The 144,179-nt window shown below is 36.2% G+C and overlaps 1 protein-coding gene across 3 annotated transcripts; it reads left to right on the top strand.

The window, feature by feature from the left end:
* The first annotated feature begins 34,136 nt into the window (after positions 1 to 34,136).
* Positions 34,137 to 131,970, top strand: LOC131076480 (RNA-binding KH domain-containing protein RCF3). Of its 3 annotated transcripts, none has more exons than XR_009113351.2 (8): positions 34,137 to 35,155; positions 54,939 to 55,430; positions 98,987 to 99,238; positions 99,431 to 99,688; positions 99,837 to 99,892; positions 127,838 to 127,914; positions 128,024 to 128,132; positions 131,404 to 131,432. XR_009113351.2 is itself a non-coding variant. In XM_058013690.2 (8 exons), the coding sequence occupies exons 1-8, from the start codon at positions 34,415 to 34,417 to the stop codon at positions 131,681 to 131,683; spliced, it is 2,079 nt and encodes a 692-aa protein (XP_057869673.2). In that variant the 5' UTR covers positions 34,147 to 34,414; the 3' UTR covers positions 131,684 to 131,970. The 3 variants fall into 3 exon arrangements, 1 of the variants encoding a protein (XP_057869673.2); XR_009113352.2 differs by lacking the exon at positions 131,404 to 131,432 and adding an exon at positions 131,321 to 131,330; XM_058013690.2 differs by lacking the exon at positions 99,837 to 99,892 and adding an exon at positions 131,658 to 131,970 and having other exon boundaries at positions 34,147 to 35,155; positions 131,404 to 131,527.
* The last annotated feature ends 12,209 nt before the right edge of the window (positions 131,971 to 144,179 follow it).

Below are 144,179 nucleotides of genomic sequence, written 5' to 3'. Positions count from 1 at the left end.
AAGCTATTAGGATGTTTTTAGATTTTGTAGCATGTAAAGATTTCAAAGTTTATCAAATGGATGTGAAGTCGTTATTTTTGAATGGGGAACTAAAAGAAGAAGTCTACATTGAGCAACCAGAAGGATTTAAGTTGTTATATGATCTAGATATTGTCTACAGATTGAAGAAGGCACTGTATGAGTTAAAGCAAACTGTAATGCCCCACCAGGAACCCTAAAGGAAAAACATCACAATCTCTACAACTAAGGGTGAAGTAATTTTTTTTTCTTAAAAGAACAAGTGCTTGTATTAAACCATACTATGTCATAAATCACAAGTACAGAAATAGTGTAAATAAATCATGCATCTCATATTCAGATTAAGCATGGAATAATGTCATATAAATCTGAATAACAATTCACGGTAATGTATCCACTGAGAAAGACGAATAGTAAAATATGAGTTTAATGAGTTCAAACGAGTAGGGGTACTACACAAACACCTAGAGCTTGGTATGGAAGGTTAGACAAGTACTTATTGTGTAAAGACCTCCATTTATTAAAAATATTAAATTACATAATTACACAAGTAATCTCATGCATAATTAAGAACACATTAACACAACTTGCTCCAACATATATTAAAATAGAGACAAAAACAAAATTGATGTATTGTCAAAGTACATGAGCTAAGAAATAGGAAAACATAAGGAAATTATTTCATTAATAACATTGATTGCAATAATAGATAATGTATATAGTTGATGATAATCCTAATAGATGATTCTAACATCTATCTCCCTCAAGGACACCATGGGGAAGAACATCGTCGGAGTGCTTTTTCACCCAACCACAAAGCAATTATGCTTCCTCGGAGTTCTTCATGACACAAAGAACTGTCGACCCTACACTAGGTTGTCTAACAACTTGAAATTGCCAGGGTGATGGAATCTAGTGCGACATAGTGTATCTATATTCTAAGATACTAATGTACTGAAACTATGATATGGAAGAGAGTGCAAAACATAGTGATTCAATTAGTAAGCATGGGCTAATAGGTCAAATGCAATCACATGATTACACACATGTAATTAATCACATTTGACTTTAATTTTGCATTTCTTTCAATTTCTCACAACATGAACATCAATTCCTTGGTCACCCAAGAAGGCAGGGATCAATCATCCAAATCAATATAAGTCAAATATTTAAAACAATATCAAACCAACTTTAACATGCCAATTTTACATCCTTCTTTGAGTTTAATCATCCAACACATTTCCCCATTCATATTCTAAACATGCATGAGGGAGATAGAGAGGGCATACAAGCTTAAGAAAGCATGTATAAGCATATAAAACCATAGGTAAGCATTAATCATTATGAAATAACTTGGGACAATGCAAGATTCAAATACTAATTCATTCTCAACTCCTCATGGGTCAATAAAAGAAAACTACTTGATAAGATAGAGATATCCAATTATACATGATAATGTCCAAAATCATGAATCATGGTATTATAATTTTCCCTGGAAATGATGCATTAATCTTTGTCCTCTACCTTAAAGTCTAAATGAGTTGTTCATCATTAACTGTCACAAGGTACTCTTGATTCAAACACTAGAAGAACAAAGTTGACATAAGTACTCATATATTTATCAATCCTTGTTCTTTATATCCACAATACAAGTAAGGTGTCAAATGAAGATATTATAGAGTTGCTTATAGCATCTATTTCGTGTAAATAATTGTGTAGTTGACATTGAAGATAATTTCTTAGTTTTTTTCCATAAATTTCTAGATGGAATAAAGCATCTACAATGACTTATTAAATTGCATTCAAATTGAAACTATATACTTAAGGTACATGAATTATACATCATTTTACTAACCTTGATTAACCCTTTTTCCTCTGATTTTAAGTTTATCCTACCACGACCATAACGGATTGAAGACAAACTCAAATCATGCCAAATTTAAAATATAAATATATAGCACTCCACATTAAACTATATCATTAAAAAACTCAAATTCTATTTTTTGAATAAAAACCAATCTAAGAGGCCATCCTCCATTGATGGACCTCAAAAAGCTTAAAAATCTAAAATACTCAAAACCAAAATCTAAGAGAACCCATTGGTCTCCATGCACCCAACAACACAAAAATGCGTTAAAAATTCTCTTCACGTAATTTAATGAAAGGTTGGCGACATTTTCCCATATAAACCCATTCTTTTTCAAATATAAAACATACAAATAATATACTCATTCAAATGAAAATATTTAAAGAGGAAGAATGCTTAAAAACACACTACAATCAATTCGCAACAAATTTTCATTCAAAAGATGAAGAAATGAAGAAGATGTGAGAAGCCCTACCTTATTTTTCTTCAAAACAAAAATGCAAAGAACTCCCAACATACCAAAAAAAAATTGTACAATTCGTGGACATCATTGAAGACCTCCTAATTCCTACTCCAATGCAACAAACCCCATTCAAATCCACCCACAAATAAATTAATTCTTCAAAATCCAAAAATCAAGCAAGAAGAGAATTTTTCTCTCCAAAATTTGGCTAAGTTCTTTTGTTGGTAAAATAATGTTGCAAAAATAATGAAATGTTATCTCCTCCCATGATTTGGAAAACTCCCCCTTTTGAATAAGAAAGCCTACCTTCATGCATTTCATCATTATTCCCTTCATGCATTTCATGATAATTCCCTTCATGCATTTTATAATTATTCCCTTCATGCATTTTATGATTATTCTCTTCATGCATTTTATGTGTAATTATCCCCTTCATGAATTTAATGCATTATATATCATTTTAAATAAGAAGTTTAGTTTATAAATAAATTATATTTATATAACCATTTTTATTTGTATAAAATATATACATTTTATTATTATTGTTATTTTTATTTTTATTTTATATATCTAAAGCAAACATTTGATTTTGAAACATAATAATTATAATAAATATTTTAACATTTAGGTTTAAAAGTAACTTTTTTATACAGAAAACAATTTACTTTAGTATTTGTAAATTCATTCCCAATCATTCTAATTAAACTTAAAATAAATGTTTAAAATAGTGAATGAAATTTAGGGTTATGACATATTGAATCAAGGTTTTCAAAAAGGGTCAGCCGACAACAATCATTACTTTAAAGTTGAATCAAATAAGATCATAATTGTTGTTGTATATGTGGATGACATAATATTTGGAGGAGATGATGGCATGTGCAAGAAGTTTGATGGTCAAATGCAAAAGGAATTTGAAATGTCTATGATCGATGAGTTGAATTTCTTTCTTGGATTACAAGTGAATCAAAATAGTAAAGGCATTTTTATTTCTTAATCAAAGAATGTTAGAGAGTTATTGAAAAAGTTCAGATTGGAGAATTCTAAACCGGTATGTATTGCTATGACAACCAGATGCAAGTTGACTAATGATGATAAATCTCCTAAGACTGATGTAAGAAAGTACGAATCAATGATAAGAGGACTGTAAGACTACTACTAGACCAAATATCATGTATGGTGTTTGCCTTGCAGCTAGATTTTTGCAAGATCCGAAAGAGACATGTTGTTTTTGATTAAGTAAAAATAGGTTTTAAGGGACCCAAAACCCAATTACATTCGAAAGATATTTAGGAAGGAAACAAAACAAAACAGCTACAAAAGACCAGCAAAAAAACCAGCAATAGAGAAAAGGATAGCAAGAGGCCAGCAAAAAATTGACCCCAAGCCCAGCATTACAAGAAAATTAAAAACTCTTCATGGTTTCCTCTGCATTCTGCACCAAGAGCATCATTGCCTTGGCCGCTTCCCTCAAGTCGGTGTTTTCCTGAACAATCTGACTCTCTTTCATTTTCATGTCCTTCTCAGCAGTAGTCTGCCTGGTTCTGCGCCTAGGGGTCTGGTGGGTTAGGCTAGAAGTTGGAGCATCTTCTATAATTACCAGGTTCTTCTCCTGGTTTTTTTTTTCCAGATGATCCACCAGCGAATTCATATTCTGGGAAGAAAATTTAAGGACCTGGAGGCTGTGGTTCATAAGGCTTTTCAATGCTTTCTCATTACGGGCCATCCAGGCGTTGACGTTGTCTTTGTCCTCCTCCACCTGTTCTTTCATGGTTTTAATAACATCCTCCAAATGTTTTAGGTCGCCTTTTATCAGATCTTTCTCCAGCCAGTCCTCCATTTCCATTTCCTCCTCTGCTTCATTGTTTTCCATCTCCTTGTTCTGTTTCCCAAAGTCAGACATCTTAATCAACTTATTGATCTTATCTTCTAGCTCCCTTTGCTTACCCTGCATGTTGGTGATGCTTTCAACAACCCACTTCTGAAAATTAAAGAATTCAAGGGTGCAGTTGCGAGCGATGTCCAGGATGGTATCTGCAGAGTCCTTGCTCTGTTCAGTCTCCTCAGCATTAGGGTTATCACCCTCCTTAGGATTCAGAGCCTCATTCTCACTTTCCAAGCCCTTAGGGTTGGATTGAAGATTCTCAGAATTTCCCCCTTCCTCCCCTTCACCATAATTCTCCTCCTTGTTAGGCTCCATTTCAGTATCAGTGTCCTTATCCTTTCCCTCTTCTTCATCACAATGCACATCCTTTTCTTCATGCTCTGTTTCAACCTTCCTTTTTTTATGGGTAGGGGTGCTGGGCTCCCCATTCGAATCAGAATCTTTGCATTTCTCAGATATCTGAGCATTGATGATCAAAGGATCATCCTTGGTTGCCCTAGCCTTATCCTTAATATGTTCATAAATAAGTAGAATGAGTCCCTGGTGCCCTAAAGGATAGGAGCTGGGCTTTTTGGCATGGTCGGCAAGGCTCTCGTTTAGAGAGGAGGCTAAATAGAAGGGCAAGGATATTTTAGCCCCATGGCGGAAGTGGTTCAGGATAGTGAAATGATAGTTATAATTTTTTGTAAATCTTCCATCCACAGTCAAATATTCCATTAAAGCCCTGAGAACTTTTTGTCAGAAATGCTTTACCTGTTGGGGGGTGTAGTATGATATGTTGTCCTTCTTCACCAAGTTGCCCTTCTCATCCTCCATCTTTGGGAATTTTTTGAAAGCTTCAGCGGCATACTTCCTATCCCTATAGAATTTAGTCCCCTCCATCTTGAGTCCCGTGACCTCCACAATCAAATTTTCATCGATTTACCAAATCTCCCCAAACAGGGTAGCCCTGTTGTTGCTCTAGCTTTTAGCGAAACCGTAAGACACAGAGTTTCTACTTCCATGGAGCTTCTCCATATAATCAGTGAAGCCGTGTCTGTGGAGCCTTCTCCAAACCTTTCTTTCGCTCTTCCAATTCTCACAACCCGAAGGCTCATTCATGTTTAGGTTACCGCCCATTCTAATTTCCAAGTAAAGATACCCTCTGCTACAATTCTCAATCCGTGGATAAAGCTCTGAAAACTTGTTATTTCTGGTTTCCCCGTGTAAAGACTCTTTCGTAGTTTTGAGATTGCTACTCATGTCCACACAAACCCAGCTATTATTACTATTATCTTTCACACACATATGATCTTGGTTATGATGCTGAGAAATACTCATCATCTGACAGTTAATCCGCCCCCAAAAGCTGTCATTGGTACTCGTTCCCCAAAAATAAATCATGAGATTAGCTTGATCCATTGAGGCGATCAAAGTATAATTGCTCCTTAATCTCCCGTTTGATGTGATTTTCTCCTATGTATTTGACATCCTTCTCCAAATTGACCCCTTCATTGGCAAGGATATCCGCAACCTTATTGCCCTCTCTAAAGGTATGAGTTATAATAATGCTAACATAGTTATTTAGCATATCTTTAGCATTTTTAATTACATTGGAAATATTCCAGGAAACAGAACTAGTACCTTTAAGGGCTTGTATGATGTTTAAAGAGTCCCCTTCAAGCCAATTTTTTTTTAATTTGAATTCCTGAGCTAGCTGGAGGCTCTTTAGCATTACCAGAGCTTCAGCCACATGGTTATTTTGGGTTCCAAAAGGGGAAGAAAAAGCAACAATGCAAATTCCTTGAGCATTTCTAATAACTCCCCCTCCACCAGCCTTCCCAGGGTTCCCTTTAGCTGCCCTATCAAAATTAACCTTTATCCAGTCATAATCAGGAAACCTCCATACAATGTTATCTCTCTTCTTCTTATTGTCTGATCTGTGGACCTTATGTATTAGGTTCCATTCAGTAAGGATGTCTTTTTCCATATCATTCATATTTGTAGTAGACCATTGTTGATTATTCTTGTGAGGAATGTTGATGTTCTCCTTTATAGCCCTGCATATTTTTTCAAAGACCACCTAAGTATTACACTTAACTTCCCTAAATATCCTATTATTCCTTTCTTTCCAAATGCCCCAACATATCATGGGGAGGGTCAAAGACCACAGGTTCTTGATGATTTGGCATTTGGTTGGAAAATTCCATTGCCAGATGATATCCTTGATGCTCTTGTTCATGACCGAGTTAATTTTCCATTTTTCCCACATTTTGCACCAAATATCCTAGGTGAAGGAGCAGTGGAAAAATAGGTGATCAACTGATTCCCCCTCCTTCTGACAAAGCTCACATCTATTAGGGAATTTGAAACCCCTTAGGATTAAATTGTTAAGAGTAAGGGTGCTATTATGAGAAGAAAGCCAAAATAAAATGTTGACTTTAGGGATCAGGAAGTTGTTCCAAACTTTGCTCCAAATGGGATTGCTGGTTTGAGGAAAGAGACATGTTGTTACAGTAAAGAAAATTTTTCAGTTATATGAAAGGTACAAAAAAAATTGTACTGTGGTATCTCAGAGGATCAGATTTTACTCTAAAAGAATATACTAATGCAGATTGGATAGGAAGTGATGACAAAAAGAGTACCAGTGGTGGAGCATTTTTCCTTGGCTCTCGGTTATTTGCATGGTTAAGTAAAAAGCAAGACTTTGTGGCTTAATCAACCATAGAAGTTGAATACATTACAACCGCATCATGTTGCACTTGGATACTTTGGATGAAACAAATATTGAAAGATATTTATGTGATATTTGATAAACCTATCTTAATCATGTGTGATAATCCAAGTGCGATAAATATCTCTAAGAATCTGGTGTTGCATTCCAAAATAAAGCATATCTCTATTCGGTATCACTTCTTAAGGGAGAAGGTGTTGGACAATGAAGTAAAACTTGAGTATGTTCCTACAAAAGAGTAGGTTGCAATCATCTTTATGAAGGCTTTGTGCAAAGATACTTTTGAGTATCTTTGGTAGAAGTTGGGGGTATCATCCATTCCTAATTTGAACTAGTGCATCCATCCAGGGAAATTCATATATACATATTTCAGTCTAGACTAATGATTGGGGCTTCCTCTTAAGGGGAGTGTACACCTAATAGCTAATCAGAATAAAGTCGTTGAGTCTCACGCAATGGATTCTCAACACCGTATTATCTGACTCCAAACGCTAATGGGGGCACGATATGGCAAGTGTCTTGGGAGAGTTACTATCTCTCTTGCTCAAAGATTATCACTCTTTCAGAGGTGAATCAGGTAGCTTCTAATTTACTTGGAACTAGTAAGGGGTCTGTTCGGCACGTCGGGGTATAAACTCAATTAAGAGGTCTCCCAGCCTTGAAAACCAAGGTTTGATATACCTGAAGGTACGGAGGAGAGATATTCCTGAGCACTGTCGTTGCTTTGATTTTCATCAAAAACACATTTATTTTATAGTGGGCTGGAGTACTTGGCATTAGCCTTTCCCACTAAGGTCGTTTCCCTCTCACTGGCCTTAAGGGCTAAGAGTTAATAACTCCTTGGGAGGGCAGGCTTGCTAAAGAAATGCACTATTGAAAGCAAAGGATGTGTCTAGTTTTCTGATCACCTAAGAAAGGTGAGAGCATACTCACATATCATCAAAACACATAAGACATGTTTGTTCATTTCCATTGTAATTAGTCTATGTGCCTAATTTAACAAATATAAGTGCAAAATCTCGTGGCTGCAAACAAAGTTAGTAGTTTATGTTGCATTCTTTGGAGGCAAAATAGTTTGACTCTGGTCTTTCACAGCAAAATAAGTACCTGCAAAACCAACAATCTGCAAATTAGGTTCGGGAAAATGACAGTCCAGAAGCAAAAATGAGGAATGCAACATACAATATTTGCAAAATTAATAAAAAACTAAAAATGCCATCAAATTGACCGAGAACGCCATCATATATGCCAAGGACGCTGCTCTACACACCCAAAACGCTGATCTATACACCAGAAGTGTTGCTCTGAAAATCAGAAACGTTGTTGAATATGCTGAAAACGCTGACAAATGTACCAAAAACGCTACAATGCATACCAAAAACGCTATAGTACAGACTGAAAATGCTAAAGTATAGAAAAACATAAAAATAGAGTTGAGGAATCTCCCATGAACACCATTTGAGGTGTCAGAATGCCACAATAGAGACCAAGAACGTGATTCGAGAGCCCAAGAGAGCTAATCTACACTTCGAAAGAGCTAATCAACATGTTAATGAAATTTCCTACAAGCAAACTTGTTAAAGATCAAAGGGGCTAGGCCCCACGGTGGGCGCCAATTAATGTGATGTTAAAAATGTTGTTAGTATAAGAGACATACACATATAATGAGACAATATAATATAATTGAAAAGCTTAATTTCAAAACTAAATCAAAGATGCAAACCATAAGCCTTCCTTGAAATGTCCCATTTTACTCTATTCTTGAGGACCTTGAAGGTGTTGGATTGATGGGCTCTCAGTGGAGAAATGACCTCCAAAATGACAACTCAAGAGTTGAGTAGCTATTTGATCACGATTGACTACGGAGATGATATGAAATGCATGATTTGAGATCCTAGATTAACATGCTATGATTAATCCAAAATCTAATTACTAGATAATTGAAATGCAAATTACCCATAGTAATGATGCCTAAATTGATATGAGATGGGATCCATATTGCTCCAAAATGGGGGATATTTATAGGAATTCCAAGGCCAAAGCTGAGGTGGCAGGAATTGACGGTCCAGATTTGATCTGAAGATATCAAGGGCCAAGATTGAGGAAGTTGGAGAAGAGGATGGAGGAAGAGACACTTGTCATCTCTATGGTGACAAGTGTCAAGGAGCTTTTCTCATGAGAGGGCAAGTGTCCAAGGGAGGAGACGTGGCAAAAGTGCCATGTGTCTCAAGGAGAGAATATCCACACCATGAGAGGTTAGGATAAGGAGGTTAGAATGTGCAAGATTGGATAGGGTTAGTTAGACCCAAGATTAGATTGAATGGGTTAAGTTAGGGGATGGTTAGGTTGGGTGGTTAAAGTTAGGAGCCATGTGCTCATTTGAATTTAGAAATTCAAATAATTGGAAAATGGTAATTAATCTCAACAAACTTGAGTTTGTTAATCTTAATTAGGGATTAGAAGAATTGATTGATATGGGGAGACATTAATTAATTTAGAATTAATTAATCAAAGGGGGATATGAGATGAACTATAAAAATAAATCATTTAGATTTATTTACTAGTAGATGAATAGAGAAATTAATTAAATTGCTTGTGAATTCAATTAATTGGGAAGGGGAATTAATCAAATAACTGTGTATTTAATTAACTATCTTCAGACCATTTTTAGGTGTATACATGGAGCTATGTGGAATCTAAAGATGGTTGAATTGTTTCTTACCTTTGTCTTTGATGTCAGTAGGGGAGACATTGGAGCTGTTTGGGGGAGAGATGAGTTATGATTCTGAATTTGTGTTTGTTGTTGATGAATGTTGCCATCGATGATAAAAGGGGGAGATTATTGCAAATGTGAAGATGATGGTGTGTCAGTATTGTTGTCATTGATGTTAATATATTGATTTTGTGTTTCAGTGATTGATTTGGTGCTTCGAAAGTGTACTCAATGATGATGGTGTTTGACAATATTTGTAGTGCTATGCATTTCTAGTTTTGATGATGATATCTTAGATTTATGTTGTTCATGTCTTTATCTTTGTTATTTTGATTCAAGATGTGATGATGTGCTTTGGAGTTGTGGTTGTGGATATGTGCATTCTGGGTTTGGTTGACCTTAAATGTTTTGGATTTTGCTTCAATGATTGTGGCATATGAATAACATGTTGTTTTGATCAATGTAGTGCATTGTGGTATGTTCCACTTCTCATTCCTTTCCACTGCGAGAATGTTTAGTGTAAATCTATTTCAAATTGTGTTTTAACAAATTCTTTGGCCAACTTGGAAGACTTCTTATTTCAGAAACTAGTATAAATAAATGATTATTGTAATGTGAAAGATAGAGAAGCAAGTGTATTGAAAAATAAAATCGGTTTTCCTATTGGTGCAAATTTGTGAGAGGTTATGTGAAGTTATGGTTGTGCAATGTGGTAGTGTGTTGTTGTTGTTGTTTGGTACTAAATGCAGTGAGCCAAAGGTTTCTTCTAACATTGCAAGGTAGTGGTAGTTGTTCTTTAGTGATAGATTCTTTCTTTTTCTTTCTTCATCTTCTAGGCAGTGAGCCCTTTTCTGGCAATTTTAGCCAAGCAATGTGATTCGAATTATGGTTTCAGAGTACAATACCTGGTGTGAACTTGCGGTATTGTCAATTTTGACTTCAAGAACATAACTAATTCATAATTGTAGCAAGCCAAAAATTGATTCCCTTCATTCCAAAATCACATTTATACAAAATTTTGAACTTCTTGCGGTCACAACATACCTTTGGGATGCATGATTATTCGACTCCCAAATCTTGACATCGAAATTACAATCCCGAAATGGCAAGCCACTGCTGGACACTGACGTCAGCATAGCTATACCAAACAAGGCTTTTGGACATCTATCGACATAGCTATCAATAGTCGGCTAAACAACATTTTCCAAACCTGATAGAGAAAACTATCCCGATGACACTTTATCAGAATAACTATCCCAATGACAGTTTATCGGGATAGCTATCCCGATGACAAACTTGACACTTTTTAAAATGGAGACACCTTATCGGAATAACTATCTCGATGACAACATTTGATATTTTTTTTACAGCAATGACACTTTATCGGGTTAACTATCTCGATGACAACAAAATGACTCCAAATTTGATATTTTTGAAATTATTTCCTGATCATTCCTCCTCCCTTGAAAAGAAATGGGCCCCATTGCATCCACACTCTGTAGAAGATGAGGAAAATGAAGCTGAATCTTATCCCAAGTAAGCCATTTACCCTGCTGAGGAAACTGGCTTGTTTGAACCACTTTGTACAAATAAATTTGTTGTTGTTTCAAGTTTTTCACCATGGTGTCAATAACCTGATCACATCGTACTGGAACAACTGCTTCTGGATTCAATTATGTATTAGTAATGGTTTCTGCAACATCAACAACATCCAATAGTGGAGGAAAATACGGCTTCAACAGTTCTACATTGAAGACTGGATGAAGACCCAAAAATGGAGGTAAATTAAGCTCAAATTCATTATCACCAACTTTCTTGATGATTTTAAATGGGCCATAACGCAGAGGGTGAATCTTCTTGTTGGCACCTTGCAATCTCTCTTTCTGATTATGCAACCACACCTTATCCCCAATTTGAAAATTATGGGGAGTGTGATGCTCATCATGCCTTTCATTATACTTCTTATTGGTTTGTTCCAAGATTTCATGAACCTGTTGCTATAGATGATTAGTTATATTAATAAACCGTGTTTCCTTGTCTTCCTCCTTATCAACACTTGGAACCAAATCAGGTTGAATATGTGGTATGGCAACATCCATGGGTGCTAATGGCTTATAAACAAGACAAACTTCAAAGGGGTTGTGACCCGTCGAACTGTCAATTTCCCTATTGTAGCTATAAAATCCATAGAAACTGAATGCCAAGGTTTTTCAGGAATAGGAAGTGGCGTATATAAACCTAGTTTATGATTGGCAGGATTTGCAATAGCACATGCCATACAAGGCTGAATATATGAAATTACATCATTCCTCAGTTTTGGCCAATAGAAATATCTCTGGGAGTATAGTAGTAGTCTTACCTATTCCAAAATGACCGACAACCTTGCTATAATGAGCTTCCCATATCAACTTCTTACACTCTACATTGGGCACACAAATTTGGCCAAAGTGACAAAGCATACCATCATGCAAATAGAAGTCATTCACATGTTTCCCTTTAGCAACTGATTTATTTGTAAACTCATTGTCATTCTCGTACAAGTGAGTCTGGGTTTCAGTTTGATGACCACATGATTCCAGTAACATACTTATAGGTGCAATTGGAGGCATGCTCAAACAATGTGCTACTTTTTTAATGCTCCCCTTCTTATGACAAATATTGAGATGAAATTATTGAAGATAGGCTGACCATCTTTGGTGTCTATCATTCTGCAACTTGCCCTATGTTTGCAAGAATTGAAGAGGTTTGTGATTTGTGTGAATGATAGTCTCCTTACCCAAAATATAATTCTTCCACTACTTATAAGCTTGAACAATGGCATATAGTTCCTTGTTGTAAGTGGGATAGCTACGTACTATATCAGAAAAAACTTCACTGCGATATGCAACTGGATGACTATGTTGCATGAGAACTGCTCCCAGAGCATATTCAGATGCATCAGTTTGTATCTCAAATGACTATTGTAGATTAGGAAGAGATGAAACTGGTGCAGAACATAACCTTCAATTTAACTCCTTGAATGCTTGTTGCTGAGCACCCATCCATTTGAATTTCGCTTACACTCCTCCTCACAGTGACTAATTTAAGGGTCAAGATAAATGTGAAAATCCCAGCACAAACCTGTGATAAAAATTTGCCAGCCCAAGGAAGCTGCGTAAATCTGTAAGGTTTTTAGGAGAGGGCTAGTCCTTGATTACTTGTATTTTGTCAGGATCAACATGAACACCCTCACTATCAATGACATATCCCAAATATCTAATGCTCTGCATCCCAAAGGAACACTTTTCTTTATTTGCATATAATCCATGATCTTGCAAAGTTGAAAAGACTTGGTCCACATGTTGTATATGCTCCTCCCAAGTCTTGTTGAAGATGAGTATATCATCCAAGTACACTACTACAAAGGAATTAGTGAATGGTCTAAGTACATTATTCATCATCCTCATGAATGTAGCTAGAGCATTCGTTAGACCAAGGGCATTACTAGCCATTCAAACAAACCTTCCTTAGATTTAAAAGTTGTCTTCCACACATCTTCTAGGTCAATTGGTACTTGATGGTACCCATGCTTCAAATCAATTTTAGTGAAGAACTTGCCCCCCCTAAGCTTGTCCAAAAGGTCATCTATCCGAGGGATTGGGTATCTATTTTTTACTGTAATTTTATTCAATTCTCGATAATCAATACAAAGTCTCCACGTCCCATCCTTTTTCTTTGCTAAAACAATTGGGATACCACAAGGTGATGCACTTGGGCGGATATGTCCCTTCTGAATCAATTCTTGTATCTGTCTTTTAATCTCATCATTTTCTAATGGTGACCTACGGTACACCGATTCATGAGGTAATGGAGTTTCTGGTATCAAATCAATAGAATGTCTAGCTTGACAGTGTGAGGGTACCCCAGTTGGCAATTTAAATAAATTCTGATATTTTGCCACAATTTGATCCATTGACCTTTGTTGTTGGGTAGAGGTGTTCATAGTGGTATGGGAATTGTATACCAATTTTCTTTCTCCCTCAGGGCGAATTATCAACAACTCAAATGTTCCAATTTGGGCAATCAACTTTCTACATTGCTTAGCACTAATTAAAGATGCAGAGTGTGCAGGACTTACCTCTAGTATTCGATATTTATGTCCACCCAATTTGATTGTCACACTACGTGGACAAGATTCATATATGCCATGACGTTGATACATGTATGGTTGTCCCAACAAAACATCACAAACATCAAGAGGGGCTACATCACAAATAACTTCATCTTTGAAGGGCTTGATAGAATATGGAAGGTGACATTATTGGTTCACTTGAATGTTCGCCCTTGACTTACCCATCCCATGGAGTAGGGATGTGGGTGTGTTGTTGTTTTCAAATTCAACCTCTTTACAATCTCAACCAATATTAACTTCTTTTGGCTTCCACTATCAACAATAAAATGTAGGGCTTTCCCCCCAACCCACATTTGTGAATGGAATAATCTTTCATCATCATCCAGAGACAATATTTTTGTAGTAGCTACTGTTGCATATGGATTAGCCTCAATGACCTGTTCATGGTCTTTTTCTATGCAAGTTTCTGCCACCTCAGGCTTCGCTTTGTCCTCATGGGTCTCCATCATTAAATTCTTTATAGTTCTGCAATATTTTGTATTATGAGAGGGGATTTTATGAACCTCACACCACATACTTGTATCTTGCTATACTTTCTTCACACCCCATGTCTTTTTCATTGGCAAAGTGGAGAATGATTCTTTGGTCATTTGTTTCCCTAGGGTTTTTCTACTTTAACCCTTCCATTTACTATTTGCAAAGTTATCCCTTCTTCCTTTTTGTTCGAACTTCTCTTCAATCTTTGAAGCAAACTTGTAAGCACTAGATAAAGTCTCTATGTTCAGAAACTCCGTCTCAGTTTGGATATACCTATGAAGCCCACTTTGATATTTTAGAACTCCATGTTTTTTCAGAATCTTTGATGCCAAGCTTTGTTGACAGAGCATGGAATGTGTTGGTATATTCCTGAACTGTTTGATCTTTTTTCTATCGAAGTAATTGCCACTGCATATACTTCTATTCGTATGTATCTGCAAGAAAATATTCTTCCTTTACGTGTTCCACGAATTCTCCCCATGTAGGTTTTTGATCAAAAACAAATGTATTTCCAATTTGTAACTCTTTAAATGATACTTTTGCTTACCATAAATGTTTCACATGACCCTTAGCTTTGAGAAGAGCAAAAGTAATTTTTTCTTCATCTGAGAATTGATTAATAGAAAAATACCGCTCCAATTTTGATAACCAATCATCAACAACATCCGCATCAATCTTTCCCTGGAATGTAGGGATATAAAAATTCACCTACACCGTGAATGGAGTCTATCTGGTGAATGGCGGGTTTGCTTGTGCCCCATGAATTTTTAGCATCTGTTTAAACTATTCCATCATTTCTTCACATTGCTTCTTCAATGCGTCTTCAACCAATACTTTGATGTCATCATCATTTTAAAATTTTGACATCTGTGATCACGAGCGTCTTAGAGGAAGGTAGCCTGAAGGATTTCTTGTTTCCAACCCAAGTTTTCGATATGTTGGTCGCATGCAATGTGACATACAGGAGTGAACCCGCTCTGATACCACTAATCTGAATTATGGTTTCAGAGTACAATACCTGGTGTGAACCTGCGGTATTGTCAATTTTGATTTCAAGAACAAAATTAATTCAAAATTGTAGCAAGCCAAAAAGTGATTCCCTTCATTCCAAAATCACATTTATACAAAATTTTGAACTTCCAGCGGTCACAACAGACCTTTGGGATGCATGGCTGTTCGACTCCCAAATCCTGACATCGGAATTACAATCCCGAAATGACAACCCACTGCTAGACATCGATGTCGACATAACTATACCAAACAAGGCTTTTGGACGTCTATCGACATAGCTATCAACAGTCGGCTAAACAACATTTTCCAAAACCGATAGAGAAAACTATCCCAATGACACTTTATCGGGATAGCTATCCCGATGAGACTTTATCAGGATAACTATCTTGATGATAGTTTATCGAGATAGCTATCTTGATGACAAACTTGACACTTTTTACAATAGAGACACCTTATCGAGATAACTATCCCGATGACAACATTTGATAATTTTTTTACAGCAATGACACTTTATCGGGTTAACTATCCCGATGACAACAAAATGACTCCAAATTTGATATTTTTGAAATTATTTCCTGATCACAGTGAGCCCACCCATAATGAGCATTTTGGTAGTGAGCCACTCTTTGTAAAAATCACCTTAATCAGTTTCACCCTAATAGGTGTTTTATACTTAAGAAATATCGTTCTTCGTGGTTTTTCCCTTCTTGGGTTTTCCATGTAAAATCTAGTGTTTCATGTGTGTGCTCTATCATGCTTATATTTTTTTATGGTTAAGTAATCAAGAATTAGTTTATTGAATTCATTTCTATGAAATAAGTAAAAGTTTTTAATTGATAAATGATTCAACCCCCTCTCAGTTGTTTGGGATATTCAACATAAGGCACATGAGAATAATGTGAAGGCAAAATTTTCAACTAAAGAGATTTGGGAAAAAATGAGTGGTGCACATATGAAGGTGATGAGAAGACAAAGCAAGCCAAGTTGACAAATCTAAAGTAAATTTTGATAATTTGAGAATGATTGATGATGAGAACATTGAAAAATATATACATAAAGTAAATGAGACCGTGAGTGCAACTAAGGTTATTGCTAGCAAAATAGAAGAAAGTAAAGTTGTGAGAATAGTGATGTTAACAATGTCTGAATGATACAAACCTAAGAATTATGCTATTGAAGAAAGTCCTGATATGGACAAATACACCTTGGATTATATGGCTCACTCTTTGCCTTTGAGATTGTTGAGCTAGATGATTTGTGAAAAGAGAATAAAGATGTTGCATTCAAAGCTAGCATGAAGATTGAAGATGAACCTGAATCAAGAAATGACATGGATGAGATAGAAACAAACTTTATAAAAAGACCGAAGAAAGGATCTAAAAAGTATAAATGTAAGTTACCCTTCAAATGTTTCAATTGTGGAAGAATTGGTCATTATGCTTCTAGATGCAGTTATAAGGAAGATTATAGTTGAAGACTTGATGATTATAACAAGGGATTATGATGCAGGAGCACCTCTTCAACAAGAAAATCATGGCTCTGAGGATGAAGAATAGGATCATAGTGTTTGTCTTAGTGTCTTGGGTTTATGAAAGTTTCATGTATTCAATAAAGACCCCACCATGTAAACCCATGTCACTGATTAGGCAATTTGATAAGCCAATTGGGACAATGTGGTCAATAGGGGTAGTAGAATGTTTGGTTTTGTGTTTGACAGGTTTTTAGGATGTTTTAGGGGTGTTTGGTTGATCCAAGTGTGTGGATCCCAACCTTAGAGAGTTTGACAACTTCTTATGCAAAAATGCAACTTTTGAAAGTGTAACTTTTCAAAATGCGGTTGAAGTAAGCCTCTCAATGGCTCCAACCTCTTCCAATTTCAGTTGGAAACCATTGGAGAGGTCTATAATCCTTGTGGATATGATTCCCAAGGTAGGTGATGTTGTGATTTGAAGTTGGAAGCAATAAGACACAAACAAGATTGAGTTTTTCCAGAAATTATGAGTTTGCAGAAGTTGTACGATCTTGTACGGAGTGAATTGAGTCACACCATTCATGGAGTAGATGGAGGAATGAACTAAATTTTATTTGGTAGTGGTCTGAGGCTTTATTGTTTCTGTGTTGTGAGAACTCTCTATTTTTTTTACTGTAACCCAGAAAGTAAGGGTTTGGCTAGGGTTTTAGCCAAAAATGGCCATATCTTGCATTCTAGTCAGCTTAAAGTTTCTTCCTTTGGTGTAGTGCAGGATTGGCCTATGTATTTTAGGATTTTCATGGGTTTTTTAGGGGAGACTTGGTTGTGAGGAGAAAGAAGCAAACCTAGGTAGGCATCTCTATGTGACTACCTTAAGCAAATTTAGGATAGTCATCATAAAATCTGATAGTGGTGCATTCCAGGCATGAAAACCTAGAATTAGAGGTTATTCACCATTCCCCACATTCTCATAAAGTTGGTTCTTCATTTTGGATACCGATAATGGGGGTTGTTTTGTAAATTAGGCCTAATCGCCCTAATTAGGTCTCTAGGCTTCTAAGGGGTTCAGACCTTTAGGTTGCAGATCTTGCCAACCCATTTTGGGGATGAGTATAACTACCAAAAGGGTATCTATAATGGTGAGTAGTTTGTTAGAGTGTGTGGAGGATTTTGGAGTTAAGGTCAATTCTCTCGCTAAATAGGGCTACTAGCCTAGGGGGGTAGGTTTCCAAAGGAGGTATAAGGATTTGAAGACAAAACCCTAAAACAATGCTTGGAATAGTTCTTAGTAGTCATAAATGGACCAATTCCAAAACCCCTAAGAGTAGGAGTCACCGATGAGGCATGCTAGAGAATTTGAAGCCATTTACTCATCTTGAGTAGGTGTTAGGCTTGAGTAGTGGAGAGTAGTTGAAAACCTTAAGATGTGGAGTCCTTCCTTGTAGGGTCATTTTAGTCATTTGAAGGGTCAGACCCTAACATTTTGGACTTGTCCTTAGTTGTAAGAAGGCCTCTGCATCAGAATACATAATCACATATGCAATAATAGAAATAAGAGAATAGATGACAAAGACAAACCCAAGAAGAATTTTAGCTCAATAGAAACCTATTTGTCTAAAGAAGAATATGATGATGAATCAAATGAAGAATCATTGTTTTTAAATATAGAGGAGAAGAATGATGAAAAGTCTGGTAATCTGAAAGATATAAAGAACGGTGAAAAACTAGAGAATGAGAAGATTGCGCTACATGCAAAAGTGGAGCCTAAATCATGGATAATTGATTTTAGATGTTCAAATCATATGATAGGTGATACATGAAAGTTTATTAATTTTCAGAAGTATGATGGTGGATCAGTAAAGTTTTCAAGTGAGGAAGCTGCACCTAGTTGTGTTAGAGGTTGTAGCGTCCTAAAATTGCGACACTTGCAATTTCGACCGCATTTGGGTCTTCACGATGGCGACGCAACACGCAACCTGAATGGAGACCCCGAAACCTGATTATGACACTGAAAACTGCATTTTCTTGCACCCTGGCCTGAACCTCCTTTGCACCCTGCTGTCCCGGGAGGTGGGACCAAAGCGCCCAGCGCCCTGGTCCTTCAGGACCAGGGCGCCCAGCACCCTAGTCCCTGGGTCCTATTTTGGGCCCAGTCTCTTTTGGACTTCGGGTCCTTATGTTTGCAAATTGGAAAATTATCTTTCCTGGTTGGCCTAAGGTCGGGAAAATCAGTCTATTAGCCCTAATTGACAAGTATATAAACTACATTTTCCTCTTTCATTCGATATGATGGAAAAAGTGTGGAAACTATACTCAAGCATTCAAGCATTCAAGCATTCCTTCAAGCAATTGATCATTTCAAGTCTCCATTCAAGGCTAAGTGTTGCATTCAAGACAAGGATTCAACCATTGAAGAGGAGATCACTTACAACATACTACTACAACATACAACATACAACATCTATACCTTCGCACATAAGGATACAAACATCCTTACAACAAGGTATTAGTACTTGTTTTACATTATAGACATTTACATTTACAGCATTGCTCATTTCTTGGTTAATTCCAAAACCGGGGTTTGACCTAAAGGCAAACCCCTAATCCCTAACCCCCCAATCGTCTTCACTTTTCTGTGTGTAGGTTGTAGCTACGCGGCTGAAATTGAAGATCTGGAATCCTTGTGCAGAGACGAATAGATCCCCCTTCGTTTCGCGGATTTTTCGGAGGACCGTGGCGCTCGGGCGCCATCGTCCTGGCAACTTTCGCTCAAATTTACAGGACAGCGCCGTATCGACATTTTACTGCTAATTCCAGGTCTGCAGCTTCATACTATATTCCTATCTCAGTTTATAAGCGAATCTTTCTCACTTTCTATGCATTCCTAGCTTAATTCTTCTATGCACATTCTTTACAAAAGAGGGTAGCCTTGCTGTCATAACCCTTGAAACTCATTTAGCATCCAATCTTGCATTGCGTGGGATTGGATCTTGTGGGTTTCAACCCCTCTTTTGAATGTAAAGTCTCTCCCCTAAGTGAAAACCATCAACCCTAGAGTAACCTCCCTTCTCTCTCCTCGGAGTTGGAAGAGGGGAGAGCAACTAGGGTTCGATCGCGATTTTCCGCTTTACATTTTGGTGAACCCGACATGAACATCCTTTTCGATTATTCATGGTTAGATCTGAAAATTGGATTCCTTGATTACATTTCCATGTTGATCTTTTGCAAAATTTTAGAGGTTAATTGCATAAAAACCCTAAATTTTCTTTTTAGTAATTAAGCTTGTGAAATGTCTAAATGTTAATGCTTGTTTCAGATCTACCCTTCTATTACAAATTATCAATTCATATTTGTGCTTTAATTTTGAAAATTAAGTGGTTAAGTGTTAAAACCCTAATTTTTAAAACCCTCTTGATTCAACCTTTGTCCGACAATTTCACTGATCAAAACATCTCCAAATCAGCTGTAACTTTGGATTCCGCAATAAAATCACAATATCTTTCATCCCTGAAAATTTGGAAAAAAGTTGCGAGGACCGTGTGCACTCCGAGCGCCATCGTCCCCGACATTTTTTTCGAAATTTCGGGAGCTAAATCTTACTGTATTTTCCTGCTAAAATCCAGAATTTTGGCTGATTTTATCAATTATAACACTTTCAAAATTACAGTCAAAGTTGGTCTTGTGATTGCTTGGATTAAGGCTTCTAAACATTCAAAAATCATCGAAATTGAAATTTTGTGTCAAAATTGTGTTCTTACTGTCCTAAATCTGAAAAGTGTGTTTGCATTCATTAAAAATTTCAGTGCTTTATTCAAATTCTTACAATTTGTGACTTTTGAAATTAAGTGCTTAATTACAACAACTTTGATTTCCGCTTTCAAAATTGAATTCTGCGTGAAATTGAGTCAATTTTTAAATTTCAAAATTTGCATTGCTCTTGACATTCCCTCTAAAATCATAAAATTCAAAATTTCAGTTTCCCTCTCTTTTTCAAAATTCAAATTTTTGCATTTTTCGACAATCTTGGTAGGGTTCAATTTTGAGATTGCAACTTTAATTTGGCCTATCTACAGATCGTAAAACCACTCAATTTTTTCAGATTAGCTCTAAAATCATCATAACTTTCATCCCTGCAAATTTCGAAAAAAGTTGTTGGGACCGTGTGCACTCCGAAGCGCCACGGTCCCTGACATTTTTTTTGAAATTTCGGGAGATTGTCCTGATTGTATTTAACAGCTTAAATCTAGAAGATTGGCTGATTTTACTGAAAATTGCTACCTCTAAAATCAAAATTTTCTCTCCCTCTCTAGTGCGTGAGTTTTACAACAATAAGCCCTACTTACACTATTCCCGTTAGACGAAGCCGTAGAATTAAGTCTTTCCGAGGTTTAATTACCGAGGAGATGGAACCTAATTTGAATAGCCTTTTTAACGAGGACATGGGTAATTCCTCTAATCCTCCTAATGATGAAGAAGCTCTCCATGAGGTTTCTGAAGAACAAATTTCGAAATTGGATAACCAATTTGACGATTTTCGACAATGTCTCAGGAATACCTCGATAGTCAAGCTCTTCCTTTAATTGAGGGTCTAAAATGTATGCTTCAAAGTGATAAGAATGGAATTGATATTTTGCGTGGTATTGCACACATTGTGGATTCGAATGTGATGCCTATGAAGAGTTGTGCTGAAAATTTGGGTTATACACAACCTCCTACTCAAGTCAATCATTCTATTCCTTTGATGACTTCTATTGCTAGCATACCTACCTTTACATCAAACATAATGGCTACTTCTACACAAGACATTCCTCCTATGATCACCAGTCATGGGGGCAATCCTTCCTCTTCAATTAACCCTCTTCCTTCATTTAATCCGATTTCTTCATTCACTCCTTCAATGAGTGTCCCTATTATATCTCCACAAATGAACATGACGCAAGGGGGCAATTCATTCAATCATTCCATTCCTCCTTGTAGTGTTCCTCCTATCCAATCATCTCCTATGACTAATTATCATAGGGTCCCACCACCTTACTCTTTACCTTCTTTCAATAACATAACACCTCCATCTCAATCCAACACATCTAATATGAACTCTTCGACTGAAGCGACCATTAACAATCTTGCACAAACTGTCTCTTCTTTACAGCAACAAATTGCCTCTATGAATCAATCTAAGTTTAGTGTGCCCACATTTGATGTTGCGAGCCCACTTTCTCTTGACATTGTTCGAGCTATCCCTCCTAAACATGTTGAAATCCCGCATTTGGAGCTTTATAATGGTAAGGATGATCCTCTAACACATGTTAAGACTTTTCAAACAATATGTACCGATTTTGCTTATGACCAAAGGTTGCTTGCAAAACTGTTCACTAGAACATTAAGAGACAAAGCCCTACAATGGTATTGCTCGTTGCCTTCTTATTCTATTACTTCTTTCGAACAACTTGCAAATGCTTTCATTCAACAATTTCAAAACAATATAAGTCCTAAAGTTACTTTGATTGATTTAATGCATTGTAAACAAGGTGTTAAAGAAAAAGTGACTGATTTTATTGGTAGATATAAGCATTTGTATGCTCAAATTTCTTTTCCAGTGACTGACAATGATATTCAAAGAATCTTTATTTCTAATTTACAAAAAGATATTCGAGACAAACTTTTGTTTTCTGAGTTTACTTCTTTCCAACAGTTGTGTGCAACTCTTCACAATTATCAACTGACTGTGAGTCAAATAGAACAATCACATCCTATGGCTCCGAGTGATAAGGGTGATAGTAGTCAACAACCATTTGGGAAGTTTAAACCGAACAGAGATTCCATCAAATTCAATGAAAACATCATCAACAACAATGTGAATGCAGCATCAGGTGTGCCTCCTATTTCTAAATTTTTCAAGAAAGAAAGAAAGTATACTCCTTTGAATGAATCATTGCATAGTATTATGAATAAGTTATTGGAACAAAATGTGCTTACTCTTCCTCCTATAAGACAAATTGATCCTGCAAAGATTACTAAACCTTATTTTGATAACAAAGCTTTTTGTCAATTCCATCGTCAGCCTGGGCATGATACTGAAAAATGTTTTTCTTTAAAGGGTAAAATTCAAGATTTGATTGATAATAATACTATTTATGTTTCTGGAGTGAATGATAAAGGCAATACATCTGTAGCTCCTCCTAATCAAAATCTTCAGATTTTCACTGATCCATTACCTTCTCATACCTCTAATGCGATTGAGACTAATGATTCCTCTTTTTCATCTGATGGTCTTGTGTCTATGACTCCGAATGTGATTAACTTTGTAGAGCAGCAAGAAAACCCTAAAGAACCTTCCATCACATTTGATTCCAGTGAAACCATTAGGGCACCTGATGGTCCTTTATACATAGTTGCAAAAGTCAAGAATACACCTTGTCGTGGAGTGCTTATTGATCCTTCGTGCATGGTTAATGTTATTACTGAAGAATTTCTTTTTACTTTGCAATTGAATCAAGTGATATATGACAAAACAGATGTGATTGTGAAACTATTTGATGCATTTTCTTCTCCTGCAATTGGTTCTATTACATTGCCTATTGAGGTCCATAACAAATCCCTTGATGTGAACTTTGCTATTATTCCATCTTCCGAACAATTTCGTGTGAAGCTTGGCTATCCTTGGCTATCTTCCATGAAAGCTATTGCTTCTTCTATTCACAAGTGTTTGAAATTTCCCCATAATGGTGAAGTTGTTACTGTCAATCATAGTCTCTTTAAACCAGCTGAAAGAACTTCTAGCGTTCCTATTGATTACTTTTGGCCTAAACAATTCCAATCTCTTCCTCTGTGAAGTGATCATATTTTTAAATCTTATCAAAAGTGGAAAACAGATATGATCCTATCTCTAAGTGCACCTAGAACACCCAAACTTGACATTCCTATCGTTCTTGAGAAGGAAGTTCTTCCATTGAAAGATAAAACTAATGTCTTTCCTCAAGAAGATTCCCAACCCATCCCTATGGATGTGACTATGTCTATATCTAATAAACTTCCTAAAAGTAGACCTATCCCTCCTCGTCATGATGGACTTGGTCTCCTTCCTAAACCAGGAATTCCTCCTTTATATGGAGCAGTCCCTCCTCCTTCTTTTTATAGAGAGAAGAGACCTTCTTCTTCTCCTATTATCCAGCCTAAGAGACCACAACCTAAACACCCAAGTGATAAGACTGAGAACATTCCTCCTCCTCAATCTTCTCCACTTCCTACTAAGACTAGACGAAATCGTTCTGCACGTGAACGCCGACGAAAGCGTCGTCTTAGAGCTCAAGCAGCTGCTTCTCAAACTTTGCAATCTCCAAAAACACCTTCAACAAGCATTATTCCATTTTCTCCAAAATCTCCAAAACATAAGATGCATGATGGTCTTGATCCTGTGCGAATTAAAGACCCTATTTTTATAAATCTTGATGATGCTATAGATGAAAATGTTATTCATGATGAAAATGTTGCTTCTCTTGCTTCTGATAGTGAATATGAACTTGTTGATATTGATAACCATTTATCTAATAAATTTTCTAAAGCACTTATCCTAGCTCCTAGACAAGAACAACGTGGCTTGGAACATGAACATAGCCCTTGTTTGGATCTTGTGATAGCTCCATCTGCTATGTTGAATGTTCCTCCTCTAGCGTGTTCCCTGCCTTCCCGAAACATTGATCAGCAAGATCGGGGGGTAGATGACGTGCTAGACTAGTTACATTAGCATAGCAGATTCTCTCCTCCTCTCTTGGGTTACTTCTTCTATATGTTATTCTCATTCTTCTATTTGTTGTCCTTGGTGTTGTTTACTTGAGGACGATGCAAAGCATTGAGATCTCTTTTGGTCTCTCTCATGTTGACTCAAAAGACACATGTGTTCCCTTCTTCTAGGTGACCTTCCTTGATTGGAAAATGAAGAACAATTATGCATACATACATATGATACACATGAATTATCATACAGCATACTGACCCCGAGGTAAGCGAAGTCACCTTGTGTGTTGTGTTTTGTGTCTATTATCCTTGGGCTTATCTCACACTTGGGGGCTAAATCCTTGTGATAACGTGCTCCTTTCCCTTTCTCATTCCTTATATGTATCACTACCTTAAAGCAATCACCCCCGGTGAGGCGTGTGCGATCACTTTAACGTAGGGGGGCATACATCCCGTTCATATCTTTTCAAGATACTTGAAAATTTCTTGACAAATTTAGCCTTGCCTTGAAAATTTTTGATATCTTTCTTGCATGACTCATAGTGAGGGAACCTTACTACTGACAGTCATGGTTCTCCCTCGTGATCTTCCCTTTTACTTTGTCAATCGAAGTCGTAAGATCCTTAGTCCACTAGGGGCTTGGTGTGTCTTGCCTCCTTGACGTGGTGAAAGTCTTTCAATATTGTTTCCTTGTACTTTACCGGAAGTATGAGCATACATACTCCTGCTAAAGTGGGGGCTAAATGTAGCGTCCTAAAATTGCGACACTTGCAATTTCGACCGCATTTGGGTCTTCACGATGGCGACGCAACACGCAACCTGAATGGAGACCCCGAAACCTGATTATGACACTGAAAACTGCATTTTCTTGCACCCTGGCCTGAACCTCCTTTGCACCCTGTTGTCCCGGGAGGTGGGACCAGAGCGCCCAGCGCCCTGGTCCCTAGGTCCTATTTTGGGCCCGGTCTCCTTTGGACTTTGGGTCCTTATGTTTGCAAATTGGAAAATTATCTTTCCTGGTCGGCCTAAGGTCGGGAAAATCAGTCTATCAGCCCTAATTGACAAGTATATAAACTACATTTTCCTCTTTCATTCGATATGATGGAAAAAGCATGGAAACTATACTCAAGCATTCAAACATTCAAGCATTCCTTCAAGCAATTGATCATTTCAAGTCTCCATTCAAGGCTAAGTGTTACATTCAAGACAAGGATTCAACCATTGAAGAGGAGATCACTTACAACATACAACATACAACATCTATACCTTCGCACATAAGGATACAAACATCCTTACAACAAGGTATTAGTACTTGTTTTACATTACAGACATTTACATTTACAGCATTGCTCATTTCTTGGTTAATTCCAAAACCGGGGTTTGACCTAAAGGCAAACCCCTAATCCCTAACCCCCCAATCGTCTTCGCTTTTCTGTGTGTAGGTTGCAGGTATGCGGCTGAAATTGAAGATCTGGAATCCTTGTGCAGAGACGAATAGATCCCCCTTCGTTTCGCGGATTTTTCGGAGGACCGTAGCGCTCGGGCGCCATCGTCCCGGCAACTTTCGCTCAAATTTACAGGACAACGCCGTATCGACATTTTACTGCTAATTCCAGGTCCGCAGCTTCATACTGTATTCCTATCTCAGTTTATAAGCGAATCTTTCTCACTTTCTATGCATTCCTAGCTTAATTCTTCTATGCACATTCTTTACAAAAGAGGGTAGCCTTGCTGTCATAACCCTTGAAACTCATTTAGCATCCAATCTTGCATTGCGTGGGATTGGATCTTGTGGGTTTCAACCCCTCTTTTGAATGTAAAGTCTCTCCCCTAAGTGAAAACCATCAACCCTAGAGTAACCTCCCTTCTCTCTCCTCGGAGTTGGAAGAGGGGAGAGCAACTAGGGTTCGATCGCGATTTTCCGCTTTACAGAGGTATTATTTAAATTGATGGTAAGCATAAGACTGATAATGTTTATTATGTTGAGGGTTTGAGACATAATATTTTGAGTGTGATTCAGATGTGCAGTAAGGGTTATAAGATTAAATTTCGTGAGTCTAGATGTGAGATTAGAAAAAGGAAGTTCCTAAAGATTACTTATAGAAGGTATAAGGACTAATGCCAATGTTTACATGTGAAAGATAATAGTGGAAGTAGTTGTATGTTGGAGTGGAGTAGTGAATGTTGGTTGTGGCACAAAAGGATGAGAATATCAATTTTGATAATATGGTGAAGATCAATTCTACTCGTGTCATAAGATATTTACCAAATATTATCAAACTTGTTGATACTATGTGCAAGGAATGTTAGCTAGGAAAGCAAACAAAGAGGAGATTAAAAAACAAGGATTATTCAACTTCAAAACCTTTGGAGCTGGTGCATACAGATCTATGTGGACCTACAAGGACAAGAGGACTGAATGGTAAAAGGTATTTTATGTTTATTATTGATTATTATTCTAGAATGTCATGGGTTACTTTCTTGAGAGAAAAATATGAAGCTTTAATTTTTTTTTTAAATATTCAAGTCTATGGTTGAGAATCAAGTTGATACTAAGATCAAATGTTTAAGGTTTTATAAAAGAGGAGAGTTTAATTCAAATGAATTTGATAGAGTACATGAGGAGTATGGTATTAGAAGATTTTTTTCTACTCCTAGGACCCCTCAACATAGTGGAATTGTTGAAAGAAATAATATGGCTATTATTGAGATGACTATAACTATGATGACAAATGCTAACCTACCTAATGTGTATTGGAAAGAGGTTGTGCACACTAATGTTTACATTCTTAATAGGGTTCAAATAAGAGTGAATCACATAAAGACACCTTATGTGTTATGGAATGGAAGATCTCCTATAGTCAAGTATTTTAGAATCTTTGGAAGCTAGTGCTACATAAGGAGAGGTGGGGAATATCTAGGAAAGTTTGATGCAAGATTAGATGAACTCATATTCTTGGGATATTCTACAAGGAGTAAAGCATATCGATGTTACAACAAGGGGCCAAACAAGATTGTTGAGAGTGCAAATGTTAGAGTTAGTGGAGAATGGAATCAGACTAAAACTGTACCTGAATATGAGACTAAGATAGAAGTTGTTCTGATGGTTGCAGAAGAGAAGACTACTCTAGAAGAGAAATAATAAACAAGTGTAGAAGAAAAGGAACCTGAATATACTCCTAAAACATCAACAAAGTATGTGTGAAAGAATAATTTAGAGGAATAGATCATTGGAGACAAGAATAAAGGAGTTTAGACAAGAAGAAGACTTGCAAAAACTAGTGAATAAGTAAACTATTGTTTCTTATCTCAGGTGGAACCAAAGACATATGTGAAAGATAGAGAGGATGAAAGTTGGATTAAGATAATGGAAGAGGAGTTGAATAAGATAGAGAAGAGCCAAACATGAGAATTGGTACCTAGATTGATTGATAAGAATGTGATTGGAACTAAGTGGGTGTTTTGGAACAAGTTGAATGAAGATGAAAAATTTAAAAGAAACAAGACAAGATTGGTATGTAAAGGTTATTCATAGGTTGAAGGCATAAAATTTGAGGAGACTTTTTCTCTAGTTGCAAGAATGGAGGCTATAAGGACGTTTCTTGCATTTTTTGCTCATAAGAACTTTAAAGTATGTTAGATTGATGTCAAGTCAACATTCTTGAATGAAGAACTTGAAGAAGAAGTATACATTGAACAACCAAATGGATTCAAGTTGTTCGAAGATCCAAATATGGTTTGCAAACTCAAGAAGGTTCTTTATGGACTCAACCAAGCTCCTAGAGCTTGGTATGCAAGGTTGGATAGGTATTTGTTGCAACAAAAGTTTAGAAAAGGTACTACTGATAGCAATCTTTATTTCAAAAATGAAGGTGATAAATTGTTGGTTGTTGTTGTGTATGTTTATGATATCATATTTGAAGGAGATGATGTATGTAAGAAGTTTACAAAAGAGATGAAAACTGAATTTGAGATGTCTATGATAGGTGAGCTATTTTTATTTCTCAAACCAAGTATATCAAGGAGACGTTGAAGAAGTTTTAGATGGTTAATTCTAAACCTATTGCAACACTTATGGCTACTGGTTGTAAGTTAAGTAAGGATGATGAATCTTTGGATATTGACCATAAAAAGTATAGATCTATGATCGGAGGATTATTGTATTTGATTGCTTCAAGACCAAATATTATGCAGGCTATATGTTTGGTTGCAAGATATCAGACTAATCCTAAGCAATCTCATGATCAAGAAATGAGGAGGATATTCAAATATTTGAAAGGGACTTCAGATTATGGATTATGGTATAAGAAGGATGATGATTTCACAATGAAAGCATATACATATAATTATTGGGTTGGATGTGTAGATGAAAAAAGAAGTATAAGTGGTGGTGCATTTTTCTTGGAAGACAGATTGGTCTCTTGGTTGAGTAAGAAACATGATTTAGTGTCATTATCTACTATAAAAGTAGAATACATTGAAACAACATCTTGTTGTAATTAGGTTATATGGATGAAACAAATTCTTAGTGATATTAAGGTGAATTATGATGAGGCAATTCCTATTATGTGTGATAATACAAGTGCTATTAACATTTCAAAGAATCTAGTAATGCATTCAAGGACTAAACACATTACAATCTAGTACCATTTCTTAAGAGAGAAGGTCGTAGACAAGGACATCAGATTGGAGTATGTACCTGCTGAGGATAAGATTGCAAATATTTTTACTAAGACTTTGGTGAAGGGTACCTTTGAGTATCTCTAACAAAATTTGGAGGTTATTGGTATCCTTCTTTAAACTAGATGCATTTAGATGGTGCATCTGTCCAGGGGAAATTCTAAAGTCCATCTTTTGCTCTTGGATTGATGTAGTGACTTCTCTTAAGGGGAGCAATGAGTGTTGTAGTTATCAAAGCTTATCAAAAAAGGGGAGAGAGTTTAGTAGAGTGCCCTTTTTCCTTGATGTCAAAGTGGGAGAAAGATATAGTTTGGGAGAGAGATCAGCAGTGAGTTCAATTTTATTTTTTGTTGGTGGTACATAGGTTTTGCCATCAATGAAAAATGGAGAGGCTATTGGAAACTTGAGTTGTGTTATGTTGTCATTAATGTCAACCCGTCTTGTGTTGTCATTGATGCCACTGTGTGTTACAGATGGTCTGTAAATGTATGTTCTGATTTTGTTATGTGGTTTGGTAGTGATATTGAATAAGTTTGAGGTATTTTTGGAAGGTTGGTGTAGTGAAAGTTTCAATATGTAAGAAAAGATTTTTTAATGTCTGAGTGGAAGAATGCTTTGCATTCCTATGGCATGCGAAGATTATGGAGTGTGGTTCTAGATATAATTTTTTATGATTTGTGTATGTTGTACTATCAAGTTTACAACTCTTCTATTGCTCAGATGATTGAGTTAGTTGTTGTTGTTTTTGACAGTGGGTTGTTTGTCACAACTGGTCCAAAGAATGCTTGGTGGTTCTTTGATATGTGGTTTTTTGTGTTGTGGCTTGGAGGACATGTTCATTTGGTTTGTGTAGTATTTCAAATTAGTTTTAGTGATGGTTTTATTGGCTAGTGAAGTTAAGATGTTTTGAGTTCAGTGTTGTTCGTTAGTTCGGTTTCCAGTTGACTAAGGTGGTGCATCCTATATGGATCATGCCTTTTTGTTCCAAATATACTTTGGAGGATGAGCTTAAATATTGATATGGGTCTCACTATGGCATGAGTAGATCCACGTTAGGTTTTGTGAATTGGAGAATGGTTTTGGGCCGACTGGTTGGTGTGCTACATTATTTATCTACACGTTTCATTTGATGTTGACCTCAGAGGATGTGTTAGAGTGTGCGGTTCATTGGAATCAATTGGAAATGATGTGCTATGATATTTTTAAGTCCCCTTATCATCTAGAGTGGACTGCAATAGATGTTATAGGTCCGAGTGGCCGAATTTATGTAATATTGTATATTTTGTTTGTGGTTGACCTAGTTGAGAGTTTCAATGAATTGTCTTGTATCTATAGGAGTGCAGATGCATGAATTGAGTATGGGATGCATGAATTGAGTATGGGATGTATGTGAATTGATGTAAAGTAAATATGAATGATGTGCAAGCAAATTTGGTATAATAGAAGTGTGAGAGATATTTGTGAAGAGCTTTGAAACAATGTTTGAGATCAATATGTTTGCCGTGAGATTTTTCACTTGACATAATGGTTCAAGGACAATTTCATGACCAAGAGATCTTATTCATTTAAGTTCATTGATCCTCTGCACCTACTGAAAGAAAGTGTGTTCCTTTTGGCTGTTAGTGCATTTATTTGTATCTTGCCCCGAGACAGTGAGTCTTAGTACTGCAAGTCCTTTGTATCTTTCCCTAAGGTTGTGCGCCTTACTCTTGCTAGTCCTTTTAGGGGTAGTGAGCTCCTTGGCCTCGAGCCTAAACATTGCAATCAATTATTCATATTGTCAGTGTTATTCTCACCATAGTTTTTCCCTATTTAGGGTTTTCCATGTAAATCCGATGTTCATGTGTATGTTGTGCTTTGTGTTTTCATGTTTCATAATTACAGTAATAAGTTAAGTGTAGTTTGAAGTTTAATAGATTAGAAGTGAAGTGTTTTGAGGTCTGGACTGATTCACCCACCCCTCTTAGTCCTTTTGTGCATTCAATAATTGTGTGATTTTCTGGTACATCTTTCTAGTACACACGAAATAGGGAAGGGATTCGATTTTCTTTGTATGAGGCAAACAATAGTATGTAAGGTATTTTATAGTTTGCAGTTTATTGTGTAGTTTTCTTGCACATCTTTTTGGTACATATGTCTAGGGAAATGATTCACTTTTCTTTGCACCGACCAAACAATAGTATGTAAGGGATAAAGAATTTAGCTAAATATTTTTTCTTTTCTTTTGATTTTGCCTATTTTTTGTATTATGTTAGTCAAAAACTAATTTATAGAATGACAACACATTTTGATTGCTAATTAAGTAAATTTACAATCTTGCTATTAAATGTCATATTTTAGCTTTATTGTATAAGCCAATTCTTTCATTGATTTTTTTTAATGAATAATCACTAAAATTTGCACGTCATAATTTTTTAATAGATGTGATAATTTGATTTAGCTGTATTGTTTTTTAATAACAACTTTATCCTTTAAATTGATAACAATAATTTTGCCGAGTTATTATTGTTTAGGGATCCATTGCATATGACATGATTTATAGTAATTTGGCTCATAGATTGGGACTAGCCCTTACCAAATCCATAAAACTCTGTGAGCTAGTTCTAATTATAACTATTGTTTTACATAGTCCCAATAATATCTTTTGGTTATTTACATTTATGCAATACAAAGTAAAAATATTAAATGTATTTTGATCTTAGAACAAACAAATTTAATTAAAAATATATTAAAGAATTTAACTTGAAGTTTAAATTTAAAATAATACATTTGCGAGTTAATTTAAACCTATGCTATACAAAGTAAAAAATTCTAAATGTGTTTAACTATATAAGTGAAAATATATTAAAGAGTTTTACTTGAAGTTTAGATTTTAAATAATAAATTCTAAATGTGTTTAACTAGTATTTCTACACATGTATGTATATATGTAGTGTTTAATTATGTAAGTGAAAATATATAAAGAGTTCTACTTGAAGTTTAGATTTTAAATAATAAATTATAAATGTGTTTAACTAGTATTTGTACACATGTATGTATATATGTAGTGTTTAACTATGTAAGTTTATATGTAAGTGAAAATATATAAAGAGCTCTACTTGAAGTTTAGATTTTAAATAATAAATTCTAAATGTGTTTAACTAGTATTTGTACACATGTATGTACATATGTAGTGTTTAACTATGTAAGTGAAAATATATTAGAATTTTACTTGAAGTTTAGATTTTAAATAACTTTGACAGTTAATTTAAATTTATGCAATGCAAAGTAAAAATTCTAAATGTGTTTACCATATATATACACACAAGGAGACTTATTCAAGTTATAACTATCTTTCTTTTAAAATTTGTTTGATTTTTTTTTTAAATTCAACTATATTCTTTAACTATTTATTTTAGCATATAATCTTTTCATTTGGAAAATACCAAACAAAGTCTATATTAAGTAGCATTCAATTATTGAGGCCCCCATCTAGATTATAGGAAACAATATTGTTCAAATATAGTAGCACTACTCTCTACATATAAAATATTAGTTCAATAGTAATATAAAAATGAAAAAAATTTGACAAAACAATTCAAAGCTGATATCATCTTACAATTACTCTACACTACTTATCCAACAAGTGCCACATAGTGGCTAGTACTTGCCTTGTTTTTAATTTACTCTTGAAATGAAATGTCTTCGGAAAGCTATATTTTTTAATTTTTTTTTAAAGAATAAGTGATATATTTTTACATATTTTTATATTTCATTTTTTCTAAAGTAGTAATATAATAATAATAATAATAATAAATTTATACTAATTTTAAAATATTATAATAATAATAAAAGTATGTGATATATTAAAAATAATTTAATATTAATAGAAATATAATATAAGATGGTATAATAATATTGTAATTTTAATTATTATAGTATTTTTTTATTATTGTATTATCTTACATAATGTATTTTTGTTATTATTTGGAAATAATTTATAATTTTAAATTTAAAAAAAGTATTATAATTCTATTTAATATTTATTTAAGGAATGCTTCAATTTTAATTTTTGGGGCAGTGGAAAGCATAATATATAAATTAAAGTAAAAGATTATATATGATAAAATGTTTTAGGTCCATGTGATAAAATTAAAAAATATTTTATTCCTATATAAACCACATAATTTGATACTTTAGAGTATAAGATTAAACTCAAGTTCTATAAAGTTAACAAATATTATGCTGCTTCCGAGAAATCTATTATGCTGCATCCTAGAAAAAAGTATTAGCCAATCATTTACAAGAGAAATATTTTTTTTAATTATAAAGTTAACAAATATGCATGTATACTTTAAAATAAATTAAAAAATTTAAAAGAAAGACACAAATTTGTTTATGATTGGTCAAAATAATTTTTTTTTAATAACTATTTAAGCATAACAAAAAAAAATTCATTACAAAAGTATTGCCTAACGACATGTACTAATAAAACGATAGATACAAATGATAGATACAAGCAATTTTTAGTTTTTTAATTTTATTGAAAGCATACACATATTAAGAAAAAATTTAACATATTTCAATTCTTTATGTCTATTGGTCCATGGTTTTACGTTTAGTTCTTCTCAAAGCCAGCCCTCCTATAACTTGCCTTGACGATGTACAATAGACACCTCATCAGATACCCATAGAACCGAACCAACTTTAACTAGTAGCTCGATGGGTATGCAAATGTATACAAAACTATAACCAATACAAACAATAAAAAAACAACTCTAAATCATTGGGAACAAAAAATCTAGCAAAAGAGGAGCATAATACCAAGCAAAATTCACCGTGAGCTTACCGAGGGAAAGAAAGTAAAAAGAACAATTTATTTATCTACAACGTGTCGCGGAACAAGAAAAGGAATGGAAATGGGGGTAGAAGAATCAATGGAGAATTGGTCAGTACGGGCAGCTGGAATCCCTGAATCTCCAGACCGTCCGATTGAGATAAAAAGCACGGGGGTTATGCGAGCTGAGTAGCACTAGAGCTGCGGCGATTATAAGAAGAATCATGATGAGCTTGCCATGACACGCGAACAGCCAGAAAAGCTCAAGACTCAGAGTCTCAGCGTGTTTTTCCGCTTTTTCCCTCTCGATCTCGCTCCGTATGTGTAAAGCGGGGCAGCCCAGATGATCTAAAAGGACGCAGTTCCATTCCCGCACAGAGAAACAAACTGTAAACTCAATGGAAAGGTCTCGATCCAAACGCTCCTACTATGACGACAACAACAGTGATGACTATAACAACAATACCAACACCAACAATCCAAATACAAACAAACGCTACCAGTCCTCCTCTTATTTCTCGTCACGCCATCCTCCACCAGGAAGACTGTACAGGCCCTCGCACCAGCAGCATCACTACCATTATGACAATCTGAATACCCCTCACAGCATATGCTTTCGCATACTGTGCCCAGACGCCAAGGCAGGCAGCGTGATCGGGAAAGGGGGCAGTATAATCAGCAGCTTGAGACGTGAGACAGGCGCCAGAATAAATGTTCAGAATTTGATTCAGGGGGACGATGAGCGCGTCATCGAGGTTTATGAAACATCACATTCTCACTCTCCCTCGCGGAGACTCGATCCCGACGCCTCCGGGCTCTCTCTTTCCCCTGCACAGGACGCGCTGCTCAAAATACATTCCAGAATCAACGACGAAGGGAATAATAATAACAGTAACAGTAGTAATAACAATAATAACAATGCCCATCATGCTAATAATAATGGAAATTACGAGGACGAGGATCACAACCGTAGGATTACCACGAGGCTCGTAGTGCCACGTAATCATGTGGGGTGCTTGCTTGGGAAAGGGGGGAAGATTATTGAACAAATGCGGGAGGATACCAAAACGCAAATACGGATTTTGCCCAGAGATCAAACATTGCCAAGATGTGTAGCTTCTACTGAAGAAATTGTACAGGTCAGCCTCTACATTATCTTTCTTCTTTGCTTCTTGGAGACCAGCAATCTCTAAATTTCTCGGCATTTTGAGATTTAGGGTTTAAATTGTGCTCCCTTTGAGTTAATTTTGTTGTTTGACGTAAGGGTGAAACGTCAAGATAGTTTTTTGCAGGTCCTTCTCTATATAACACAGGACTTGTAGTATAAGACCTTCGTTGTAGTAAGAGAGGGGCTTTTTCATTTTACCTCAAATACACTAGTAGTCAATGTGGCTACTAGGATCCAAGCCCAGGTCACCACTGCTAAAATGTAAAATTCTAAGCACTAAGCTACAGCCAACAGTTATTAAATTTATGCTTCTTAGATTTTGACTTCATGAGTAAGATCCCTATAAGCCAAGTCTTCTCAATCCCTTAGTTTTTGTTCGTTGTCATCTGTCAATAAAGATAATAGTGATGGGATTTGTTTTTAAATGTTCTGCCTAGTCACTACTCACTAACTTGGTATACGAGACCTATCTGCATTTTCTAATTTTCTCCATTTTTGGGGGGTTTGGGGTTTTAAGTGTGCCTTGGTACAGTATTCTTTGCTGCTGGATCAAAAATTGAAAAGCAAAGGTAATGTTTTTAAATGTTCACAAATACACACCAATCTGGTGTATGGGATCTGTTTCTACTTGTCTGCTTTTTCTTCACTTTCCATATTATCATTTTGGGGCTTAGAGTTCAACCTAGCGTATGGGACCTGCTTCAACTCTTCTGCGTTTTCTAAACTCATATTTTCATTTAAGTTTTGTTGCGGTATGCAAAGAAACTGTAAAAATGGTTTTTTTAAGGTCCTTCCCTAGCTAACGTAGCAATTTTGTGCACGAGACTCTCCTTCCATTCACTCGGATTCTCTAAATTTGTCCATTTTTTGGGGAGTTTATTTCTTAATTGTGCTCGTTTAGGCTAAATTTTGCTGTTGGATGTTAGGGTTTGGTATAGGAGTATGGTTTTTCTATGTTTTGGCCTAGTCTGTACATCATCTTGCCATATCAGATACCTTGTGACCACTTGAGTGAACCGAGCCTGCCCTTGCCAATCCCTTAGGTTTTGCACACTATCTTCTTTGCTCACAAAAAACGTGCCAATTATTTGGTCAAATTTCATCTTATAGCTTTTTGTCCACTTAGTCCTACTATTAGTAATTTTTGTTTTCGGTGACTCATCACCAAAAAATCGTACCTAATTGCTGTTCATTTTCTCTTTTCCAAAATTTGATCGTTTTATTAAGCATGTTGCTCTGCTAGAGAAATTATGTTTTTTCTGCAGTTAAGGTTGAACCCAGGCATCATATTAAGCACATTCGGGGCTCACAGTTTAAATTCTTCATTGGTAGGGAAAGTTCTGTTGTTGGATGTAACGGTGAAAGTTAAATGTGTGCCTTCTTTAAAGTTCGTGGCCTAGCTAGTTCACCAACTTGGAGTATGAGACTCTTCTTGAAGGAAGAGGGTTGTTTTTTCCCCTTTACCGTACCGAGCACTATGATTAACAGAATATGTTGTTGCTGGGATTCAAATGCAGGTCTGCATGCTCACAATGTGGAAGTCTAACCACTAAACTACAGCCACATTTTGGGCTAGTGGTTTTAATTTTGTCCGGGGAGGATACATTTTGTTTGTTGGGTGTGCAGGTAGAAGGTAAAGGCAATTTTTTTAGGTTATGGTCTAGCTAGCTTGGTTTATGAATAGTTTTTTGCAAAGCCAGCTTGGTTATGAGACATCTTTATCTCTTAGGTTTTGACCTATCAATCAAGGTTAGAGACTAGAATAAACCTGACACCTTATGGATATATTATAGTTTATGCACTCTCTTTCATCCTCATCAAAAAGTTGAAAGTCATTGGTGAATGTTTGTTTTAACAGCATTTTTCCAGCTTGTCTTTCCTCATTTTGGCTATTATGGATTTGTTCTTTATTGTAAAGGTAAGAGTTAAATGTGATTCGAAGTAAATCTGGCCTTGCTGATTCCTTAAGTTTTTTACACTACAAAGTGGAAAGTTTTAGGTGAAATTTATTGTTAATGTCTTATTTCCTGCAATTCATTACATCATTGAATCCCCTGCTAGTAGGAACTTTTCCTGCAGTCAGGCTTGGACTCAGGGATCTTGGATTCAGCTAGCATTCAATTTCTGACTCTTACCAGCTCAAAATAAAATTGAAAATCAATTTTGGATTTTATATCTTCTGATAAAGCTCATGGTTAACTTGGCTTTGCCAATTACATAACTTTTGTACAGTGTCTTCTATGCTCATAACGAGTTGAAAAGTCATAGTTGATTTTTTGTTCCCAGCACACACACACAAAAAAAAAAAATTGAGTTTCAACCTCACAATCAAGCTCAGAGTTAACCTGGCATTGCCAACCACTTAGCATTTGACATTGCCTTCTGTGTTATTCATGAATTCGAAAGTATAGGTGCTTTTTTTGTTTTAATAGCTTTTTCTGGCTTGTCTGTATTATCAGTAGAATTTTTGTATCAAGTTTGCTCTTTGTTTATTGCTTGCCAATCTTTAAAATGTAATAAGTATCTCTCCGTCACAAGAATTTTTTTATTTCTGCTGACAAGCTTAAGCCTGTGAATCTCAATAATCACATTTTGGGGCTTAGTAAAGGTGATTTTAGTCTTTTAGATTGCTGCCAAATGAGAGGCCAATTTGGTGTATGAGACCCACCTTTTGGGAACCTGCTGGGGAATTATTATACATTTACTTTATATCCTTATCAAATTTTATACTCCAAGTTTCTTTTGACTTTTTGACCAAGCTCAGTAGTAAACTCAAACTTGACAATCCACCTCCAGCTAAAGGACTCCCTGTAAGGCCTTTATCTGTAATGGTAAAAGCCTAGAAAAGGTAAATATATATTCTCTGGATCTCAGTTTTCTCAGTACATCAATGTGGTGGATGAGACACTTACTAAGGGAAGAAGGGTTCTTATAACTTTATCTTGTGGATGGTGACGACAAATGTGGCTGCTGGTCCTCAAGTAAATGCAGCTTTGTGATTCTTTTAGGTTTTGTACATCACTGTGGATGCTTATAAAAAACCTGAAAGTTGTAGGTGGATGATTGTTTTAATAGCTTTTTCTCAGCTAGTGCTTTATAATTTTGGGGCTTATGGTTTAAACTTAAAAGTCTAAACTGTTTCCACCTAGGCAGAATTCCGAGACTTTTGTATCTCCTACGTTTCAAGTTCAACCTTACCATAAAGCTCAAAGTAAACATGGCTTTGTCAATTCATCAAACTTTGTACATTGTCTCGTGTGCTTGTTTGAAATTCAAAAGTTATATCTGGAATTTTGTTTTAGTAGAATTTCCCCTTGCAGTCCTTCCATCAGAGAACCCCCATTTACTCTAGGGTAAAAGTGCAGAGTTTTAATAATTGTACCTCATGCTGTAGATTTGTTTTTCCTGTAGTCAGACTTGATATTGGGCATCTCAATAATTTTGGCCAGCATTCAAGGTCCGAATGTCACTGGCTCAATATAAAAATGATCAAATTTTGATCCCATGACAAGCTAAGAGTTAAGCCAGTCTTGCCAATTACTTAGTTTTTGTATATTGTCTTCCATGCTCATCAAGATGTTAAAATCTTAGCTTTTCTTCCAGCTCGTCCTAATAGTGCTGAAAAATTGTTAAGCTTGTAATATCTGTGAAAGTTGTATACCGATTTTGTTCTTTATTTTCTTTCAGCCAATGTTTACCCTTTTTTCTGCTATCAAGCTTGAGGTCAACCATTTTTCTAATCATATTTTGGGTCTTAAGGTCTTTATTGTACTCCCAGGGAAGTGTTTTTTTTTTCCTGTCTAATTAAGGCAAAAGGTAATCGGTTTTCTAAGTCTGGGCCTAGCAAGCATATTGACTTGGGATACTCAACCCTTGTTATGGGAAGAATAAAGCTTTTTTGCTTTATCCTCTTCAAATTAACTGCAAATGTGGCTGCTGGGATTCAAGAGTAGGTTTCCATAGGCACAATGTGGAAGTTAAACAATTAATCTACAGCTGCATTTTGGGGCATAAGGTTTTATGTTTTTAACTGTGTCATGGTAGGATAAATTGATCTTGTTGAATGTTAAGGTAGAAGTTAATGGTAATTGGTTTAGGTCTGAGCATAGCGACCATATCAACTTGGCAGATGAAATCTATTTTCCTCCTGGGTTTCAACTTCATGGCCAAGCTTGAAGATGAGTTTAAACCCTGCCTTGCGAAGCCCTTAGCTTTTATGTATTGTCATTTGTGCTCATCAAATATTTGAAAGTTACAGGTTTGTTTTACTGGACTTTTGAGGCTACTCTATCCACATTTTAGGACTCAGGTTTTCTAATTGTACCCTGTTAACATCAATTTTTTCCCAAAATTTCGGGACTGGGGTATTTGTGGATGTGCTTTGAGGATAGCAAAAAAGTTCTCAAATTTTGTGGTGGCAAATTTTATATATATTTTTTTGGCTTTGCAGTGCTCTAATGAAATTGCTAAACATCATTTGAACATTCTAAAATGCTGAAGTTCAAGTTACAATAAGATTTTATGGCAATGGGCATTTGTAGTTTGCATTAATTTTGAGCCAGTCTTCATGAGCTACCTGTATTTCATGAGTTCTGGTTTACAAGAACTCATCTCTCATGAGCATGGTCTACTTGGCACTTATTCCATTTATGATGAATTTTGCTGTTGGATGTAAATACAAATTATAAAGCTGATAATTTATGACCCGGTCTAGCCAACATACCAAATTGGGTATTCTATATTCTTAACACAGGTTTCTATGTTGCAACCAAGGTTGGAGTCATGCTGGCTTCCCCTCCCAGTCCCAATCATATAGGCTTTGTACATTTTCTTTTATCAATGAAAATTCTATGCTAAATTTGCTCTTCATTTGTTCTTAGCCAAAAGTTAACAGTTTAATTAGTATATCCTGTTAATTTTGTGCCCTAGATCAGTAATCAGATTTATGTCTTTTAATTATGCCCTAGTTTGTTAATCAGATTTGTAACATTTTAGTAAACCATAATTCAGTAAGCTCAGAAATGAAACAAGTAAACAAGAGACAAATACAAATACCCTGGGAAAACCTCCAAGGAGGAAAAACCCAACATTAAAGACCCACAGGTCAGATTATATATTCTCTCTTAATTGCACAAATACAATACTTAGCTTGCTTCTCCAGATCTGATCCCTTTTGTATGACAGATCTGCACTTCTAAGCACTTCAAGTCTGCACCAAAAAAGGCCTATGTCCTCTTGGACAAGTTCGCACTATCTTTGACAAGTTCGCACAATCCTTGAGTAAATTCGCACCTTTTATTTGCAGAGCTAGTTCGCTGATTTCATGAATGATTGAATTGTATTTGCAAGTTGTCTTTATTTATATGAGACCTTAACCTTTATTAAGTTCAAGTCGGCCTTCCTTCTTTTGGTGCCAATTTATTTATTGTGGCGTGGAGTATTTAGGGTGGCGTGAAGGTATAGGGCTGGGCTCAACTTGGGGGCACGTTACCCCTTTCGGATAGGACCCAGTCCTATATGGGTTCGGATGTTGCCTTAAGGCAATCCGAACCCATCTTACCTAGTTACAAATAACATATCCCCCTGCTTGAACTGTTTTAGCCCATGCCATTTTCAAATCTGGGCAAACTGAGCTCACAATGGGGCCCATGTTTGTAACTTTCATTGTTCTGCAGTTGTGTAAACTTTGTTTTTTCATGTAACAATAAAACACAAAGGTGATTTTTCAAGGGCACTAGAATAGCTAATGCAAAACTTGGTGATAAGATCTTCCTCGTGGGAACAAGAAGCCTTTCACTTTATCGATAATCTTATCCACAATAACAGCCATGCGGCTTCTGAAATCTAAGCCATATTCTTAATAGCAATGATGTTGAATTCTAACCGCTGAATCACAGCCAGAAGATACAAATTTTGTACTCCCTAAGTTTCAATCTTATGACAAGTTTGGAGTAAACCTTGCCTTGCCAATCACACAGGATTTGTATGTTGTTTTCTACCAGTGAAAATTTCATACTAAATTTGCCCATCATTCTGCAGGATAATCCTGTTATTATGGAAAATTTTGCAAAAATTTGCTCTCCATTTATTCTCAGCTCAAACTTAACAGCATAATTAGCGTATCTCCTGGCTGCAGAGCTTTTATTCCCTATTATGTCAGGTTTGAACTTGGACAAACCAAGCCCAGCAGGGTAATTTTTGATCTTTTGTATGAAGGTAAAGGTGAAAGTGTTTTTAAAGGACCTGGTATATATAATACACCTTGGTGAAGGAGATCCTCCTCGTGAGAAGAAGGGGGCTTTTACACTTTACTGTATCTATAGTAACAGCAAATATGCCTTCTGAGATCCAGGGCCAGTTCTCCGTAGTTGCAATGTTGAATTCTAACCACTGAAACACAGTCATCGGATAACAGATCTTATACCTTTTAGGTTTCAACCTTAGGAGGAAGCTTGGAGTAAACTTGGCCTTGCTAATACATTAGGTTTTTTATTGTCTTCTGTGCACATTTATATTTTGAATTCCATAGGTAAGATTTCATTTAACAAAATTTTTCTGGCTAAGCTTGTTTTCCAGGCGTGTGGGACTGGTACAGGTCTGCTCCAATAGGACTTTTGATCACCTCAGATCTGGATGGGCACAGACCAAGGGCATGTGCCACTTCAGCCTGAATAAAGCTTAGTCCCTCAGCTTGTGTACAAATTGGATGTGACAAATCAGTGCCCTGCAATGGTTTCTATGAAATTTTATAGATGCAAATGTTTTGAATGATCTAATTATGAAGGTAGGGTTTGCGCCCTGAACTTAACCTGCTCAATATCAAAGGTTTTCGGCCCTATGAGCAGAAACAGTTGTTGAAACAACAAAACTGATTTCCAAAAAGTGACTACAAATGGCGCTTGAAACAAGTTTTATAGTGGATCGTTGGATAGGACCCTATGCCCTAAATTGGGCGCCAAACTTACACTTTGAAATTTACTTTATATTTATTATTATATTAGTTATTTTAATATTTAAATATTACTTAAATATATATTGAGGTGGTGTTTAAGAACACCTTTATTAAATGGGTGCACTGGGAGGCGACTTATATAGGAATGGACATGACATCAACATATTTCCAAAGGAGAGAATTTGGGTCTATTTTGAAGAGGGGTCAGTCCATGGAGCTAGAACTGGTTCCCATTGTAATTCCTATGACAATAAGCTCAATAAGAGCACATGTGAAATGAATCCAAAGGAGTGAATTTGGGTCTATTTTGAAGAGGGTCAGTCCATGGAGCTAGAACTGGTCCCCATTGTAATTCCTATGGCAACAAGCTCAATAAACAACACATGTGAAATGAATGAAAATTCTCTCTCTCTCTCTCTCTATATATAGAACTTAACTCATTTAAAAAAACAAAAAACAAAACAAAACAAAATAGTTTATTTGTAAAAAAAGAAATGTAGGATAAAAAGCCAAAATATTGAAAAAAACTTACCTCTTTTGTAAATTTTTTTCTCTATAATCTCCTTTGCAACAAATGGGCTTTTGCAAATGTGTAGGAATAGCAAACCAACCACTTTAGAACCTTAACTAATCAGTCAACTCTACTTGTGCAATGGCATGTAACAATGAAAGTTCAGCAAGGATGAATAATATTTTTATGATTTTATTTTCAAGATTTCTTGGAATTCATTTTTTAGGGTTGGGGAGAGGGGGGTTAGGCATGTGGTCAAAGTCAAATGCCGAATTAGAAAAAAATACAACTAAAAAATATAAAAAAACTGATGGGTTTGCTGCGGCAAGATTGGCTGGTTGGGCATGAAATTTGCCTTGGGTTTGTTTTGGATGGATCCACAGGGCAAGAACTGAATCCTGGACGGCTCCCACTGCAGAGTAAACCTGGACCTATATCCAGGCCGGATCACACTTGAACTGGCAGGTCCTGGGGGCTGAACTAGTAACACTGAATTTTATTATTGAATAGATACATAAAATAAGTACAAAGTGTAGCAAATTAAAACACAATGCTCCACAATTAGATGAACATCCATAGAATTGCTTTCTCAGTAATACTCGACTTTATTCAATACCATTTGTACATGATGATAGTTAATTACTTGCACATGGCTCATTTTCTCCTCTCTTATGTTGAGTCCACTTCCATTCTTTTCAGAATATGGATTACAGGCTTTGTCCACTTTAAAATGGTCAACTTCTTTGCGTAAATGTCAAACAAAAATTACCCATATAAGTTATAACCATGCATATTGCAGTAGAAATAGCAACCCTAACTGTGCATGTCACAATAGACGTATAATTAACTATGCATTTATTTAGCATGTTTCTAGCTATTCCTAATTGAAGCACAAAAGTTAGTTTACCAAATAGAAGTGGCAGAGTGCCATTACATGTTTCTGCATCATATTTCAAGCTTTACTGCAATAGAACTTTTGTTTTCCTTGTGTGTGTTCTAAAAAAATTATATTCTTGATTCTTATATAGGCATAATGTTGGCTGGTTTTCTTTGAGTGCACTCAATATATGATTTTTTTTCTTATTACAAATGGAATCGGTTCATACTAGTGACATTCAATGAGCCTCACGATTTACTTGCAATTTCTATTCTTTTGTTTCCCTCGAGCACCTACATAGCCCCTTGGAATATTTTCTCTACTCTATTTAGTGGCAGTGCTGTATAGGCAATAGTTTAGCATTTGAATATTTGGAAAGATTTGTATTTATTGGCTTGGTACTCTTCAATATCATGGCGTGTTATATTATTGGTCAAGCATATATGTATGCTGGCAAATAATTTAATGTTCTGGACTAATCCTGATTGGAGCTACTTGTATTATTATGAATTATTTTTAGATGGTTGACTAACCAACACATCCCCTTGACCAAAGGCTATATTTGTTATGATTGAACACGTTTGAGGAGGTGTTTGGTTATTCATCCTTGCATTACTGTTGTCTGTATTTAATAATTTATAGAGTAGATAGTATAACTATACAGGCACACTTTGATATATCATGTGATGATTAGAATAAAGAAACTATTTAAATTTTTTGGACCCAATGCGATAATGATGTTAATAAATTGAAGAAAGAAAATGAATGGCTTGTAACAGCATTAAGGGGTAACAATAGAATTTTGAAACAGACTCAGCAACAGTTACTGTGAAGAAAGCAGAACATAATTAGATAAGATCCTTTTTGAAGGTATGTAACAAGAAAATGAAAAAGCTACTTAAGGGACATAAAAGTGCTTGAGAGACTAGGCTATGAATGCAGAAGTCAAGAAGCTATGTATGATTTTTCATGGCTGATTCTTCATGGTTGGATGCGTACCAAAGCTTGGGTGGGCATCATAACAGTTACAAGTGATAAACTCCACGTTGGCTGTCTCTGTGGTTGTGCCAGATTGTACACTAGTACACACACCCTAGCCATTATTTGAGTGTTGATAGGGGTGTCTTCAAGTGTGGAGGATTGAAAAGATACAGGAATTAGTTTTGCAAATGTAACAGACAGAATTTTGTAATTTTATTCTCTAGGCATACATGATTTAATAAATTATTGTGGTATGTTGTATTTCTGACCAAGTATATGTATATGTCCTAGTGACATTTAATTTTTGGGATTAATTATGGTTGGAATTGTCTTTGGTACAGAGGTTTGTTGGACATCGTCCAATTGACACATCCCTTTGGTCAATGACCTTATATGTTATGGCCATACATATGTATGAGAAAATCTCCTGGGTATTTTCCCCAGTCTAACTATTGATTGTATTTCTGGTGATTTTTGTTCATGCATATTGAGTCATCATATATGAATGAAGTGACAACTACCTGTTTCTATTCTGTGTTAATTACTGTGTATAGTATTCTGGTTTGCTTGTGCAATTTTTTACCCATTTGCTTTACTGCATTCTGGAATGTGTAAATTTCTTCTTTTGGTGTTGAGACTTGACTGCAAATGTTACTTTTCTTATGAAATCGCTTGGGTTATGATTCAGGTAGATATATTTACTTTTAGCACTATTATTGAGCCCATACTACTAGCACAGCTTTCTCTATCCTCTATATCTGGGAAGTAGATGCTCTGACACTCGCATTCCTTATAAATAGTTGCAAAATTTGCTGAGTACATGCAGTTTTTTTTTCAAAATGTGTATTTAGAGAGTAAACTTGTGGGTTAGAGGAGCTGAGTTTGCAGTGAGTTGTGGCAGCAAAATTTGCTGAGTCTGTGCACGCAACTTGCCAGATGTGGAACAGGTAATCCAAGGCAGCAGATGATGTGTCAAAAATGTAGAACAAACATTATGAAAATACACATTTTTTTTGCCTCTTTAAAAAATATGAAAATGGTGGGCGCTGTGAAGGTCTATGTGGTTTCAAAGGTTTTCATAGTGGCAGGGGCTCCACTCCTCGACCCCACTTACAACAGGAAATTGCACAAGGGGTACTGCCCCCAGACTCCCACGAGGAGTGCTGCCCCCAGATCCTGACAAGGGGCATTGCTCCTTGATCCTTCTTCTAACCAAACTCGTTTGATACATTTTGTAGCTGTATTTTTCATAATTTATGATTTTTTTAAGTACTTTTTAAGTTGCCAAGTTTTACAGAGTTGGAAATTTTTGGTTTGCCAAGTCTGAGTTTGGGAACTATACCTATAGTATGTGAACACCAACATCCTCAGCTTGTTTTTTTCCATAGTATGGGACTTTTTTTGTTTGGTTTTCTGTTTTAATTTCTTGGAGTTTTGGTATTGTCTTTTGCATAGATCACCTCTGGCCTAGCTTCTTTGTGAGACATGAATGACAGTATTACTTGTAAATTATTAATGAGAAGAGTCTCTGATACATTTATCATCACTTTCTAGTCTAAGTTGTTAGTTTTGTGATCAGAATTAATTAATCTCATAAAGTAAATGAAATGAACATGCACATAACACAAAGAACACCAAAGATACCCTGGGAAAACCTCCCTCTTGGAGGAAAAACCCAGCATCAAAGATCCAGATCAACTTTTCTATATATGAGCAAAATTACAAGCATCATTAGATCAGATTACTTATCTGATTTAGACAACCAACTAGGTCACAATTCATCCAAGTCAAATCGCTGTAGTGCTTGTACAAATTCACTGATTGTAATAATCAAGTTTCAGTCTTGCAAGAGTTTGATGTTACTGTTTCAGATGTCTGGAATTCAATCAGCACAATGGATATTGCTTCTCCAAGCTTTCGCTGCACTAGAAGACAATTTTGCTAAGCTTGAGAACCACTTTGCTAGGCTTGAAGAGCTGGTGACAAATTCGCACTAATGAAATCGCTGAGTTGCTTGAATGAGAATTCGCTAAGGAAGAAGGCTGCTTGTACAATTGATGATTTGAGATCTAGGATGTATATTACAAGATTCATCCTCACACTTTCTCCAAGTCAGCTGCTTATTTTAAATTACATTTTCACTTTAGCTTTTAGCGCCCAATTTTGGGGCTTAGTTTACAATTTACAAGGAGCACAATATGTTTGTTTTAGCGCTCTAATAGGGCCCAATTTAGATGCTTTACAAGTTACAATTTGGGCCCAGCCCAATATAAGTAATTTGCTCATATATGTATTCATATAATCTGATTCTAGCTATCGGATTTCAACACTCCCTCTTAGCTAGGGAGGATTATAGCACATCATGGATCTTTGTATTACATCCATCTTGCATTGCCCGCAGAGGATGGATCCACCTTGCATTGCCCGCAGAGGGTGGAGGAGGTCTTTCACTTCAACCTCCTCCTTGAGAAGGATCCAATGTCACCTTGCATTGCCCGCAGAGGGTGGAAGATGCAACTCAGTGCATCACTGAGACTCCCTCTCAGCTAGAGTTGTGTTCTCAACAACTCCAAGTCTCTCTCTGAAGTACTCAAACTTCACTCGAGCTAGAGGCTTGGTGAGAACATCTGCAATCTGCTCATCTGTGCTGACATATTTCAGTTGAATGGCACCTCTCTATACCATATCACGAACTTAGTGATAATGAGTTTCCACATGTTTTGACCTGTCATGAAACACAGGATTAGCAGACATCTTAATACTACTCTGATTGTCACAATGAATGACTGTGGGTTTCCAAAGTTGTCCAAACAACCCAGCAAGAAGCTTGTGAAGCCACGCTGCTTCTCTTGACGCCACACTTGACGCAATGTACTTAACTTCTGCAGTACTCAATGCAACTGGGATTGTTTCCTTCTGGCCGAGGAGATCACGACAGAACCCAAACTAAAACAAATTCCTGAAGTGCTCTTCCTATCGGTTACACTTCTTGCCCAATCAGAATCAGAGTAGCCTTCCAAGGTAATGACAGTGTTGATTGGATACTTCAGCCCGTAGCCTAATGTGCCTCGCAAATATCTCAGGATATGCTTGGCTGCAACAAGATGAACATGCTTTGGTTTGTTCATGAATTGGCTGAGGGCACTCACTGCATAACAGATATCCGGTCTAGTGTTAACTAGATACATCAAGGATCCAATCAACTGCCTATACTCCGATGGATCTGCAAAATCAGAGTTAGCTGCAGATAAACTCAATTTCTTCAAGTTAGTTTCCATAGGAGTAGACATAGGTTTACAATCCATCATACCAAATCTTTTCAGTATATCAATGATATATTTTCCTTGACTAAGAATAATTTCATTAGATCTTTGCCATACTTCTAAACCTAGAAAGTAATGCATTAGACCTAGATCCTTCATTTCAAATTCAGTGGCTAATTCTTTCTTACATCTAATGATGAGACTATCTTCACTAGTTAGAAACAAATCATCCACGTATAAAACTAGAATTAGCATTTCACCATCAAATACTTTAAAGTAAAGGTTAGAATCAACATCATTCTTATAGAATCCTAAACTAACCAAACGCTTATCAATCCTTTCATACCAAGCTCGAGGAGCTTGCTTGAGGCCGTAAAGAGCTTTCTTCAGTTTGCACACATGAGATTCTTTACTATGGATCTCATAACCTTTTGGTTGTTCAATATAGACTTCTTCCTCAATGACACCATTAAGGAAGGCAGTCTTTACATCCATCTGATGTAACTTCCAGCCCTTAGCTGCAACAATAGCTATAATGGTTTTAAATTCTAATAGAAGTATATCTAGCAATAGGAGCAAATGTTTCCTCATATTCTATGCCTTCCTTTTGAGAAAAACCACGAGCTACACATCTAGCTTTATATTTCTCAATACTTCCATTAGCAGTATGTTTAATTTTAAACAACCATTTAGAGGATACAACAGACTTACCTTTAGGTCCAGGCGCAATATCCCAGACGTCATTCTTGATGATGGATTGATACTCTTTGTCCATGGCTAACTTCCACGCGTGGTGTTTCATAGCTTCTCCTACATTTGATGGTTCGGTCTTAATAATGTTGCACATCATTTCAACATAGTTGGAGAGCTTCTGAGGTCTCCTGCTGTCTCTAAATGTTCCTTTGGGAGCTGCAAACTTTTCGGCTTCTTGGATGGTGTTCCTAACCCAAAGTGGTCTCTTTTTACTAACTGCAATGTCTCTAGGTCCATCAGTTGGATCCAGAGGCTCAGAAGGATCACAAGGCTCAATGTGTTCAGAGGGCTCAATAGGCTCCCTCTGAATCTCAGGGGTATCAACATCTATTTCTTGATTTTCATTAAGTCCTTTATCATTATCAACCAAGGAACCTTTAGATTTCTTAAGAGCAATATTTTCTTCAAAGGTTACATCTCTACTTACCTCAATGTACCTTCTCCCTGGAATGTAGACTCAGAATGCTTTGGAGGATTCACTGTATCCAACAAGGATACCCTTCTTTCCAGATGGCTCTAGCTTAGTTCTCTTTTCCTTTAGTACATGAACATAGACAGGGCATCCAAAGATCCTTAGGTGGCTGATATCAGGTTTGACTCCAGTGAAAGCTTCTTCAGGAGTCATGTTCTTCAACACACAATGAGGGCATCTATTCTGAATATACATTGCAGTCTTAGATGCCTCGGCCCATAAGAAAGTCTGTAGATCCTGATCATGAATCATTGCCTTGGCAACTTCAACAATGGATCTATTCTTTCTTTCAACCACACCTTTTTGCTGAGGATTGTAGGGAACACATAACTCCCTCTTGATTCGTGTCTCTTCACAAAATTCATGAAAACTACCTGAGGTGTATTCACCTCCATTGTCAGACCTTAAAACTTTAATTCTGTTTCCAGATAGATTTTCAACTAAAGCCTTAAATTCCTTGAACCTAATTAGTACTTCATCAGATTCTTTAGTTTTCAGAAAGTAAATCCAAGTCTTTCTAGAGAAATCATCTATGAATATAACATAATATAGACATCCACTAGGTGAAGCAACATACATAGGTCCACATAAATCAGAATGAACAAGTGCTAATTTTTCCTTAGCTCTACTTTCACTTTTATAAAATGGACTTTTAGTGTTCTTACCTAAAGCACATCCTTTACAGGTATCATCATCATCATGAAATTGACTAAGTTTAGGCATACCTTTGACCATCTTCTCAAGCGAGGGAAGTGCTTGGAAGTGTAGATGACCAAGCCTCCTATGCCATAGTTCGCTGATCTCAGGAGCTTCATGAATGAGAGCTTGAACAGGTTTAGTTGAAAGTTTGTATAAGCTATCATATCTATTACCAATAACACGAGCAGATTTAAAACTAGATTTCTTAGGGCATGCAAGTACTCTACCCTCAAAAAATGCTACTTGATAACCCTTATCTTCTAGTGTAGAAATGGAGATAAGATTCCTTTTAATTCGAGGCACAAATAAAATATCACTAAGATGTAGAGAGATACTAGAATCTAGGTTTAAAGAAGTAGTACCAAAACCTCTTACCAAATATCGAGCATCATTACCAATTACCACATGAAGATTGGATTCTTTCTCTATCAAGTCTGAAAGATGCTCTCAGTAGCTTGTGATGTGTCTAGATGCGTCGCTGTCGATCAGCCATGTGTTGCAGTCAGTCGGCACATTGCTTGACAAGGCAGGGATGAAGAGGAAGTCTTCATTGTTCTTCTGTTTTGCAACTTCATTGAGATTCGCTTCTCCTTGCTTGGGCTGGTTTTGACATTCCTTCGCATAGTGACCAAACTTGTCACATCTGAAGCAGCGAATGTGTGAGAGATCTCTTGGCTTCTTCCTTGAATCATGGCTTGCTGAAGGTTTGAAATCTCTATTCCTCTTGAAGTTGCCCTTCTTCCAATTTCCACCTTTCTTCTTGACTGATTGGGCTGCAAGCATGTGATGATCTCCTCCATGAGAGCTCCTAATTGCTCCCTTAACAGCTAGTCGAGATTCTTCTTGGATGCAATCTCCCCTCAATCGTTCAAACTTGGGAAGCTCGATCCTAGCACTGATTCCTTGAACGAATGGTTCCCAAGTTGGAGGAAGGCCATTGAGGGCAGTCAAGGTGAGATCACTGTCTTCAACTTCCTTTCCAACTGCTGAAAGTTGATCCTCTAGATCAGTTATCCTCCTGAAATAGGAGGTGATAGATTCCCCTTTCTCCAATCGGATGTGAGTGAGTTGATTCCTCAAGGCAAGAATGCGGCTAGTGTTGTTGACTTCATACATCTTCTCCAATGTGCTGAACATTTCTCTTGCGGACTTCATCTTGGAGATAGATGACACAATATGATCTTTGATGGAATCAATGATCAACCTTCGAGCTTGAAAGTCCTTCCATTCTTCCTTTTCCTTTTCGTCAGTAGGTTCTTCAACATCCTTGCTAACATATTCAGCAAGGTCATTTAAAGCCATCAACATTCTGACTTTCCACGAGGTGTAATTCGCAGAGCCTTCCAAGCTGTCTTCAGCCCTAAGAGAGGAAGCCGTGTAGTCTAAACTTTTAAACAGTAGGTTAGACTGAAAACAAAATAAATTGACAAATATGATCACACCTATTTACGAACCAAGCTCTGATACCATGTTAGTTTTGTGATCATAATTAATTAATCTCAGAAAGTAAATGAAATGAACATGCACATAACACAAAGAACACCAAAGATACCCTGGGAAAACCTCCCTCTTGGAGGAAAATCCAGCATCAAAGATCTAGATCAACTTTTCTATATATGAGCAAAATTACAAGCATCATTTAGATCAGATTACTTATCTGATTTAGACAACCAACTAGGTCACAATTCATCCAAGTCAAACTGCTGTAGTGCTGGTACAAATTCACTGATTGTAATAACCAAGTTTCAGTCTTGCAAGAGTTCGATGTTACTGTTTCAGATGTCTGGAATTCAATCAGCACAATGGATATAGCTTCTCCAAGCTTTCGCTGCACTAGAAAACAATTTTGCTAAGCTTGAGAACCACTTTGCTAGGCTTGAAGAGCTGATGACAAATTCATAGTAATGAAATCGCTGAGTTGCTTGAATGAGAATTCGCTAAGGAAGAAGGCTGCTTGTACAATTGGTGATTTGAGATCTAGGATGAATCTTGTTATATACAAGAGTCATCCTTACACTTTTTCCAAGTCGGCTGCTTATTTTAAATTACATTTTCACTTTAGCTTTTAGCGCCCAATTTTGGGGCTTAGTTTACAATTTACAAGGAGCACGATATGTTTGTTTTAGCACTCTAATAGGGCCCAATTTAGATGCTTTACAAGTTACAATTTGGGCCCAGCCCAATATAAGTAATTTGCTCATATATGTATTTATATAATCTGATTCTAGCTATCGGATTTCAACATAAGTTACCTATGCATTTGTTAAAATATTAAGAGGTGTTGTAATATCAGCACCTTAGTTTTTGTCTATTTGCATCCTCAACTGTTCTTTTATCCTCTATGTAAGACAATTTTTGCTTGTTTGTTTGTTTTTATGATCTGGAATCTTTGTATTATCTTTTGCATAAATCACTTTAAAGTTAGTGGTTTAGTTTCTCTTTGATACGCCACTGCAAGTTCTATTGGTAATCATCCATGAGAAAAGCCTTATACTTTATTCCCCAAACACACAGATTTCTATGGCTTTTCCGATCTAAGTTATAATTGCATCTTTTATTGGCATATCCTGTTGGATTGTGATAAAGAACTTTGTTTATGTGACAATACTTATATGTTCACGATCTAGACACTCATGGTGAGTGTGGCCTCGCTTGCATGTGTTGTGCCACAACTCCTTATCACCTCCTTAACTCTTTGCTTCTCTCCACCTCTATCAACCTTTCTGTAAATAACTTCTGCTATCAGTGGTTCATCATTATCATCCCTAGGAGAGGTTCTCATGTGTTGTTGCAGTTGTCTTTCTAAGCTGGGGAGTATATTGACCACTTTTTTGAATTGTCAGGGGAGACTGAGTTCATTGTCTTTGTACTTTGGTAAGGGGCTTTCAACAAGCTACCTATTTGGAAGGTTATCAACAACTTTTATGCCCATTTTTTCATGAGATTTTTAGATTTCTTAATATTTTGTTTTGACCTTTTACTGTTTTAAAAATAAATCTAGTCAATGAATTCACTTCATCCATTAGCAACTCTTTTTTAATGTAATTTGAGGCGATTTCCTTAAACCATTCACTTGTATTAGGTCACAATGTCACTTGGAATGATTTAACCCAACTGCTTCCATTCTTTTTTGGCCAATGAAGGTCCAGATGTTTACACAGATTACAAAATCTCGTTGGATTGGCACTTCCAGTTCTGCTACATGTAAATGAAGGCTGCCATAAGTGCTTGGGTGTTTGTGGTTTATGATTCCTTCATGAGCATGATAAACTCTTCAACGATGACCTCTTTTTTGCTTTCTAACTCAGATGGTGGACTTAAATAGTGGGAATCTGCTTACCCCACATCATAGCTATTCTCGCAGGCTTCAAAGTTCTTGAGCATTGATCACCTGATGTGTTCTTGTGATCACCTGAACTTGGAACATAGCCTGTGTTCTCATGAAAAATTTGTCAAGCCTACTCATTTAGTCTCAGCTTTACAGGTACAAATAAAGGTTGGTTGTTATTTACTTGCTTCTTCATTTCTTTGTTTCAGTTTAGTCAAATTGCAAATTTCTAGGTGTTTTTTAATGTAGAAGTCTCCATGTCATATAAGAAGTGGATAGTACACCAAGATGTAACAATGCTTCTTGTATGAGAGAATCAAATTTTATTATCTTCTTGATTTTATTACTGATGAAATGAAAAGAAGTTGTAACTAAATTGATTTGTAAAACGATGATGTCTAACTATGATTTTGGATTGCAAAATTTGGAGTCTATTGTGTTTTGAAGTAAATCCATGACCCAGCTTCTAGAAATGCTCCAGACAAATCAGCTGATGCTGCACCATCCACTCTCCAGTGCTCAAGGAAGTAATTTGTAGCTGTATTTTAAGGATTTTTTATCCACTTATATGAATTTGACAAGCCCGTGAAGAATTATACATACCACATTTAGTAGCTGTGGTGCAATTGCAAATCGTTGTTGCTGTCTTGTCATTAATGTCGACAATTTTACTTCAATTTAACTCACCATCTATTTTGTTCTCTCTTTTCATTATTTTGAATTGTTTTCTTCCATTAATAATTTAATACGTTTGTTATCAATGGTAATCTTGCCATGCATTAGTTCTATTTTGGTTATTGAATGTCATTAGGGGAATGTTTATAAATTTGGTAGTGCTTCAGTTGGAGTAGTTCCACTTGAGTAGGAATAGGTCTGACACCTAGTCAAGATTAGGTTTTAGGCTAGTTTGAGATGATGAGTTCTGGAATGGCTGTAGAAATAGCTCCTAGTGAGATTCATCCCTTCCTTGTAATGAATTTAACTTATTTTCTTTTAGATTTGTTTTTTGTTTGAATGGGCTTATATTTGCTGGGTGTTGTCTGATCGTATGGTGGAAGTGATTGGAATGTCTAAATGCTCACATCTGTCTTTCGAATTACTGCCGTAGAACCATGTTTGGCATGTTGTCCTGATGACTTTATTCATGATATATGCTCAGTTGTGTGTAATAGTGCCGTGTGTTTGAATTTTGAAATGATGTATCATTTAGGTTGGGATGATTTACTGACTCTTATTGTAGTTATTGGCCATGCTGATTATTTCTCTTTTGATATTCTTTCATAAGCATTCTTAGATGATTTCTTTTTTTGTCCTTTCTTAAGTTTTTGGTTTAAAAACAACCTTCTTCCTCGTTCTACGTGTTACTAATGTGTTAAAGGTATTGGGCTTTTTCTTGTATGCTTTTTATGAAGGTATACTTGACCGTCTTATTTGTTGTACTAAATTTGTAGACATGCAACTGTGAATGTGTAATGCTAAAATTTAAAACTCTGCCAACTTATTTGAGTGGCAAGGATAAGAGGTATATGCTATATCCTGCATTTAAAACTCTACCAATGTTCTTGGAGTATTGCAGCAGCCATTCTCTTATGCCATTGTAAATGAGATGTATTACTAGAGCCATTCTTTGTTAGCAAGTGTTTGATTGGATGGTTTAAATTGTAATCGCTGTTTTAATCACAGCTCTATTCAACTTTGTGGAGCAAGAGTTTAGTCATTTCATTTTGGTATAGCATAGTGTTGTTATTGTTAGAGAACTAAATAGGTTAGTAACACTATTGCACTGAAATATTGCATGGTTGTAGAATTTCATTACATGTTTACAGATCAAAATATTTGAAGCTAAATAACTTGGATTGAACTTTCAACAATGCACATGAAATGTTTTCCTCACATGGCCATCTTTTGCTGCTTACAGGTTGTAGGTGAGTTGAATGCAGTGAAGAAAGCACTGCGAATTATATCAACCCGATTGAAAGATAATCCCCCTAGAGAGCGTGGTCAACAACCTCCACATGGCAGAATGTACTCACCTGAACATCGTTCTCCACCTAATGATGATGCTTTACCTTATGGGAATATTATGTCACGTCGATCAGGTTTAGATCCTCCCGTGTCAGCAACAAGATCATCTGTGGCATTTAGTGGTAGTAGGAGTTCAAGTCACCATTCAAAACCTTCTGTATACACTCCTGATGTTTATGAGCCTCATGAAAATGACTATGAGCAATCCTTTTATGGCGAGGAGCTTGTTTTTCGGATTTTGTGTCCGAATGAAAAAATTGGGAGTGTCACTGGGGAGGATGGAGGCATAATAAAAAGGCTTCGTGAAGATATTGGCGTGAATATTAAGATCACTGATCCTGTTCCTGGTTCAGATGAAAGAATAATCATCATATCAGAGAATGAGGTACATTTGACAAATTGCTTTCTTAAAATGTGAAAATTTGTGTTGATCTTGAGACAAAACCTCCATCTATAGGCTAATCTTATGAGGATTGCAACAATTTCACAATGTTAGATATGATATACATGCATAAACAACAATTCTGTATATATTACATGACAGTATCAGAATATTAGGTATGCATGCTGATTTTTTATTTTGCGGTGATGAATCTTTTCTTCCAAGGAAAGTTGCTCTGCTCTCTTAGGAAAGAATCAAGGGAAACTCAGTTTTGAAAAATAGAACGGAACAAAATGAAATTTCATTTATAAGAGGAATTATTTGTTTTTTGGAATGGTCAAATGATCTTATGTTATTAAATAGCCTAACAAATTGTACTCAGAACAAGGAATATAGGAAGCTCATATATCATTGATAATGGATATAGAACCACCTATGTAAAGTTGATGAAATACATGGTTATCAAACTCTGCAGCATCATGCTATCAACTGGTTTTCTTGTCCTGCTGTTCAAATATTGTCTTTTTGATAGAACTCTGATTTAAAAAACCACAACCATATGAAGGGTGATTTCCATAAAGTATCCTTTGTAAGGTATTATGATGGATCATGGAAATTCTGAACCAACTTATGATCACATGGATCAATCAATATATTTGCTTATGATAAGATAAACAAGCACTGATACTATTCAATGCATGACAATGGGTGGTTTTTAGTTATATCAATATCCATATGTATAATAAATTATATTGAATATTGAATAATGGCTAAATGGTGCGTTGGCTCTCCATTTGGTGAATCTAAATATATTTTGAGTGGCCTATTTAGGGTCAGACAATATGAAAAATGTCTCTCTTATACATCAAATAATAATTAATGTTAAGAAAAAAACAGACATAGCTAAGAGAAAACATTCAATCTCAGAAAATGGGGAGAGAAATGCTTGCTGAACTTTCATCAATCATTATGAAAATGAAATTGGTTAATACAGGATAGTGAGAGAGATGATTAACTGATTTTCTTTTGGTTTCAAAGTACAACAGTAATCAAGGAAGCCTCCCTGATTCCTACTTTTTGTAGAGCACAATATTATGTACTGATATTGTGCATTTATTTCCTATGTGAATGTACTTTGATGCATGTACGTATTAGATGAGCACCATTATTTTAAGTATTATAGCACCTCTCCTTAATGGTCAATGTGAAAAAAATAATCACTCATTTTAATGAAGTTATCAGAACAAAGGTTTTGTAAATGTATCTGTTACTCACTCTTGATCTGGTACGCCAAGGTTGATAATTTTTTGATTAATTCAAGGTTCAATAGGAATCCTAATGTGAATGATTCATATTTTTAAGATGAGTTTGGTTGTTTATATGGTCATTTGTTGTTATATGAATGACTTAATTATTTTGGCAGGCCAGATTGACAGTATTAAGGTAAGATTAGATTGCTTCTTCACTTCTGACTTAACTGACTCAGGTTAGTACACTATTTGTTTAGGGGTTGAATTGTTGCAAACAGATATAGTGGTTAAGATGTTAGTTTCTGGGTAAAATTGCATACACACAAATTGAAAAGATATCAAGATTTTGAACCGCCTAATTCAAAATGGTGTATTGTAAGCCAATGGTTGGCCTCTATGTTAATTTCTGGGTAAAATTGCATACGCACAAATTGAAAAGATGTCAACATTTTGAACCACCCAATTCAAAATGGTGTATTGTAAGCCAATGAATGGCCTCTATGAAGGTTGATTGAAAGCTAACAGCTTCACCCAATTCTGTCAGTAAGTGGGCATATCCTTTTTCGAAAATTGATGGGTAGCCTAATTTGTTGTTGTTATAGTAAGGCCACAATTTTCCTTTGATGGTGGCTATGTTAGCAGATTTCCTGGTAAGCTGAGTGGAGAGCGACAGGCAGGATCATTGGTATGTCAGGCACATTGGAATTTGAAATTTTCTTATATCATTTCTAATGATCACCAGCTAGTTGGTTTCACATATGCAGATTGGGGTTGGTTAGATGTTGGCAAGTCAACAACAGATTATACCTTCATTCTTAGGATGGGTGCAACATCTTGGGTAAGCAAGAAACAACATATTGTTTCTTTGTCTTCGACAGAGGCAAAGTACAAAGCTTTTATTTTTGGCTGCATGTGAGGTAATTTGGTTGAAGAGGGTCTTCACCATTTACAATTACATCCAGAGCAGCCTACATGTATATTTTGTGACAAAACAGGATCTTCTCAAACTGGTAAACAATTCAGTTTTCCATGCACATACCAAGCACATAAGAGTACGTTTCCATTTTGTTCTTTTGTTGGTCAAGAAAGTTATTGCCTCAACCCAATAGGTTCTGTTGCCAACCTACACACAAGTTTTTCCTGATCAGCAAGCACAATACCTTCTGGCTACATCATGTACACCTGCATTAAGTTGCCATTAAAAGGCTACTTTAACAGATGAAACATTTTCCACTGAAAGCAAGAAGCGATGGCAATGGTTTACTTGTTTGTTACCATCTTAGTGTAGATGAAAATGATTACTGATAATCTATCAATTCTATCTCTTCTTTGCGGACAATTTTTTTGGGCAAAAGCCTCGCTTTGTGTTTGTTGAACTCAGCATCTGCCTTCAATTTGGTTTTATAAATTCATTTATAAGCAATTGATTTTTCATTTGTGTTGGTTGAAAATTTTGTACACTTGGGTAAATATACAAACTTGTGGTTTCAACCACAGTGTGTGAGTAAAACTCTCATAATTATGGGAAGGCTCTCCCTATCTACAAACTAAATTAATCTAATATGGATGGGACAACAGTCTTTTTTCTTCTTTCAAGAAAAACTATACTCTTTTCTCTTCACAGAAAAGTAATAGCAATTGGAAATAAATAACAATAAATATAGAAATGAGACTTTTTGGTAGGATTTTTGGAATATAAAAGGAAGCAAAGTTTCCATGAAGGCACAAAGACCTCCGTCACTTCCTCGGGACAGGAAAACAGAAAGAAAGCTCAAAGTCTTTAACTATCTATTCTCCTATCAACTTTTTATATGATTTTTTGCTAACTAAGCACAATATGTAGCAGCTCAAAGTCTAACTACATGATGCACTTCACCTTACATGCACAAGTCTTAACAATAGAAGTAGCGCAAAGTCTACAAGCTATCTTCCCACTTGAGCTTTCCACACTAGTTTCATATATGATAAGCAACTCAAAGTCTGTAAGACCAAATTTGAAAACCAAACATATAACTCTAAATACAATTAGCAGCTCAAAGTCTGCAAGATTGAATTTAAATCCCTCTTTCACAATAGAACAAAACTCACAATCAAATCCAGAAAATGTCGTCACATAACAACTTGAATTGGCACAAAGTCTCAACACAACTTGCCTCTTTTATTGAAAGCAATCTGATTTACATCTAAGGTCAAAGTCTTAGAGTGCACATACAAATTGGCAGAATTTTGTTGCATTGCCAAAAGATAAATATTACAATAGACCACTCAAGTATTTATAGAAGAGGAGTCTTGAGAAAAAGGTGGGAGGATCCTAACTAACTTGAGAGATTCTCTCAACCACCAAGACTTATTCAACAACTAACTATGACTTATTCCAACTACAGTCCTAATTGAACTCAACTTGTAGTTGCTTTACATGTAATTACAAAAGTGCAAGTGATGAGTTAACTTGCAATTACAAAGTTATTTTTTACCTGTAACTTGTCAAAACAAAATTACAAATGCATAACTAAAACTATTCCATGTGTCTAAAGACACGACTCTAACTGCATCATCCTTTGTCTGTGATGATCTTCATGTCGCTTTAGGATGCTAGAACTTGAAGTATTATGATCTGTGAAGGCATCTTGAACTGGAACGAGAATTTGCATCCTTATCTTCTTGCTTGGGGTAGTACTAGCTTTTCAAAAGGGAAAGGGCTGCCTTCCTCTTTCCATGTCATGACCATATTTGTCTTGAAAGCATTCTGTGCTCTCAACCATGAATTGTTGTTGTATCTCTTCTTTGTATCATCCTCCAATCTTGAAATCTGCTTGCAAAATAAGACCCATGCCTTAATTCATTGATTTGGTAGGTCGTGTGTGCAAACCGGACTAGCAGGGGAAGAGATAAATTGATGCAAAAATGGGCTCACAAGTGAATTTCGGGTTTTGGAAGTTGCATTACATGCGTGGGAAAAACAAGAGCATTAACTTGCAATTGTGGGGAACAAACATGCAACTTCATATGCATAATGGGTAAACACAAGTTTGCACTTGTAATTTGACCTTTAAAACTCATTTTCAAGTGTTATTTGAGTGCATTTTGGACCAATTTCGGGTTCTGGATGGCTGACTGCAGGTAGACTTTAAATGGGAAAAATGAGTGAAGGTGTGAAATGAGTGGATGAAATGGTGGGAATAGGGATCTTGATATGTGGGAAATGATGGTAATGAAGCTTGTGAACAAGGAATTTTTTTTGGAAAGATCATCTTTATGAAAATGGGAAGAACTTTCAACATGTAATCTGGTTCTAAAAACCCGATTTTGAAAGGATGAATATTTTCCAATTTAGAAACTTGGAGTTTCACCAAAAGATGGTTAAGATTTTCCAACCAAAGGGGAAGATCAACTATTTTCATCTTACATACAATCGGGTTTTTAAATTCCGAATGCAAGTAAAGAGGGAAAATGGGGAAAGACAATGCAATTCACAAATTGCCTTGCAAACTTGGAACAAAGGGGAAAATCTCTCACAAAACCGATTTTAGGCAAAACCAACATATATACAAATTGACCAAGGAAAACAAACAAACAAGAAATAAAAACAAAAAAGAAAGGAAAGAAACATACCTTGATCAATCAAAACGTCCTCCAAAATACAAGAAGCAATCCTTGAAATGGAAGATTGAAACTTTTAAATAGATAATAAACCACACTCCAAACCCTAGCCACGTTTTTGAAAAAATGCCATATGTATCAAAATGCCCATTAAAAGCATGAAAAATCGGTCAAGTAAAGCACCCAATCTCCATGCCTAGGCAAGACAAGCAAAAACGACTAAGGAGGAAGAGGATTCGTGGCACATTTCAAAGGCAAATCGTGGTATTTTCAAACACTTTTTTGCTGTTAACACCCTAAAAAACAGCAATAATGTCTTCCAAATGGCATGGAGGGAGTTTCAAAATGCATGAAAATAGGCTTGAAATCAAAACACTTTCCTCCTCAAATTTCTCCACAAAAATCATTGGAAATCTTCAACAAAATCCTCCAATATTGCTGGTCGGGTTTTTGAGGAAGAATGACAAGTTTAAAATTGCAAAGAACACATGAAATTGGGTTTCGAAAACCCATTTGCAAGTTTAAAAATGTCACTTTTTCATGCATAAGGCAAAATCGGGTTTGTGAGAGCAAACAACAAGTTTAAAATACTTGTAATAGGGAAATAAAACTCCCATTACAAGTTTTAAACAACTCAACAAAATACTAGTAAAAGGAAAATAAAATTCCCTTTACAAGTCACAAAAACAACTTAAAAATAAAACATGTAATAGGGAAATAAAATGCCTATTACAACTTAAAGTGACTTTATAAAACTTGTAATGGAGGAGAAACTTAAAATCACTTAAGTGGAACTTTTTAAAATAATTATAAGTTTTATTTAAACTTTATAATTTAAAGTTCACTTGTAATATGTTTAAAAAGTTCCTACAATGACTTAAAAGTCAAAAAGCAACAAGGGGGAAATAAAAAGTAAGTTACAAGTTCTATTTTTCATAAAGTGCACTTGTAATTAACTAAAAAATTCCCTACAAAGACTAAAACAAAGGAAAACATTAAAACTTGCAACTGAAGGAAAATTTCCCACCTGTAGTCAGGGAGAAAAAACCCGAAATTGAAGGAAAAATATAGCAAACGGACCCAAAATGCGATGAAATTTGAAATGCGGTTTAAGGATGGACTAAGGATTAGTCCGGTCCAGAGACAAGGCGAAATTCTACCTTGGGAAGCATGCCATAGAGTAAATTTTAAAAAAAATTTTGACAAAATTTTTATGTAATGGTCCATCATTTTTAAAAACAAAAATGAGGACAACAATTTGGTGGTAAATTTTAAAGTGGCCAAGTTTTATTTCACATCAAACCATGATATTGAGCCTTCATTGCTATCTTCCACTCTGATTTTCCTCTTGCTACCCTGTACAAAGAAGACTCTTGTACGTTGTGAGTAACAAAAGCAGAATTATCACCATCATTAAATTTGAGAGACTCATATACCATACGCACAGCTTGACTTTTCTTGACAGTAAAACAATTGTTCTTAAGGAGGGGAGGTCCAGATTCAAACATGGAGAGAGGTAGGTTACGTGTGCCATACCTTATGGTAGCACCTATGGTTCTTCTTCCCACAAGCAGCATGTGCTAGTGTCATATTGCCTGTTGCCTAATTGTAGCTAGGTGTACAGGGCGGCACATTGTGGCTTCTTGAAGCAACATTCAATATGTATGGCATCCAATATGTACAACTAGTACATTCTGTGTATCCCAAGCAAATCTGTTCATGTCTAAATTGGGAAAATTAGGAACCTGTTTAAGAGCTAAATCAACTTCCAAATCAGCCTCCGCAGTGGGCATTTCAGCCCCTATATTGATCCCAACACAATCTTGAACCAATTGCACATCCTGAGAACTATTCATAGCAAGGCCACTAGAACTAAAATTTCATTACAATCTGATAATGTTATTGGTTTTAACTTTTGATTGAAATTGACAACCAAAATGGAATATCACCATCTTCTAAATCAACATGCCTTCTCAGCATCAATGCTACAGCTTGTGCTGATGTGAGAGTTATTATAAAAGTACTCAAGGCACCTGCACGGGCACCTGTTCTGGATATTGCTAATGTAGATGAAAAAGATGGTACTGATGATAATATGTTAATATTACCATTGCTGACAAATGGCATTGCTTTTAGCCCATAATTTGATCATTTGCTATTATTTTTCACTCGAGTTGCATAAGTTTAGTCTAGCTTGCTGATAGAACAGTTGGTGGTGGCCACCTTAAGGCCTTATACTTTGGAAGTCTCTAAAATATAGTTACTAGGAGATTCATACCCTGATCCTTAGCACTTGTCTCTTGTATCAGAAACATGTCCCCATCTTGGAGACACATATGAGGATGCATCTAGATGTTAGGAAATTTCAGGTGAAGTTTCTTAGTGTCTCTATGTGTCTCACGAGAGAATCCTTTGAAAATTCAGAAACTTCCTCTAGACATTTCTTAAATACATTACATAAATTAAATTTTTTTGTTTTCCTCAAGTGCTGATATCTGGTTGATGGGATGTAAAAGAATAAAGAAATGCACTAATATACTCGTAATTTTCTACTTTTTTAATTGAAATCTACAAGTTCTTTTGTAACTGAACATTCTAATAAAAGCTCAAAGAGGTATTAGTAAGAAGAGAAATGGTAAAATGGCATAAAATGTCTATTACACCGATATTTTATCAATCTATTGAAATAGAAAGAGGGCTGCTTCATGATAGTTGCTAGTTATAATAACTATATGGTATATATTTATTTTAGCACAAATATTGTATATCTGTGTACTCTCATAACCTGTTTTTGAAATAATGATGTTTGCATTCAAGTCCTTGACTTGTGTCTCAAGGTGAGTGGTATAAATTTTAACTGTTTGATATATTTATGATGGCAATTATCAAATATCAATCTTTGCTTTTGCTGAGATCTATTTCTATGTTTTAAAAAGAAGAAGTTTAGTTCTTAAGCATTCTGTATTTTGTAAAGTTACACAGTCATTGCATAAATTTTTTTTTTTCTTAATTTAAGTTATAGATACAGTAAAAACTTTATTCTATTTTTTCTGTCTCCAAGTAAGCATCTCCCATTGTTTGGGAAGTGGCATGCTGGTACTCATCCCCATCTCCTGTACCAGTACTAGTCCCTGTTTCTTGGTAACTATGCTGAAAAATTTGTTTTAAAGATTTGCCACACTATGGTGATGTAATATTCTATTGAAACTTTGGACGTTTACTCTGGACATATGCAGCTTTTCAAACTTTCTACCTTGATATAAAAAAACCAGTCATAGTGATAATTACCTTTCTAGTAGATATTTCCAATGATTATATAATCTATACAGTGTTGCACTACTCGCTATAGTGGGTAGCCAACAAAAATGAACTTCTTGAACTGTAATCCAATTTACTGCAAACTTGATCTAGAATGTGAGCTTATGTAGTAAAAGTGTAAAACCAACTATATTAGAGAAATATAACATTGGTTTCGTGCTTAATCAAGCCTCAACTGGTGTGATCCCATGGATGCAATACCTTGGATGGGATCTTGTTAAGGAAATAGGCAGATGTGTTTGCTACACTTAATTGAAAATTCACAGGAAACTTTTACCTCTTATCATACATCAAGCCATTTATATTCCTCTTCAAGACTCTGTTTTGCTGCAGTGTGTAAGGGACAGGAAACTTTCTTTATAGAAGCACAAAACTCAGAAAATGCTTTGCTACAAAACTTACCACTGCTATTAGTGAATGGAGTCTTAATTTTCATAATTGATTCAACCTCTATTGCTGATTTAGACTGCTTGAAGTTAAAAAACAAAAAGCTGAAGTATAGAGCATTTAATATTGATTGTATTTACATTTACTTCACATGTTGTGCCCTTCACTGGGTTACCAAATCTGCATGCTGTTTCCTTGAAGAATAGTCTCCAGCTGTGTCTTCCCTCCATATGAGTTGAACATACCCGTTTCTGAATCTGAAATAAAAGCAAGCCATAAACTGTATTATTTTTATATACAAAGAAGAAATAGATTCCAGTAAGTGTGCTTACATTTGGTGCCAACTCAAATAAAGATTTGCGCAACCAAAGCATAAATCAGTGACGTGTTAGCAGTTTCAAATCCATAAAGATAATATCCCTTTTACCCTTGGCAAGGATTTAAGCCTTACTCTTCTGTGTAACCAGAGTTCTGTGATCCAAGAAAGCAACACATTTTTCTTTTAAAAGTCAAACCAGGAACATAAGGGACATTTTAGAATTTCATTTTCTTATCCCCATCCAAGCTACCTTTGAAATCTGTGTGGCCCTGCAAATGTGTGACCTGCAATTGACAGCTATCATTGCACATATTGTTTTGAATTCTTCAACATAACTTATAAACTAATCACATTGATTGGTCAGATGATTACTTGGTTGCTAAGATTAGGGAAACTGTCAAGGCATGTTTTTTTTCATCAACCAAATCAGCCTGTCACGGTTTCCTCTTTTTGCCTGACCATTTCACTTTTTCTTACCATCTCTCATTGCATAATCTGCTCTTCCACAAAATGTCAACTAATAATTGACTTAGAAGTGTTGTTTGGTAAAATGGTTGTGTAATGCCCCATCCAAAGGACCAAGGCAAAACCTGATGGAACAATTTTTTTTTTCTGAAACAAGAAGAAGAAGAAGGTGGTTACAACTAGTGTTTTAGGAATCGACGAGTACTCGCTAGGACTCATGAGTCTTAACGTTTGGCAAGTCGACTTGCCTAGGACTCGCGAGTCGAGTCCTGCCAAGTCTCGGCAAGTACTCACTCGAGTCTCGGTGAGCACTCACCCCAGTCTCGACCTGGGACTCACCATGTCCCCGGGTTGGACTCTCGAGTCCTAGGGGAGGACTCTTGGGTCTGCCTGGGTGTGTTAAAACAGCAAGAAGTGAGTTTTTTTTCCTTCATATTTTGGCTCAAACTTGTCCATTTTCAATCATCCAAAAAAGAAGATTTTTAGGGGCATAGCCTCAAACCCCCACTTTTGGCCCATAGGGAAACAAAAGTTTGTTTCCCCGCACCCCTTATATCGTTGGGTTTTTCTCACATCTAGCACTTGTGCAGCTTATCATTGCTGCCCCTCAAACCCATTAGGGTCTTCACTCCCAAACGCCCACTAGTTATTGAGTACGAATTAATGAAATTTCAAATATTGAGTGTTTGAAGTTCATATGACATGTGTAATGTTTGAATTATGACAAATTGGTAGTCAAATTAGGCTTTTATGTTTTCTAAATGCATTAATTTTTTTGTTTTGTAAAATTACATTTTTTTTTGCCTAGTCCTAGTCAAGTTTTTTGTCAAGTTTGTGCTGAGTCTTGAGTCTGATTCCTATTTTGGGCTGCCGAGTCCACACCGAGTCCAAGTCCTAAAACTTTGGTTACAACAACAACATGTCACACTTGCACTGCAGTGTGTACACAAGTGTCATATGGAATATTATAACACAAAGTAAATGATAACCAAAATGACCTCACCATTGCATATGCAAGGTGGTACCAACAAAAGATTGAACAGTCACAAGACAAAACACCATGATGAACCTATGAGAGAGAGGGATACAATGCCTAAAAGGCAATTAGGTACACAAACCCATGATGACGTTCTTATATGAAACCACACAATGATAGGATGAGGGGAACTTCAACCTCAATCCATACCAAGTCACACCTTGAAACACAAATAACATACTCAAAAACCAACACCAACAAAGGTTGTCTAGGAGCCAACACAACCCAACTAGTAAAAGACACTGTCAGTTTCTGAGACAAGGAGTAGAGTGAGGACATTGACACCTTCAGTCCACTCGGGAGGACCAAGACGATCCTCAACAAAAGGGCCAACCTCCACAAGACGTTGCTTAATAGGGAGGCCTCACTCCCTCTCAACCTCGTTAGGGTTTGGGGGTCGTAGTTTCACTTTACCTTGTTCCCAAAATTAAGGAAACTCGGATAGAGGAAGCTTGAAGTCCAATGTTCGAAGGACAATTGGGGGTCGGGGATTTAGCTTATCCAAAACTGAACATAGGCGGTCATGGAAATGTGGAGGTTCGACGTTCAAAGTCCAACAAACATGGAACCTCCAATGTCCGATGTTCGAAAGGTCTGTTTGCATTGGGGATGCAAGTCCACAAGTTACATCGCAAGGGTCGAGGATTGGGGATACTCCTTCCCACTTCTTGCAAGAAACTTAAAGTGAAGGGTGATCGTACAACATCCAATGCCTGACATGCTTAGGAAATTTAAGGATGAAGAAAGAGATTTCAAGGTTTGGGGGTTGAGGTTACACTTTACCTTCCTCCAAACAAAATGAACTCCAAAGGGTGAAGGTCTAATCCTCAAAACCCAGAACACTTTGAAAATTGTAAAGGAAGAAGAGAAGGCTTTCGAGGGTCAGGGGTTGGGGTTGCACTATACCTTGTTCTCACACTTAACAAACTTCGCAAGGCATATGCCTGATCCTTGAAGCTCAAAACACCTGAACAAAATTTAGTCTTCTAGATTGTGAAAAAAACATTAAAGGGGATTCCTTTTAAGCCAAATGGAAAAGTACCTAGTACATTTTACAAACTTTACCCTAAGCATAAAAGCAACTAGATCAAGCTTTATACAATCATGCTTGGTTCCAACACCGAGTCATATAATCCAATTCACATACAATAACATGGTTCATCCAATTAAGTTACATCCATCTCAATGAGAGGTCCAATGAAAGAATATTATATTACATTACAAGAGGACTCAAATGTCCTTTCAGATATACAATTACATATCAATGAATCAGATATACAATTACATATCAATGAATCTAATTAAGAGCATTGGATCTATTGAGCATCTTAGTTTACTATCCTCTGGACCCCTAATGGTGGTAACCACGTCATCCAACCATGTGGAATCAAAAGATCCACTCCCTTTGTGCTAGGAGATAGTCGCATTGGCCATGAGTACACTCACACCAAAACATAGGGAGAGGGCTTACACTCATGCCATACACAAAGTATACACGTTCATACACATCATACCAATGGCACAACCGAACACTCACATTGGGCACACTCACCAATGGAAGAAAGGAATATATCATCACTGGGCATAATCACCAATGGCGCAAACCAAACACTCACACATGCAAGAAAGATGGGGAGAAGGCATAGGCACATCCAAGCATGAGGAATACATGACATTCAAGAATGTAAGAATGGAGTCCACACCATTAGCAAAGGAGCAATACATCTTTAGGGTGCTACTCAAACTGCACTAGGACTAGATGCTAGAGAGCTAGTTAGGGAGTGTCATCATAGAACACAATGTATAGCTACTACGTAGAATCAAATACCCTCTCATATAAATGAGGATGTTCGATCATACAAGTACCTCGCTTCTATAGCAGGCTTGTCTTCGCAAGCCATTCTTAGTCTTTACAAGCACTCAAGACATGCAAGGGGCAGCCATTATCTTGGCTAATTAATTACCCATGTTTCATTAGTTTTCACTTGATTAATTGACTCCCACATGTGATAATCACGAACAGCCATTTTGGGTTAGGTCATGTTGGGAGCCACTCCCATAACCCTCTCTAGTACGTACATCCTAGGCTCATCACATTCACCAACGAATGTGGCACAAAATCAAACAATGTAAATTTCCCAAATTTTGTAAAGTTTTTCACATTACATTTACAATTTGAGCCAATTTTCACAAAATGCAATAACCACATGAAATGAGATCCAAATTGTTCCAAATCAAAATCTCATTCTATAATTCCATCATTCCACAAAATAATCCATCAAAATTTTACACAAAATCCACTTATTAAACTTTTTCCCAAAATTCCTCAAAATTAGTGAATAGTGAAATTCTGCATTAAAATAGTTTCAAGAACACATAAAAATTCAAAATTCAAAATTCAAAAAACTAAGAATGACCTTTTGGTTATAAGGTGCCCAACACCACACTTTTAACATAAAGTTGGCATTTTCATCATTCTACGAAAAATTGGGCATGTAACCCCATATTATGGAAATCTCATAATTTCTTTTCATAACAATTCTAACAATCTGAAATAATCCTGAGTTCTACAGATTTTAATCCTTATATTTAATACTGTAACTACCCAAACTGATTGCAAAATATAAACTTAGAAATAGAAGGCTCATAATAATAATAACATCAGATTATTATAGGGTCAGACAACAATCATTTCATGGTTTAAGAATATAATTAGCATAGTGCTCAGTAAAATTTCAATTCCAGAAGTCTGTTCAAGCACCTTAATTGGATCATACAAATAAATTATCTCAGACCATAGACAACTTACAAGCTCCAAACATGCAGATAGAACAATGTTTGTTCAGGATATCAGGCTGACTTTTATTAGACTCCAAAGGCTGCTGCTTCAGGTGGTCTGGAGGTCAATAGATAATGATGTGCCTTGGAAATAGCACATTGACAACATTGCTATGGGCTGTGGTGCTACAAATGGTCTTGTTGTTCACCTAGGTAGCAGTCCTGAGATCTGCTCTTAACTTTCTCGTGATGATAATTAGGAGATAATTAGGATCCCCCTTTATGTATTGCTTCACTTGTCCCAACCTAGGTACTGTGCAGGCATGCTGTGCAGACCACTGACATAAATCTGTAGGATGCCATGTTGAACAGATAGGCAGATGACAGAGGAACAAACTATTGCTAAAAATAGATGATCAAGCAAAGGAAGCGTCCTACCTGTAGGATGCAACTTGAGGATTTCGTCCAATGCAGAAAAATTGTGCTCAAGGCAATTTCAATAATTTCGTGATGATTAGAATTAGGCTCCAACCCCCTTTAAATAGGCTCTAGCAACATTCATCCACCAAGTCGGCCAAAAGGGTAGATAAAATTGTATCATTTAGGTCGGCCCCGAAAATAGAAATATAAAATTGTATCATTTAGGTTGGCCTTTAAAACAGAAATATAAAATTGCATCATTCAGGTCGGCCCCAAAACAGGGATAATTTTTTATTATTTTTAATATATTTAAAATTAATGATAGTTGTTTTAAAATTAATAATAGTTGACTCTTATTTATAATCTTAATTATTTATTTATTAATATTTGCTGGCCAATCCAGCCACAAAGAACGGGAACATTACACAATCACTAAAATGAAATGCTTTAAGCAAAGAAAATTCTTCTTTTCATCAATAAATTCATTTAAAACCATTAAGAAACAAAAAGGAAGAGAATAGAGGGAGAAATGAGATTCCTACCTCTATTTTGCCCCAAATTTGAAAATACAAATAGTCCAAAGTCCAAACATGCCAAACAAAAGCCTGAATCCATGGAGCAGCATAAATTCCTTTCCATTCCTATCCCACTGCAACAATTCTCATTCAAATCCATGCAAAAATGGCTTCCCAATCACCATTCCAAAATTCAAGCACAAAAAGGATTTTATGCTACCAAAAAATCCCAAAATTGACAGTGTGTCAAAATAGACCAAATACCCTTTATAAAATCCACATCACTTTTTGAAAATAAAATAATAAAATAAATTAAATAAATGAAACTCTTTATTCTCACATTCAAAAATCTACCCCTATTATGCAATGCAATTAAAATGAATATAAATAGCCACATTTTAAATTCTCAAAATGTTAAATAACCATTAAAATCATAAAACTCATATCAACATTAAATTGCATTAAAATAATTAAAATAATTATTTCTTCCCCCAAATCCCATCCTTAACCCAAAACTGACATTAAAACCAAAGATGAAAAACTCTTCCTCGGCAATAAATCTTTTGGCCCAATTTTTTTTAAAAAATTGGGAAAAAATCAACAATAATTTGGCAAATTTTTCGAACATTTGAAAATATATAATTTCTTAAAATATTCTTAAAAAAACATACATATACACTACATTTATAGAACATAATAACGTATTATTGGTTTCTATCATATATAAATCAAAGTTTGAGTTAAATACATAACATATACCAAAAAACAAGTGAACCTTTGAATAAGTTTGAGTAAAATACATATTGTAGACCACAAAACAGCTACAATCTCTGAATATATATTAAGTTCAAGCTTTCGTATCAATGAAAATTAGAAATTAGAAATTTTGTTTATGACTAAAGCTCAAAAAAGTCTGTTGTTGCTGAGTGTGTGCTGAAGTAGATGATGTTGCTGCTGCAATATCCTCAACATGTGAGGGAACTGCCTTTGCTGGATCACCAAACTCATCTTCTGCCTCCTCACATTCTACCACTTCTGCCGCCCATTCAGCTGCCTCCCTCTCCAACTTAGCTAAGTGATCGTCAGTGAAAAATGGTTCCACATCAACAATAGTAGTAGCACCATTAGGTTCAACAATCCAATTCGTTGAATATGGATCAATGTCATTTAGGTCAAGTGATTCATGTGAACCCTGCTCTTGTACCCTCTTTTCATACAATTGAAGGTTGTATCATACATATACAAGGTCATTCAAGCACTTTTGAGTCAACCTATTGCGCTTTTTTGTGTGAATTGCTTCAAAGACACTTCAATTGCACTTACAACTAGAAGCACTACAAGGCTGAGATAATATGCGGATTTCAAGCCTTTGAAGATTAGGCGTTGTGGCACCATAATCTTTCTACCACAAATTTTCAAGGATAAAAATTGCCATTTATAACTTGGTAAAGATTTTTATAAACTTAAAAATTGAAATAAATGGTAAAATAAATTTAAGAGCACATTCTTTTTACCTGGCAGCAGGGTGTCTCTCTTATGAACTCAAATAGGTGAAGAAAACAATGACCCTTCTTCCTTCTTATAACTCTGTAAATTATCAAGTATGAGGTCTTGAATTTTTTCATCAACAACTAACCTTTGAATACATGTGTCGAGGCCAACTTGAACCTCTGCATCTGCTTTGAAAGTAGGGGAGAAAATAAACTTGGGGTTCAAATAGCAAGCAATAGCATGAATATGTTGGTGGAGTTGTCTATTCAACCTCCGATCAATTATGCGTCATATGGGTTCATATTTGGTCATGTCTGACCCATACCGGTGTTGAATTGCCTCTTTGGCCTTATCCATGGCCTCATATAGATACCCTATGGGGTTTTTATCCCCATCCACCATCCGTAGAACCGTCACCAACGGTTTTGACTAGATATGAAAAATTTAACAAAAAATCAGCAGAGTGTAATATTAGAAAATTAAAAAATAAATCATCGATTGAAGTTTGAAAACACACATTGATGATCTCCTCTATGAGTTTGGTAAATCTATCATAAAAAATGCTCTTCATGACCTTCTCTGCTTTAGATTTCCTAGAATAAAGACTCTCTAGCCATCTTTTACTCACAAATATCCGCTTCAGGTTGGGCAATGCACCTAATATGCTCTGTAAGTTGAGGAAATTGGTGGCAAAATGTGTGACTCCTGAACACACAAGACCCTTACCATCAATGTGTTGTCTCATAAGCTCGAGGACCCATGTGTGGTTGTAGATGTACTTTGTGATTTCCCTTCCATCTTCAACCACATTCTTCACTCAACTTAGTTTCCCTATGTCCTCATGGAGCAAGTCAAGGCAATGAGCAACACAAGGGCTCCAAAATAATGTTGGATGCCTAGCCTGTAGAAGTTTGTTGGCTGCCACATATGCAGCTGCATTATTGGTCACAACATGAACAACATTTTGCACTCCCACTTTTTTCACCACCTCATCCAAGGTGTTGCACAAGGTTTCTGCATTTTTCACTTCATTTGAGGCATCGACCGATTTTAAAAATACCACCTGTCCCCCTGAAGCAACTAGAAAGTTGACGAGTGTCCTATTTCTGCAATCCGTCCACCCATTAGATAAAATGGTGCAGCCATTCTTTTCCCAAATCCTCTTTTGTTGTTCCACTACTTGTAGTGTGTTTTGAACCTCATCCTACAATAATGGCCCACTCAACTCATAACGACTTGGGGCCTTGAACCCCTTACTTGCCACGGTCATTGCAATGATCAATTGCTCCCAATATGGACTAGAAGCATTACTAAACAAAATACTATTGTTATACCAAAATCTAGCACATGCCACCTTTGCTACCTGATGCACTTACTTATTCCATGAAGTACCTTGCAATCTAGGTTGTGCACTAGGAGTGTCACGGGGAATGAAAATATTAGACATATTGCTGCCCACCCCCACACTTTCTGATCATGTAGAACTCAGATCTATCATTGGGTCTGCCATTGCATTTGCTGTTCTCTTTTTATTTGCCTTCTTTTACTCATATTTTGAAAGCCTTGTTTTTGCTTCCCTCTCAACCTCTTCAGGACAATTTTCACATGGCGTAATATTCATTCCAGTGATCCGTGCAAGTGATATTTGAGTTTTTGTATGCCACCGGCCATAGATTTCATGCAATGGTTACACATAACCTCTCCTTGCACTGCACCTGGTGTGCCATGTTTGCATAAAGGATCCCTCTTTCTACCACCAGCTCTATTTCCACCATCTCTAGTTGCAGAAGCCATTGTCTTTTATAAAAATATGAAAGAAACTTAGTAAAAGAGACCAAACATGGATCAATAAATATACTTTGCTGATTCTTGTTAAATTTATGGATCAATAAATACACTTTGCTGCTTTTATGAAAAGAGAGTAAGGTAAGAGAGCAAACATGATCAATAAATTTAGAAACAGTTTCCACTTCCTAAACCTCCTGGAATGATGGCATACGAATACTAGAATTGTTAGTAACTTTTATTGTTTGAGTTTGACAAAGGTTGGTGAAAGGACTTCTAACATTTTGAAATCTATTACCAATTTACCAGTTCCTAATCCTGATTCAAAGCACGTCATAACATTTGCAAACTAGTCAGATTACACTAGGAAGAGGTAATGCTGGTCCGGAATCAACATGCAGATCACAATGAGAAAATGTTTTATTTCATTAGGGAAGATATTACGCAATTACATTAGAGATTATTATAACTTCTTATCCATTATGCAATGTTGAAGAGTAACCTACAATCTTATCATGAACTACTCACGTTTGCTAAAGTTTACACATATTTGCAAAAACTCAATCCAACGTATCAACATTCCAAACTTTCAATCATTAAATTTTTGGACAAGAAAAAGGATAAATACTAAAACTTTTTTGCCTCACCTAACTATGGGGATTTACTTCAGTTAAGCAAACCTTTGTGAAGCTGTACAGACAAGACGTCTCTACCACAATAGGTCTCGACATTGTTGATGTGTGTTTGACTCACATAATAAAATACCAAAGTATTTCACCCTCTCTTGAACAAAATCACCGTGGATGCTAAGATTACTAGAAGTTCATATGATGATTCCAAGGTTTCTACAGTCAGTTCTTGACATGTGGGTAACTCAATGGCTCGATGTGATAATGCTGTTTTCACTTGGGGACTTACGTAACTAGTTTGAATCTTTCACGGATTTGGAATTGGAATAGGCTATGCCGTTGGCTTAAGATTTTGCAATGAAGTTCTTAGTTCTAATACAACAAAGATTTTTAAAAAAAGGACAAAAGGAATAGACTTTAGGAATTCTATTCTAAAGCCTAGAATGCAAGAAAAGGGTGAATGATTCAATGGAATCCTATTGGGCAAGGTCTCACCATCAAGTCGAACAATTTGACACAAGCTCAGTGCAATCATCTTGGGTACATTTCAAAGATGTTCAAATCATTACCATCAAACATTGATACCATTCAAATTAATGCATAACAATGGACGTATAACAATTGAAGTTAAGTGTGCATAAAATTCCTGTTGACCACGCAAGGCACACTTACAATCAGCAAGAGGCTAGTGGTATGGACTAAATGGAATTCACACAAATGCATTCAACAAATTCCTTCACTCAATCTAAAACACTTGAAAGCAAATTCTAAATCTAAAATTCTAATCTAATTTGGAGGCAATGAGAACCACAAATGCATGCAACACTTAAACAAAAATCACCATCAATTCAAACAATGATTTGTATTCAAATCTGCAGTATATAACTGACAATTCTCAAAAATCTCTCCCTTACAAATGAGAGGCAATGGGCTTTATATAGAGCCTCAAAAGACATGAATGGCCAAGGTTCATTTTGAATCAAGGGCCAAGATCATGCCAACACAGCCCTAAAGTTGCCCTAATTAGGGTTTACATAAAAAATAGAACCACCAACATATGACCCAATGGAATGATGCCTAATCGTCAAATAGGGAATCTTCTAGAAGATTCTGGCCTGCATCCCTCTCTCTCACAGCATATTCTAGGAATCTAGCCAATACCGAATCTAACTCCTCCATGGTAATGCTGGGCAAAGTATCTTGCTGCACATCAACCACATCCAACGCATCGCAACAAGCATCTAAAGTGTTCTCCCAATCTGGCATAAGCTTCTACGAATTATGGACATGAATCAACAAGGAAACCAAATCATCTATTTGAGTCTTCTTCAAAGAATCCAATTGATTGAAGTACTTGAACTTCATCTCATCTCTCAAATCTTCTAAGTATAGACTGCTGACAACATTGACATCTATTCCCAATAATTCCTCAATAGATGTAAGGATCCTCGATTGTATCTCCTAAATCAATCCTTCCATCTCTGCACAATCCTTTCGTGCATGCTCATAAGTGGATTTCGTCAAAGCCAACGAGCAATACTAACCATGGAAATCGTATCTGTCTCCATCATGCACAACTCTCTCCTGAATCAATTTGGACATCGGAATTCTCTTCAAAACTCTGAGGTAGGGAATAGTCATCTCCTGAATAGGCTGGAATTCATCCCAAACTCCTTCCAAATACTGTATCCTGAATGTGAGCGCCATTGTCCTGTCAAATGCCTGGACAAATTGAATAAGAAAATCGTCTGTTTGCCTCTTCACATCTTCAATCTATTTCCCCAACTCTGCAAGTGTATCTCTTGCTGCCTCATGATCAATATGTAGTCCACGATCAACTACAATAGGGGAAACAAAGGCGGGATTCTCACGTCTCATCCCTGCAATATATTCTCTTAACTTGATATTCTCCTCTCTGTACATCTCTTTTTTCTCAATCTCTCTGTCTAACCTTGCATTGATTACTCTGATAGAATCACCGAGTTCATGGAACTCTTGCTCTTTTTTAGTTAGTCCAAGGGCAATCAAAGTGATCTGGAAATCCATAGGAGTAGCCGCATCCATAGTTACATCACCAATCGGGACGACTGCTTGTGCAATCCGCATTCTCGTCTCATCTCTGACTATATTTGAAAGTATCTTAGCCTTCTTAGGTTCTTTCTCTTAATTGCTTTTGGCTAAGTAGTCATTAATATCATCAATAGGTTGAGCCTCTACTACCTTCTTACTCTTCTCCATGCTCTTCGTCAACCAATCGGAAATGGTGGACATTTCCATTCCATCATCAAGACACATCTCCTGATCGAGTTCCTTCAATGTCGAGATAACGTCATCATCATCATCCTTGTCCTTAGTCAAATCATAAACATTATTTCCCAAGCTAACCTCCAAAAGGACAGTAGGAGATCTCGACTGTTCATCATCTTCATTTGGTGGTGCGGATTGAGCTGTGGCATGCAACTCTTGAGTATTATCCGGTAAAATTATGGTGTTGGAGCACTTTTCAAATCCTCTGTTCTGCTCTAGCATATCAATCTCCTTGATTGACGAGAAACTAAGGGGAGACAAAGAAGCGCTAGGTTTTTGCTTCTTCTTCTTTTCCTGATTAACTATCTCCTTCCCCTTCGTCTTGGATTCTCCAGGTGTATTCTTCTTACGTTTAGGAGCTTGGCTCTCTTCATTTGCATGAATTTGAAATCGCTAACTATCCTCTGATCATTGTCAAGGGAGGATTCCACCTGTTTCATTTTCTCATGTGTGAAGACAACACCCATATCTATCAATCCATTCATCTATTTGTCTACCCATTCTCTGGAGAAATCCATGACATTTCTCATAAGTACATTCAATTCAGTCACCTTCTGCTCCGACCAACTAGGCAATAGGAAAGATTTCTTCATTTGACTTTCATACCTGCGGATGAGTATGATTACTATCATCCAATATTTGATTAGGAATAAGAAACACTTCACATTTTCTCATAAAATCCACGGACATCTTGGACCTCATTCTTCTCTTCACTACTTGCTCGTCCATTAGGTTGGCCCAATAGTCTTCAATATCCATCTTGTGTATGAATCTATCTTCTTTGATCCTCTCAACATTCTTCTGCGGATCAAATCTATCTCTTTTCTTATATGTTCCAAGACGATAAAATGCAAGCTCATCAATCACTGTACTAGCTGCAACGACGGATTGGCACACCTCCAAAGTCTTTCCTATGGCAATAGGAAAAGTCATTCCTGTTATATGCTTCTCCTTCTGGATGAAATCTTATTCCAAAAGTTGTCTCACCACCTCAAGTAGAATCATTCTATCTGTAGGGTATTGTTGACGTGTTTTTTACGCACATGCGAACACAGAATAAAATACCCTAGGGTACCTTATCCTCTCTTGAATAAAGTCTCCGAATGCTGAAGATATCGCGAAAAGGATCAATCAGGGTGACTTCAAGGTTCTTCGTTGTAGGATCTCTACGTGTGGATAAGCTCCAGTGGTATGATGTGATTTGCTGGAATCACAAGGGGACTTACATTTGATGATTGAACTTCTGATTTGCTTTGAATATTGCTGGAACACAGGATCTTACTGCCTTAGATTTGAAAAAAGGAAAAAAGATGAGGGTGAGGAAAGGATCTAATCCTAATACTAAGAATGTAGGAGCAATGAATAATCTTTGATGGAATTCTAACTAAGTCTTGTTTTGACATCACAGGAACATCTCCACAAGGTTAGTGCGATCTTCGAAGGAAAACTTTATGATGTTCAAATCATCACTGCATGCATAGACACCATCAGGTTGATGCATATCAATGAAGAAGCGACAATTGAAGTTAAGCTTAAGCTGAACGATTCCAGTTGACTACACAAGGCAAGTCTGCAATCAACAAACTGTTAGGATACGAATTCCACCATCAATCAAGCACATTTCTTCCACTCATCTAATAACATGAAATCAAATATGAGAAGTATAAAGACCATGCAAATTGTTGAATCGACCCATAAATTTTACCATTTCTTCAATGAAGTTTCACAAGTTTTTTACAACAACCTCTTGGCAACAATCTTTGCCTTCTCTCTCTACTCTATTCTAATTGCTATTCTATCAACTAGCTAGCTACTCTCTATTCACTAACCTCTCTCTTCTATTCTAACTCTCTAACTGCTTTCCATCTATTTCCTTCTAACTCCCTTTACAAATGAAGAGCTGGGGCTTATATAGTGCCCTCAATACAATTCGATGGCTTAGATCAATTCGAGATCAATGGCCAAGATTTTACAATGAAAACCCTAATTAGGGTTTGTTACAACCATTACATAACATTTAATGCATGACCAATGAAATAATTGTATTGCTTGGACACATGTCCTCTCTGGAAAAATCCACCAATGGATAGCTGGGGTAGGTACATCGAAGTTTGTGCCACCTTCCATGAGTTAGGTACATTGAATCTGGACATGCTGAGGTGGATCAATTCGACTGGAGAAGTGATGACTAGGATGCCACCTTGTTTGACACTTGGTTGATGCCAACTTGATGTTGCTGAGAAGCTCGTTTTAATTAATTCATCTGGAACTATCTGCTTCTTCAACGAACCCTTTGCTCTGACTTCTCATGTCCTTGATTTGCAGGATGTTGATGTACCTCGCCTTGTAGTGTTGGATTGGAAGAGGTCGCCCTTGATGATGTTAGTCCGAAGAAGGCCGTCCTTGTCGATGCTAGACTGGAGAAGGTCGCCCTTGTCCTTGCTTGATCGTCCTTGGAGGAGACCGTCCTTGATCTGGCTTGATTTTCCAACTCCGGGATCTCCATTTGATGCCTACACAAAATATTAAAGTTAGTCTTTTGAGCATCAAAGCATGAAATTTAAGACCTTTCAAAGGTAAAACTTAAGATATTAATTTGAAAAAGTCATGATAAATCAAGAACTATACATTTTCAAATTAATCATGAATGGAAATTGGATTTTCAAGACTTAGATTTTACAAAATTGCAATGGGATCACAATAAGTCTTGAATAAGAACTTCAAAAAAGTAATTCTTCATACCTTCCCTTGAGTATTTAAGTACAAAACCTTGAAAAATGAAGGAAGAAGACCGGATTTTGTTGGGCAAGATTTATAGTCCTCCCTTGGATAAAATGCACCTCCTTTAGCTTGGAAAAGAACTCCACCTTCCTCTTCAAAAATCTGGAAATTCGCCTTCAAATACCTTCAAAACATCTGGAATTTATCCTCCAATCTAGCAAGAAATTCTCCTCTCCAATAGCTTTCAAGATGAATTTCGCCCTCCACTAGCTTCTCCACACTTAGTAGAAATTCGCTCCACTCCTTTGGATTTCGCTCCTCAAATTGCTCTCCAATTTCGCACTTGAAAGGATGATTGAATGATTTGAATTGTGAAACAACACCTCCAATATATAGAGCGCTCACCTTCCACTTACCCATGAGGCCGACCTTGCAAATAAAAGGTGAAATAATAAATAAAACCTCAAAAGGAGTAGGCCGACTTGTCAAATAAAGGCAAAATAATGCCTTTTGCGCTCAACTTTTAATTTTTAATTTCACAAAAATTAATTTTAAATGCCTTAACAATAAAAAATTTGATTTGAGGCTCAAAATTAATTTATTAAATGCCAATGTGATTTAATTTTTTCAAATATTTCGAAGTTAGCAATTTGGCATCTAATGCGATTTGGAGGATATTAATGCCCAAATATGGTAAAAAATAATGAATGCCAATGACTTCACTCTGGTCTCTTGGAGAGGGACAGGAGCACTTTTCTCAATCTAGGCCTTGCATTCCTCATTTTCACGTTCAAAACTTCATCTAGGCATTTTAAAATGGCATTTTGATTGGAGTCTTGAGTTTAATTCACTTGATCTTTAGAAGGAACGTGCCTTATAACATTTTCACCCTAGACCCTAGGTGAGGGGCAGGAGCACTTTTGCAATTTCAAGCTTATCTGTCCTTTGCTAGCCTTCCAAATTATCTTCAATGGGCTAATCATGTCTTATTCCATTCATTTCAATCACAAACTTGCCTTGGCTTTGCAAGAAATTTACACTTTCTTGGAAAATCGCTCTGGACCCTTGGAGAGGGACGGGAGCACTTTTTGCATCTTGGTGTATTTCTTTGTTCTTTTAAACCTTCAATCGCGTCCAAGGCATAAAACATCCTTCGTCCTTCCCATCCAAGTCAAGTTTTGCCATAAAATATCAAACAAAGAGGAGAAACTGGAAAAAGCGCCATGGTCCTTCAGTGAGGGACAGGAGCACTTTTTGTCATTTGGGTTGATTTACTCCTTTGTGAACAGCTTAAATTATATTCAATGGACAAAACATGCTTCCCTTGACCTCTTCAAATCATAAAATTATCTTGATCCTGCAAGAACAGTGCAAATTTGAAATTCAAGCTTCGGTCCTTCAGTGAGAGACAGGAGCACTTTTTGCCTTCTAAGCCAAATTGTCTCACTTTTCACCTCGAAATTCCTTTGCTAGGGAAAATTTCATCTTACTTCATGCTATGAATAAGAGTTAATGTCCAAAAAAGGTCTAAAGTTGTGCATATAAAGAAAAGCGCTCTGGTCCTTCAGTGAGGGACAGGAGCACTTTTGACCTTCTAGGCAAAAACTTCATCATTTCATTGTTTTTGGTAAAGTCTGGATGCTCTATCATGTTCATTTCGTCCTCCGCCATGCCTTTGATGTCTCAATTTGACCAAACAAGGTCAGGAATGGCTCAAATAAGTCCTTTTCGCCCTGGTCCCTTGGTGAGGGACAAGAGCACTTCGCCTTGGACCCTTGGAGAGGGACAGGAGCGCTTTTCGCTCTGGATCCTCAGTGAAGGACAGGAGCGAAATTTGACTTTTTGAACTCTCTATCAGGATAATTTTTATGGAATATAACATTTAAGTATAAGGAAATGTCACTTATACTTTAAGTTATATTCCATATATACTTTCAGGATGTTTGAGAGTGGTTTCAGACCTCCAGGAGCTATATAGCAAAATCTAGTTTTTTGAGGTTTTTCAGTTTCCAGACTTAGTCAAATTTCAGGATCAGGACATCACCTAAGCCGGACTTGTTATCCATGTGATCCCCTTGGCGACACTCAAAATGCAAGGGCTAATGGACAAAACCCTAAAAGACCTAGAAAACAAACCCTAAAAAGCAGAAAAGCAGGGGTCCCCATTTGCAATGGGGCGATGTGTGAAAACGTCACAAGAGGTACCTAGGAAGCTTGTATGGTTCGGATTGGAATCCTTGAATCCTTAGGTATGTGAAAGTGGGAAATTGTATGTATCATGATCCATATTGTTCAATCAATTTTGTTGCCTCCTTGGACAACCTCTTGTGGATTCCGCCTTGCAACATCCTCGTAATATACATGGTGAATGCATCATTCACCCTCCTGTAATCTTCAACTCTATGCATGTCTAGCTGTGGATAACACTCATAGTTTCTATACTATCCTTGTCCTTCACCTCTGCATATCAATCACTCATAGTTTCTATACTGTCCTTGTCCTTCACCTCTGCATATCAATCCTTTGTATGTAACAAATCTTGCAAGTATATACACAATGTAGGAAGTCATGACGAATTACTTGGTTCTTTCCACATTTCTCAATTGAAAATCGAGATTATCATTGATGATTTTTGACCAATTGCTCATCGTTCCTCTTATACAATCTTGGATAAAATAAAGCATCCATCCTTCAAATAATGCACCCTGTGGCATCCTCATAAGATTACCAAATCGCTATATTCCTCTTTCAAATCTGTGCACATGAGTGTCTTGGGAGCCTTAGAATGGTGAGGCCTTGGCTCAATCATCCACTCCTTGTTTACTATGTGTTGGTTGAAAATTTTGTACACTTGGGTAAATATACAAAATTGTGGTTTCAACCACAGTGTGTGAGTAGAACTCTTCTAATTAAGGGAAGGCTCCCCCTATCTAACTATAACTTTAAAAATAAAATAGGATGGGACGACAATCTTTCTTCTTCTTTCAAGAAAGACAATATTCTTTTCTCTTCACAGAAAAGTGATAGCGATTTGATATAAAACAACAGTGACAACTTTCGAAATGAAGTTTCCTGAAAGCTCAAAGACTTCCGTCACTTCCTTTGGGACGGGACAACAATATCAAACTCAAAGACTTGATTATGTGAAGTCCTATCTATTATTTTCTATACTAATTCTATCAAGAACAAATTATAACAACTCAAAGACTGGGATATCTTATTATTTTCTACTTAAAACAATGGGAAGTAGTATAAGCTCAAAGACTCACAACTATTTCTAATAAAATCTACTTCTAAATTCTGTTACGAACAAGTGTAAGAACAAAGTCTTACAACTTTTTCCTAATAGAACTTCTACTTTAACTAAATTAATCTTCAATACTTGCAGCTCAAAGACTGCAAATCAGATCGATTAAGTTCTCAAAGAAACACTTGCAAGAAAGGAAATATGGGACATAAACTCAAGAATGTAGCACAAAGACTCAAAGCTTGAGCAATTTTCTTCTATTCCTTTCAATTCTTCAATTTACACATAAAAGCTCAAAGACTTCTTTGCTGCAAATTTGGTAGAGTTTTTGCTTGCTTTCAAAAAGATAAAAATTACAATAGACCCCTCAAGTATTTATAGAAGAGGAGCCTTGAGAAAAAGGTGGGAGGATCCCAACTAACTTGAGAAATTCTCTCAACCGCCAAGACTTATTCAATAATTAACTATGACCTATTCCAACTACAGTCCTAACTGAACACAACTTGTAGTTGCCTTACATGTAATTACAAAAGTGCAAGTAAAGACTTAACTTGCAATTTACAAAAGGTTCTTACATGTAACTTGTCAAAAGAAAAACTACAACTAACAGATTACAAATCTAGAAAAATACAACTAAGTGTTGAAAAACACTCAAGCTGCAGCACGTGAAGACATGAATCCTTCAAACTTTTGGATGATCATTCGTAGTTCAAAAAGATAAAAATTACAATAGACCCCTCAAGTATTTATAGAAGAGGAGCCTTGAGAAAAAGGTGGGAGGATCCCAACTAACTCGAGAAATTCTCTCAACCGCCAAGACTTATTCAGTAACTAACTATGACTTATTCTAATTACAGTCCTAATTGAACACAACTTGTAGTTGCCTTACATGTAATTACAAAAGTGCAAGTAAAGACTTAACTTGCAATTTACAAAAGGTTCTTATATGTAACTTGTCAAAAGAAAAACTACAACTAACAGATTACAAATCTAGAAAAATACAACTAATTGTTGAAAAACACTCAAACTGTAGCACGTGAAGACATGAATCCTTCAAACTTCTGGATGATCATTCGCAGTTCATTAGGATCCGGTTCATGGGTGTTCTTGGCAACAACCATGGTCTTCACAATGGTATCATGGCATCGGAGGAGCATAGAGTTGTGCTTCTCCAAGATGGACTGAATTTCATGCAAAAAGATTTGGTGTTTCATCAAAATTTGAATTGAAGCAGCTGAGAATTGTTCGCTCCTCCATTCATTATGAATCCTCATCTGTAAATCTGCAAGAACTTCTTCTTCTGGTATCAGCTCTCCATCCTGACTTATTATGTTGCAAGAGGCCTTTTCACAATGAGAAACAATATCTTGGAAAACTTCACCTCGTAATCTCATAGCATCACTAATCTCCTCAATGAGGGATTTAAGAACGAGGGCCTTATTTTCCAGAAGCTCTTCAAATTCCAAGTACATGGACCCTAGAAGGGATAATGGCATGCTCCTGTAGAACACTTAATTGTTGTTGGGGCATAGTGTGCCAGATTGTTAAACTACCTTCAACACTTTCCAAATTCTTCTTAAAAGCGTCAGAGGTATGATTTAATTTATCTTCAATAGTCTCCAACTTAGACATCATCTAAAAAATCTCTTTCAGCACTTGTGCACATAGATCATGAAGTCGATTAACCCAAGAATCCAATGCTTGTACTTTTTGAGCAACCCTTTCAACACTACGAATTGATTTTCGTGCCTCGGTAGAACTTGAAGGATTACTCACCTTACTAGTATGTTTTGTGATTTTATGAATAGTTGCAACAAGTTGTCGGTTGTCCTCTTCTAGCTTGTCTTTATTAGCTAAAAGTTTCTTCGCACCGCTGTACTAGTGAAGCTACAAAAAACTAAGCATCATGTTTAATCACCTCATGCGTTTGCTTACCCAATTCTATCCTTGTAACTTTGTAATCAGCAGCTGACATCTCTTCAAGTGGCTTATTTGCAATGGGTTCAACAATTTCAGCTACCTTCATCTTGTTGCTGTCAACAGTTACTCTGGAGATAGTCTTGGCCTTTTTACCCAATTCTATCCTTGTAACTTTGTAATCAGCAACTGACATCTCTGCAAGTGGCTTATTTGCAATGGGTTCAACAATTTCAGCTACCTTCATCTTGTTGCTGTCAACAGTTACTCTGGAGATAGTCTTGGCCCTTTTAGCAACCTTGGGTTTAGACTGTTTAAGTTGCTGATAATCAAAGGCATCAGGTGAGATTTCTTGCTTCTTCTTTTTTGGGGTAAAAGAACTAAGCCACAGAGGTAAAGTCATCAACTCTCCTTCAGTAACAACTGCAAACAAAGGAGAAGCAGTTTTTGTTTGAACAACTGTGGTCATCCTAGGAGGAGTGTCTGTTTGGATGGCGACTACGGTTTGTTCAGTGACCAATGGGCATGAAGATTGCCTCATAAATTCCTCAAAGCTAGAAGTGGAGGTATCAATCTCTGATAGTTGGATACATGCAGGAGTATCTTCAGAAACTTCCAACACACTCTCTTGTTGATGATCAGGAGGCGGCTCGTATGCTGAAATAGGAACGACATTCTGAGGAGACTCTTCCACCATTAAGTTAGGAGGAGAAAAGGGTGTCTCAATGGAAACTGAGGAAGGAATCTCATGAGGTGAGTCCGAAGATGGAGACTTAGGAGCATCTTCAGATTGCTGCCTTTCTTCTGGATTATCAAGATCGATCACCTGTACATGAAATCGTGACTTTTCCTTCCCATGAACTGTCGCCTCCTCAGGAGGAAGCAATACTGTCTGACTAACTCGCAATTTGATCCTGGTGCCAGAAGATGATGCGCCTTCCTTGTTGTCCACCTGAATCTCAGACTTATGTCCAAGAGGCCTCGTAGAATCATCTTTTTTTCCAATCTTGATTTTAATGAGTCTAACAACATTTTTTCAGCCAAGCATTGGTGTTAGCCAAGATAGGCTGAAATCTCTCAAGAATGGATATGCACTCCTTGTGTGACCATTGGATTAAAGGAAGTGGAGCTTCCTCAACCCTTCGTGAAATTTATTTAGGATCAGGTACATGCCCATCGTCAATCATCCCTTGTGGAATATCCACCAAGTTCAAATCAACAACTTGCTCAACAGTGAGCCTGCAGTAATCCATCTTCAGAATTTCAACCTCTGTACGAAGATCTACCCAAATATCCTCAATACAATGCACGTGCACGAAGGAATTTTTGATCTTTTCTTTCATACCTCGGTAATCAAAATCAGCTTTGGACTTAAACCTTTTGAGCTTAATTTCCTGCATTTTAGTCTCCATAGCCTTGGCTTTGACGGATGTGACAAGATAATACTGGCCAATTTTAATGGGTTTGTTGTAGAGATCCCCATTCCAACCTTGTCTGACGGACTGATGAGCGTGGACAACCATGATCTGTCTTCCCAACTCCATAAGAATGATCTTATCAGTTGGGTATCTAGGGAGCATGTATGGCTGCCCACTATAGCATCCGACTCTCATATAGGTAAAGGTCGGGAATTGAAGAAACAAGCATCCATACTCATTCACTCTTTCCCATGCCTCATCTGATATCCTTTTGTTCTTTCGAGTTCTGTCAAACTGGCACATGAAGTAACCGAAGAATGCATCTTGAACTCTTCTGAAATGCAATCTGCTGGGTCTCAAAGGCAGCTGATCTTAGTATTCCCATATCGGTATAAGATAGCGGTCACCCTTGGTAGAAAGACCAGGGAAATGTCTGAGTGATGCTGCCAAATACACTAAGTATGAATTCATATAAAAAGTCATGGTGGAAGGGACTGCTGCAAGTTGTTCGCACAAGGCATCGCTGATGACTTCTCCCCATGATATATGATGGGACTGCCTTATGAACATGACGAACTGGTACATCCAAGGCTCAAAAACATTAGAACGTTTAAGGCCCATTATCCTGCCGAGGAGCGTTATGATGTCTCCAATCTCCCATTTGAAGTCGCAACAGTACAACTTAGCCCACCTTGAGAAGGCAGCTCTTGGCTCTTGAATCCACCTATTAATATGACGTTTGCAGTCCTTCTCCCTTTTCACATAGTACTTAGCTGCACTATCTTTGGAGATCTCCATATAAACAGGTGCAGGAGGTATTCTGAAGACTTTCTCAATTGTGTCTGCATCAAGGCGGATTATTGCTTCACCATCATCATTTTTAATGGTTCTTGTCTCCTTGTCAAAGTGATGGGTGCAAGCGAGAACATATTCAGGTTCTAGGGCAGCCATTGGAAAAGAAGATGCGTGATGGATATGGCTGTCCAACAATTGCTGCATATTGCTATCTTGCGGATCCTCTACCCTCTTGACAAATTCCGACATGTCCACATGCCCTATCTCTGTATCTTTTATGCGATCCAAAGGAGAAGAGACTTGAGAAGGTGAAACCTCATTTTAGTACTTGTCATATTTATACCATAGCTCCTAGACTCGGACTCGGCTCGGACTTGGCAAGGCCGACTCGACTCGTAACTCGGCTATGACTCGGCAAAATAAAAAAACCTTGAAATTAAGAGATTTTTAACGATTTAAAACTTTTTTCATGCACCCATTATTGAATAAAGTCCAATTATAATGTGTGCTAGCTTGTTATGCCATGAAAGGCATGTTGGTAGAGTATCTACTTGTTTGGGGCTTCTATTTAGTATTTTCTTTGGCCAAATTGAAATTCTGGGAGCACCAACATGAGACATCATGAACATCTTCACTTGGAAACTGTAAGGAGTGCTTGTGTATGGTAGCATTAAATAGTGTGCTTGTTGAACTTAGGTTTTACCTTGGGACTATAGTTGACCTTGGTCTTTCTTGGACCTCTTAGTTTTTAGGCTATATATATGTTGGATGGAAGGCGGAATTGTGAGGCCAGAAGGGTTTGAAAATATGCTCCTCAGAGACATGTCCCTTGCCAAAAATAACCTTGGGTCCCATAGGGAGATTTTTTGGGATGTGGGGACAGGTAGGAAATGTCCCCAACTCACCCCCTTTTTTCAAAATTTTAAGAAACATCCCTGTTGTGAGGTGCTCACATCGCCCCATTGCAAATGAAGACCGCCACTTTTTGCTTTCTAGGGTTAGCTCTTTTAGTTTTGTTGTTGATCGTTTTAGTGTCTTAGCCTTTGCATTGAAAGGATTGAGTTTCTCAAAGGTAATTAGGTCAGGTGGATCTCCTCAAGGTGGAGTGAAGGAGGTTAGGTCAATTGAATGATTAGGGGTTATTTAGATCATTCCTAGGGTTTTTGTGTACTATCCGATCACATTTCAAGTTGCTAAATCAAAGCTTGGTTGAATGCATAGTGTCCTCCTAGGTACCGTCCCTTACATCAAGGTCAAAGTGAACTTGCCTTAAAAGTTTAGAATGTCATCCTAATCCTGAAATGGCCTAAAATTTGACTTAAGTCTGGAAATTTGAAGAATCCTCCAAAAACTATATTTTGCATTATAACTCATGGAGGTCTGAAACCACTCTCAAACATCCTGACAATATATATGGAATATAACTTAAAGTATAAGAAAGAGAAATGCCTTTTCTCTTTCTTATACTTAAATGTTATATTCCATATATGAATCCTGATGGAGAGACTAACTTGTCAAACAACTTCATGTTTTTTTTGTTTTCTGCAAGTCAAAACATTGACCTGTCGTGGTCGAGTCTTGGAGCTCGGACTCGGCGAGTTTTGCCATAACTCGTCTGATTCGCGAGTAGGCGAGTTATGGTCAAAACTTGCCGAGTTCGAGTCCCGAGTCAGCAAAACTCGTTGAGCTTGGCTCGACTCGCCAACTCGGCGAACTCGCCTGACTCGTGAAGAGTTTGGGAACTCTGATTTATACTTCATCTTTTTTGGAATTGGAGATGACGACAAATCTGACATTGAAGGACAACTTGGTATACTGCGATGAAGACTTAAAAGTGTTAAGGCAACATCATAATCAGCTGCAACTAACATTTTTCCTTCTTCAAATGGGAAGAACTTCAACCCTTGCACTTCACGATTTTGTGAGAGAAAGAGGGGAAATAAATGGGAAATGCCAGGAATCTTGACTTTGACCAATTTCGGATCTTGGGGAAAATTTTACAAGTATACAAGTTTGGAAGAGCGTGCATGCAATCGGATTTTCAAAACCCGAATGCAAGTATATTTGTAAAATGGTAAATGGAGAAATGGGTGAAAAATGGGAATTAGACTTGCGGGAAATGACGTGAACGGAAAGTACGGATATAGGCGTTATGGATGGATAAAAATGGAAAGATTTTGGGAATGACATTTTCATGAAAATGGGAAGAAATTTGAACATGCAATCTGGTTCTAAAAACCCGACTTTGGAAGGATAGGCTTTTTTCATCTTTGCAACTTGGAATTTCAACAAGATGGTTAAAAATTTTAACCGTAAGGGAAGAACAATGATTTTCATCCAACTTGTAATCGGGATTTAAAATCCCGAATACAAGTGAAGAGGGAAAATGGGGAAGATCAATGCAATTCAAAAAAAGGGGGAAAATCTCTCTCACAAAACCGATTTTTGGGGAAAAAACAACATATTTACAAATTTACAACTAGAAAGGAAAATAAGAAAACAAGAAAATAAGAAAATGAAACAAGAAAAGAAAAGAAATCATACCTTGTTTCAATCTGAAAATGCCTCTCCAAAAGATGATCAATTTTTGGAAGAAAGAAGAAAAGCTCTTAAATAGAGATAAACCACAACCAAAAACCCTAGCCACGTTTTTACCAAAACGCCATAAACTGAAAAAGGTGGCAGCAAATGCAAATAAAATGGCCCAAGGAGGGATCGAATCTTCTTCTAACTCCAATGCCTAGGTAAGAGAGGCAAAAACGATTTAGGAGATTGCTGCTTTGCGAAGTAAAAATCCTCCAAAATGTGGATTCAAGGGACCACGTGGTAAACCGCTTTTTTTGCAGAAAATAAGGGTAAATCATCACCAAACAGCAGCAACGTGTTCTTCAACCCACATAAATCGCCTTACTACAAAATCGCCTCCTTACTCCTTGGATTTCTCCACAAAAAATTGGGAAGAATTTGTGGAAAAATTGGCTTAGGAGAAGAAAATCGGGTTTTTGGGAAGAAAATACAAGTTTTAATTCATGTATTCACATGCAATAGAGGAAATCGGGTTTTATTTCCCATATAACAAGTTTTAATTGTCACTTTTCCCTCAACAAGGCAAAATCGGGTTTTTAAAATGCAATTACAAGTTTAAAATCCTCCAAAATGCATTTATAGAGAAAATCGGGTTTTTGGGGCAAAATAGCAAGTTTTAAATATCACTTTATTTGAATTTTAAGCAAAATCGGGTTTTGGAGAGAGATGTGCAAGTTACATTTTACTTGTAAAGGGAAAATAAAATCCCTACAACAAGTTTTAATAACTTGCACATATGTCATAGAGGTTAAAAATCCCTATTACAAGCAAAAGACATTAAAGTAGGAGTTTTTCAAAATAATTACAAAGAAACTTGTAACTTATTCAAAAAATCCCTATTTTAACTTAAATAACCAAAAAGCAACAAGGGGGAAATAAAAAGCAAATTACAAGTTCTTATTTTTCAATAAAGTGCACTTGTAATTAGTCTAAAATTTCCCTACAAAGACCAAAACAAAGGAAAACATTAAAACTTGCAATTCAAGGAAAATTTCCCACCTGCAGTCAGGGAGAAAAAACAAGTAATTGAAGGAAAGACATAGCAAACGAACCCAGAATGCGACGAAATTCGAAACATAGTTTGAGGATGGATCGAGGATTAAGCCAGTCCAAGGATTAGGCGAAATTTTGCCTCAGGAAGCGTGCCATAGAGTAAAATTTTCGTTTTTGACAAAAAATCATGTAATGGTCCTTCATTTTTGAAAACAAAAATGAGGTCAACAACTGGCTTTGACTGGGGAATTCTTTCATTTATCCTTCAAGATTGTGAAAGAATAGAAACGAGATCTCTAAGTGCCTTCCTCTTATCCATTGGGTCACAGAGTCAATCAACACAAAAACAAACAAATGAAAGACAAAAATTAAACAAGAAAAAAGACATTATTTACAATAAGTTACCTCGAACCTTCATTCAAAGTAATGCTTCAAATGCTGGCCATTATAGGGCAGCACAAATGGTGTACCATCAAGAGAAGCCAAGATAAAACTATCTTCTCTAGCAATACGATGAATAGTGAAGGGTCCTCGGCAAAGAGAATCAAATTTTCCATGTAAACCTTTCGGTTCCCTTCGCTTGTCCCAAAGTAACACACGATCACCAACTTGGAATCCTCTTTACTTTGCTTTTTTATCAAAAAGGACTTTGAGTTGTTGCTGATGCTGAGCAATCCGGTCCACCACTTGTGTTCTTTGCTCTTCCAGCTGAGAAAGATGCATGATCCTTTTGTCTAAAGCATTCTCAAAAGTTTGATCTTCAATTGCTTTAGCCAACTTAAGAGCAGAAAGTTCCAAAGTGAGGTATTTCTGCATTGATCCCATAAAGAAGCTGAAATGGTGACATACCAATAGCCCTTTTGGGTGTAATTCTGTCCGCCCATAAAGCATCAAAAAGTGCCTTATGCCAAGACCTTTGATTTTCTTCCACAAGCTTGCGAATAACAGTAATCAAATTTTTGTTTACTTGATTCTGCCTGACCATTACCTTGGGGGTAATAATCGGATGAACGAGTTAACAAAATACTATATTCAAAGCAAAATTGTGAAATTTCAGAGGAAGAAAAGGTGGCTGCATTATCAGTCACAATCTTGAATGGAACACAAAATCTGGAAATAATATTCTCCTTGAGGAATCTGCACACAATTTTCGAAGTAGCATTCTTCACCGGTATTGCTTCCACCCACTTGGTGAAATAATCTGCAGCAGTAAGGACATACAAATGACCTGCACTTGAAGAAGGATTGATCACACCAATGAAATCAATGCCCCATTGCCAGAAAGGTTCTTCAACAATAACCAACTTCAATGGTAACATTGCAAGCTTTTGTTTGCCCACAAACTGTTGGCAATGTAAACATTTACGCACCCATCTAAAAGCATCTTGAAAGAGCGTAGGCCAATAATACTTAGCTCTCAAAATTTTGTGAGCAGTCACTGGTGCAGAAAAATGACCACCACAAGCCTTGTCATGGAAAGATTCCAACAATTTGGTTTGTTGTGCTTTGTCAACACAACGGAGGAAGGTACCATCAATTGCTCTTTTGTACAAACCAGTATCCCATAATACAAAGTTAGCAGCTTTCAACTTGATACTCCTCTTTTCCTTGAATGACAAATGTTGTGGACATTCACCATAAGTCAAGAAAAATGCTATATTAGAGTACCATTCATCAGTAGTACTGACAAACAACACCTTGGGAAGATCTTCAGAACCATCCAATTCTTGCTCCTTTGGAATCCCTTCTGCCATCAGCTGACAGAGTCCTCTTCCTCGAACAAGCTTTGTAGGTCTAATCTCCAAATCATACTCTTGGATTTTAGCAATCCAATTCCCTCTTTTTGTACCAAACTCTTGTTGTGTTAAGATAGACTTGACTGATGTATCAGGAACTAACACAACGGTATGAGAATTCAGGATGTAAAAACAGAAATTCTTGACTTCTTTAACAACTGCATAGGCATTCTTCTTAATAGAGGAATACTTGAGTTCATGAGACTTTAAAGGACAACTCATGAAAGCCATAGGAGATTCAATCTCTTCTGAATTCTTCTGCATCAAAATAGCCGACATAGTATGCTCGGAAGCATAACTATACATGATGAACTCCTTGGTGTAGTTGGGACATACCAACACGGGTGCATGAGCAATTGCATCTTTGATATCATTGAATGCAGCTTTGCCTTCTGAATTCCAATGGAAAACAGTCTTTCCTTTCATCATATCCACAATATGACGAGTCTTTTTTGCAAAGTCAAGAATGAACCTCCGCAAAAAAATTACTTTACCAAAGGAGGAATGAACAACGGTCTTATTGGACGGCAGAGGAAGAGTTTGAATAGATTTAACCCTTTCAGGATCAACTTTTAGTCCTTCCTTGGAAACAATATGACCAAGGAGTTTTCCCTCTGTCACCTCAAAAAGTGACTTCTTGAGATTAAGGGAGATGCCGTGCTTGCAACATCTTTCAAGTACATCTTTTAAGTGAAAAAGATGATTCTCATGGTCTTTAGAAAAAACAGTAAGATCATCAAGATACACTACAATATATCTTCCCACAGTACCACGGAAGGCCAAGTCCATAGCTTGTTGGAAAGTAGCTCCTGCATTGATCAACCCAAAAGGCATTCTGCGGTAGGCAAAAGTACCCCATGGAGTAGTAAATGTAGTCTTATGCTGATTAGATTCACTAACCTCAATCTGATTGTATCCCGAAAATCCATCTAACATAGATAGCATTTCAGAACCTGTCACTGTTTGTAAAACTTGATCCATGATTGGCAATGGATAATTGTCCTTGAGTGACAGTTGATTAAGATTTCTGAAATCAACACAAATACGTATTTCTCCATTTTTTTACGCACCGATACTATATTTGCCAACCATGTTGAATGATGGATGGGAAAGATAATCCGAGCATCAAGCATCTTTTGAATCTTAGAAAGAATGGTAACTGAAATTTTTGGATTATACTGGCGCTGCTTTTGTCTAAAGGGAATTGCACCAAGCTTTAGGGGAATGTCATGCTGCACTTCCTTGGGTTGAAAAGATTTTAGATCATCGTATGAATATGCCAAGACATCATGGTATTGGCGCAAAAGCTGAATAAACTGATCTCTTTCATCCGAAGTGCAATTATTGCCAATATTGACAAATTTGAGGTCTTCATCTGAGCCAATATTATATTTCTCATATCCCATAGGAGAATCAACACTTTCTTGTTGCCGCCTCTTGATATAATGATCATGTTGATCGAAAAGCTTTTCAAGAGAAACCAACCCCTTGGGATTCTTATTTCCTTTCAGCTGAAGAATATTTTCATCCGATTCAAATGATGTTTCAGACATTGAATCTGATGACGAAGAAGTAGGAGAATTACTTCCTTCGAAGTATAGGTTGTTGAAACCATCTTCCGCTTGCAAGAAGTTATTAATTTGCTTATCATCATTGAAGATCTGCCGATGATCCCAATTGTCAGGCGCACTAGGTCTATAGATTAACTCAATAATGTATTTATCTTGACCAAAGTCAAGATGAGGAATCAACAAAATAGCTGAAACAACAAGGGAATCGGCCCTATCATTGTACTCACGAGGCACAACTGAGATGCTAAAAGCATCGAAATCTTCAATATTTTCCCATACCAAATCACGGTAATGCCTGAGTCTATCATTTCTAGTCTGATATATACTCCTTACTTGACAAACTACTAATTCTGCATCACCCTGTGCGTGAAGATTTCTAATTCCTCTTTTCAATGCAACGCTCATTCTTAACAAAAGCGACTCATATTCAACCGTATTGCTAGTATTAGCGAATTGCAGTTTGAAGGAATAAGGGAAGATCTCTCCCTTAGGAGATATGAGAGCTACGCCAGATCCAGATCCATTTGTAGCGCAGCTACCATCAAACTCAAGAGTCCACACATCATTCGAACTATCGTTTTCATTGGAATGATTAGTGTTGCCTTCATCTGAAACGGATGCATTATGAAAAGAAAAGTTGTCATCTTCTTCCATAGGAGAAGATGAACTCTCATCTTGTGTAGGAGAAGAGTGAAACTCTTCTTGTTGAGAAGGTAATGAAATACTTTCATCAGCAACAAGAGATGAGACTTCTTCAACCATAATATATGAACTTGAAGACCCATCTTCCGATGCTTGGATTTAGACATGGTACTTGTATGAAGTTAGAAGTCAATAACTTGGAAAAATTGTCCTAATAGCTATTTTCAGAATTGAATTAGTTCCGATTTTTGATGATCTGGACAAATTTAGGAATGGAAATCAAAAATTCAATCTATATTCCTAGCGGATTCTGAAAATAGAATGTAAATTGATAAGAATAGGGTCTAAAACCCTCATAAAACCTTTAAAAATCATCATTTTCAGACTTAAATAAGTTTGAAGACACTTAGTATACTCAGAAAATTCATCAAAATTAAGGTCATAGGAGTATACGAAGGGTCAAATTTCACTTGGAAAAGGTGGATAAAGTTCTGATTTTCAGTTTCAAATGTCTGAAGACACCTTTCCAAATCCAACAATGGCTGCCAAGAGGTCTGAAGACAACCTGCATCACTTAAAATCAGTCTCATAACATGGTTGCAGCCATGTATAAACAGTTGCAATCAATGGAATTTTACCTCCCAAGTCAAAATTGTCAAATTTGGGCACAAATAATGAGCTGGTAAAAATGTCCAAGTCTGAGGACAAATCTGAAAATGAAGGTTTCAGACTCAGTTCAGCGATGAAAACTCTACCAAATGCTCAGAAAATGACCATAGAATGGCCCAAAAATACCTCCTTAGTGAAATCGCCCTAGAGGGAAGTGGCTGGAAATGGAACTCCAAGTCTGAAAACAGACTGAAATGGAGTTTTCAGACCTGCAACATTAATGGTGATGTCTGAAAATGCCTCTAAAGTAACCTCCAACCAAAATCGCCTATGTGAAGTGGCTGGAAATGGAAAAATAAGTTTGAAAAATGATGTTTCCAGCCAACAATGGAGGTCAAATCATCTACAACAATGATAGCAAACGCGGGTCTGAGAACAATGACGGCCAGCAAACATCAAGGAAACTCAGCAATGACAAGGAGAATCGCCCAAAATGTGAAGAAATAACCTCCCAAGCAAAATCAATACCTTCCCAAAAATGGCACCACCTAGCAAAATCGATTTATGTGGTCAAAATGACCACCACACTTGCTTTAGTATGCTCTCCAATGACAGCGCCCAGCTATTTTGGACAAATAAATCACTAATTTGCAGCTTCAAACCTCTAATGGTGTCCAACAGACACTTCTCCAAAATTGCCCAAATGGAAGAAATCTCCAAAATCAGCCACTTAGTAATCACTATCAGCAAAATATAATATTATTTTATTGCTGGCTGGGTCTCTTTATTCTTGTTTTCACCTTGAAACTTCACCACACAAGCAATGTGGGATAAAAACGTGCTTTTTATACTTGCCTGGGAAAGTCAATTTGCAATAGGAAAAATATTTAATTATTAATTAATGTTGCAAATCATTTAATAATTGTTTTTGAAAATTAAATAATCGTTGCTGAATGCAAAAACAATCAAATTCAGGCCCATTTACTTTAAAATTTTTCAAAAATTTATCAAATTTGGGCTCCTGGGGAAAATCGCCCCATATTTGGATTAAAAAATCGAAATAAACTTCATTTAAAATGTCAAAAAATACTCCTTGGGGAAAAATCGCTCTTCATTGGGATAAAATTCCCAATAAAAAACCATTAAGCTTGTCCAAAACACCTCAAGGGAAAATCGATTTGCATCCGAAGTCAAAAATCCACTTCATTTCGCCATTAAGTCCAAAAAAGTCACCTTGAGGGAAAATCGATCCCTATTTGGATAATTATCCAGATCAAAATTTCATCAAAATTGCCACTTGGGGAAATTCGCCTTTCTTCAACACAATCCTCTGCATAAAAATCCATCAAATTTAATCTTGAATTGCCTTGGTGGAAAATCGATCTTCATCAGGAACTTGAATTTCATGCACTTCCAAGGGAAAAACGTGGGTCATCAGGACAACTTTCCAACACCAAAATTTACGCTTTTGGTGGAAAATCGCCCTCCATTAGGAATTTGAATGGGGGAAAAATAATCTCCATCGAAAATTTGGTGGAAATTCACCTCCCATTAGGATTTTGAGTGGGGGAAAATCATGGGTCATCGGAAATGTGGGGGAAAAGCACCTCTTATTAGGAATTTTGACTTTTTGACCACTAGAACATGGATTTTCATTAGGAATTTAATGATTTTTTTACTCAAAATCAACTGGGCACTTCAAATTTTCAATAAAACGCATCGGGACTTAAGCAAATTCACCAAAATTTGAGTGAAACAAAAGGAATTCCATAGGGATAACGTGCCAATCTAACTTAGATAACCTCCTAGGAGTGAGAAAACAACTCCTAAAGGACCTTTTAACATTTAGGCACAAAAATATCACTTACTTGAACGTTTAAAACTCGTTCACGCTCAAAAGGTCTACACTTAGACAAAATTTAGGATCACCTAAACATTTAACATTTTACACACTTGATCCTATACAAAATCTCAAAACCCTAATAGCAATTAGGCATGATCACATTCCAAAACTCAAGACTCGGACATTGGAAGCTCAAAATTGTTAGTTACTGCCAAAGCCCTAAACTAACAAGACGCGGAAAGCAGGAAAGAGGGGGTCCCCGTTTGCAATGGGGCGATGTGTGAAAAGGTCACCATAGACACCCATAAGGAATGCAATGAAGATTTGATCAAGAATTAACAAAGATTTCGGTCCAAGAAGATGGAACAACATACAACTCCTCTCATAAAGAGAAGAAAAGAGATCTAAGGGAAGATAAGTCCTTTGAATTAGCAAATCCGATTTCGGTTCAAGAAGATGGAACAACATACAACTCCTTTCATAAAGAGAAGAAAAGAGATCTAAGGGAATTTTAGTCCTTTGAGTTAGCAAATCCATATAAACAAAACATACTTCTAAAATCGATAGCAAATTGGTATCTAAAGAAAAATCCTACACTTGCTTACTTCTGGCTATGATATTAGAGGAGGAGCAGATAAGGAGTGCTTGTAACGAAAATCAACAATTTTTAAGAGAACAAAACAAACAAATCACGTCATATATAATGAATAAACTATAATGTTTTGAAAGAATTTAGCAATGCACCTGTTCAAACTCTGTGAACTCCCTTCGCTTTGAAAGTGATGTTGCAAAAGACATGAATCCCGTCAGGTGCATGCGTTTTCTCCTGTGTGCCTAAAGAAATGTATAATATCGCACCGTTGTTGGTTTCTTTAAAAAATGAAATCACTTATTTAAACACGATTTTTTGCCATTTGCTCGTGATTTTTTCTCTGAAAACAGCGCAATTTTTACTTGAAAATCGACGACAATTTTTTGGCTGATTAAATTGTTCCAGGTTTTGACTCCCGATAAATCATGATTCAGACAAGGCTCGTTTCTCAATGACAGTTTCCACTGTTATTATCTGTGATCTGGAGAGTTCCCTGGATTGGTGCGATCAGATGCAAGCTGGATGAGATTGTTGCATGAACACACACTAGGGGATAAACTGTGGTGTGAGCTCTATAAGCAACCCCATAATTGGTGTAATTGCCAAGAACTATGGGGTATTGCGTTTTAAATTGTCATAGGGCTGTTCATATCATTCATGTGTGAGCTGAGACTCTCAACAATTAAAATAATTCCTGTAACTCGCATCAATTCATACCTTGATGATATTTAAACATAAACCACTTTTCCTCAATTGCAAAGCCTGCATGACATTATTGTCATCAACATTTCATTTTATACCATTTTTTATCCAAGTTTCAGGAATAGGGGGACATGTTTCAAGGGATGCCAATTATTTTCCAAAATTTTGTGGGGCAGTGGGGAGACGGCTATATGTGCACACACACACAACACACACCGTAATTTATGCGAAAGTCAAAATGTAAAATTTTAAGTAGTAAATACAGAATTGAGAACACAATACAATAATTGATCAATGCTAACAATAAGTTATGTATTACATTAGTTAAACAATGCCCATTGTCAAATCATAAATCAAAATGTAATCATTTGAATATCAATGATATGGCAGCTGAAAATCAAACTCTATTAGAAATGAGCTGAATGGTCAAAGTGTCAACTGTGGTCTAGGGTTTTTGTGTACGTTGTTTTCTGTTTTTAGATGATGCTTTTACCCAGTGAATATATCTGTTGGCAATTTGTATCTGCTCATTCTATTGTGCAATGTGATGATGCTGATGAGCTATTGATGGTAAATCCTTAACAAATTCTTTAAAACCTTGTAATGCAGTATGCCTATACTTCACAGGAAAAATATGTGAAACTATTTTAAAAAATCAGCATGACATTGCAATGCTGATTTAGCCCAGGAATCGTGAGCCTTGTTATTACCCAAAGGCCCAGCAACAACACTGTAATGCATATACCCCTTGTATGACATAGAAAGGAAGCATCATATTAGATGTTGTTGCAGAAATCCACCTGGCCAAATAGAAGGATAATTTCTGTTGTATTTTGCAGCATCCAAGGTCCAGCAATAGCAGTAGTTGAACTATTATGGAAGTCATCGTATGAAAGGAAAAGTATAGTATTATAATGCTGATGTGGGTCTAGTAATTTTCATAGCCACTTGCCTGAAAAGAAGGGTAGTTGCTGCTTTAGGGACTATGTGAAGGATCAGGATTATTAAGAAAATCATCACACTCACTGTATGAGCTGAATTGCTGAATAATACTATATTATGGTGATTTTAGAGTTTTAAAGTTAATAAAAGTGAGTGGAGGATCAAGATTATTAAGAAAATCATCATACTTGGTGTATGAGCTGATTTGCTGTGCAATACTGTTATTTTCATGATTTTAGGGTTTTTTCAAAAAAGTGAGTACTTATTTTTTCATGTTTAAAAAGTGCCAGTCTACAGGGGATGTCAGGATGTCCCTGGATTACCTTAGCACCCCCCTGGAGGCCCCTCTTTAGTTGACATTCCCAAGAGATGTCCCCCATAGTGAGCAGGAATCCTTGGGAGTCCCCAAATTTTCTGAAAAAAGAGGATGGGGTAGAGGTGTCCATGGATGTCCTCAAATTTTCAGAAAAAAAAGATTTCTGTCACCTCTCACCTCTCACCTTCCCCACTCAGGAAATGGCAGAAAAGCCTTAGGGAACACATCTCTGGGGAAACAATTCCTTACACCCATGTTGTATGCTAGATAATTGCTCTAAGAATAGGTCCATGAGGCTAATGAATATATTCATAGTATTATACAACATTGTTATCATTGAAAAGAACAGGTTCGCTTAATAAAATAAATGTATCAACAAATTTCAGCCCCAATAAAAAATTTATACTAAGTACATCAATGGCCACAAATTATAATAGCATGCATAAAAGTGAATATATGAGAGTGAGATGATTCCCTAGGTTCTTGGTCAGAGGATTTAACATAATATTGCATCTTGCATCCTTTTTTAATGGTTGCTGAATGTTGTGATCTATGTGACAATTTTACAGGTACCGGATGATGATCTGTTTCCTGCACAGGAAGCTCTGTTGCATATTCAAAGTTGTATTGTAGATCTTGGTCCAGACAGGGATGGTGTTATAACCACTAGGCTACTTGTTCCATCCAATGAAATTGGCTGTCTACATGGAAAAGGGGGATCGATTTTATCTGAAATAAGGAGACAAACCCGTGCAAACATACAGATTTTGCCTAGAGATTTTCTTCCTCCATGTGCTTTAGGTGCCGATGAACTGGTTCAGGTTCGCTCTATGTTTTCAGGCAGCAGTGTTAAATTCCAGTATCATTATTTAGTATTGATGAGTATTAAAATTTAATGTTTTACACTTCTGATTTTATCGGACCTGATTCGCATTGTTTTGTAAATGCTCTTAAGATTTTGTACAATGCATAAGCTAGTTAAAATGTTCTAACATTGAAGTAAATCTGGACAGATTGTAGGTGACATACAGGTGTCTCGTGAGGCACTAATGCAAGTTACATCAAGATTAAGGAGGAATCTACATCATGAATTGTCATTTTCAGGGCAAGGGCTAATGCCATCCTTACCTTCTCTGGATCATCTGGAGAGTAACTTTGGACTGGGTTCTCCTGGTAGATCCATCTCATCTGCTCCAGGTTATCGAGGCAGTGGACGTTTTTCTTCAAACTATCAAAGTTTATCTCCTTCACGGGGCCGTTCACCATCAAAGGTAAATCCGATTTGTATAGATTCCGTTTGGCAGTGTCCAAGGAAATGTTAAAATTTCAGTTTGAATTGTCCAAAATTCAAATGTAACTGTGTTTAATTATGTCACCTCTGAGAGGACCTCTGCAATCTCTCAATGCCTATCATTCCAGATCAGTGACACAGGACTATATCCAAATCAGAAACCAGGACAGACCATAGTTACCAGGTACAAGAGAAATTAAAATTATTAAAAGATAAAAGATACAAGAAATAAGTTCTTGAAAATAATCTTAGTTAATTGTAGGGACTAAAAAATAATGATAATGATCTTTGCCTTTATGCTAAAGACTATCATTTGAAGCCCATTGAAGAAAGGCAGGCTGGAAGCATTCTGATAGCATTTCTCTTATCAATAGAATTAACTATTCTTAGTTTTTTATCTAATGAATTATTCTATGGAAAGTAAAATTGCCAATGACACATCTACATATCTGTTCTTTCATCTTTTACAAATGCACTGGGAAATAAAAGAACGAGGTATTTCTTAATCATTAGTTTGCAAACTCTTCAAGTACTCTCCGAGTTGCCAAGTACTCTCTATTTTTTTTTATGGTTGAGTTTTTATAGATGTGGGAAAAACATGGGTAAAAATTGAATTTTGCAAAAACAATATGTTTCTTTAAGAGATTTTAATTTTTAGTGCACTGCTTTCTAAGTTGCCAAGTTTTTGCCAAGTTGAAAATTTTGGGCTTGCTGAGTGCTCTCTGAGTCTGAGTCTGCGAACTATGTTCTTAAGTTCTTGGTAATCTTTATTGCATAGTTCCACAGAGTGTCCTGATGGGGGGACCAAGGGCCTAAGTTTGGGGATGGTGGTGGGGTTGGGGGGGGAGGAGGAGGAGGGGAGTGGCAGGGGGGTGGCACAAATACATATAGGACTTGAAAAATCAGTTATAAACAGATGTATAAGGAACAAGTATAAGAATTGTTAATGAAACTTTGGCGTACCATATAAATTTTAAACTAAGAAACTTAAAAAACATGACAATGATTGCATTGAAATTTGAACATTAACAATGGTGGGTAGAGTTTTCGAACTTTGGGAACAAACCAAGAAAAAGTATAAGAATTGCAAGTGAAAATTTGGCATACTAAGTGATGTTGAAACTAATAAACATAAAAAACATGACCATGATTGCATTTTCCATTAACAATAACAATGGTGGGTGGAGATTTGGGGTCAAGGGGTAGTGCCCCTTGATGTCTTGATAGCAGTGGTGGTGTGGCGAGGGGATGCCCCCCAGGTTCTCATGTCCCAGGAACGTCCTTGTGCAGGAAACACGGGGATTTTTTGGGGTGGCGTGTCCCCTTGTAACAAGGCGTTATTGGAGATGTGCTAAGATTACAGGCCAAAAACCATGTAGAAGTAATTCTAATAAATGGCAACTGCATGAGGATACCCAATTATTGTTTATGGTCAGTCTGTAAGACTAATAGTGGAAATAGTGTGAAGATACATTTAACTCTGGTGACAATAGCTCAATAGCACCCTTAAATAGTCTTTGTTGGTACATTCTGTTGATGCATGACAACTCCCCCCATATAGAGATGGCAAAAATTGGATGCCTGGGATACAAGACATGCTAGCTAAGTGCACCTATAAGAAGCTAATGTGTCCTCTCCTTGGGTAGATCTATTGAGTAGTGCCCTCCTTATGGAGAGAGTGCAATTGTCAAGCTCCTTTGATAGGAAAAGATCTGCAATATGATCGTTTTGAATCGCAACCATTTGAGATTCCAATGCACTCAAAACTGAGGCTACTCCTGAATTTGATATCTTTACTATAGTAGAAAGCGAATGCAATCTAGGTTGGTGATCTCTTGAGGAGAAATGCAATGAGATTATGGGACATTAAAACATAAGTGTAATTTGCTCTAGCAATTTCTTAAGGAAAAGTGCCATAAGATATGGGAGATTTGTAGAAAACCTTGGGGTATAGATGAAGTCTGTACAAGTGGCAGAAACCTCAAACATATCTTTTCATTCTAATGATGGGTCACCAATTTGATCTGAAAGACTGACATAAAATCCTTCTATCAATGTTCTTTCAAAAGCCTTTTTTTCATATTTCATGGACAACAAAAACACTGTTTTAAATTGAGCTTAAATATAGTTCAACACAGACAGAATACCGATAGAGAGGTGACTGGATTCTTCATAGTTTGCACTTATTCATCGCTGCCTATTGAGAGACTGTTATTCATCATTTTTTTATTATTGATTGAAATTTTGATGGCTCGTTTTTTATGTAGACATTTATCATTGGGATGAGATGTTTAATTTTCTGTATGTTGTAGTTATCAGGATATGGGGCAGGGTACATATGCATCATATATGTATGTATGTATGTATATGTACAGGTGCATCATATATATACACATATATATGTATGTATAAATACATATATATATGCACAGACATACATACATACACACATACACACACACACACACGTATATATATATATATATATATATATATATATATATATATACACATGTGTATGTATATACATATATATATGTATGTATGTATATGTACATGTGCATCATATATACATATATGTATATGTACAGGTGCATCATAAATATATATGTATATGTACATATATACATATGTATGTATATAACTATATATACATATGTATGCACACACACACACACACACACACGTCTCTCTCTCTCTATATAGTGCTAGTTTTTTAATTTTACTTTTTTTATTCATTTTATTTATTTATAATATTTATACAATGACTTTATAAATTAAAAAATATAAAATGATTGAAAATAAAAATCTATATATAAGATTTTTTCAAAGCTTGTTGTCTTCAAATAAACGTTTTTTACATTTCCTTATCTGCTACCTCCAAAAAGGTTTTGTTCTAAGTAGGCAGATCTTAGATGCTATCCTTGCCACCCATTAGATTATTCATTCTTTGGACAATAAAAGGAAGTTTGGTATGACTCTTAAATTAGATATATATAAAGCCTATGATAGAGTCTCATGGTCTGTTCAATATGCTGTCCTTCATAGGTTCGGGTTCAAGAGAAAAATTCTCTATTTGATTAAGGAATGTGTCTCTACAGCGGAGTTCGTAATCCTAGTTAATGTTATTCCAATGGTTTTTTTTTTCTTTTTAGTAGTGGAAGGGGTAAGCTATGTTCACCAAGTTTCGGAGGTGTGGGGATGAGGGGATGTGTTTCAAGGATAGGATTTTAGAGGCCATTTTTGGGGATGGTAGGGGACAGCAAAGGGAATGGCTATATATATATATATATATTAAAAATATAGGGGAGACTCAAATATGCATATGATGACATTGATAAAGGATTCATTATAATTACATATACATTATAGAATCCTTAAAACAAAACAATAGAGTTCAAATGAGAGTCGAACAATTTAATATCTAATTGCTTACATAATTCATGTCAATGTGCATATGATATAAAATTGAAAAATAGTAATATTTCTGTAAAGACCCACCATAATTAATTCAACAAAATTGAGTATTCTTTTTTTTTTGTGTGTTTAATTTAATCATTATGTTTTATTCAATTGCATACTCTGGGCATCCATCCATTAGGATTAGGCATTCATCCATCCGGGATGAGCATCTAACCATACGGGTTAGGCAATTGTCCATACGGGACATAAGATTTCATCTATCCAATACGGGATAGGCATCTACCCATACGGGGTAGGCATCTATCCAAACGGGATAGGAGATGCTCTGGCCAGAGACTTAGACTCATCGGGACCATTCGGGTCCTGAGTCACTCACTAAGTACTACACTCTTTTAACAGAAGTGCACCGAGGTCGCCGTCCTTAGGAGTAATTAATAACATAATACAAGCTTGAATTCCGCCTCGGAATTTGGCTTAAAGCCTCGGGAAATCAAGCAAATCCATACGAGATTCCTTCGGAGTATGCATTGAATTACTTTTTCCAATTTAATTATCTTACCTTTCAAAATGGGATTCTTACTCAACCTTTCTTTACCAAGCCTAGACTCCACCCACGAACACCTGAGTACGAGGGACAACTCCGTCCCAAGACTGCCTACATACCCGCTTCGGCACGAGATCAAGGCGTAAAGTATGTAGTTCTATTTTTTACTCTATGGTTTGATGTAAACTGATTAGTGGGTACGCAACCCTTTCTAGGGTCAATGTCCCAGACAGTTTCTCTGCGGTTGCTACCCACGATGGTAGCGCTTAAGCAAAGGCTCAAGATGGCCTATTGCTTGTGGCCTAAAACAACTAGATCCTAGCACCTATCATGAGCGTCACCCTTGACCAAATTGTCAATCACCAATATCTCTTCAAGATAAAAAAAATCAATTTCATAAAAGCATTTAACTTAACCATCCCCAAAGGGGGGGGGGGGTTTACTATGGTTTATCTCAACGGATGTGAAATCATTTAAAAGTTATCTTATTAGATTATCGATCCAAGGGGGATTACCCGTCCCTTGGATTTTAACTTCTAGGTGTCCCTTATTACTCCCCGACGATTTATAGGGACGATGCCACAGACGTCGTTGATGTAGCTTTATTAGGCGTTAAGTGCAGTAGTTCAACACGACGGCATTACCCGTAAGCGTGACCCAGAGGCACTGTATATACCGAACGCTACTTGGTTTTGGTTTTCCAACTTCCTTTATTTAGTTTTCTAACTACGAAAACATCATGCTTGAAAACAATTTCAAATTGAACGCGTAAAATTTAAATATTGCAAAGCTCAATTAATTGAAATAACTACTTGATGAATTACATGGAATAAAAACCATAATTAACGTTATTTATTATTCAAAAACTTGGAGTATAACTTTGCATAATAACTATTAGGAATACTTGCATAATAATAAGTAATGTGAAACTTGCATGGAGATGGAAACACCAATAAATGTAATCAATGTGAAGCAATTTGCAGGAGGTGGAGGCAGTGTAAGTTACATGTGAGAATGTCGCTGATAAAGCCACTAATCCCAAAATAAAATTTTAGCTTCAAATCATTTAATGGGGATTAATTGCTAAGTGGATCAAAAGGTTCTAATACAAAATTTAATATAATTAATTACAATTATAATTTGCTAAAACTAAAATCTAAATAAAAAATTCATCTAAGTTCAAAATTTTAATAACTAAAACTATACATAAAAAAAAAGGAATTTAATTATTTAAAACTTTATACAAGAAAATGTAACGAAAACTTTAATCAAGTTTGTTTTGGCATTAAAAAGGAATGAGTGGGAGGGGGACCCCACGGTCCCCTCCACTACACTGCGGCCATTGCCACAGCAGTGACCGCAGGCTAGTGGAGGGTACCGTAATGGTACCACTCCCACTGCGGAGTATTAACTCCGCCTGCGGCCCACTACCTTGTACGGAGTGCTGGGTACCGCATACCCAACAATAAACACTTTTACATTAAATGAAAGAAGTTTATAATATATGATCTCCCATTTTAATTTAAACATAAATTTATAATTACTATATATATATATATATATGATATCCAGTTCTAATTTATTTAAACAAGAGAGTAGAGTTAATCAGCATACAAAAATGAAATAAGGATTTATATATAAGAGTAATTTACACAGAGAGTTGATTTTTAACAATAAGGATAAAATATTAAAGTAAACAATAAGGGTTCATTCATAGGAGTGAATAACCCAGAGAGTTATTCACAGAGATAAAACAATCCAGGGAGATTAAATAGTTCCCAGCAATGTACAGATGATTGAAAGATAGATTATACCGAGAAATGCAAGCTCATACAGGTGAATTTATAATTTATTTTTCAATCTAAAATTTGCAGAGACAGACTTATATTTCGCTTCCTCAGAGAATAATGAGTATACTGAGATTTACAAAGAAATTAACTTATTCCTACAGGAAGATTTGATTGATTCATAGCAAGAGAAAAAAAAACGAGATTTTATTCCTTGAATTTAATTCACAGTGTATATATAAAATAAGATTAATCCAATATACAGCAAGGAGTTGAAAAACAAGATTTTTAATTCTTCAAAACTAATTCACAACAAAATCCAAATTACAGCAAAGAGTTGAAAACAAGATTTTAATTCTTCAAAACTAATTCACAACAAGATTTTATTAATTCAAATTACAGCAAGGAGTTGAAAACAAGATTTTAATTCTTCAAAACTAATTTCAGCAATGCATTAAACCAAGATTGATCTAATCTAATTCGTAGCAAAATTAAGATGCATGATTCAAAATGAAATAAAACTAAATAAGAAGAAAAACCTAGATGCTTGCAATTGATGAAGAATCCCCTATGAATTCTTCAATCAGCCTCCCTTGATCTTCAAACTTGAAAGAAATCCTCTAAAGAAATCTTAGCTATTTTCAAAAGAATGAAATATGACTACAAAAAAATTTACTTGAGAGAAGAATTTCTTTATGGAATGACCAACTCCCATTTTTGAAAACTTGCATATCATTTATAAGAAAAATCCCTCTATTCCACTACCTAAAATTTTAATTAAAAAAAGAGATTCTTTCTCAATTTTGGACTTCATGCAAATTGATTAGACTTAGTGGGAGGAGTTACATGCAAGGTGGTGGAGAATCCTCTAGAAGCTTCTTATTCTTCCTACAACATGTGCCATAATTGGATGAGGAAAACTAAATAAATAATTAAGAAAAATGTATATTTTCCATGTGTGTGTGTGAGTTTTATTATTTTATCCTTTTATAATATTCATTCAATCATTTAAATAGCTTAACCAAAGAATATAATAGAGTTTGTTTTTTTTTAAATCCAAAAGTGATAAAGGAGGGTTGTGACAATTTCATACACCAAAATGCCCAAACACTACAAGTTTTCACTACAAATGTCAAAATGACAAAGTCACAAATGTGAAAAACTGTAAAACATAGTGATGAAAAGTATGATGGCTGCCTCTAATCGGCATCTCCTAACACTGCACCAGAATCAATATCTGACTTTGAGACATTGCCACTATGAGTATGAGGGGTTGGCTCATCTAATGGAAATACAACCAATGCCTACTGTATCTCCTCATCAATCTGGGTGACATCCTTTGGATCAACATCCAACCGTAAAGTTGGAGTTTGTCGATACCCTAAAGTTTGACAATCTTGGAGTCGCAAAGTACTATGCATGCCAGCAATTTCTTTGCATGTCTAGAGGTCAATCTATTCCTCTTGATAGAGTGAATAAAGTTGTATGTGGACCAATTCCTCTTTGCAGTAGAGGAACTAGCAACCTATTAAAAGGAGGCAAATAGTGAGCATCCTCAACTCTTGTGCATCTTTCCCATGCCATGTCCACCATCTAATAGGATCCGTTGGAGCTAATGTAGCTCTATCTATCTCTGCCTCTGGTTTGTTGAATGTTGGACGATGAATATTAGTCGCTTGCCTTGGTCTCTATCTCAAAGGGCTGCAGAAAATTAGGAAGAGGTGACACAAGAGTGTGGCGGATTGTGTATTTGAATAACTCATACCCATTATGTATTTTATCCACTGAACACTCTTAACCATGGCTGCAACAAAATGTAGAGAAGTGGCCATAAAAGTGAAAGTGGGAATGAATTCAAACATGTATTGAACTGCACTTAAAAACTCTTTGCTTTTGTGGCACCCTTTGGTATAGACCTATGATACCGGATTCGACACCTAGAGCCCAAGTGCTGGTCCAGGTTTGATCTAGGTTCGGGTCTGGGTCTGATCCCAGTTTGGCCTAGTTTTGCAATGGGTTCAGCAGATTTGAAAAACTTCGCGTTTTGTATTTCAAATTCAAAAATCATGTCTTCCTCCATGTCTATCGGTGCCTCCATGTCCTTCAGTGCTTCTGTGTCTTCCTCCATGTCTTGACTCTGCTTGCAGTTGAATCCTATGCAAGACATGTTTTATTATGCACGATTTCTTTATAATACTTTTATTAAGGTGCAAGTAATTGATTTATATTACACATGTTATATATAGGATTCAAGTATTTATTTATAATACTTGCACGCTATATATACATAAGGCTCATTGATTTTGTGGCAGTCTTGTTAGTTTAATGTAATTTTGTATAATACTTTAAAATATTTAAAATCTAAATTAAACTTATATTATAATATATCTATTATTTAAATTATTTTATATTAATAATATTTTAAATTAAAAATTTAAACATATTTATTATTTTATAGCTATATCAGTATTAAATACATATTTATTTATTATTATATATTTATTATTTTAGTATTATTAATATTATAATTTATTTAATTGCTCATTATATATATATATACCCAAATCAGCAACCTAGGCATAGACCAATTTGTGTTAGTTTCCACCTTTGTAGGATCCACTCTCATGTCAACTCCTCCAACTCCATGTCCTAGATTACCCAAACATTGCTCGCCAAACTCATAATTCATGTTGTATAGAAGCTGTTTTTCCTTCAATACTTGCAAAATTTGCTTCAAGTGGATTACATGTTGCTTCCTAAGTACATTATTATGCATGTGTGTGTGATATCTCTTAAAACATCATTCTTTAGCTGCATAAAAGTGGCAGGTGCATTACACATGCCAAAAGGAAGAACTAACCGTTCATAGAGGCCTTGCTTGGTCTTGAAAGTATTCTTCCACGTATTTCCTCCTTACTACAAACTTGATCTTGAAAGTATTCTTCTATGTATCCCCTCAATGCAAACTTGATGATAACCAGATTATAAATCCAACTTAGTGAAATAACTTGCATGCAAAAATTGGTCCAGCAAGTGATCTAAAATTGGTAGAGGTCCGAGGGTATTGGTTTTTGATGACAATCTTATTTAGAGCCCTATAATCTATGTACATGAGCCCTATAATCCATGTACGTTCTCTTAGAGCCATCTTTCTCGCTTAACATGAGTATGGGCAAACTACATGGTGAAGTACTTGGGCAAATAACTCCATAGTTAATAATTGTCAGAGATGTTTTTCAACCTCATTACTTACTGAAGTAAATTACTTGTAAATTTCAGTATTAGGCAAATGAGATTCCAGAAGAAAATGATTCTCATGCTCTACCTGTCTTCTTGGTGGCAACCTCTAGGCTTATGAGACTTTTGGAAAAGATACTGATACTACAGCCAGTTTTTTCATTTTATGGTTAGCGTTACAAGCTAAAGAAAACACAATTCCATCTTCTTGATTATCTCTCATTAAAAGAAACAAAACTTCTTGGTCACTTAATAACTTAATTAGAACTTACCATTGCTTTTGCGTTCATTTAACATTAAAATAACATCTCTAGCATACAAATATAGAATCCCAATCACTATATCAAATGCTGTGAAATTAGAACGGCATCTACTTCAACAATAAAATGTGGACTTCAGAAAAAAACTAAAATTTCAACTGAGTAACTTAGATTTCCACACCCTTTTCTCCCAACCCAATGGTTATGGATCATATGTTTTTAAACCAAGATTTCTAGTAAGATCAGTTAAATTAAATTGCATTGAGAACCAATGTCTACAAGCGCACTTAATCTTGTAGTTTGAGAATTGAGAGTAAAAAGTTCGCTTATCTCATTAAGCTTTTTTTCTGAATTGATGGTTTTTTTGGCAACGCAACCAAGCCTTCATCTACATCCAAATTGTTCTCAACCACCATCTCGTCTTGAATGGTGGTCATGGACTTTGTAGACCCTTTTTGGATGCAACTCCCAACACCTAGCATTAGCACACAACTTCTTTGAAAGTTGAAAAATTAATGTGGCATGTTGAACATTAGGTAGGAAAAAATAAGAAGAAATGGTGGTTGGCGGGAGTGGTAAAAGTAATAAACAAGAAAGGAAGTCTTTGAAACTAAGGAAAAACATATAAGGAGAGAAGGCTAAACACATTTTTGTTGGTTCAAAAGAAGTAAATGTGAAAAGTGTTGTGATTATGTGGAGCTAAAGAGTGAGTAGTAAATAAAGTGCATGGTTATGAAATAGGGTGTGAAAAATTTCAGCTTGTTCTCAACTCGTGGCAGATGTGGACATCAAGAGGTCAAAATTCAAGAAGCATCCCCACAAGGCATATCATCTGCAAATTTGGGAAAAAGACGTGGCTAAAGTCAGATAACCAACTCCTTCCGGTCAGCGCAAAATAGAATGTTGCTGAGTATCCTATCCTCTCTTGCGTAAGGAAATCCCTAATGCTGTTTTGAATGATCAAAGGGGACAACCTCAAGGTTCCAAATGTCAGGTCATGACTGTGGGATAGCTCAACGGTTTGATGTTTTTTGCTGGTAACACAAGGGGTCTTACGTTTACAACAAGCTGGTTTGCATCTTACGATTTTGTGATTCTTGAGCTAGGAAATAAAATCAAAAGGGAAGGGTTTAGGGATCCTAAGTGCAATGATAGGAATGACTAGTGTTGCGCGTAGACAGATTTCCATAACCAATCCTTGTTTCGCTAGAGACACCCTCACAACTTGACAAGAATAGTGCAATCTCCAAGGGGATGAAGGATTTTCATACTGGAGATACTCATCTAGGCACCCAATTCTGGCGCAACTTAAAACGAATACCTACTGTTGAACTAAGCACAGTTTTGGGTTCATATTAACCATGCACGGTGACCTACAATCAGTAGGCCCCCAATGGTATGAACCGAAAATGCATCAAATACCCCCCACATTTTGCCATTGAAATCATTGAACTGTACTTCTAACTAGCTGGAAGGAAACCATGCAAACAGAATAAAACCAAAATAACAAACACCAAATCAATGTTCATATATTGATTTTAGCTGCTATTACAACAATTTCTTGCAGCAATTCTACTCTACTTCTAATCTGAAAACTGCATCTAACTTCTAACTCCTAGAAATCTAACTAACTCTAACTATTAATCCTCTAACTATCTAACCCTTTACAAGAGAAAGGCCTCTACCTTTTATAGATTTTACAATTTGAATCAAAGGCCAAGATTGACTGCATCCAAGGGCCCTGATTTGCCTTCTAGAAGCTTGGCAGCGTTAACCCATGCCTAGTTATTTTTAGTTGTCCTCTCAACCACTTTCTCAACTACCCACAACTGTTTGGCATCAATTCGGTCAATCTGGTAGTTGAAAATAAATGACCTGTGCACCCCCCTTGTTTAAATACATTAAATGGGGCCCACATGTAGTTGTTTTACAATAAAGCAGTTCAGTTTTTAAATTGATTTTCTGGAATTAATTCTAGCTGTGCATTTCTGAGAATGCATACACTTGTGGTATTTTGTGTGTTTTTTTTTGTCTTCGGTCTTGCTGGCGCTTCAACTTGTCGTCTGGTGGTGGCGTGTTTCTTCGTGCTTCATTTTATGCTCTGCGGTGTGTTCTTCATTGACAGTGCTTGGGGCTGTCCTTTTGATACTGTGTGCTGTATCATCGCTTCCCGACTTTGATCGCAATCAACTCCTCAATCTGCGCTTCAGGTTGTCACCTTAGCCTTTCTCGACGTCGTCGATCTGCAAACAATCAATTTCGACCTGAATCAATCACCTCGCAAAATTAAATAAATTTAACAAATATTAAATTTTTTGGGGCAATGTCGGGCTTTGTTTTGGTGAACATGAAAGATGTTTGCCTTTAAAACAATATAAATCCCCCTTTGCGAAATTAGGGTTGTAAGATTGAAATGCACGATTCCCCCACATTTCTATTAAAAGGAGCGATTTGCTTTACTAAGTTTTAAACGCCCCTCTCTTACCAAACTTTAGCTATGTCAAAGGCCCCTCTTCCTTCAGTAAAATTTGGACATTTCACCCAAAATAAGTGAACTCTAGTTCATATTTTAAACGCCTTTCTCTTTGTTTTGAAAACTCGGGTATTTTGCTAGGGAAGTGCGATTTTAGGCTTGTTCTTTAAATGCTTAACTTGTTTGGCTCAAAAGTTCGGCCTCTTCACTTAAAAAGTGTGATTTTCTGGCTTGGCCACCCTATCACTTTGTTTTCAAACAAAACTTGGGCCTTTTGCATATTTTGAGTGAACTTTATTTTCTTGTTTTACTTTAGACGCCTTTTACTTGTCACAAAACTTGGCCATTTGACTAAAAAAGTGCGACTTTATGTAAGACGCTCCTTTTTGCTTTATGAAATTTGGGATGCTTGGACAAATTGCGTGACCTAGGGTTTGATTCGGACCTTACGGATGAAATTCGCAAGTTTCATTTCGACTTGGTTTTGCCCTAGAAGAAACTCTCATTCAACAAATGAAGTTCGGGTATTTCAGGTGTTTTGAGAGAATTTCGTTGGGTTTTATTTCACTTAAAAAACATCGAACTTGCCCCATTAGGTAAAAAACTTGGGTTCTTTACACAGAATGAGTGAACTTTATTTTTTCTTTCTTGTGCTTGAAAATGCGTGACTTTAATCAAACACCCATTTGCTTAGCCATAAAACTCGGGCATTTTTAGTAAAATGTGCGATTCTTGTTTCTTGGTTATGAATGCCAAACTTCGGCTAAGGGATGCGACGTCGGGTTTTATTTCTACGCCTTTGGTTTGTTTACAAACTCGGACTTTTTGAGGAAAATGTGAGAATCGCGCCCTTTGCACTTTGCAAGCTTGATGGCTAAGGGGGGAAGAGAACTCGGCTTTTTGGCCAAAAATGCGAACTTTTACAATGCCCCCCTAATTCAAAACTTGGACCTTTGGCCAAAATGAAATAAACCAATTTCATTGGATTTGAAAATGTTGAGTTTTGAGGCTTATGGGCATTCCTCTTTAATCTATTCTCCCCTTTACTCTAACGTTCAAGCTCATTAGCAAGCTTGGGGATGTTAGGAGGTTTGGAATTTCATTATGGTTCAGTGCCTGTCATCTCTCTCTCAACTGGGTAATGGGGGCCCCCTATCACAGACGGGGCGTGTGTGCAAAATGCACAATAGGACCATAGGTCAACAGGGAAGTGTTGACGTGTATTTTGTACACAGCCAAACACAGAATAAAATACCCAAATGGTACCTTATCCTCTCTTGATTAGAGCCTTTGAATGCTGAAGATATCGCGAAAAGGATCAATCAGGGTGACTTCAAGGTTCTTCGTTGTAGGATCTCTACGTGTGGATAAGCACCAGTGGTCATTGTAAATGTTGTTTCTTCAAGGGGTCTTACGCACTTTCTGAGAAAGCTTGTCCGTGTCACTCTCTTTTAACTGCAGGAACAGGATTTTCCTAATACTAACAGATTCTCAAAAAATAGCAAAAGACAAGGGTTTCAAGAGATGAATTCTAATCTAATCCTAAGAATGACTCAATGTAGGCTAGACTTGGTAAGACTACCAATTTCAGTATCGCCAAGAAATTACAACTCTACTGGAATTGATACGATCTTCTAAGGTGATTCAAATAATTTTCAAATCATCAAGGATATAGGTACTATCATAGAGATACATATCAATACTCCCCAAATGATTGAATTCTTAAGCAATCTCAATATCTCCAGTTGACAACACAAGGCGTCCTTACAATCAGTAAGAAGCTAGTGGTTTGGAACGTGAATCTCACCAAAGATCAAGCACAACACTTAGTCCTTCAAACTTAAGCTTAAATACTATTTCAACTGAGAGTGATTCGAGAAAATAAACAACCATGAAGATAGCCACAAGTATTGCAATAAAACACCATAACTTCAATATTTTATTGATCTCAAAGCCAAATGGACAACAATTGTTCAAAATTCTTTCTTCACTACTCAATCTTGCTACACAATTACTTTCTTCTCTCTAAGCTCTCTCTCTTCTCTAACTTCTAACTATTATCAAAATGAAAATGAGTGAGGGTATATATAGCATCCTCAAATACAATGAATGGCCCAGATCGAAAGAAGATCAATGGCTGAGATTTTGACACCTAAACCCTAATTAGGGTTTGCTACAAAAAGGTCCCCATTTAGATGAACATTATTAAATGCATAGCCAAATATTTAATTGGCACAAAAATTGAGGAAACATAGACCAATAGGAATTAAGCTGCCACATCATCCTATAACAACTTTTCATCTAGAATTTTGGTCCCTTTCCTATGCTCTTTTTTAGCATATCCAACGAATCTAGACACAATTTTCTCAATCTCAGCAATGGGAATCTCAGGAAGATTCTTCATTCCTTCTTCCAAATGAAGGACTTGATCAAAAGCAGTGAGAAGAGCTGCCTCCCATCCAGGTTCAAGTTCTTTGATCTTCTCAATTAGGAACATGGTAGTGAACATCAGATCTCGTTGCTCATCTGTGATGACGCTCTCCTCTTTGCAGAAGATGACCTTGACTCTCTCCTCCAATTCTTGGATGTCTACATCTGTCTCAATCTTGATCCGCTTGCCAAGAATGGTACTCAACACTTCAAACACCTTATCTTGAATTGGATGGATGACACCTTCAACTTGACTGCATTTGGTGTTGATATCTTCAAAAAGGACCTCTTTCATCTGGAGCAGAGCTGACCACTGTAGGAGGTTATGAGCTCCTCCATCCATTATCTTTTCTTGTGCCAGGATCCATCTTGGTGTTTGCCTTATTACTTGCAGGACAGGAATGATAACATCTCTAGTGTGAGTGAAAGCGGCTACAGTTATCATTAGATTATGGATAACCTCAAGGACCTGGATAGCTCGATGAATTGTCTTCATCATTCTTGTTGCAAATTCAACGGCTACCATGTGAGATTTATCAATCCAAGAGCTCATAAGTTGAACCAAGCTTTTGACCCTTTCTGCTTCGCCAACTGATTCAAGAGGAAGTGCCTGTAAAGGAGATACTGCTGGATCCTGACGTCTCAAGGGCTGATTGAGATGACTAAAATAGCCTCTCCAAGCACCTCTCTCTCTCTCAAGCTTCCTATTCTTTTCCATTTCTTCCTTAAGTTTGTCTTTAAGTGCTTCAAATGAATCGGTTGCCTCTTCCATTGCTTGTTCGGCAGTAAGTGGGCCAAGCTCAAATGTTTCTAAGTCATACTCATCTGCAAGAATCTCACCCTCATACTTGTCCACTACTGGTGTAGCTATTTGCAATTTCTTGGATCCTGTCTCATCCATTATTACCTTGGACATCTTTGTGGCCTTCTTCTTTTCCATTACCTCTTGAGAATTTCCTACAAGGCTTTCTAAATCAAATACATCTTCTTCCTCTTCAACCACAACTACCCTTGTCAGTCTCTCCTTTAACCAATCCGGAATGGCGGATCTTGTTTCTCTTACTTGTATTTCTTTAAGCGGTGGTCCATCCTCTCGGAAAGGAGGTGTCGCTTCATCATCATTCTCTTCTTCATGTAGCTCACTAGCATCAACTTGGGGAGATTGACTTGATGAATGTTTAGGCGTCTGTCCCTTCTCTAGCTTATCATTTTGCACCATGGATTCCATAGATTCATCAACTTCAGGTACCATCTTCCCCTGATCTTCTCCTTGGCTTGCCTTCTTTTCATGTCGAGAAGATGTGTTTGATGGGTGACTAAGATTGGCTCCTTGCTTCTTCTTGGAAGGTTCCCTTTTCTCAGGTCTTTCTTTCCTCTTTGCACCTCTGGGATGAGAAGTGTTCTCACTCACGCTTGCTTCTCCTTCTTTTGGTCTTGCCTCCAAAGTAAGAGTCATTGATACATTCTGCTCTCTCAACTTCTGATGCTGTACATCCACCCATCTGCGAGTACATGATAAGATAGGAGCCACCAAAATTCTCAAGTCTAAAACCTCAGGCTCATTCCAATCTATCTTCACTCCTTTATCTTCTTTGTCATAAGACGACTGGAGGTATCTGCCATTATCTTGGGCTTGATCAGCTACTCTATAAACTTTGCATTTCTTGATAAAATCTAAGGGTAGCCTGGAATGCATCTTTCTTTTAACCTCTAAATCACTTGGGAGATTCATCCAAAAGTCCTCCACCTGAAACTCATGTTTGTACTTCTTACCGATTGTCTCCTCCATATACTCGTGAGGATCAAAATTCTCCCGCGAGGCAAAGGATGTGAATGAATATAAAGATAATTCCTTCTCTGCATCTTCCGAGGCTTGAGTGTTAGGACATACTTCAAGTGAATTCCCTAGTATGATGGGCACGGGAATTCCATTTCCATGTTTGTGTCTGGATGCCTTTGCATAAGCTGCCAACTGTCTAGTCACCTCAAGTAGCACTATCCTGTCTGTCGGATGCCTCGGCAACATGTAGAGAGGTGAAGGACACCCATGAACTCTGATGTATGTAAATTTTGGAAACTGGATGAACCATGCACCATACTTCTTCACAAGTTCTTGTGCATCCAGAGATAGTCGATTATGAATCCCACCTTGCAATATCCTAGTAATGTTCATCGTGAAGGTATCAATGACTAACTTGTAGTCACTTCTAGGCGGATGATGCAGATGAACATAAGAGTCACAAACTCTCATTTCTCCGGGTCCTCTTCCGATCACTCCCCTGTGAGGTAGCCCTGCATACTCGAAACTCCTGATTAAAGCATACATAACATATGAGCTCATGTGGAACGATTTGGTGGGTCTTAGCCTTCTCAACTGCACGTCCAGACTATTGCTAATAATTCTGGCCCAATGAAGCATTCCTTTTCCTTGGACTATCATTTGAATGAAGAAGAACATCCACTTTTCAAAGTAGAAGGCTTGAGGAGCCTCTGTAACTCGATTGAGCAAAGTTATCAAAACTCTATACTCCTCCTGGAAGTCGATCCTATGCGGAGTATTGGGAATCTTGTTCAGGCGAGGCCGACTTTTGAGCAACCAATTCTTATTGATGAGATTCAAACAAGTGTCAGGATCATCTTCATAGATCGACTTGGCTCCTTCTAAGCTTTTGTAAATCATATCTTTATGCTCTGGAAGATGAAGAGCTTCACTTATAGCTTCCTCTGAAAGGTAAGCTAAAGTGTTCCCTTCCTTGGATACGATCGTCCTTGATTGTGAGTCATAGTGGCGGGCACACTCGATCATCAGCTCATGACACTTGACTGCTGGAGGGAAACCTGCCGCCTTGATGATGCCACTTTCAATTATCTTCTTCGCAACAGGTGATGGCTTGCCAATGTAGGGTACCTCTCGAAACTTCCTCAGATTGAAGTTTCCTAAGTTGGTGTCTCCAATATTACTCCATTTGGACACGATCCTAGTCTCCAATTTGTCATTCTTCTGATCTTCTTTGATGAGAGCCGGGCGACTAGTAGATACTCCTGCCTTTGGAGTCACCATCTTGATACCTACACAACATTTCAAAATTAGTCCTTGAGGATTAAAGGGTAGAAAATAAGACTCAAAAGGAAGATTTAAGATATTAATTAGGAAACTTCATGATAAATCTAGAGTTATCATTTCCTAATTAACTAATCACACTTGGACTAAAAAAACCTAAAAATCAAGTCTTGAATAAGGATATTAAGATAATTTCGCCATACCTCCTCTTGAGTATTCAAAAAAAACTTGACAATGATGAAAGAAAACTAGACTTTGATGGACAAGGCCTAGATTGTAATCCTCCCTTGGATGGATTGCGCCTCCTCTAGCTTCAAAAAGAATAAATTCCACCCTCCTTAGTATCCACACTTAGTAGAAATTCGCTCCAAACAAGCTATATTTCGCTCCTCCATTTTGCTCTTCAATTTCGCATTCAAGAAGGGATGAATGAATGATTAAAACATGAACAAAGCACCCCCATTATATAGAGCGCTCACCTCTTGTTTCCCCTAGGCCGACTTGGCAAAAAAGGGAAAAAAATAAATAAATAAAATCTCTAAAAAGGGTGGCCGACTTGCCTATAAAGGCAAAATAATTCCCTTGAGTGCTCATTTAATTTAAAAAAATTAATTTTAATCCTCCAAGGTAAAATTTCGATTATTTCAAGGCTTAAAATTAATTCATTAAATGCAAAATGCTTTTAAATTAATGCGAATTTAAATTTAATTTTCCACATGCCTCAAATTTAGCAATTTTGGTGATTTAGTGCAAACTGGAGAAAATCAATTTTTTGATCAAGGTCTTAATGAAGTTTGCTAATGATTTCGCCCTGGACCCTCTCCAAGGGTCGGGAGCGATTTTCCAAATTTAGCCTTGAATATTTCGTACCTTGACTCTAGAATCTCTTGGAGGGTAAATTCATATCCAGTTTAAGGTCTTGCATTTCAAATTTTGGTATTTTGCATGAGGAATTTAGGTGGAAATGTGGATTTCGCCCTGGACCCTCTCCAAGGGTCAGGAGCAATTTTCTCATTTTAGGCTTATAATCCACCTTAACTTAATCGTTGAACTCTCTACGCAATTTCCAAAATCCATTTCCTTGCACCACCAAGTTACTTCATCAAAAATCTTGGAGGAAATAATGCTTCTAGAGGAATTTCGCCTTAGACCCTCAGCAAGGGTCAGGAGCGATTTTCATAATTTGGCTCAAAATTGACATTTTCCAAAGCTCAAAATTTCTTCAAGGCATCTCAAATAGGCTTTCTCACTGAATTCCAGTCTTAGTTCTATCCATCTTAGGAGAAAAAGTGTGATTTTGGTGTTTTTCGCCCTGGACCCTCTCCAAGGGTCAGGAGCGATTTTTGCAACTTTGACTAAAAATCCTCACTTCCTCATCTAAAAACTTCTTCACCAAGCAAGATCATGTTTATGCCTCCAAACTAAGCAAGAAAATCCTCTTTCCAAGTTTTTCGCCCTGGACCCTCTCCAAGGGTCAGGAGCGATTTTGCAAATCTAGACTCAATCCATCATCATTTTTTGTTGAAACTTTATTTATCACTAGGTAATGTCTTTCCTTCTCCACTCCATCCAAATTTGTCTTGTTTCTGCAAGGTAGGATAAGAGGTTTTCAAATTTTCGCCCTGGACCCTCTCCAAGGGTCAGGAGCGATTTTTCTTTCCTAGCCTAGGATCATCAAGTTTTGGGAGCAAATCTTTATTCATCATGTCTTTGAAGGCCTTTTCTACCTTAGCATAACCTTGCCTTAGCACAATCTTGAAGGGAACATGTTGGTTTTATGATTTTCGCCCTGGACCCTCTCTAAGGGTCAGGAGCGACTTTTGAATTCTAAGCATATTCCTTCATTCTTTAGACTTTAAATCACCTCTAAGGCATAACATATCACGTCCTTCTCCTATCCAAGGAAGATATAGCAAGATTTTGTCTTAATTCTACAAAAAAAAGGAGAGAACCTTGGAAATTCGCTCTAGACCCTCTCCAAGGGTCAGGAGCGATTTTGATAATTGCCTTCAAAACTTTCATTCTTAACAATCCTTCTTCACTTCAAGGCAATTCAAACATCATTTCAAACTCGTGTGTAGGCTTAGCTTCGTTCAAACTTGGAGGAAAAAGTAGGTTTTTAGAATTTTTGCCCTGGACCCTCAGCAAGGGTCAGGAGCAATTTTCCCCATTTAGCTTGATTGCTTCTTTGTTGGCCATCCAAATTATCTTCAATGGGTAAAACATATCCCTTCGCATCCATTCCAACCATAAAAATCATTTTGACTTTGCAAGAAAAATGTGTTTTTGAGAATTTCGCCCTGGGCCTTCAGAGAGGGTCAGGAGCGAACTTTGCCATCTAGACCAAAATGCTTCACTTTTCACCTTGAAACTTGTTTGCTAAGGAAGATTTCACCTTGTATTGTGCTATGAATAGGATTTCATGCCCAAGAAAGGTCAGAAAATGTGCTTATAAAGAATTTCGCTCTGGACCCTCAGCAAGGGTCAGGAGCGAAATTGCCTTTCCTGGGCAAAACTCCTTCATCTTTGATCTCCAAACAAGTTTGGAGGCTTCATCATGCTCATTTCACCATTCATCATGTCTGTGATATCTCAATTTGACCAAACAAGGTCAGAAATGACTCAAATAGGAATTTTTGCACTGGACCCTCAGCAAGGGTCAGGAGCGAATTTTAGGTTTTCAACAAAGTCCTCCATCATTTCAAGTTAAACTTTTTCAGGCGGGTAGAGGGAGATGCTCATTTGCCATTCATGTTCAAAACTTGGTCCTTTTTCACTGCAAAATGAGGAAAAAACAAAATTTCGCCCTGGGCCTTCAGCAAGGGTCAAGAGCGATTTTACCTTTGTTGCCCAAGATTCATCATTTTTCATGTTTTCAAACCTTCGAATGCATCAAGTGACGTCCAATCTTCCTTCCGGGAGACCCTGCACAAAACAAGTTAGCCAAAATTAGAGATAAATAAATTTAAACAACATTTTCGCCCTGGACCTTCAATAAGGGTCAGGAGCGAAATCCTCACTTTAGGCTAAACTGCTCAAAATTTAAGTCTCAAACCACTTCACAAGGCAAAGTTAGGTCATTTTCAAGGCTAGGAACCAGTTAGCAAATCCATCCCAAAACAAGAAATTGTGTTTAGAATGGAGTTCGCCCTGGACCCTCAGCAAGGGTTAGGAGCGAATTTTCTATTTTAGGCATCATCTTGCTCTCAAAAAATCGATCAAAACCTCTCCAGCCAAGAACACACAAATTCATCTTAAAACATGTCAACACTTAGTCAAAATTGTGAAGGAAATCCAATCTACAAAGAATTTCGCCCTAGACCCTCAGCGAGGGTCAGGAGCGAATTTAACATTTTCAGGCTCTTGATCCATTCCATTCCCTATTTAACTCGGCCGACTAGACTCACTTTCTTCAATGACCATGCTCAACTGACTCAAACTTGGAAACAAACAGGACTTTACCCCAAAAAACCTCTATTCAATCCAAACCTAACCTGAGACCTATTTGACTCCCCTGACCTAACCAATTTGACTCCCCTGAAAGGTTTACCTCATTCCAACAATCTCAATTCTTCAGGGAGACACTTAACAATTTTCCAAAATTTGACTAGACTTAGCTTGAATGATGCCAAAAAAGAACCCTTAAGGTTTAGCCCTAGCCCAGACAGACAACCACTCACTCAAAATTCCAAAAGCAGAGAGGAAGCAAAACAAAAGCAAAAAGAGGGGGTCCCCATTCTAATGGGGCGATGTGTGAAATGGTCACAACAGGAAGGAGAGACTTGGTGATGATGCAACCAAACTTGGGTACCCAATAAATGGAGTGATTTTATAAGAAAAATTGCAGCATAATGGAAGTCATGAAATTAGATATGGGCGATGTTATTGTTCTTTGTTTTGTATGAATACATGGAAATTTTCATTAGAGTACATTGCAACATGCTCTACTTTGACAAGGCATATAAAATTATTCTAGCAACCATTCACACAGTTTTTAGGTCACTCAATGATGACCAAGATGTAAAGAAGTGGGACACAAGGGGTAGCATCATGATTGAAGAAGTGGTTTTGATGACTGAAACATTCTCCATCTAATGGGCATTATTCATAAGGCACATATCAAACGTCGACATAAGATAAATTACCAAGGTCATTGCTTGGAAGATCTACCATAGAAACCGTAAGTATTTAGCATGGCCAAGAGCATCTAGATTGCTTGGACATGGTAAATGACATGGAGTACAACCTTTGTGAGGCACTCAAAGAAAAATTGCAAGACAACTTGGAGAAGATAAAGAAAGCTAAACATGAGTTTTGCTATGGCGTTCTTCTCATAGTGCTTGCAATTTGTTTACAAGAATTATGTTAGGAAGGTACAAAGAGAAGCCAAACCCATAGCCTAGTAAATTCAAGATCATTTAGAGACGTACACATGACACAATTATTTCCATTAGGGTTTGTGAAGAAAGTATAAGAATGATGATCGTGACATGATATCACATCTTTGGCATGATTGTAGGCAAGTATAAGGACAAACAATAGTAGTAGATGATGATTTTATTTGTGTCAAATCCCCTAATATCATTGATTAGAAAAATTAGTTGAAAACCTTTTGGACCATTGCGGTCACTGTGTTTCATGTTCATTGGAGTGTTGAGAGGTGCTAGGGGATGGTTTCATCACTCTTGGTGGATTGTTTTGCAAAAGGGAGTTATAAAGATGGTTGAGGATGATCAAGGATGGTATCAAAGATTTCTGAAAGTCTTTGGAAAAGTTGCGAACCTCTAAATGACCTAGAAAACCTCTTTTTCCAAACTTGTTGCTTTGGATAGATGGCAAATTTGCCATATATCACAGTGAATGCCTCAAATATTGTGAATATGTGTACACCTCTTGGAATAACCAATGCTTTCACCAAATCTTTAGATATGATGTGGATTGGAGGGCGTTTTTATCATTTGATATTCTAAATTTTCTGATTGTTTTATCATTTTTCAAGGATGGAATACTTAAGGGAGGTCATGTATTCATTTTACACAATTTGTAACGAGTTGGCTTTCATTCTATTTTGGTTTTGGTGCATCTTGTGATTGCTTCAATTGTGTTCTTGATAGTCTTTCATGGTAAGAGTAGTGTTGTAGGCATGTTAGGAGTTTCCAAATTTGTTGTGTAAGCTCATTGATCCATAAACCAACGAGGACACTTCTCTCATGTAGTCATAAATTATTAGTTCCTGCCAAGGAAGGATCATCAACTTTTAGTTCCTGCCAAGGCAGGATCATCAACTATTAGTTCCTGCCAAGGCAGGATACTATTGCATTCATTTAATTCTATTTTTCCATTTGTTTAACCAATCATTAAATATAATTAAAAATTTTGAACAAAAGTTCCAATGTCTATGTTTAATTTTTATTTTAAATGATTTAAAATCGTCATTTTTCTTTTTTTTTTCTATTAGTTTGAGTAAGTGCAAAATTCAATTTTACATATTTAAATTCATTTAATACATTACATCAAATGTATAAAATATTAAATTTTCTTAGTACAAAATGGCGAAGGCTATAATGAGGTTAGCAGACAATGGGTGAAGACAATGTGAAATTGTTCTGAAGCTTCTAAAACACATAGAGGTATCATTTTGTCTTCAAAGGTTATTGGTTCCAGAAATTTCAAGTATATTTTTCTTAGCATGTGGAATCTAAGGAGAAGTGTTCAGGCCAAGAGAGATTAGGGATCGCCAGATCTGGTGTTCCTGATGCCTATTCATCATGCTTTTGTGCTTTGCTGGATTTTTCTATAATTAGTTTCGGATTCATTTTATAATGGAATTGCCTTTGTCTGTGTCCGGATTCCTAGTTTTTATGGGGGAATTATAAGAAGAATTTCAATTATTAGTAGATCTGTTTCCATTTTTGTGTGTTTTTTTTCTAAGAAAATGAAGCAACTTGGAGTACTCTTCACATCCGCTGCATCTGCCACGATTGTGGCTTTGACATCTTTTAGCAATTATGACATCCTAGTATAGGCCTTTGCACCTATGGAAAGTTTGCACCTATGGAAAGTTATAATTTTGTCCCTTGTTTTTTCTTCTTTTCTCAAATTTCTAGAGTTATTTGTGCTACTTCGATCGACAACTTCTTGCATGAAATAAAAGTATGGACTTAAATAATGGCGTATTTCCATTTGTAAGAGCAAAACTGTGAAAGATCGAAGAACAAATGCATAGAGGAAGCATTTGTGCCAAGGTTCGATGGCCTTCGATTTATTGAAAGCCTAGTAATTGCTCACAGATTACAGTTTTTTTGGATGAAAGATTGAATATACCGCTTTACACAGTAATTATTTGAGAAATTATGTTGCAATTTGCTTTTGTTGTAAATGGCAATTTTTTTGAAATTTAGAATCCACCATAGCGGAGTGATTGTACCTTATTTAAATTTTTCTGTTTTTGATCTACACTTAAAAATTGTCTACTGTGATCAATTAGATGTGTTTTGTAGCTTTTGGATTACGTAGTTTTTTTGTTTTGGAAATTATGACAATGTCTTTGATGTTTCAGAGAATTTTATATTGTTACATTTTTTGCTTCCATCATGGATTACGGAGTACCATTGAAAGGTTAATTAAAAAATTACTACATAGTTTAAAGAGGAAATAGAAAAAAAATATAGAGCCATGGGAAATTAGGAAATAATCTTAATTTTGCATATAGGCGATTAAACTCCAGTAAAATGTAAATGGGAAAATATTTTGGATGCTTGTGTGGTCACTAACGAGGCCAAACCATATTGTTACTCTAAGTAGTGGCTGATTTGACCAATTGGGGATTTAGATTGAGCTCATAACAAAATTAAATTAAGATTAAATTCAAAATAGAATTAGATTAAGATGACCAATCCAAATAAGATGGCCATATGAATGGATTAGTATTTGTGGTCATGACTGGTTCCTCCATTGCTCCGACGTATGATTGAATTTTTGCCTAGTTGTTGTCTGTAACATCTTTGCCGTACAAGGAGCAATAGTTGAGGTAAAGGTACAGGCATTTCATTCTCTATAAAGACAGTTGTTCCATTCATGGCCTATAATTGAGAGCTAGTTCATACTTACGTATATTTAGCTTGATGTACTTAGGGCCCTTGCCACCATTAATCAATTACTGGGGACCATTGCTAGTCTTCTTGCTAATATGACCCTTTCTATCGGTTTGTTATCTCATTTTACCTATTTTACCGTTCTTCAAATGTTAATACTAATTTATTATAGAGGAGAAAAGTGCCTCTTTGTATTTTTTTACTTGTTTTATGTTATATTATATAAATTATTTTAATATTTTTTTATTTTTTAAAATTTGCTAACTAAATTTTTTGAATTTAAATTTCTATTCATCTATCCTTTCATCCTTCCATCCCCAAATTTTTTAAATTTAAATTATTATTCCTTTATCCTTCCATCCTTCTCTCTCTCTCCCTCTCTCTCTCTATATATGTATATATATTTATCTCTATCTCTATCTTCCTATCTCTCTTTCTCACGCACACACTCCATGTTTCTCCCTCCCTATCCCTCTCTCTCTCTCTCACACACACACACACACACACACTATTTCTCCCTCCCTATCTCCATCTCTATCTCCATATCCCTCGTACTCTCCCCTTCTGGACATCTATCCCTCTCCATATATTTATCTCTCTCTCACCTCTTCTATCAACACTATTGGCAAGAACTTGACGCATTGCATCCCTTATTAAAATTTAGATACAATAAATTATGAGAGTAGTTAAAAGTGATTAATACTTATTGAAGATTTAATTGCATTTATGTAATGTCCCCTTTTTGGATGATCCTGAATCTTGCCATAAAATTACAAATTCAATTAAAATAGGAAATGTAATATAGCTAGAATTATCTTTACCAATAGAATGTTGTTATCAAGATAAATCTTGACTTAGGTCTTGCAATCATGTTGGACAAATTTTTAAATATAATTCATAAGACCGATTATTTTTATTAGGGTTAGGGATCTAACAACAATTATAAATTCATATATATACCCCTAATCATCTTAACCTATTTAGATGAACCATGCAATAGCTTTGAACTTTAGAGAACAAGCATCCATAATTCCATTTCCCATAATCAACCATAGTAGGGTTTGGAGAGGAAAACCATAAAGGGTGCTCAGAGACTGTTAAGCCCAATTAAACCCAATAGCTCACAACATCCAACTAAGCGAATTCTTCTCTTGGCCCACAAGTGGTAGGAATAGACAAATCCATCACTTGGGGTGGCCTACATAATTCGAGGGAACCTGGGTTGTTGAGGAAGGTTGTTCAGCCCAATTAAGCCCAAGAGTATGCAACATCCATCTAAGACAACTCGTCTCTTGGCCCACAAGTGGCTTTTTATTATTATTTTATTTGCCTTGTCTCAAGTGGGTCCCACACTAGATTTTGTTGGCCTTAGTTCTTCTGTTGCTAAACGGAATTGGAGTAAATCCTCCTTTATCCACTCAGTGAAGCGTAACTGGTTGCTAATGAATCTTTCTATTTGTGTTGCAGACAATCCTTGCTCATTTGGCCCTACACACATTTTAATCCCTTTCTGGGTAGGGCCTCAAAAGTGACATCTCACCCGATAATATGAGCACCTATAATTGGTTTTACAAAAATTACAATTCCATTTATATCCCCCATCTCTTGGAAGTTGTTGAAGCATTGTAGTATAATTCCATAAGGGAGATCCTATCAACTTTAAATTTTTGGTTTTGAGTCTAGTAACCCCCACCACTGAACTTGAACTTGTTGCCATTTTGATTTTTTTGGTATTATAAAAAATTAAACATATCTAAATTAGAAAAAAAATAAAAATGAAAGATTACACAATGTAAAAGCTAGTGAAAGTATGAAAAACATTATAAAAAATAGTAGAACTTGTCTATCTTTTTCTTAAAAAATTAAAAAAAAAAAAACTTCAAAAACATGAAATTACTTATTAAAAGAGCAAAGAATATGGTTAAATGCTTACCTTAGATGCGTGAATCTCCTTTGCGCAAGCTCTCCTCCTTCCTCAAGCACTCTACGAACGATCTCCTTCGAAAATAACTACCTGCCCTTCAAAATGCCAAAATAAAAACAGAGAGAATGAATGAGCATATTTTAGGTTGAAATGATGTTATAGGTAGGTGGATTAGGGTTTTTTTTTAAAAGGCAAAAAAAATGGTGTTTTTAACTTTTTTATGTTTTTTAAGTCACTTTTAAGTGACTTACCGACAACACTTCCGGGTTTGCACCTGGGTTTGCCCAAGTGCGGCCTGGGTGTGCCCTAGGGGCCTTGTGTTCTCTGTGAATCTGCGTACACCAACCCTCAGAGAATTCGGGGCCCCTAGGGTGCACCCAGTGCGTACCTAGGTGCGACCCGAACCCAAACCTGCACGGGCTTCGTCCGAGCACGGGGCACAGGAGTGCTGAACCCGGTAACTAGGGGTTGGGGAGAAGAACAAATAGGTGCAAGAGGGCCAAAGTGAAACAAGAGTGTCCTAAATGATACTTCATTTCCTTTAATGACCATGGAGACATTATGAAACCCTTTAGAAAAGATGAGCGCACTTCTTGCCTAACATTGTTGAGATTTCTTCCATCATCGTTGCCCTAGGGATGAATAAGCAAACCATAAAGAATGCGAGGCTGACTCGAGAAAGTTAACTCCTATCCAAAAATCAAACTCAGGGATGTCCATCATAGTATGCAGTCAGATTGGATGAGCAAATACGTGCCACTGGTAGAAGTAGTAGGGAAGTCATTAGATCAATTGGGGAAGTTAGGCTTAAATATGTTGTAGAAGATACTGCAAAACTTATTGACTCACATTGGGCCGTTAGAGGAGCAATAACAAAAGCCTAAGACAGAGGCTTTTAGGGATGATCTAGCAAATCAAATGATCCTACTTGTTTCACAACTCATTGCACAAAGGCAAAAGATGAATAGATTGGGAGATTTCTTACTTTAGAGGACACTCTATGACTTACTTTGCCTACTTCCGAAGTTGGATGAGTAGGACATTAGATGTAAAGAAAGGTTGGATAGTTTGGAATAACAGTTGATTACCACATTGACACAATATGATGTTGAACAAGATACAACAAGAGAGGAAAGGAAGTGGTTATTGACCCTTGGGGAAGAGTATAGGACCAAGTAAGCTAGCACACATGATTACCATTAATAAGATGGATGAATATATTAGTGTGCTGAGTTGATAGTTTGAGAAGATAAACAATGTGGTAACAATAAATTAGAAATATTCTGGGCTTACTTGATTTTCAACAAACAAATTTAAAGCAATCCTATTCATCATTTATGTAGGCATATTTTCATTGATATTTTCTTAGCGAGAATGTGCTTAGTTAATATTCTCTGTTATAAATTTTGGGAGTTACATATCTATTAGCTGTTGGATAATTCTAAGTTGACAATCTTACCAAAATCTTTCAAGTTCACCTCAATAATAATAAGTGGTCAGAGGATTGGAGAAGCAGCTTCGCCCACATACCAGTCAGACTAAACTTCTACTAGTAAACATCATCGAGTGTTGTGGAGGCATAATTTTTTGATGCAATAGTGGATTGACTATTTGTTATTTAAATTATAAGTCTATAATTTGGTCAAGTTCGATCCCAGATTTTGGTGCCTGCATAATTTGGAAATGCAACTTGATACTTTTCTGGCATGATAACAAATATGGCATTTGGTAATGCCCAACAGTTAACTTTTCTTGGATAGTTTTTCTCATTACTTACAAATATTGTTATTCTCACTTCCTTTCCATTACTTTCCTTTGTGATAGTATTTTATTATTTGGAAGCAAAGCATATGCAAGTGATTATTTAAAAGTCCATTACATATGTGATCAAAGCAGGATGCAGACAGTGGCAGCAGGGGTCTTGACAATAAGGAAAGAATTTCTCATGAAGCAGCATTAGTGCGATTAGGAAGGTACAGCAGATATTTGTAACCTTATTTTGCTTGTGTCAAGTGCATTATATTGCATTTTCTAAATTTATGACACTTCTAATGATTTGTTTGATTGATGGAATGATATCAGATCAGCTGGTGGTTTAGTTACTAAAACTACAGTTGAAGTTGTCATACCAGAATATGCAATTGCAGCACTTACTCGGAAATCTGAGAACAATATTGCTCAAATCAGTGAGGTAAGGTTTTTCTTACCTCAGAAGGAGGATGCCTTTTAATTTCTATACTGTATATTAATATAATTCAAGGTTTAGCATAGCATAGTACATCAATCAAAATCGGATTTACCAGGTATAACTGCAATAAATTTGAAAAAGCTGGCATCAATTACATCATTTAAGATGCAATTTATTCAATACTGCATGCTTCTTAGTTTGGAGGCCTGGTTTTACACGATGCAGTTTTTTAAATCATGCTGAGAGGCATAACTACAATGGCAACTAGGGTTGGAGTGTAATGGCATGATCGTGTTAACATAAACTATAAAAGAGCCAACATACAACTTAAAAATACAAAACAAATAAAATATGACTGACAGAGAAAAGTTTTAATAACTCTATAAAATTATGGTTATTTTCATTTAACTATATTGAATAAATAATACAAGTAAAATAATTATGTATTTTTGAAAATAAAATAGTACATAGCTATTCACTTCAATAAACAAGGGACACAATGCTTCTAGTTCCTGCCAATAGTGTTGATGTGAGAGTGTGAGAGAGAGAGAGAGAGAGAGAGAGAGAGAGAGAGAGAGAGAGAGAGAGAGAGAAGGGGAGAATAAAAGGGATGTGGAGAAATAGAGATAGAAAGAGGGAGATAATGAGAGAGGAGGGGATGGAGAGATAGAAAGGTAAAGATATAAAAGGTGATATATAGAGAGTAGAGATAAGTAGATATATACATAGAGAGATAGAAAGGTAAAGATATAAAAGGTGATATATAGAGAGTAGAGATAAGTAGATATATACATAGAGAGATAGGGGAGAAATGGAGCAAATAAGAGAGATATGTAGATAATGAGACATAGATAGAGAGGGAGAGGAGAGATTTGAAGAAAAAAGATAGAGGGGGAATAGTAACAAATAGAGATAGACATAGAGAGATAAAGATAGAGATAGAGATAGAGATAGAGACAGAGATAGAGATAGGAAAGGAGAAACAAAGAGTTTGTGTGTGTGTGAGTATTATTAGTTATAAAAAGATTTGAAATATATTTATTAGTTGCGGATGACATTTTAGATATTTGCATGAAATGAGCTAAAGAGTTATAAATAAATATTTAAAAAGAGCTAAAGAGATACCTATATTTAATTTAAGAATATGAATAAATAATACAAATAGTATATTTCATATTTTAATTAACATTATATGTTAAAATTATAATATATTTTTATTCAATAATGTATATTATTAAGCATGATATATAATAATAAATATATATCTTATTTATAGAAAACATAAATAAATAATAAAGATATCATATATGTAGCATAAATAAAATATAATATTAAATAAAAATAAATTTAATAGTTAAAATTATACCAAAATAATATATAATATTAAATTGAATTTATTTAGATTATTATATAATATGTAATAATAAAATATACATTTTTTAAATTATATATATAATTAAAAAAAATTAAGCAATATCCTATCTCCTTTCTTTTTAATCATCATTTACAATTCAATATTTCAATCTTAAATCACTTAAATAATTTAAATTCTATTTAATCAATTATATTACTCAAATAAAAACATTTACATTGTATCTTTTATTTCCTACAAATAAAAAAAAATGTTTATAATATCTATATCTATCTTGTAAAAGATGTTTTTATCTCAAATTTTCTTTTTCTTTATTCTTTATTATTTTTGATAATATTATTTTTTAAATCAAATTAAAGCATAAAACAAAATCTTTAAATAATATTATTGGATGTTACATATGCCTTTACTAAAAAAAGAAAAAGAAAATATTTGAAATGTTCTTTCCAGAAAATAATTAATAGAAGAGATAAATATATTATTTTACACAAAGAAAATTGAATTTGTTTTTTTTTGGTAAAATTGAATTTTCTACTTATTGTAACCAATAAGAAAAAAGAAAAATGTCAATTTTATAACTATTTAAGATAAAAATTAAACAAAAACTATAGAATTTTGTTGAGAAATTTTAATTCTATGCATTAATTGGGCAAATTAATTAAAAATGTGAATTGAATGGATGCAATAGTATCCTGCCCTTGGCAGGAACTAATAATACTATGTGATTAAATATATAATTAAGATAATATCTAAATATTATAGTAAAAGGTAGAATATAGAGCTATATTAGATAATAAGTGTGATTTGTTATAACTTATATTCATCACATAATCAAAGATTTATCTGTAATATAATCAAATGTTCATATTGATTTATACTTCAATTTATTTTTTATATTGTATATTTATCAAATAATTTTAATGAAATAATTATGTCGTTTAGTGAATAAAATAGAAGATAGTATCTTAAAGTAATTATATGACTAGATATATAGTTTATTTGTATTACAGTGAAAAATAGAATATGAATCTATAATAAATAACGAGAATGATGTGTAATAACCTATATTCATTATGTGATTAGAGAATTATCTTTAATATAAGCAAATATATATGTGACTTATACACTTATATAACTATACATATATCTATACATTACTTTATTTACATTGTTTGGAGATACTCCCATATACACAAATGCTTAAAAGTAATTTATACAGAAATGTTACTTTTATTGATATATGATATATGTATATATATATTTTGATAATTTGTATATAATATATAGAAGAGTAGTATTACTTACATATATACATAAGTAATGTTACTATATATTAGCAATATCATTCTTATATATGCATAATATAAAACATATATATTACTTACACATTTAAAAGTCATATTTCTATATATATAAACTAGCATACCTATCTTTAGAAAAATCTACATAGATGGAGAGATATCATTCTTGAGGTGGGTATTCCGCTTTGATCACAAATCTAGTTAAAATTAGGCATCTTGAGAATAATATCTCTTGGCATCTTTTACATTTTTTCTTCAAAAGATAAGTATGCTAGTTATATCCATTATTTAATGATTATTTTTAATCATTTTTGTTCCACCTTTTGCCTGTTTTAAACCCATGTAATTCAATTGCTGTGTAAATGGAATGCTATAATGAGATTTTCGATGTATGTATAAGTTCTGTGGTTCCAGGAGCCCGGATGTAGAAAACAAGGCAGTTTTTTGTCAACTTTTCGATGCCATATGCTGCCCTAGTTTTTTATTTGTCTTTGAGAATATTTGCTATAGTTCTACAAATGTCAGGGGTAATGTGATTCCTGTTATTGTCTCTATTGTTTTAATTAAACAGTTTTTGAGGATATTTACATTATTTCCTCAGATGTCAGGGGCAATTGTTAACTTGCTTGAAGTTAGACCTGGATTTGAGAAAGTAGTTGAAATATCTGGATCTCCAGAGCAAACGCACAGAGCTCAGAGTCTACTTCATGCATTCATTCTCAAAGGTAAAATATCATTTGCTGATAAGCTTTTCATGAACCCTTTTTTTGGGGAGTATGCATCTTTGTTTAGATCTTTATTCTGCTTTCTTACAATTGAATGATATGTTCAACTGAATTTCTACTTCATCAACAGCACAAGAACTAGAATCCCAGAGTTAACCAGGCATTGAATTTATGTTCAATCAAGAAAATTGCTCGCATGCTATGGCCAAGCTGTGGAAATCTTGCATAGTAAGTAATTTATAAAGCTTCAGATGTTCTTTTAAGATCTTGGTTGCATGGCCAAGCTTTCCTCTGTAGAAAGGAAGTTGTCAAGGGCTTCAAAGTAGAGTTTCTTTCTGTAATTATCTGGAATGGTCTCCTGGAAATCTATTTGTTCCATATAATGTAAAAATTGCATGGTATTACATATGATTCCAATTCAGATCTATATGAATTTTCTGAGAGCCAGAGCTGTTTCAATATTTTTGTGTATTACAGTGGGATTGTTCTCTGAGTTGTCATTTCCATATTATGGGATAGGAGACAGATATGTATGGTTATCCAGGGGCCAGAATTTGGCCCCAAAGTCATCTATTGAAATTGTTCTGTAAGATTTTTTGAGGTCATTGCTGTTGCACTTCAAGTTAGATTGAACCAGAAGCTGACATATTAAGATGTTGGATGATTTAGAGGATTTAGTCTCCTTTGAGGATGTCAGAAAATATGATACTAGAAGTATGTGGCTCATGCCTGGAACCTTAGTCACCGAGTTTGCTGTTTTTTTTTTGTACAAATTCGAAATTTAGCAAATTCAAAAAAAAGAAAAAGAAAGATCATTTGAAAATTCCCTAAAGTTTGCACAGAATTTAAAGGATTTGACATTTATTGAAGAAAAACCAATTCATCTGCTGGGGTTTCTGCTAGGGCATATTATTTAAAGCCACAAGAAAATCATTTTCTACATAAAACTTCACTGCTCTTATCAGGTCGTGCCAAAGATTCAGGAAGCTCAGAGCTGTTTGTTCTCAGAGTTTAGACATCTGCTGTTCAATTTTGGAGGCATACTGCTCAAATTTGGACGTCTGCTAGTAATGTTTAATTGTTAATTTGTAGGCAAGGTTGCTAGGTAGGATGCCGTCAAACTGATTTTCATTTCCTCCACTTCTGCCAATGTCATTTTTTTCCCCTCATGCTCCACTGTTGCTGCCATTTTCACAACCTTGAATAATATTTTAAAGTTAGGTTTCTGAGATTCTTATGATAGTAAAAGTTATTAACAGTTGAAAATTTTAATTAGATTTTAATCATTTTATATTTTTTTGGTATTTAAATTGAGGGAACAGGGTCCCTCACCTGTTTGTATTATAACCTCAGATTAAAAACTTGTGACTTGGGGGGAAAGTTTGCAGGCCCATATTTGACTTGGACATAGTGACTCAGCAAATACTTGCCAAAACTTTGAAAAAATTTCTAAACATTAAAAAACTTGGAATCTGTTCGAAATCAATAAAAATCCATTCAAGTCACCTGAAATTGTAAGTGTGAAAAAATGAACTGATTTTTTGCCGTTATCTTGATATTTGTGCTTGTTGGCAAATTTTCAATTTCAATTTGCAAGTACTTGGCGATGAGTTTTTGGGTGAGTGACTTGGGAGCTTGTTGCTCACAAAAACTTAAATGTCTTGCGAGTATTTTGTGAGATTTTAATCCATGGTATTAACCATTTAAAAAATAGATTTTAGTGTGAAGTTACCATCTAGTGGTGAAAAGGAAAGGGAACTACCCTAAACACTTAAAACATCGCAACCTGCATAGCAAATGGGGAAAAAGTTAGACTTGAACAAAATTTTAACTGCTTCCTTGCCTAACTTCAATTCCTTGACATGCAAGGGGGAACCTCCCTGCTTTTTGCAGATCTAAGAGTCATCAGCAATGAAGTCTTATCTTTTGTGGGATCGTTCTTCCAATTTTTCACTTAGATCTATTCATTTTTAGAGGATGTTGCCAATCACAATCCCTTATCAAGACTTGTCTCTTAGGATTCTCTTGCTCTACCTTTGGAGCTGGAGAGGTAGAATTCTTAAAAAAATTGTTTTTCACTAAAGTTTCTTGCTTCTAACGATCAAGTAACAGATTTTACACCCCTTCTTGGCCCTTCTTACATGTCTCAAGAGTTAAAAGAGCTGAAGCTTTAGAAGCTTCTTTGTCATCTTGGGGAAGAAGGGAAGCAAAAGGGGATGGAGGCCCCTCCTAAAGAACTTTGTGAGAGATATCTGCAATCAAACTGGCAGGAACAATCAAATGGAGCTGAGGTTTAGGACCATCCCACCAACTGGGTATTGAAGGCACAAATCTTTGTCTATCTTGCTCAAAATCATCCTTCTTGAAATGCTTTTTGTGGCATTGTGAAGATTGATGCTCTGAAGAAAATCATCTTCTGCACTAGAAGGAGATATCTTCATAATCCGTCTTCACCTTTTATCTCCAACCTTAAAGGAAATTTTGGTAGCAAACCCCTTGATGATATCCATCTCCACACATATGTGGGCAAAAGTGATGCAAGTTCCACGAGGATCACATAAGAGATGCAAGAAAACTTTCCAAGCCCATTTCCAATCACCTCAAGACCATTGGTCTCCCAGTATTGGGAAGGTAAGGAAATCTTAACAATATGTATGTAGATGAGTAGGAATTCATTCAAGGATCAAACGTTGGAGAGCAAGGATTGATGAAGAGAAAGTCATCCTTTAAATCCTATGGTCCAAGTTTTAAAACAAGCTCCTTCTTACTTAAAAGATTCAAATTTAAGAATAAAAAATCCTCAAGTATGCATAGGGGTAAATGTAAAATTTGCACACTATGTATTGTTTCTATTGTTTAGTGATCCACTCATGTAACTTCAATAATTTGAGCCATGATTTCGTGAATTTGGAAATAATAGTATGCTCGAGTGGATACTCTTTGCACTTAACCACCTATGTGTCCATGCTATTTTTTGGGATTAAATCAGATTTACCTAATGATTAATTTTGTAATGTTAATAAAACTTTTCTTATCATATTTTATTTGAAATTGTCATAGTAGTTTTTAAAAAAAAAATAAATTTAGATAATTTGTTAATTTTTTTTTAACATTTTAAAAAAGTTTTTCTTTACTCAATGAAGTTGGGGGATTCTATAGCCCCCCGCATCCCATACCCACAGGAAATAGTTCATTTAGAACTATATGCATATAGTTTAAAATCCCAAATTGAAACAACATAAATGTTGTGAGCTTTAAAAACAAATATGATACAAGATGCCCCAATACCTTGTGTGTAGAGCCAACAATGTACATGCAACCACTGCAAGCCAATGGCATGCCAACACCAAAATTCTAAATAGCATTAGGGGAACATCAGAAGACAAACCATTAAGACTGAAGATACCAAAGCATGTAGCAGTGCTACTCCATTACCAGCCATATGCAAATTCAGAACAAAAACATGCAAAACAGTCCTAGAAGCAAAGATTGCTGGTTACATCTGAACATGCAATATATTAAGATGGCACTGAACACCAAAATGGTGTATTCACTTGTTACCTCTAGCCATCCCCTGGTATGTGAAACCATTAGCCCTTTTAGAACTGTATTACATCACTGTAGAAATCCTGAAGGAGACAAAGCTTTTGTCTTACACAAAAATGGACATGCATTTTCTCCTCTTTTTCCATTGCTACTTCCTTCATAGGCTTTTCATCCTCTTCCACCTAGTTTTCCTTCTTCTTACTGCTCACACTCCCTCTCTATGGACAACTCCATATCATTGAATTCTCTGGTTGAAACATCCTTAGCACCCAAAACCTTGGCTGTACATTTGGCACTTCCTTCACTAGTCTAGAGATAAAAATCATTGAAAATCATTGCATGAGACATGGGTGCCTCTCCCATTGACATGCTTCTAGGGCCTAGGAACTACTTTGATAAACCATAAAACCAATGGGGTGTGAGTAGGTGAATTTTGCTTCTAGACACTTATATGGCTTGGGATCTTGTATAGGCTCCACCTTTCTCTGTGACATCCTTTGAAGAGAAAAGAAAACCAACAATTGTTATCCTAACATTATATGAGATGTATGTGCATGTAATGCCACTGCCTCCAATGGTTCATATGATAAAGCCATCTCAACATATGAAGAACAAGACCAATCCCCTACAAAACAAAACATTAAATGGGAGTGAATTCTACATGCAAGAAGGATGCTTGCAAACTCTTCAACCTATTCTCCTATTACTCCTCTTTAGTACTCTGAACACCTCCCACATATGCGAAATAAACTCTGCAATAGGTTTAGAATTCCTACTTTGCAAATGCATCACCTTTCCTTATAATAAGAACAATCTGAATAAGCTCTTTCAGTCAGCTACTCAAAGGTATTACACTTTGGTGGAACCTCTTTCCACCATAGTAACTGTCTCAGCCACAACTCTTTTGCTAGAATGTATCTATTCTTCAAGAGAGCATGACCTGCAGAGACTTTGAATATTCCAGAAGGATGACCATTCCATCCTGCACAATCATGTTGATTGAAGCTAGATATGATAATTAGATGCAAGATGGATGAAAGCAAAGTTTTAAAACTCGGACTCGCCACAGACTTGGCAAACCAAAAATTCGGACTCGGACTCGGACTCGTGAAAGACTCGCGAAGACTCGGCAAAAAAAAACCGTAGTTTTACAAAAAAACAAAGAAATTAATGCATTTAGAGAACATAAGAGCCATAATTGAAACATTACACGTCATATGATCTACAGACACGCAATATTTGAAATTTCATCATTCATACTCAGTTTCAACTCTAAAATGTATAATAGAAGCATAAGTTTATAAATGTTTACAAAATTACATATAATGATATGTCCAACTCCAAATGTGAAAAACAACAACGAACAAACTAAAGAGAAGACTACATCTTCCTCTTTGTATTTCTCCTAATATAGCTCAATTTTTCTGATTTTATCTTCTTTCCCCTCCTCCTTCAAACCCTACAAACATGATATAGCCAAGCAAAAATTGCAAATGAGGGGAAAAAATTTTAAAAAACTGAGTTTTATTGCTTGAATGACGTGTTTTCTGGGCTACGCGAGTCCATATGAAAGACTCGCGAGTCCTTGCAAAGGACTCCCACGAGTCCTTGCAAAAGACTCGCGAGTCCTTGGCGAGTCGACTCATGGTTCCCATGGACTCGCGAGTTTGTGGTGAGTCCACGAGTCTTAAAACTATGGATGAAAGAATAAACTTTGCTCTTCCGAAATATGTACACAATCTAAACTCTTCTGAGTATTGTATGCACAACCTTTCTTCATAATTTCCTGCCTGTAATTACAAACTTTGATACCGTAAGAGGTTGCAAGGATTCTTTTTGTTTCATCTAGCTAGGGAAATTTCTCAGAGGAGGATATTCCATCCAAGAATTGCTCTAGAATTCTGCACTAGTACCATCTACAAAATCCTAAGTCAACTTCTTGATGAGTAAACTCAAGCCATCAAAATGCTAAGAATAGCAAAAGACTAGCCTACAACCTGAAGGAATGAAGCTAGAGGCAGCAAACACTGTATGTGCAGCACTAGTTGCTTTTGAAGGTTGAGGACCGAGGTAATCAATGTCACGTATAAGAAAACACACTTGCAGCAAATTAAACTCACACTTGTAGTAAGGAAAATTGCATGCTTGCTGGAAAGGAAATTGCAGGCAATGGAAATCCATACTATATTGGAAGCTACCCAGATAGTGGAATTGGAAATTACATGCACAAAATTAAAATGCACACATGTTATTAAAATGCATCTACATAATTAAACTATTTTAAAAGAAATTAACTACAAACAAGAACTAAATGTACACATTCAAAAATAAATCTAAACTAACAGATTGGTGTCTTCATGTAATGCCCCTTTCCTAAGCATTTCAATTGATGGACTATTAAGTATTAGCCTATTCAGCAGGTTCCCATAGGCTAATAAGTTGGGTTAGGGAACTCATGATGACAGCTGTCCCAGCAGAGACAGGTGTTTCTTTGTGCTTAGATAGCTGGGATGTTCATAATGCCCTTTTTTTGGAGTGGATCTGGATGGTTTTCCCACACTGATATTTTTAGTAAGTTCAACTAAGTCAGTTAGTATTGCTATTTTTAGTATAGCCAGTGGATGCAGTTAATGTTGATATTATGGTATTTGTTATAGTCTAGTGCTTTTAAATTAAATAACGAGAAGTTATTAAGTTATAAAGGTGAATTAAAGATTTAACTTTATCGTGATTTTAATATGTTTGATAAAGGACTATATGGGCACCCAATATTAAACTAAAAGTGTTAAAATTTAATGAATGGGGCTTTCTTGAGGTTGGATGCCACATTGGGAGACACAAGTGGATTAAAAATTAAATTAATAAGGCAAAGGCAAAAAACTTAAATTAAATTAAATGAACTTGATGGATGCTCTTGTTAGAGGGCAATAGGATGCAGAGGAGAGAGCATAGGAAACAAATCATTGCTTGGGCTTGTTACCAAAATCAATGCTTCAACAGTTGGGGGTGAATATGGGTGCAAACAACACAAATAATGCCAATAATGCAAAAATTGGAGGCAATAATGGAGGTTAATATTGTCATGGAGAGAACTCAATTCATGGTGGGAATGCAAATCAGCGAACAAAAACAATAGCTTCTAAACCTCTTATGCCTGCCTTTCCACCTAGGGCTCAACCATAGGTTGATAATGAGCCCCAAGTAATAGATTTGCAAGATCAGTTTTGCAAGATTGGAGGAATGGAGGGCCAGAGTTTGAGGCTGCTATATCATTGAGTGATTATATTGATGTTAGAATGAAGTATAGACCTTGAGTTGGAGGTAGAACGCAACACTACAATTTGTAGAAGGTGGTTGGGAAGCTAACTCTTCTTTATTTTGATGGATTGGGAAAGCTTCAGCTAGAGTTTGTGTCTAGAAAGTAGACACTTGTTTCCAGCTCAATCCTATGTTAAACGAAGGGGTAATTAAGTATGCAACAATACATCTAGATGACATTTCACATGAGTGGTGATCACCATGGGTCATGATGAGATTACCTCTTATGTAGAGTTCACAGAGAGGCTGATTGAGATGTTTTATAAGAAAGATCCAGAGTTACATTTTAAAGAGTTGGCACAGCTGAAGCAGTGTGGTTCTGTAGACACATGTGGCTCATTTCCAGAGACTTGCAATATTAGTTAATGATATTTCAGAGAGAAGGCGCATGGTACTTTTCATGGATGGCTTTTTAGATCCCTTCAGAGGTTGAATTGAAGCCCTCAATCCATCTACCTTGTAGGAAGCCATCAAGAAGGCTAGAGACATGGAGGCTTCTACTTCTAGAACAAATTCCAGTCAAAGGAATTCCTTCATAAGAAGGATAAGGATAAAAAATAATTTCATAGGAATCACATCAGCCATGTAATTGAATCCAACAGATTGGATAGTGAGAAGCTCAATGACCTTTGAAGTAAGAAATTGTGCTTCCATTGCAGAGAACCTTGGGACCCATCTCACAAGTGCAGTGTGAAGGCGCAAGCTAAGCGATTGGAGTACTTTTTTGCTGAAGAATCTGCATCAGAAAAATCAGAACAACAATTAGATTCGGAGAGCAGTGACAGGGAAAGCTCACTAGGAGAGGAGCAAAAGGGTGATGGTATTATTGCCCAACTCTCTAGTGTACATAAGGTAGCTACATTAAGGTGAGAGGTGTGTTATAGGGGCAGTGAATTATAACTCTTATTGATACAGGTGCCTTTCATAACTTCATTGGTGAGGGCTTTGTGGCTAGGAGAGGCTTACAAACATCAAAACATGATGGATTTAAGGTCATGGTAGCTGATGGGTACAAATTCTCTTGTACTTTTTAAGATTTCTATCTGAGCATACAGTTGGGTAAACTGTATGATTATGAGTTGATAGATGAATTCTATGTGGTTAATATTGAGGACACTGATGTGATCTTAGGGATGCATTGGATGGTATCTCTTGTAGAGTTCTCTTTCAATTTGCAGGAGATGGAATAAAGTTTGAATCAAATGGGAAAAAGATAGTGCTTAGAGGACTATCAGATGGAGGCCCAAGAATTGTACCCTTCAAAAGGATGGAGCGGTTGATTACACATGATCAAGTGGAGTGGGCAGCAGAGTGTTTTATCATGCTTACATTATAGATCAGCAAAAGAATTACCATCTGGATATTCAGAAGTTGCTATTAAAGCATGGCAAGGTGTTTGGGAGTATTCCTCATGGAGTTCCACTAGAGAGTGGAATAGAGCATGTCATAGATTTGGAGGGTGGTGCCAAACCAGTGATTACTACACCGTATAGACATCCTAAGAGACACGAGGATGAGATAGAGAAAGCTATTAAGGAGTTATTGGATTGGGGCATATCAGACCCAGTAAGAGCCCTTTTGCATCAGCAGAGGTTTTAGTGAAGAAAAAGGATGGGACAATGCAGGTGTGCATTGATTACAGGGCACTCAATAAGAAGACACTAAAAAACAGGTATCCCATTCCTCGAATTGATGAGCTGATCGATGAGTTGCATGGAGCTTGTTACTTTTCGAAGATAGATTTAAGGTCAGGCTACCATCAGATACAGATGATGAAAGAGGACAGAGAATATAGTGTTCAAATGCCACTTTGGACACTTTGAGTTTTTGGTAATGCCCTTTGGGGTGACAAGAAAATAAATGAATTTTGGAAGCATCTTTAGTAATGGCTATAAATACATTGTTTTATTGAAGCATGTGCAGTTAACATATGTGGCAATCAACTCTTCCACTTTTGGCACCACCTCAACTTAAATCACAACAATGTTGAGAAACAGATCTGAGCAAGATGCAACTATTGCTATAGGAAGCTATAGTAATGTAGCAGGTGCTCTGGTACGTGAAGCTACAGCATTGACATAGGTGAACTAAAGAAAAACTGCAGAATTGATGTTGCAAGTAAACTGCAGAATCACTGCTGCATGAAATATCTTGCAAGAAGGGTTACAACCATGGATTATTATTTTCATCCTTCAATATTAGTAATATCAAATTGATAAGATAAGAAATCATACTATTTAATCTAGAAAGCATAGTCTTTAAAGCATAACCAGGAATATATACAACATACTTATGTGCCATTTTTGGATGATAATATTTAAAAAAGGTTAGTGGATATGAAACTGTTTTGAAAATGAGGGATTTCTAGGTCAAATATTATTGAAGATGAGGACAATGATTGAACTCGTTACTTCTCACGTATCACATGCCTTGCCTTCGACATCAAACTCCTTTTAGAAGAGCTCTTTGGAACCAATTCAGTCTTCAAAAAGGTGAACAGATTTAAACCCCCTGATTATTTTTTTAGCAGTTAACTCCATAGAGCTTCGGGCTAATCCAACATCAGGCACACAAATTTAGCTCCTAGTGCTAAATTCTGTGTTATCAAATCTTGAATACCTGCTCTACTGTGCTCTTTAGGGGCACAAACTTGTTACCACTTCAGAAGTGGAAATTTTCATTCTGCTGAAGTGCCCTAATAAATATATTTTTTTTAACATCCTATTGATCTTCAATAGAACAAATTTAGGAATAGGAAGAATCAAGAGGAATTAAATGTGGCTGCATGAAGAAGCATCTTTATTTTAAGAATCCTTCTTGCTAAATTGATTCAGCTACCCTCAAAGGGGCTAAATGCTTTTGAAGTTGATTCACTATTTCTTCCCACAAATGAGGACTATTTCTACCTGAAAACAAAGAAATGCCAAGATACTGACAGGGGATAGAAGCAATATTAAAATCTAGCAGCTTGGCTACATGCACTTAAATCCTAGGAGAAGTATTAAAAATAAAGATTTTTTATTTCCTCTTGTTTACGTATTGACTTGATACCTTAACATAGTTTTAAGTATTTCATTTGGATACTATTGCTTCTGATCTCATGGCTACCTGAAAAAAAAAATAGTATTGTCCACAAACTGTCTATGAGATATTGCTTACATTTGTGTTGAAAAACTAATTCCTAATAATCTCCTTGTACTTTTGAAACTACTAATAAGCTTGCCGAGAGATTCCACCATTGGAATGAAAAGATATGGTGCCAAGGGATCTTGTTGCTGTATGCCCGTGGTATACTGAAAGAGGCCTGCTGGGCTCCCATTAACCAACACAAACCATGCCTTTATCATTGCTTGAAAAACCTAATCCACCTATTTATTACATAAACCAAATGCTAAAAGAATTTTTCTTAGGAAGCTCCAAGAAAGCCTATCATTAGCTTTTGCCAAATCCAATTCAATAATCATGCTCTCTTCCTTACTTTTAAATATTGAATGCATGATTTCATGAGAGATCAGAACTCCACCAAGAATTTGTCTTCCCCTTGTTCTTTTGCAATTAAATTAAGTAATACAGGTTGTAACTGCTTTATTATGACTTTGGAAATAACTTATTCGTAGTTGTACACAAAGTAACAGGATGATAATCCGTAAAGATTTTGCATTACATTTTTTTGGAACTAATGCTAGAAAGGTCATTTTCCAAGGAAATCTATCATTAGCTTTTATCACATTCAATTTAATTATCATGCTCTTTTAAATAATGAAAGTGTGATTTCATGAGAGGTTAGAACTCCGTCAAGAATTTGCCTTCCCCCAACAAAGCCACCTTTTTCTTTTGCAATCAAATTAGTTAATATAGATTTTAAGTGCTTTACTACAACTTTGGAAATAATCTTATTCATAGTTGTACTGAAAGCAATAGGATGATCTGTAAAAGATTTTGCGTTACATTTTTTTGAAATCCTTAAGCACTTTACTTGATTTCAAAGAGTCATTAACTATGACGGCCAGCTTCTTTCCCTTATATCCCAAAAGAACAAAAAGAAAAAAAATTGCATGTAGCCCATCCAGCTTTGGTGCTCATTTTTCAATTCAAAGACAACCACCATCTCTACTTCTGTTACAGAAAAAGGAGCAAGACGACATTCATTATTTTTAGAGTTCAGAACATTGGGATATTTGCTAGTTGCAGTTTTCCACCTCTAAATCTCCATTTGGATCTTCTATTAGAAGCCCTAGGAAAAATGACACAACTTCCTTAGCTATGTCTTCAGTGTTCTTGAAATGATTCCCTTGCTCATGAATAATAAACAATAGCCTATTTGCTTGCTACCTTGCCTAGTGAATTCTTGTCTCCTTCCAAAATCCATTTGTCTTGGAGATTTTTACTCAATTTTTTTTTTGCTTGCTCCAGACAAACATCCTGATGAAACAATAGCTTTGATTCTTCTTCCAGTAGAGCATCAGTCAATTCTGATTCCTAAATAGCTGTAGATAGTAGATACTTGTTCCAGGGATGCTTCTGTAGCAAATTTTCCCTTAAAAATGTTGCCAAAGATATAATTGTTGATTCTAAATTATTCTTTATATTAATTATCTGATATAAGCAATATATAGTAGTACCTTGTACTTTAGGGCATGAGAGCCAGTAGCTTTCAAATTGGGCTAAAATATCAGGGCGTTGGAGCTATATTGGTTCAAATTTAAAAGGAGAGCATGGAGTGAATTTGGACTGATCTTAATACTGAGGGGGAAATGATCCAAACCTGCTACAAGAAGAATTTTAGTCTCAGATATGCAAGTTTACTGTAACCAAGAGGGGGAGACCAAATATATGTCTTTTAACTTTTTTGCTATATAGCAGAAGCCTTTACTTCTATTAGTCCAAGACTCAAAGTATAAGAGCCCTCCTTAGGAGTAATACCTACTATTTTTCTCCACAAAAGCTTTAAAAGGACTCTATGATTGGGTTGTTCTATGAGAGCCTCTTACTTATAAAATAGACCTGCAATTGCATTGAAATCAACTCTTAATAGCACATTTTTACCTTGAAGAAGTTAAAGCTAACTTGATAACTCCAAAAGCCTCGTCTTTTGAAATGGGTCATTGGGAGTTGGGACCATACACATTGATTACAAATCCAGAGAAAATGATACAATAGGACTTAAAAGAACAACAAATCTACATGGAAGATTTTGCCAAGTGAAGGGTGTACTGAAGCATGATTCCAAAGGGTGCATAGACCACCTGATGCACCTTTCACTGTTATTGCACAACTAAGTCATATCTTCCAAGAGGTTTTGAGTAGAAATAGGAGTTTTTCATTGGAAGTCTTGTATAAAACAAAATCCAAAGTATTACTTGCTAGTTGGCTCGTAACCAACCTTTTCTTCTTAGGGGCATTGAATTCTTTAACTTTCTATTAGATGTTGATTTTTGCAACACAAGCACCTGCAAGATCAAACAACAAACAAAACACCTTCCACAAATGAGAGTTGCAGAAATGAATGCTATATTACTCAAAAGCAAAGAATACAGAATGAATTACAATTGGACAATGAGGTGCTTATAAAGAAAGCACAAAGCTAAATTTAGAAGAACTATAGTGCAAGCATGAGGAGCTAAATAAAGCTCAACTCTAGCTAAACTAGATGCACAAAAGATAAATTAGAAACAAGCAATCCTAAGTGAACTTAAGCAAAAAGCATAAGTAGCTGTAAAAAAGCACCTAATAGCTAAATATGCTCTAACATTAGAGGCCGTGCATTATTCATATTTTTTGTGAAGGG

This window comes from Cryptomeria japonica, chromosome 5, assembly GCF_030272615.1.
Source record: "Cryptomeria japonica chromosome 5, Sugi_1.0, whole genome shotgun sequence".
NCBI lineage: Eukaryota > Viridiplantae > Streptophyta > Pinopsida > Cupressales > Cupressaceae > Cryptomeria > Cryptomeria japonica.
Note: the sequence above shows the minus strand (reverse complement) of the source record. Positions and strands in the feature narration are given on the sequence as shown.

Coding starts and splice junctions, on each gene's coding strand:
- LOC131076480 (XM_058013690.2), top strand. CDS start 34,415: ATGGAAAGGTCTCGATCCAAACGCTCCTACTATGACGACAACAACAGT. Junction 99,239..99,430: donor GTGCCGATGAACTGGTTCAG/GTTCGCTCTATG, acceptor AAATCTGGACAG/ATTGTAGGTGACATACAGGT. Junction 128,133..131,403: donor ATATTGCTCAAATCAGTGAG/GTAAGGTTTTTC, acceptor TTATTTCCTCAG/ATGTCAGGGGCAATTGTTAA.